This window comes from Chlamydotis macqueenii, chromosome 20 (genome assembly GCF_036417535.1).
Source record: "Chlamydotis macqueenii isolate bChlMac1 chromosome 20, bChlMac1.mat, whole genome shotgun sequence".
Lineage (NCBI taxonomy): Eukaryota > Metazoa > Chordata > Aves > Otidiformes > Otididae > Chlamydotis > Chlamydotis macqueenii.
Window position 1 is genome coordinate 9,776,326 of NC_141575.1, and position 136,604 is coordinate 9,912,929.

The 136,604-nt window shown below is 57.2% G+C and overlaps 4 protein-coding genes across 7 annotated transcripts; 3 read left to right on the forward strand and 1 right to left on the reverse strand.

Annotated features, from left to right (window-relative positions):
* Window positions 1-23,231: 23,231 nt before the first annotated feature.
* Window positions 23,232-73,884, forward strand: WHRN (whirlin). 3 transcript variants are annotated; one of them, XM_086763715.1, is made up of 13 exons: window positions 23,232-23,825; window positions 39,700-39,915; window positions 50,565-50,690; window positions 60,741-60,943; window positions 61,333-61,369; window positions 62,675-62,887; window positions 63,223-63,435; window positions 65,218-65,250; window positions 69,037-69,108; window positions 69,507-70,098; window positions 71,777-71,955; window positions 72,623-72,745; window positions 73,173-73,884. In XM_086763715.1, exons 1-13 carry the CDS (start codon window positions 23,232-23,234, stop codon window positions 73,353-73,355), a joined length of 2,784 nt encoding a protein of 927 aa, XP_086619841.1. In that variant the 3' UTR covers window positions 73,356-73,884. The 3 variants fall into 3 exon arrangements, with proteins under 3 accessions (XP_086619841.1, XP_086619842.1, XP_086619843.1); XM_086763717.1 differs by lacking the exon at window positions 23,232-23,825 and adding an exon at window positions 31,883-32,000; XM_086763716.1 differs by lacking the exon at window positions 65,218-65,250.
* A 51-nt stretch (window positions 73,885-73,935) lies between these two features.
* Window positions 73,936-88,689, forward strand: AKNA (AT-hook transcription factor). Its single transcript, XM_086764207.1, has 22 exons — window positions 73,936-73,959; window positions 74,571-74,673; window positions 79,453-79,722; window positions 79,845-80,824; window positions 81,322-81,396; window positions 81,872-82,022; window positions 82,134-82,291; window positions 82,375-82,646; window positions 82,758-82,920; window positions 83,033-83,160; window positions 83,252-83,425; window positions 83,620-83,827; window positions 83,930-84,036; window positions 84,234-84,466; window positions 84,654-84,837; window positions 85,180-85,341; window positions 85,508-85,611; window positions 85,767-85,871; window positions 85,944-86,045; window positions 86,410-86,535; window positions 86,797-86,962; window positions 87,276-88,689. The coding sequence occupies exons 1-22, from the start codon at window positions 73,936-73,938 to the stop codon at window positions 87,556-87,558; spliced, it is 4,278 nt and encodes a 1,425-aa protein (XP_086620333.1). The 3' UTR covers window positions 87,559-88,689.
* Window positions 88,690-88,848: 159 nt separating this feature from the next.
* STXBP1 (syntaxin binding protein 1) lies at window positions 88,849-109,217 on the reverse strand. 2 transcript variants are annotated; one of them, XM_086763695.1, is made up of 19 exons: window positions 109,047-109,215; window positions 99,051-99,100; window positions 98,822-98,903; window positions 98,376-98,452; window positions 98,125-98,203; window positions 97,925-98,028; window positions 96,969-97,117; window positions 96,653-96,737; window positions 96,325-96,455; window positions 95,916-96,023; window positions 95,740-95,800; window positions 95,091-95,156; window positions 94,909-94,989; window positions 94,639-94,777; window positions 94,412-94,521; window positions 94,157-94,258; window positions 92,927-93,012; window positions 92,512-92,666; window positions 88,849-90,434 (listed from the first exon to the last, which is right to left on the reverse strand). In XM_086763695.1, the coding sequence occupies exons 1-19, from the start codon at window positions 109,081-109,083 to the stop codon at window positions 90,352-90,354; spliced, it is 1,785 nt and encodes a 594-aa protein (XP_086619821.1). In that variant the 5' UTR covers window positions 109,084-109,215; the 3' UTR covers window positions 88,849-90,351. The 2 variants fall into 2 exon arrangements, with proteins under 2 accessions (XP_086619821.1, XP_086619819.1); XM_086763693.1 differs by lacking the exon at window positions 88,849-90,434 and adding an exon at window positions 91,508-91,658 and having other exon boundaries at window positions 109,047-109,217.
* An 8,941-nt stretch (window positions 109,218-118,158) lies between these two features.
* On the forward strand, window positions 118,159-136,517 carry LOC147598261 (protein Niban 2-like). Its single transcript, XM_086764208.1, has 5 exons — window positions 118,159-118,279; window positions 132,556-132,686; window positions 135,428-135,556; window positions 135,672-135,777; window positions 136,342-136,517. The coding sequence occupies exons 1-5, from the start codon at window positions 118,225-118,227 to the stop codon at window positions 136,515-136,517; spliced, it is 597 nt and encodes a 198-aa protein (XP_086620334.1). The 5' UTR covers window positions 118,159-118,224.
* Window positions 136,518-136,604: the final 87 nt, after the last annotated feature.

The window sequence follows — 136,604 nt, forward strand, 5'->3', positions numbered from 1 at the left end:
AAACAAACCAAACCTTGAAGTGCACAAGTCAGTACCGCTTGACTGTACCTGACCTACACCAAGAATTTGACCCAAACATCCCCAAATAAGAAAGAATGGTTCGTTTTTTCATTTGGAATTTCTTTGCGATCAAGGACAATTTAGAGCCTGGAGTAACCTGACTGCAGTGATGAAATTACATCAGAAGAATGGACTTATGTTTATATTGTAAGAATTGATTTTTTTAAAAGCATCTCAAGAAGCCGTACTTCTGCTGCCAGCTCTTATTACCTTTCTTTGGGAAAAGCGTGCTGCTTTAGGATGCTGCTAGACTCGTTTCAAAGGTTTGCCAGGCAGCCTAGAGGCTCCCCAGGCTTCACCCACCCTCCCAGGTTGCTCTCCCCCACAGCCACATCTTTGTTGGACCAAGCCATGCTGCAGCCCCTTCTGCCGCGCTCCCACGTTCCGACCCAGCTGATGAACATGTTCCCCCAGCACTAACCATGCATTTAGAGCATGGTACCAAGGACCAGGTCATGGTGCCACTGGGCTGTGGCACAGCCCTGCTGCAAGGCACCCCCTCCATCTGGACCCCATCCCTGGTACCCATCACAAACCCCAGGTCTCAGTTTCATATAAATCAGGGTTTTTTCCTAAGAGTCAGGGGAGCTGGCAGCTCTGTTTATGTATTCTTCTGTTGTGATGAAGTGTCAGTAGACCTTATTAATTCCTTGTGTAGCAGAAGAAATATCCATTCATATTTCCTTGACATCTGCTTGTGTCCATTCTTAATCAGAGGTCAAGTGTCCTTCGCAATGGATGTGTGTGGAAAGTTTAATCCGCTGTTTGATGAGTGACTGAACCTTCTCCCCAGGGCTGTTGCCTCCCAGCTACTGGTGTGCCCGATGTCTGTGAAGCTGGTGGGGGTCCCAGCATTAGGGAGCACATCCATACAACACACAGGTTGTCCAGACCGGGATTTTTAGATACGACAGCAAAAAAAGCAGGTCCTGTTATGCACTAATAGTAGCTTCTCCTGTAACAGCTAAGACCAAAGCTTTGACTGCTGAAGGCAATTACCGGTTCTTCATCAGCTTCTGCAAGGACAGGAGCATTGCTCCTGCTCCACTGGGAAGGAACACAATCCAATATTCTTTTCCCTACCATAAAAGGGTCTCTCTTGGCTTTTCAGTTCAGCTTTCTCTGCTGCAAACCACTGAGTAACATCCTTGTGTACCACAGTACAGCCACTGCATTCAGGTGGCCGCGTTTGTGATGGATGAAGTAATCCCTGCCTATGTAGATCGTTTGATGTTTTGAGAGATGTCTGAATAAACAACACTGCAGTATAAGACTTATTATCAAGACTGCTTGGAAATATCAAAAATGTTTGACGCCTCAGTTTAATTTAGATGCTTCTCATAGGCTCTAGAGAAAGCGGAAAAATTTGACAATAACAAAACACTGCAGCAGCGACGCCAGCCAGCATCAGGCAGCGGCGGAGAGCTGGTGTATTTCTAGGCCACGAGGGAAGGTATGGGTGCTGGGGATCCTTCTCAAACACTTGCCACTCAAACAGAAGCGATGCTGGAAAGCATCCAGGTGCCAGCATCTGGGGCTCTGGCAAACATTCTGCTTGCTCTGGGGCTTGACGAGATGTATAACAAGAGTTGCTGATGTGCAGGTTCCTCACGTCAGTCAGCGACAGGACTCCTGCCTGCTAAATGAAGCAGATTTTCTCCATAAGGAGTCAGTGGAGCAACAGACCCTTCACTGCAGAAGTTCAACCGAATGCTCTGGATTGCCTCAGGAGGGGGAACTTTCCTCATGCCCAGCTCAGCAGAGTTTGGAGCCTGAAGTCAGACAACAAGTAGCTCCTCAAGTAAGGTTTTTCCAGAGGTATATAAGCACCTATGCATGCAGATAGCTACCTAGTGGAACTAATTTGTTTACAACATTCATGGAGAAATCCTAATAACCAATTTCTATATTTAGTCTAAACTGAGCTCTATATCTCTGTGCTTACTGGCCCCATCCACTCATGTGGGGCTATGGGAGAAGGCCAGAAATAACCTGACAGCCAGCACAACCCTCCCGTGGTCCTGACATTTCTGCTGAACAAGAGTGAAAGGCTGCTGGGCTGCTTTGGCGATGCAGTGTACCCATTTTTGACTCAAATTTCCAAAAGGCACAGTTCACTGCTGAACCCAGTTTACCTGAATTACCCCTTTGTTCTCTGACTGCTCTTCCCTCCCCAGATCAAAACCCTGCTCCATCCCACTTGTTTCCGTTGCGATTTGCCAGACAGCTCTTAGCTGCGGGGAAAAATAAAATCAATCTATTTTTCCACCACCTCATCCATCAGCTTCATGCTTCTCTCAGCATCGAGCCTTCTGTTGCCAAGATGAGTTCTCCAGCAGCTGGCTACCACCAAAGGAGCCCAGGGCCATTTGGTTTGCTGTGTTACAGAGCTGCTCGTGCAGAGGCTGCAGTCATCTGCCTGATTGTGTTACGGGCAGGGGCACGGGAGCAGGGTTTGGGCTCTGTGTAATGAGATTGCAGTTCAGTAGGTTTCAGGACATTAATAGTGTGATTAACCTGAAAACAACGGCAACAAATTGATTACCATGAACAATAAATCATCTTGCACAGGTAAGCCTGGCCTTTTTTACATTGGAAAGCCCTGAGCCTGCCTACAGGACCATAACAGCCTCCAGCACAGAGCAATACCCAGGAAAAGGCCAAAAAGCACTTGAGTAAACTACTTTGGGAATGCAGAAGATAAAGGTGCAAAAGCCAACATCCTCTAAAGTTTGGACACAAGTAATGTGAAAGCCTTCATCCTAATTTCCTGCCCCTCCTCACCCCATCTTTTCAGAAAGCTTTGAGACTGGCTTTACAGGGCCTGGAGCCAGGACAAGACGTGGCTGCTCTGGGCATGAAGGACACGGGCAGGAGTGTGGCTACTCCAGCATCAAGCATTCCAGAGCCCACAGGGTGGCCAGAGCTGCTGAGTGATGGGCTGGGGCCCCTCTGCATCCCAAAGCCCTGAGCACTCTGGATTTCCTCATGCAGTTTTCCATGCACAACCTTTTGGATGCAGACTCCGGCTTATCACTAAAGGCTCAACCCAGCTGTTTCCAGCTGCCTTTCCACCAGCAGTAACAGGGGACCAACAAGGCTCACTGTGCTGCCACGTTTGAAGAACTTTAAAGCATCAGAGTCCCAAATCTCACGCAATGCAAGCCACAGCTGAAAAGTGAACTCTCATTTCCTTTGAGGCACAAGGGAATAACTCCTGTACATGCGATATAAGTCATCTGCTCACATCTCCTGATCCAGCAAGGAAACATTGAGAAGGGCCCCGCTCACACACAGGGAGGATGAGTTATAGTCTTGTCTTGGTGATTGCACCTTTTGTCCAGAGAGGTTCATTAACCATCTGCTGTTGCATTGCAGTGCACATACCCACATCCAGGGAGCTGGAGATGAGCGTGGCTAAAAGGGAACCAGTATGTGCCTCTCAGCCGCTGATGCAGGCTATTTATAACATCAAGAAACATTCCAGGTTATAATTTGCAAATGCTATCCACAGGCACAGAAACTGGAGCAGAGAAATAGGCATTTGGCTTGGAGTTTGTACCCAGAATCTTCTGCTACACCCAGTCACCATCTGCATGCATGGAGGCATCAGCAGGGCTTACATTACACCAGTTCCAGGACAGACCAGGGCATATCCTGGTATCTCCTGGGTGCTCTCAAGTGCACTTCAACTGTAACACCTCTTCTGTAGCAGGGTGCTGAGGTGCTGCTGTAGCTCAGAACCCCTCATCCTTGTTCCTTCCCTCATCTGATCCACACTGGGAAACCGCAGACAGACCCCTCCATAGCCCTGCTGCCCTGGCAGGCTCTCCAGTGAGGAGAGTTGTGCGTAAGGAGTGGTGCAGCTGCTCTGTACTCCTCGTACCGATGAGAAGAGTTGAGCAAAAGTAGTCATACAGACAGATGGGACAAGAAGTCCCAACCGCTGCTGTTAATAAGTCAAAGCAAGTCCAGCCATCCAATTCAAATTGCTCAGCCACAGCTCACTGCTTTAATTTGAGAATAATTTACAGCTGGTGATAAAAAATTAGATCCAAGCCAAGAAGATCACCAAGACATCCAGGGCCCAAGGCAGGGTAAGTTGGTACAGTGCTGTCTGGTGAGCTGTATTAATACTGGCATCAGAGGAAAGACAATCTGTGACCCCTTTGGGAACTGCAGCAAGGCTCCCCTGCACCCTGTTCACTACCTCCGTCTTCCCAGGAGGAGACTTAAAGACACACTCTGTGCCAGGAGGAATCCAGAAAGAAATTAAGTATATCAAGCCTGTTCCACATTGCAGTGGTGGTGGAGTCAGGACATGGAAAGATCTAGATTGCAGACGGGAGAAGTTGGCTTCTTCTAGCCTTGGCAGCAGTGTTCCAGAGAGATGAGGCTCGCCTCTGAAAGAAGGCCCAATCCCTCCTTCCCATAGCATCTTCTAGCAGAATAACTCCCAGTTCCTGAATCATCCAGCTCTGCTGCCATCCCAGAGCCACTGCAGCGCTTCTCCCATTGAGGAACTTACAGGTTAAATGGACAAAATTGTTGTGCTGCTGCGTGGACATCTGTGGTGTAAAGGCCATAGCCTTGTGTCCAGTTTCCCCAGCCCTGGGAGCCCATCCCAGCAGACAGGGCTCCCTGCAGCCTCACTTTGCTGCTGGGAACTGAGGGTGGAGGGAAGAGCGATCCTTAATTTTACTCTACCAGTGATGAGACACAGGATCCCAAGAGACATTAGAGATTCATCTTGCAGATAACAACATGATCTATGAACACAGGCAATTACTTAGAGAAGGACGCAATCTGTTAGAGCAACGCCAGGCCATTGGCATGACACGCAGAATCCGTGTAGCTGAGATGTAGCTCTGTATTCACCCTCAAGCTGATCCAAGCCCTGACAGCACGGATCAGCACCACCTATTGATTTCGGGGGAGTTTCACAGCAATCCTAATGCCTGAGGTAGAACAATGCTCCTGTAAAGACTTCTTTGCTTACTTAGGGCTTTAAAAGCATCACTTGGGTTTTGAGCTTGCTCTTTCCCTGTGTAAGGCTCTTCGGTTGGATTGATCTTTTCACTCCTTTTTGCAATCAATACGTCCAGGCTCAGAAAGAAGCCAGTTATGGGGTTCAGTGGCAGTGCTGGAATAATGCTGGTTGGTTGTGCCCACCTCAGCTGGTCAATGATCAGACACCAGGGGTTTGCATGAGTGGGAGTTTAAAAGGCTTGAAGAGGGTCTCCCACTTAGCCAAAGGGATTCAGTACTATTAGGTGCCTTTGATAATCTTCCAGTATCTTCACAAATAGATGCTGAAATACTCAATGCAAGATCAGGCTTTTAAAACCATTTGTAGATGGTTAGATGACACTAAGTGGCACTTAGTGACAATCTCACTCCTGGGACTCTCAGAATAAAGTTCTCAACTCCTAATCGCATACAAAGAGGGGAGAACCTAAACCCCTTAGGCCTTGCCCATACACTAGAGCTGCACAAACTTAACCATGCCTAAATCAACAGCCACTTTTACAGTACAAATAGAGCAGAGACTGCTCTAGCTGCTGCCACAGAGAATGGCATCTTTATACAATTAAAACTGCATTGACCCAAGAACAGTACCTTATACCAGCATCACTAAACAAACAATCAGGACAAGTCTCGGGTGATGGACACATGAAATGAACCCTGAGGTGCAGAACTGGAACAATGCACATCTCAGCAGTGCCTACAAATGAGGAGGTTGTACCTGGGCATCCGGAGGCAGGCATTAGCCAAAAACAAAACAAAAAAAAAAAAGAAAACAAAAGAGGAAAGTGCAGTTGATTAATCCAGGAATAAACTTGCCACTCCTGGTGTAGAGATCCCTCATTTTTAGACTTGCACTGCACCTGCCTACGTATCTGCAGCATTTTGAGTTGGTGACAGCTTCGTTTGCCACATGTTAGTCCATGGTCTGAGTGACATCTGTATAAAAGCAAAGTCTGAAACACCTACACTTTGCACCTTCCCAAAAAAAAAAAAAAAAACCACCAGAACACCAGCCTTTTACTTCTGTGCTCAGTAACCTTTATTCCCCAGACACAATGTTGGTGAGACGCCAGTGTGACAAGACAGAAGTCTCGGCATAGTAAGGCTGTCAAGGCAAGGATGGATGGTTGAGCTGTCCACATCTGTTTTAGTGGGAGCTTCTGGTTGATTTAGGTAGCAAAAGAGCAAAATCAAGTGGAGGTCAAACATATATACAACTATTCTCCTCAGGTTCTTCACACCTTCATTGTGTCCATGAAGCATCAGATAAGGACTGATCCCCCCCTAGAACCCTTGGGTGCTGCTGCAGTTTTAACAGGCAGAGTCCTTTGCTTTCAGTACTTGGCTGCAACTCTTCCATATTAATTATCATGAGAATTCCATGGATCCACTTTTGCATAGGGAAATGCTCATTAACATCTAGTACTGCTAGAGTTTACATCCTTGTAGGTCTGTGTGAATCGCACACACAGCTCCCCTTCCAATTCCCACAGTGCACTGATCTTCATTTGATCTACAGAGCTGCCATCCTTCATTCCTCACACTCCCCAGATTTCTGGGGAGCAGCAGACATTGCATAACAGTGGACAAACCCCTGCTTTCTTGGTCACACACTATGTAATTCAGCGATTCAGCCTGGGCAGAAAGTGAGCAGTGAGCAGCACTGCCATAGCCCAGACCGAGATCTAAGTGAGCCTTGAGCGGTGCAGGAGCCTTGAATTCCCTCCTGGTGATAAACAGCGGCAGAGCCCATCAATATGCTGTGCTGGACAGCCTCTGTCTCTTTATATCCAAATCCCATCGCTTTTGTGACCCACCTCTCGCCGTAACCTGAAGCGGTCCCTCCGGAGCAGCATCTATCAAACCTGCCCAGCACCAGCAGCACAGCTTTTGCTACGCTGGTTGTTCTGCCCAACATAAAATACAATAAAGTGAATTTGCAATAAAAAGGGAAAAAAAAAAAACCTTGAGAAGCTTCTCTTTGCAATCTCATTCCGCTGCTGGGTATGGCTCTGGCAGAGTCTAAACTCCAGCTCCATTCCAGCCAGCTCAGCAAGGAGGATTAGATCAAAGTTTTGCTTGTTCCTACCACAGACACCCGGTCCATAGCTCTAGGAAACCTGGTTTTGCTGCTGTTATTGGAACTGAAAAATGCATCTTTGATGGGTAAAGCCACCCCTTCAGTTCTGGTCTGAGCTTATTGGTACAGGAAGCCTAAGCCCTGGGATTTTGCTGAAGAGGAGCATGGTTTGTCTGCCTACAATGCTCCAGCAGAGAAGATCCACAGTCACAGGTATGCACCCATCTGCTACATCCACACCTGGAATTTTGCTCAGTAATGGACAACTGACCCTCCTGGTGGTCCTCATTTCAGGTGGAGGTGATGTGCTGGCAGAGAAGAGGGACTGATTCCCCAATTGTGTTTTCAGTGCAGTTTCCGCAATTTTTAATAGAAATGTTTGTTTTATATATATATATATACAGAATGCATATAAACACATGCAGCCCTTTCCTCCTCTCCCTCTAAATTAGAGAGGGTGTGTAATTTGGGGCTGACACTCAGAATGAATTGCATCTAGCCAAGTGAAATACCTTCCCCAGCTACATATTTCATTACAGAAGGCTCAGGCATTCCTGTTTAAATCCCTTTCCCATGAATGATGACTCGTATTTAAATAAGCACATAGCATTTTCTAAGGCATTTTTTCCACTTTAATTAAAAACTAATATTTATAGAGCAAGGCAGATATGCTATACACCAAGGAAAATAACAGTCCCCTCTTCTAGATTGCTGGTGACTTTCTGCAGTAACTGGCATAAAATAACTGTTAAACTGGATTAAATACTATTGATTGTGGTCTCTAATAGAGGATGGGGTTTGAAAGAACTTGCAGCACTGGACTGTTCAAGCCTTTGTATTTATTGATTGAGACTGTAAGACTGTAACCACATGTGAAAACACAAGGTTATTCCTCACACATTTGCTATTCAAAAGGAGCATCCAGTGCTATCTAAACAAAATAAAACCTGTGCAACAGCTGCTGTGGAAGGACTTTGTCACCATCCTATGACTGAAAACCAGAGTGGTGGAGAGTCCACCTCCCACTGCAGGCATTAGCCATCAGACCTGGCTTCTGGGGAAAAAAAAAAAAAGAGAGCATCAGCAAGAGTGAAACCCCACAGAGAAACATGAGGGGAGACAACATCTGTCTTCCAGTACCTGTATAGACACACAACAAAGCAATAATCTCAGCTAACAGGTCACTGGGTAGCATTTCATCCAGCATCAAAGGCCCAGAGTTTCTTCTTCAAGCCCTCACTGTAGGCAAACACTGAGAATTTGGGTTTCACATAAGGGAGGTGCATGGCCAGCACTAGGACAAGATGGAAGTTTGTGGAGCAATATCTCCTTTATTTTATGCCCTCTTTTAGCTTGCCTCTTCTCACCTAGTAACCACTGCTGTTACTCTCTCCAGCCTCCAGACCCTTTCACGTTACACCACGGTTTATCAGCAATTGCTCATTACCCATTTGTTGCCGTACCATATTGCATACATGACCACGGAAACTGGCCACAGCATCACAGCTCCTCAGAGCGCAAGGTTACTGCTAGAGCTTTGGTAGCAACTGCCAGGGAACAGCAGAAGGGGCTGTTGGGCAAGCAAAGGGGGACACGGAGAAAGGTATAGCACCATAGTACCTGTGCAAGAAGAGAGGACCTCAAGGTTAACCAGCAATCCATTAATCTGCAGACAAGTCCATAAGTAAATGGTCAAGAAACCAAGGCACAGAACTACACACACCATCCACACAACACAACCTGAGTGCAGGGCTGAGCTTAAATACATCTCCCAAGCCAACAGGTGAAAGCTGGTGGGTGCAGAACCCCAACGAGGCTGCCCAGGGCAATGCGAGCCAGCTGAAGCACAGCGAGGAGGACCGCCAAAGCGAGGGAGGACACTTCATTTGCACAGTCCCACCCCTTTGCCAGGATAATTGAGGAGTGGAGTTATCAAGCAGCATCAGTCCTTAAAGGACCTCCATCCTGTGCTGCTTGCAATCAGGAGCGTCTGAGACCCATCGCCAATAGCTTTGCCACCTCTTCTTTCACCAGCCCCTTTCTGTTTTTCTCCCTGTCTCTGTTTTCTTCAGCTTCACTAAAAATTTCCCACCACAGCCTCATTACAGATTCTTTTACCAAAGAGCACCTACATGATTTAGTGCCTTTCTGGTGCCTATTAAATCAAGCATCCTGCTGAAAGAAGTACTAAATTAGCCTTGCCTGTTCCTTGCCAGATCATTAGCCATGTTGACTTTTATGCTGTTTTCCACTTAAATCTGGGCTTCAAGTGTTTTCTCTCTCAAATTTGTTCTGAAGCATTGCATGTTATATATCAAATAAAAAGTCCTCTTTGCTGCTCTTCTGCCGCAATACCATAGTGCTAGGGATTTCCTCACGCCCTGTCCCGAAGTGACAACTGAGGGGTGAGCGCTAGTTAAGTGTGCAACACTACAGACCATCCTTATTTTGGAGGATGTGTCCCTGATCCGTATGATCCGAACCAGGGAAACAATTTGGTTCTTGGAATCAAAGGACATTCAGCAGTGTTTGCAATGATGGTTTTGACAAAAGTAGTCCTCCACAACTTGCTGCTGGCTTGTGAAGTGCAGAGTCCACCCACGTTAGGACAAGACACAGACCACTCTGATAGTGTGAAAGATTTCTTTTTGCCTTTCTGTTTCTGGCATTTCGTGTTATAATCCTTGCAAAGTCCCCTGTCTGCAGCGAAACAAATGGTAGTTCAGAACTTCCAGGGTTAACGGTGCTAACAGCCTCCTGGCCAAGCTGTCTGCATTTTTATACGTATCCCACGTGGATCTAATTTACCACTTAAATGCTCTGGCTTGTTTCAGGGAAAAAAAAAAACAAAACCAAAAAACATGCTGCCTAGATCAAACACTGGGAAATATCTCCTAGCACACGGTGCCACGATGCTGTGGGACAGGGCTGGTTCTACAGCGAGTGCAGCTCCTGGAGTGCAGGACACCGCGTTACTCAGCCCGCACGGCGCTACCAAAGCACAGCCTCAGCTACAGCACCGATCTCTCTCAGAGGCAAATTCATTTAAACAGTAACTGCTTGTGCCAGAACTCAGCAAACTTTCTGTCACTGGAAGCTTGGTGTTCGAAACTTGTGTAGGGAAGCATGTAGGCTCCCTTCCCCGGGGACGGAAGGACACGTCCCAAGCCAGCGAGGAAAGGGACACTACAAAAACCAGTCAGGAAGGGTGGGAAACCAAGGTGGCACTGGGCACTCTGCACCTCTGCATCCCTACCAGCACAGCTGCAGATGGGGACCACCCATCTGGGAGCTGTCTCTGAGCTAAACGAGCAAAGGGACCAGGAACCATCTCCATGTCCAGCCCAGGCCACACAGCGATGGGGCAGCGGCCATCCGGCTGCGCTGGCGGCTCATTGACGTGAAATATTTTGTTCAAGGAGTCAACAGTCCTCAAGACACAGCGCCTTCTCCCATGGAAATCCTATGAGGGAAAATCAAGACAGAGCTCAGGTGGTGGGAGGCTTCACGCTCTGATGAGTGTTTACTGGTGGAAGGAGGGCACCTGGGAAAGACAAACTGGGGGATATAAGAGGGGAGGGCAGTAGCCAGCTATTCTTGGCAGAGCTTGGGTAGGAGGGGGTGTCTGTGTCAGGTTGTGTTGGCTGGAAGAGCTGGAGTTTTGTAGGGAGCCTGGTTTAAGAGCAATATCTTTTGCAAAGCACTGAGGAAATGCGGCTAGTGGAAATGTTCTGTTATGCTCTTAATTTTGCTGTTCTCTTGTCTGTCCTGGCTTGCACATAGGGTGTTGTGAGAAACCGTGTCAAATGTTTGTCTCAACATTGCTGAAGTGTCAAACCACCACCTAAACAATGGTACACCAGTCAAACCATAGGACTGGAGTCTTCCTGTTTTCCTGCAAGATGATTCCCTTATCTTGCAAGCCAGTCAAGCCACAAGACTGGAAGCTTCCTGGTTTTTCCTCCTGTTTTCCCATGAACCTGAATGCAGAGCTGATTCTGCAAAATTTAGCCTTACCCCTACACGTGCCAGAAAAACAGAGGGACCCAGAGATGGTATTGGGCATGCGCATCACCGCCAGGTGAGGGGTGCGGCCAAGCAAACCCACTCTTGGAATATGTGATGTGATGAATGATAAAAGGACAGAAACGACCAACATCAGACGGAACGTTCTCCCACAGAGTCAACTGGACTGTTGGGATGCTGCAGCTCCGTGGTGGCAGCTATTGCAACTGGAACTCTTTTCTCTCTTTCCTTTCTTTCTCTCCTTTCTCTTGCATTTGCGAACTTCTTGTCGGGTTAATAAAGTTACCTGGCACTTGACTCCGTTTTGAGTCTTAATTCTGTTCCCGAGAATACGAGCAAAACCACGCTCCAGTGTGTGAGAGGTTGGTCCACCCGCCCCTAGCCTCCCGGACTCGTCTGAGGTCGGCTGGAACGCAAGGGGGCCTTCCTCTCATCCGAAATCGGAGCGTGACAGGTGTTTGAGCTGGGGAAAAGCAAGCTTCTGGATGCACAAGAGCTGTCTTTGCATCCCTCCTGCTTGTGCCCAGGGGAAGGAGGGTGTCAGGCACTGGCTGTCTCTCTCCTCGCCTGTCAGCTGGCAGCTCCTCTCCTTTCTCATCCTTGCAAGTTTTATTGCCAAGTTTTTATGCAAAGTAGAAAAGCCTCATTAAGTGGTGCTGAAAGTACTCCTCTGTTGATGTTAAAATGTGACAACCGTGTAAGTGAGCAAGATGTTCTGGTTGGGTTAACGCTTTGTCCAGGTATGAAATGACTCTGTAAGGTGCAGAGCGGGGAGAAACTGGGCCTGGAAAGGAAGGTGGACTGAGTTCCCAAACTGTGTCAGTCCCAAAGTTGGGAAACAAGCCCAGGCATCCTCATTGTAAGTTTAATATCCAGCTCCACATGCTAAATATTCTCTGACTTCTCTTACAGAGCTCGAGAGAGCAAACCCAGGACAGTTCTGTCCCCTCTGGTTTGCTTTGGCACGACGGCATTTCTTGCAGTCCATGAACACTCAGAGCTTGGTTTTGTGAGACCTTTGGAGTTGCACTGTTGCAATCCCTTCGGGTCTGGTCCTCAGGCCAGATCATCAGTTGGTGTAAATCAGGCAGCTCTGGTGCTGTTGATTTTTACCAGGTGAGATTGGCTGGAGATTCCTCGTGGCTGGAAGTCCCTCTGTCCATCACCTCCAGGAGCACCTGACCCATAAAGCATCAGCTTGGAGCAAATCCTTGTGGAGGAGAATGAGGAGTTATGTTCAGATATGGCTGGCAAATGGAGCAACGCTGCCCATGAGCTGGGTACCCAGCTGGTCTAAAGAGACCATGACACCATTGTGCACAGAGATCTAGGTTCTGCTGCTGAAAGTCAGGACCCTTCAGCTGCTTTGCCTGGGAGGAGATTCTCCTGGGCTGGTGCCTGAATGAATCCCCGACATCTCAGAGCAGCTGCTGCCCCAAAAATGGGGTTGGACAATCATAGAACCATAGCATGGTTTGGTGGGAAGGGACCTTTCAAGCCCATCCAGCCCAACCCCCCTGCCAGGAGCAGGGACATCTCCAACCAGATCAGGTTGCTCAGAGCCCTGGCCAACCTGGCCTGGAATGTTTCCAGGGATGGGGCATCCACCGCCTCTCTGGGCAACCTGGGCCAGTGTTCCACCACCCTCAGCGTAAAAATTTTTTTCCTAATATCTGATCTGAATCTGCCTCCCTCTATTTTAAAACCATCACCCCTTGTCCTGTCACACGAGGCCCTGCTGAAGAGTTTCTCCCTGTCTTTCCTGTAGGCCCGCTTCAGGTATTGGAACAAGGATTATATCTTCATTTTTTTGTAATTCCTTTATTATGAAGGTCCCCAAAGGTTACAGAAAAGGCACCTCTGCAACTGGGTCTTGCACTGGGAGAGGATTTGATTGTTTCTCTTCTGCTTATGCCATGTAAAAATTGTTTTCATCTCTCTGCTGATGGGTTGCGGTGGAAAGCGGAGCACAGGATGTATAACTGCAGAAACCAGTGCTTAAAATATCCCTCCTCACTGCATCCCATTACATCTCTTCTCCCTGTTGCTTGTCTCATTCAGGATACTATTAACTCGATCGCTTTAGTCGTAGCTCTGCTTTCAGCGCAGCATTAAGTCAAAATAAAGCAACAGCTGCTTGAGATGCGGTGAAATTCATCTCTGCTTTCTATTAGCTGGAGGTCATGGGCCCACACTGGGAAGAAGGTAAAAAGCAATTCATATAGGAAAGCTGGAAAATTAAATCTCTTGTAGCAAAGAGGAGGATTTAGGTCACATGAGAATCCATTTACTCCAGCAGTCCCTGCTGTCATTCCTGATTTCCTGCAAGGCCGTGATGACAAGGAGGTGTCGACTTGGAGGAGGCAATCTTCCTTCAGCTGCCCAGGTGAGCAGCTGTGCAAAACTTCCCATGAATTCAGTTCTTAATATAGCTTAGCCTGAATGAAGATATTTTTATTCCAGGCTAAATGAGATGTATTTAATGTCAGCTACTAAATTATCTCATGTAATCTAGTTGCTGCCTCCTGCTGAAGCCATGACTATCTGTGCTTGGGAGAGACGGAATAATTTCCCTACAAATGTCTTCGGAGCAGCATGAGAGTGGCCTTACTCTGAGGCTCAGCGCAAAGGTGCTGCGTAGCGACCAGGAGCAGAAATCTCTTCCCCAGCTCAGGGCGGACTCCAAGAGGCAGAATAGTCCAGGTGAGGGACTGGGATGTTGGCTCAGACCTGTTGCTGCCTCTTCCACCAATCTGTGGAGGGATCATTTCCTCACTCACCCATGTAGGTTTTATTTAGATCTTACCAGCTTTTATTTAGGAGGGAATAACAGTAATATTAATAGCATTTAGGGGCAGAAACTGGATGGAGTGGGCAGCACTAGCTCAGGTCCAGGCTGGTCATTCAGGAAATGGTCACTAACTGTGCCCATGGACTGAGGCATGTTGGCTCTCAGCGTGCTTGGCGCTCAATAGCAGAGGGAGAGAGGATGCTGTATTAGGAGCAGACCTGAGGCCTTCTTTTCTCCCCTTCCCAGGTGGCAGCATCTCCCTCTTTTCCCAGAGGAAGTCAGCAAATCATTCCACGTGCAGTGTGGAGCAGTGATTCCTGGAAGCCCTCCATCCACACGTGCCTCTGGGCAGGTCCTCGGGGTTGTTTGTGCATAGAATCACAGGATGGTTTGGGTTGGAAGAGACCTTCAAAGGCCATCCAGTCCAACCCCCCTGCAAGAAGCGTGGACATCCCCGACTAGATCACGTTACTCAGAGCCTCATCCAACCTGGCCTTGAACGTTTCCAGGGATGGGGCCTCCACCACCTCTCTGGGCAACCTGTTCCAGTGTTCTATAACTCGCATTGTAAAAAATTTTTTCCTAATTTCCAATCTAAATCTGCCTCCCTCTATTTTAAAACCGTTACTCCTTGTCCTATTGCAACAGGCCCTACTAAACAGCCTTTCCCCATCTTTCTTGTAGGCCCGCTTGAGGTACTGGAAGACCACTATCAGGTCTCCCCGGAGCCTCCTCTTCTCCAGGCTGAACAGCCCCAGCTCTCTCAGCCTGGCCTCACAGCAGAGCTGCTCCAGCCCTGAGTGCTGCAAAACATCAGTGCTGCAAAGACCATGGCCGCTTTTTTTGTATTCAGCTGTTGTCACAGTGCTGTCCATGTCCTTGCAAGAAGTGGCTGGGATGAGGGGCTTGAGATTGCGGTTGGGTTTGATGTTTCTGTGCCACACCTTAGGCTCTGCAGTGGAGCTGAAGCGTCCTCGCATGCCTGAGCGGCCGTTGTGGTGGTGCTGTGTCCGGAGTGGGTGGTTTGTATCTGCTGGATTAACCACGCTACGGCCCCGTAGCAGCTTTGCTGCCTGCTAACACCAAGTTAAATCGGTCAGTTAAATTGCTTTCACAGAGTGAGGTGGTTCTTCAGGTTAGACGAAGCCTGGCTGGCAAGTTGCTGAAAAAAGACTGGGCATGCGTTAGCCTTTGAAAGTGGCTTGGACCAAGCGAGCCCGGATGCTCCAGCATCTCCAAACAGGTTCAGGCTGGGCTTTTGGAAAGGGTGTTTAACGTTCGCAGCAGCGCGCTGGCTGCTGCGCTTTGTGTGTTGCTGCTGCTGGGAGCTCGGGGAGGGCCACAAAGCCAGCTCCTGGTGAAGGAATAACATCATTTGGTGTGGTGATCCTGGTGGCTTTACTCTTTGCATCTAAAATGATGAGATCAGGTGCCATCTAGTGTAAACCCAGTCTCTTAATGCAGATGTGACTCCATCGAGGTTTCTGTTATTTCTTCCTTTCCCTGCTTTGGTATGCAAGATCTAAGCTCCGCAACTGCCGTAACAAAAGCAATTCATCCCTTCCCCTGGGAGATCCTGCAGTAGAAGCCTCACCAGGTGCCTGCTGGTGCTGCCTGCAGTGCTACAGGGAGGACAGCGGGAGTGCAGGAGTCCCAGACCTACACCACCATCGATTCTACACCCAGCTGGGGAAACCAGGCAGGAGTGGGATGGGATGGATGTGCTGTGGAGCTAACTCTAGTCTGAGATGTAAAGCCATGCTGAAAATTAGGGAAGGATGAGGTGATGCCTTCAAAGCTTGTACCAGGGGAATCCCACCTTCCTTAGGGGAAGAGCAGGGCTGGGGATCAGTTCTACCGCGTGTGGGAGCTCTGCTTGGAGCAAATCCACTGGGCTCAGAGCTTCCAGGGCAAGCCAATCCCGCCCTCGGGGGAAGAGAATAAATATTTTAAAATGTAATCAGAGTCATTGGGGAAATGTGACAGGATTTAAATGATGACATAACACGCTTGTCTTGTCTCTGCTGCCTGTGCTAATGAGCGTGAATTGAGAGCATTAGAGATCTATCCACAGGCGGTACTGTGTGTGAGTCGGGATCACAGCCTGAATTTGTCTCATCCTCTACTGGCAGCCAAGCCACTTGCCTGTGCAGCGCAGTCGGAAATGCCCTCCGATGCTCTGGAGTTACGCAGGCTTCAGCGCCGGGCTGCCGGCTGTCATGTCTTGAGGCTGGACCCGCACCTGATTCTAGGGGCTTGCTTTCATCTTCGTCTCTTAAGAGAAAGCTGAGCCCTTTTCCCTCTCTTCTGGGGAGCTTCAGAAATGTTATGACAGCTCTGAGACTTTTTTTGGTTTGTGTTGAGCATTTCTCACTTTAGGAGAACTTTCAGCATTCAGAACAGCTTTTTTGCTAAAGCCAATATGTTCCACCAAATGCTAAATTTCTACAAGAAAACGAGTTTGGGGCTGGAGGCAAACAAGTAAAAGCCTGCAGAGAAAGGATCCAGGATTCAAGCTTGTCCTGGTTTTTCTTCCTGTCCTTCCATGCTCCTAATTCCCCAAGGTGGCCTTTTCAGTGAAACCTCATGAAACCCCATCAGCAAGGTTTGGTCTGGCTAGAGATCGGTCCTCTGGCACCTCTCGGCATTGCCCTGATGGTATGGAATTAATTTTGAAGAAGAAAATCACGTGGCTGATGTGATTGATTAGATGCCTTTGCCCCGCTACATTTAATCGATAGCAGCGGGTATTTATTGCATTATATACTACGAATCAATAGTGATTAGTACGTCATTAACCTTTTCTGTTCTTTTGATTGTCTTCGTGCAGTGCTGTAATAACAAAGCATCCTTCTCTAGCCTGGCAGAGATGGGTTTGTAGGCTGGAAAAGATGAGTGCTGCTGCTTTTGATGAGGAGTGGGACCCTGCAGCCCTATTACATCTCTGAGTACGTGGAGGAACCGTGGTGTAAATCATCCCCACCAGGAGAGAGATGCTCACGGGCAAGTTCACTCGCCTCGAGGCTCCCATGGCAGACGCATCTCAACCCAGTAACTCTGTGGCTGAATAGCAAAACTCTCAGCAGTGCAAAAACCTCTGGTGTGGTGAATGTGCCTGAGGACAAGGGAACTCTGCGGGGTGCTCTGGCCCTATTTCAGGGTTGTCGCAGCAGGGGTGAGCTGCTCCCCAGTGACTTTTTTGTTGCACTTGCCCCTAGGACAGAGCACAGTCTCTGTGATAGATGCACAGAGAAGCAGTGAGCCTTAATTGAGTAGCTGTAAGGAGTAGCCTCCCTTTTCCCCCAGATGTGTGTGTTCTCCCACATCTGTGCAATCAGACCCTGAAGCTGAGCTATCCCGCTCGCTGGGCTGAGCTGGGCTCCTGATGTGGGGACAGCGAAACCACTGCAGTCAGTCAGCTGGGTTCCACCACTGCAGAAAACGTGGTCGGGAGGCCAGCCCATCAATCCTGCTAGACTGACAGGTTTCCACAAGCAGTTGACTTAGATAAATGTATTTCAATCAGATAAATGTCTTATAGATTAAATAAATGTCTTCAAATTAGATGAGCTCTGTGTGACTTTGTCAATTCTCGGTGTGAGTGAAGCCCCTGAATTTCCCACCTGCTGGGAGGCTGAACTCGCCCAAATGAGCTCTGCGATGCTCAGGCCTCTTCTGAAATCGTGGGATATATTAAGAGAGCTCTTCAGAAAGGGACTGTACTTCCCTCAAATTTGTTTGGTACTCTCCAGGCACAGCGACTGCTTTAAGTAAGCATCCCAGCTGATGTGTGATGTGCTGCACAGGCTTGGGTGCCTCAGCTGTAGATCCTAGAGATATCAAGGATTTGGGGTGCAGTGTTGAGATGGTCCTTGCCTGAAGGGTGGAGACTAATTAGGCCACTGGGCTGGGGAAATGAGGTACCCAGCAGGAGGAGGATTCAGTTTTGGAGGCATAAATTTGTACTGTGGCACTCCCCACGTGCCAGGTAAACCCCAGATTGTGCGTAACAGCAACGCTGAGGATAAAGTGTCTGCGCGCCTAAGGACAGCCAGCCCTCGTGAGCAGGGTGTCCTCTATACACCAAGAAGTTTAACAGCCAGGGTGCCCAAATCAGAGCCCAGGCAATGACAAAGAGTGATCCTCAGCAAGTCTGTTTTGCCTCTCTGATATCCAGGCTTGCATTGTGACTTACGGATGATTTGTGCTGGGCGTTAAAAAAAAAAAAAAAAAAAAAGAGAGAAAAAAAGCTGGTGACGCAAGTGGCTTTTTCTTTCAGGCATTTCAAAAAGGACTAGAGAATGTAAGTGCAAGAAATTGCTAGAGAGAGGAGGAGGATTGCAGCTCTTAAATCGCCTGGCACTGCGATGCGGGGTTACGCTCAGTGGTGTTGGCACAGTGGAGAGATCACTGCAGGCAAAGCTGGGTGAAACTTCTCTTAGTTGGAGGATTTTTTCACCAGAAAATGTAGCTTTATGTAAAGCAAATGCTTTCCCAAAATGTGATTTTGTTTTAGTTTGAATTGCTTTGACTCTGGGTTTTAATAAGTGTCAAAGCATTCCAATGGCATTAAACCAAAATATTTCTGGTAATATAGGTGAAACTATTGCTGATGTGATTAATTTTTTATGCCAGGCAGTATCTAAATGACTGAAACTGAAACCCTGTGGTGTCCATCCTACAGAAACAGTGGTTTGGAGCTAAAATTCTTGTCTGGGATCTTCTCTTGCACAATGGAAAACAACAAATTCCTGCCCAGTTGAACCTGTTCCAGGCTGGCTTTGCTCAGTAGCGGCCTTAGAATGGCGCTGAGCAATATGAGCATAAAGATGTGTAGATATGCGGATACCGAAGGATTTAAGAAGTGTCTGAGTTCCCTGCCTCCTTGGTCTCCTTGAATCGTGTTCGTAGGGATCTTCCCCCAGCTGTTTGCTGGGGCGTGTCAGGTTGGACTTGGTCTGATTAAGCTTGGCGGCGCCAGAAATTGGAAACGTTCCTGTGGCGAGTGGATTACATTTATGCTCATAACTCAGAGCTTAGAAAATCCTCCTTGAAATGATGATTTCTCACTGCTCCTAGGGCTTTTCTTTAAATCTGACTTCTGCCTGTTCTACCTGGAGCCGAAGAGACGGAGCATGCGTCTCCGCCGTTTGTGCAGCTCCCGGCACCGTGGAGAACTTGTGTCTGAATGGCTTTATTGCAAGGCAAATGACGAGGTGGTGCTGGAACCCACGATACCCAGGGCTTCTGTTAGAAAACCCTCGTGATGCTTTTTCCCCAGCATTGGCTATTTCTGTAGCCCGCTTAACGGCAGCACTCCCCTGATTCTTGCCCGAGCTGAGGAAAGCACATGTTCAAGCTGCACAAACCACACCAGCCGGCCAGGGACAGAGGATTGGGAGCCAATCTGCTAAACAGGGATTTAGCCAAGAGGCAGCCCTGAGTGCCAGCCATCTCCTAATGCTCTCTAAGGAGCCTACCAGCGCAGGCAGCTGCTGCTTCCTCCCTGGCCCTCCTCACAGTTCACCTCGGTCCTCCGACTCTGCAGCAAAGCTTTTCCAACCAGAATTACGTTTCGTTGTCTTCTTGCTACAGTGCCTTTTAATTAGGAGCACAGCTGCTCTGGAAACGTGGAGCTCACTTTTCAAAGAGTGCTCTGGAAAGTGATTACAATGGATTAAAGCGGAAAGGTTAGGCAATTTATTCATCTGGCACTTAGCAAATGCATCAGATTATTTGGTGCTGCAAGGACGATTTTAAAAAAGAAAATGAAGAACACCTTTTTGGCTCTTGCCAGCCTTGAGGCGCTCTGCTGCACAAGCGAGGTGTTGGATCTGGAATGGTGTTTGAGAGTGGAGCCTACGCAGCGTCCAGCTGCTCCACCGGCTCTGGGCTGTGTGGCAGGGTGCTGGAGCTGCGCTGCCGGTGTCTGTGTTGCTCCTCTGGTCCACAAAGATCCAGCCCAGCCAGGAGTTGCTCCAGGAATGAATGTGGACTCAGCGTTCACTGATCTCTGCTCCTAAGGGCGTACCTGGATGCTTGCAGAGTCGTGCCGCTTGTACCTGGCATTGCCTTTCCATCCTGAGCGCTCGCTGCCACCTCCCCAGCTGGCAGAGCTTGCTTTTTGAAAGGAGTATTTTGATTTACAGCAGTGAGAATCTGGCCCGTGGAGCCAAGCAGCCCTACACACAAGCTGCTGTGAGGAATTTGTTCAGCAATTTTATTTGTGCTGAGAAAGCTTTGAGAGGTTTTACTCGGGTGCAGGAACGCTGCTGTGCCCAAGAGCTGGATGAACCCCCTCTTTCCCCTCTGCCTGAGGCCGTGTGCTGCTCTCCCTCAACTGCATGGCTTAAGTGCTTAAAGCAGTGGAAAGGATAAAGCCCCTAGAAATTAATCAGCTTCACTTCAAAGCTGAGGTTCTATGAGAAGATCTCAATCGCTTTCTTCTCCAGAGGAAAAGCGGTGGAGGTCCCTGTCTGGACAGTACTGGATGAAGATCCAACTTGCACAATGCGTGAACAACCTCCATCTGTAAAACATCTGGGGATTAAAACTTTTTACGTGTCCTGTGAGAATCTGTGAGCAGAAACTGGAACAGGCATCACATCCAGCCCTGCTCCAAGGGGGGGGCCTTGGAGTTGTCCTAGGGCAAGCGGCAGCTGGACGAGCAGCCTCCGCTGGTATGGCCGTAGCAGCAGCAAGAAAACAGAATTATTTCCAAATGCAGCTGCTCATGTGGATGTTGCATGCATTGCTGCCGGGTGGCTCGGGAAACTGCCTTGGTGTCGGTTTCTGGAGCAGTGGTCAAAATATGAGGGGCCAAGTGCCACTGCTGGGCAGCTTTGGTCATTGAATGCCCGTGGTGGCTGTGGTTTGGGCGGTGCTCTGCCCAAGTGCGACGAACTGGATGTGCTGGAGCCAGCGCAGGGCTGAGGCAGCTCTGTCTGCTTGCGTTAACGCACTTGGTGTCTTCTCGTCGGATAAAACAGGCTGGAGATGCTCAGATACCGTGCTTGTGGGAACAGTGGTGCTTTAATTAGAGGAGTTTTCAGCAGGGTGCTAAGCATTGAAATGGTGTTGAGTGCAATTCACAGCCGTGCAATACCTTGGTTGCCCTCCTCTTATTTTGTGTGGGTGGTGTAGGCGTGTTTTTGTTTTTACTCACTTTTCCATCCTATGTTGTCCCTTTTTTCCAGTCATGTTGACTGTTCCATCTGCTTATTTATCCCCCACAGTTAGAACCCTAATTTCAATTAGCAATCTGCTTTGTTCAGTTTGTTTTAAACAAGGCATTGAAAGCTCCAACAAAGCTTTAATACATAAACCTACTTGTAATGCAGCTGTTAAGGCTCTTCCATCATATCCATGAACAAAACGAATTCTGCTGCTATCAAGTTGTGTCTGATAAATTAGGTTTAATCCTCCTCTGCTGCAGCAGGTAGAAGGCACTTCAGTGAAGATAGAAAGATTTCAGATGTCTGAGATGGAAAATGGTCTTTGCTCAGTGCTCCAGAGATGTAAAAGAGACTAAAACCTCGTGTCGTAAGAAATAATTCATCTAGTAACTGGAAAAGCAGTCCCTGGATTTCTGCACTGACTGCTAATCCTGATGCTTCGCTTTTGGATCTGAAGCTGCAAGTGAGGGGTGTGGAAGCAGAAGAGAGAGCGGCTCGGCGTGTGGCAGCATCCCGGGGCAGAGCGTGCTCCCCTGAATCCCACCGATCCGCACTGCAGTTTGCGATTCCGGCTGCCCGCAGCCTAGCCAGCTTCTTGACCGCTGGATCTGGATCGTCGGGATCCGTCAGAGGAAGGGCTTCTCTGGGGCGGCTGTATTTGCTGAACAAAGTGGGGTTAATTGCAGCGAGTTGAGGTTTAACTCCAAGGCTGACATCATAAATGGCTTCACCGCCCTGTCAGTAATGCAAAGGCCTAAATCCCGTTGACTTGTTGTTAAAATGAAGCCTGTGCTGAAGTTACTGTGTCCAGTTCTGGAGCCGCCAACACCAGAAGGACATGGACCAGTTGGAGAGGGTCCAGAGGAGGCCACGCAGATGATGGGAGGGCTGGAGCAGCTCTGCTGTGAGGCCGGGCTGGGAGAGCTGGGGCTGTTCAGCCTGGAGAAGAGGAGGCTCCAGGGAGACCTGAGAGCGGCTCCCAGTGCCCAAAGGGGGCTGCAGGGAAGGTGGGGAGAGACTCTTCAGCAGGGCCTGGTGTGACAGGACGAGGGGTCATGGTTTTAAAATAGAGGGAGGCAGATTTAGATTGGAAATTAGGAAAAAAAAATTTTACAATGCGAGTTATAGAACACTGGAACAGGTTGCCCAGAGAGGCGGTGGATGCCCCATCCCTGGAAACGTTCCAGGCCAGGTTGGCCGGGGCTCTGAGCAACCTGATCTGGTTGGAGATGTCCCTGCTCCTGGCAGGGGGGCTGGACTGGGTGGGCTTTGAAGGTCCTTTCCAACCCCAACCATTCTGTGATTCTATGATTCTCTGCTGAACCTCAGCTGAATGGAGGAGAAACTCTTCAGCAGGGCCTGTTGTGACAGGATGAGGGGTGATGGTTTTAAACTAAAAGAGGGGAGACTCAGTCTGGACATAAGGAAGATTTCTTTTCACGCTGAGGGTGGTGGAGCACTGGCCCAGGTTGCCCAGAGAGGCGGTGGATGCCCCATCCCTGGAAACGTTCAAAGCCAGGTTGGATGAGGCTCTGAGCAACCTGATCTGGTTGGAGATGTCCCTGCTCCTTGCAGGGGGGTTGCACTGGGTGGCCTTTGAAGGTGCCTTCCCACCAAACCATTTTACGACTTGCTGCTGCTGCTGTGTGCCCTGACCTGCCGTGAAGCGGCTCCCGCCTGCGCCGCCGCACCCCAGGCCCGGCTCCCGGCTGTCACCGCGTGGCTCACCCCTGCGATGAGCTGCACGCAGGCCTCAGCCCGGGCGGTGGGCGGTCCCGGGGCAGGGCTGACCCCGCCCCGTGCAACCGGTGCCGCTCCCGCGGGGGCGGGGCGCTGGGACGGGGTTGGGGGGCGGGGGGGGCGCGGTCCGGCCGGCGGGCCCGCTCTGTATAACCGGTCTCCCGGCAACGGCGGGCACGTCACTTCCTGGGGAGCCGCCGCGAGGCGCCGGCGAGCGGGCGCCCAGGTGGAGTGGCGCGTGCCGGCGCCGGCCGGGGCGGCGGGGTCCGGTTCGGACCGGTCGTGGCCGGTCCGGCCCGGCCCGGCCCGGCCCGGGTCCGGTCGCGGCGCGATGAGCGCGGAGCTGGACGGCGTGTCGGTGCACTCCTCCTCCTCCTCGTCGGGTTCGCTGGGTTCGGCGGCGGGACCGGCTCCGCGGCCGCTGTCGGCCAACGTGCGGCGGCTGCACCAGGCGCTGACGGCGCTGCTGAGCGAGGCGGAGCGGGAACGGTTCATCCTCTGCCTCAACGCCTACCACGGCCGCCGCAACGTCTGCGACCTGGTGCGCTCCCTCCGCGCCCTCCTCGACGGGCCCCGCCGCCGGCAGCTCCTGCCGCTGCTCCGCCTCGTCCTGCCGCGCTCCGACCAGCTCCTCTTCGACCAGTACACGGCCGAGGGACCCTACCTGCCGCTGCCCGGCCGGCCCCCCCCGGCCCCCGCCCCGCCGGTCCCCGGCGAGCTGCGGCAGGTGACCCTGCGGCGGAGCAAGGCCCACGAGGGCCTGGGCTTCAGCATCCGCGGCGGGGCCGAGCACGGCGTGGGGATCTACGTGTCCCTGGTGGAACCGGGCTCCCTGGCCGAACGGGAAGGGCTGCGCGTCGGTGACCAGATCCTGGGTGTCAACGGCAAGTCCTTGGACAGGGTGACCCACGCCGAGGCGGTCAAGGTAAGCCGGCTCCGGACCGCCCTCCGGCCGCCGTGCCCCCCGTCCCGTCCCGGCGTTTGGCCGCCGTGCGCCCCGTCCCTGGGCCGCTCCGCCCCGCCGGAGCCGGCGGCTGAGCCTGTGCGTGCCCCACCGGGTGCTGCCGCTGCGCGCCCCGTCCAGCTCCCCCCGCTCCGGCTGTGGTCGCTGCCCCGTCCCGCTTCGGCCGGTGCGACAGGAGCCCCCCGGGTCCCCCTGCCCGGTGGGAGCCTGCGCGGAGCGGAGCGGCTCCATCGTGCCGGGAGAGAGCGGGCTCGTCCCGCCGGCGAACCCGCAGCGGAGGTGCCTGAAGCCGAGCCGGAAAGTTTACGGTGAAAATAACGGTGCTGCCGGTGCCGCGGGCAGCGACTGGCTGCCGGGGCTCGGCCTGGCATCGCCCGCGGTTCTTGGCACGGCAGGTTCGTCCCCTCGGGGCCGAGCGATGCTTTTTGTTTGTTTGTTTTTAATCACAACATCTCTGAAACGTAGCGATGCTGCTTGTGTCTTCCTGCCCGTCTCAGAGGCTCGAGGAAGTTAGAAATCTGCTTCAGCCGGGTTTTAAGGCATGTACTCTAGCGGCTAGAGCATATTTTCTCCTCCCAAAGGCAGAGAAACTGAGGCACGGAGAAGCAGAACAACTCCCCCCCAGGACTGCACAGCGCCCAAAGCAGGAGCGAATCCCAGGGCCCCTTCTGACGGTGTTGGGGGGAGAAGAACAGTTACACGAGTGAAGTGTCCCCGGCTCTTCCCGCAGCACAGCATGTTTCCATATGCCCTGGAAACCTGTTGTTGTACGTAGCAGCAGGGTGCTATCGATAAAAGCTTTCATGCGGAGCTAGGTGGGGGAGCTGTATAAACTGTGGGTTTTGCACCTGAAGCTCAGTGTTTTGAGGCAAAATCCGTGTTTGAGTGACCCAGATCATCCGCAGGGACTGGCTTGTGGCTGGTGGGCTCAGCTCGGCATTCCCACGGCACAGCAGCACCCGGCACAAACCGATCGAGCTGGAGAATCGACTTTCAGGGCAGCAATTTGTGAGCAGGCAATGGAGAGCGGGGATCTGGGATGATGAGACTGGTTTGCAGCTGTTTGTGCTTTAATTCTTCCGTAATAAGCTAAAGCACTTCTGTTCGCAGCACGCTGCATGCGGTGCGTTCCTCCGACAGTGCATTAATCTTGCACAGCTTTGAACAGCGTCTTCACTGCCAGCCTGCATACCTCCTGCCCCATCTTTAAACCTGTGCCCCAGGCAAGGACGTGGCTTCCAGACTGGAAATGAGTCACTGGTGGTCTTGAGACCAGAGAAAAGATTTGTAGGAATTCTTTTTTTTTTCTTTCCTGTTCCTAATGACAGGACAACAATGGCGTAAGCTTTCAGAAGTTAGCCTGCATTTTTGTGCCCTGAAGACTGCAGAAAAAAATGCATTTTGGCTATGGCATTGGGATGGGTAGAAACCAGGTACAGGGAATTCTCTGGTCTATTAAATGACTTCATCTCTAATTCAACCCACTGTTTGTTCTCTGATACAATGTACGTGATGTCTTTTAGACAGTATTCATACTGATTGAAACTAAGTGCTTCCTGCACAGAAATAACGCCTGTAGGATGCGGTTTGCCAAGGCATTGTTCTGTGACAAGAGCTGTGTTGTTAATGTGGCCTTGGTAGGAAAGAGAATCTTAGAAATTGTCTGCTTGTGAGCTGAACTTGGTTAAGCAACCGTTTCATCACAGCCGGCTGTGCTGGCATCTTCTGGAGCTCCCGCACTCATTACATCTGGAAGAGTTTGGTGACCCACACGGTGGTGGGAGAAACACTTTCCTTGGGAAGAGTTGCAGAGTGATTTACGGTACAGCAGAAATAGTTCCTTTGGAGATTTTAAGATTCAGCAAGTGCTAGTTTGTCCCTGCGTGCTGCGTTGGGGGTTGGGGGGGAGAGTATGTTGTGTTCAGTGATGCTAAAGGGCAGTTTTTGGAGGATTTCCCTGAGGTTAAGATACAAACACCTAATCTTTGGACATCGTGTGGGGTGTCAGAGCTGCAGGGACGAGAGGTGGTGATACACAGGGTGACGTGACCCCATGTTCTCTGCTTCCCCTCAAAACCTGGGATCTCAGACTCACCCTTGACATAAGCGTTACCAGCTCTGCGAAGGGCTCCGGCTGTGGTCCGCTCTCCTCGAGCAGAGCAAACCTCACCGTGTCCTGATGTCCATCGCTCTGCTCTTTAGCGGATCAACAGAGAGAGAAACATTGGATAAACAGACTTACACTAGAGCTAGGTTTGGTCCTGGGATTTATGCGTACTCTGTACTCAGGATCAAACGCAGAGAGGGGGGAAAAGGTGAGGGGAGAGAGGCTTTCTTAGTACAAAACCGCAGCTGCGTAGCTCGGTCTCCCAAACACCGCCTGCTTCAGATGAGCGGATGGGGTGAGCTCTCTCTGTCAGAAGCACAGCTCCCGTTTCTGTGTGTGCAGCGATGGTCTGGCTCTCCATCTGTCTGAGGAGCGTGTTCCCCGGCTGTACTTCCATCTTGACTGTCCTGCAGCAAGAAGCTGTCTGTCTAGGACAGTGTTGTTATTCATAATATGCAGAATGTGTTGTTGTGAGAGAAGTTGTCAAACCTTGTTCTTCAGGGCACGAGACGACTGCAGAGATCAGGAAGGCTCTTCCACCGCTGGCCTGGCCTGCTCCCAGGCACATCGCTCGCTCCGAGATGAGCGTGACAAACTTACTGAACCAGAAATCAACTTTCTGTCTGTCGGGGTGCTCAGAGATGCCCAACTGTGAATACAAGCAGTGAGGCAGCTGCTCAGACAGAGCAGTGAATAAATACGTAGTCTGAACTTGTTTGTACAGTCCTGGGAGAGCATTCACACAGGAGTTACTGCATCCGTTTTACGAATTGTGAAAGCTCAGTTGCCTTCTTTTCGTGCATACGTGGCCATGCAGGTGTACCCCAGCAGTTTCCAGCACTCCTCTGCAGGAGGAGAGAGGCACTGACTGTGGGGTAGGAGCAACTTCTGTCTTCTGCCTTCTATTTTCAGGCATTTCTCAGAGCCATGATGTACCAGAAGTGGAATTGTAGCACCAAATGAAAACTGCCCACAGCGCTGGGCAAAGGAGACAAAAGTAATGAGCTGCACGCTGTCCCAGCTGAAAACTGGTGGCCTGTGACCAGTACAATGGGGGTTGTAGATGTTCTAGAGTGAATGAGATAAAAGGGGGAATTCTGAGTTAAACTACAAGATTACCTAAGCACTCCAAATCAATTCACTTAATGACCAGCTTCTTAACCTTTGTGTGAGCAGCGGAGTCTTATGCCTTGTCTGCTTCATGCTCTCTGTTTCATCCAGATCAGAATTAAGTGACTCCATTACAATTACAGCTCTATCATTCCAGCATTCAAGTGTGCACTTTAGCAAAAGATCACCGTCATCTGAATTACGGTGTAAGTGGAGAAGTTTGTATTGTCTGTCATATTTCTAGAGCTCGCTTGGCTTTCATCAGCCTTACTGTGTAGTACAGGATTGATATTGTAGCAGTTGTGCTGAAACTTTGTATTGATAAGCTGTAATATTTTGTCCAAAGTGATTAAAATTGAGGTGTTTGTGGCTTTAGACCTTCAAAACATTACACAAGGAGGTATTACTCTCCTACTCTGGGGTTTGTATTAAAGTCACGCTCCCTTTCTCCCCCACCCCTTACTCTTGTTGCTTTGCAGTAGGTTTTGATGCCCTTTAAGTCATTTAGGGAGGCAGAGGAGAAGAGAAAGTGTAAAGTATCACAATTCTGATGGATCATTCCTGATTGAGGGATTGGCTTCATGAGCTGCACCAGCCTCAGAAGAGCTGCGCTGATTCCACCACTTGCCCTGCTGTGTCCTTCTGTTCGTGCTGACAGCTGGGCAAATCCGGCTGAGCTTGATCAAAATTGCCAAAACTAGACTAATTTGTGTGCGTTGATCTTGGGGAGTGTGGCTCTTTTGTCTTGGTGAAAATCTATGGTAGCTTTGCCGGAGTCAGTGGACTCATGTCGGGTTTATTCTGAAGGAACTGGGGTAGTTTAAGCTCACTGTCTTGGGTTCTCCAGAGTGGCTTTGGAGAGACGCTGCGGAGTTTGCTGCAGGCACGGCGAGGTCAGGGGAAGGCTTGTGCTGAGGCGGATCAGTTACGGACAAGGCAAAGGTCTCCGGAACGCAGCGCCTCGCTCTGCCGGCTCTCCCTCCCGCTGGCGGGTGCTCCCGGCTGCGCTCCGGCCTGGGATCGCGTCGCCTGCGTCGGAGGGGATCGCATCGCCAACCGCCACGGCTCTCTGCTCCGGCGGAGGTGTTCGCTCCTTCCCAACCAGCCTCTCCATCTCCTGCTCTGATGGTGTCAAGTGGGCATTTAAAAATAATTAAAAGGAGATTAAAATTCTTCTTATGTTCCTCTCTATTCATTTGGACTTTCATGGTAACGAACAAGGTGATCCCTTCAGAGACGGCAGTATTTCATACGAGGTAGGAAGGGCTCCAGCCGCTCGTGCTCAGAGCACTTGTGGTATTGCTAAAAACTGCTGAGAAATGACAGAAAAGACGTGCAGCCCTGCGCCTTGGGCGCATGTTTAGAGCAATTTTACTTTCCAGGCAGCTTACAAGAAAGCAAATCTCATTTCATTGTTTCTCGTGATGCCCAATTAATTGATTATAATTATGTGAGACCGCTTATTTGCTGTAGTCGGTAATCACCACTGTGCTGCACAGGCGTTATGACAGCTAGTAGGAATGAATGCAGCTTGGTTTCTTTCGTTGTTTTTTAACCCTTCCGAGTGCTTGGAGTTGTGGACCATCACACACAGTCATGGCTGGGATGAAGGAGGAGTGAAGGCAGTGCGTTGATCTCCTGGTCCTGTGAAGATATCGGGCTTGTTCCTTTAAACAAGTTCCTGCTTGCTTGTCTCTGTATTTTTAGAAGTCACTGGCTGATCCAGAGGCTAGAAACCACTCCCCTTCCCCAGGGATCTCAGGTAGCTGAGGCATGGAAAAGAAGGATGTGACTAGCACCTACCCTGATAGTGAGAGTGGTAACCCATTCCTTGGTCTCTGGGTCTGCTTAGAAACAAAATAACCCCAAGAACTGCACACAAAAAAGCACCTACAGCTTCAAACACAGGTGCTGTGCAATGCCACAGGCTTCTGCTCTGCCTTTCTGTCCTGCAAGCCGTTTCCATTTTAACTTCTGTAGCCAGCTGAGCTCAGAGGGAGCGGATGGGAAGTGTAAAGTCACCAGGCTCTCCCTCTAGGAAAAAGAGGGAGGGAAAAAGGTCACTCTTGAACCTGGAGGCATCTGCATTTTAAATTAATTTTAATGCTCCTTAAGGGGAAGGGCTCAGGGCAGTGACAGGCCGTAGATCTGGCAAGTGATGGCCTTGGTTTCACAGGCGGATCTGACGCTGCGCGATGGAGCAGGCTCCAGCGCTGGACCTCACCTGGTGCTGAGGGGCTGGCTGCAGGGCTGAGAGGCGATGCTCCATCGTCGCCGTGAGCTAATCTGAGCTGATCAAATTAATACCACGTGTGACTTGGAGAGGGGTGGGCTTGCACGTACAGAGAGCATCCGTGGGAATGTGGGTCTAGCTGTTGCACTGGAGTTAGGAGTCGGTTATGTTTGCTGCCCTGCTACGGGTGTCCCTCCATGGGCAGGTTACGTACTCATCTGTTTCCCTTCATTACACCAGCAAGTCACAATCAGGCCTAATGAAATCAAATGGCATTATACTGATGCGAAAGATTAGCATGAAGCCCTTGATCTCTCCTCTCCTCATAACGCAAGGCTGATAGTACCGGGCGTGGGTATCAGCTTGCTCATCGGGGTTAGATTTGTTAGGGCATCCTTGAGTTCTTGGAGCATGAATGTTATTTAGTGGGCTCCTTGTAAATAATCAGTTTTGCCTCAGTAGAGAAATTGATAAGATAACCCAGAGGATAAAAGCCTGTTTTGCCTTCCAGCGTCCATTTGAAGAAAACAAAAGCATTAGTGTGCAGCACAGCTGGTGAGTTAAAATATCTTTTGCTCAGTTCCTCTGTCCTCAGGGAAGATGATGGATTTTCTTGACACCTTCCTCAATGCCACATCTGCTGAGAGAATTATTCGGCTCTAAATCCCCTCACCTAAACTGATGGCGTGTCTGATAAAGTGAGCTGGCTTAGTTTCTTTTGACTGGGTGCTCTGTGGATTCTCCCTGGCACCAACTACCGAGTGCTTAGTGTGTACTGGTGAAGCAGGGACCTGGGCAGCCTGGAGGAGCTCTGTTCCTGCCAGCTTCTTGTTGCTGGGACTCAGAAACTACATCTGGGATGTGCTGGCGGGGAAGGCTGGAAGCACCTCCGCTTTGTGTGGGCACTGACTGGGTGTCCTTGGTGTTCAGGGAGGTATCCTGCTCATTTCCCCACTGATTCTTTCAAACTTGGTTTTTCCACCAAGTAACTAGCCATATCTAGCCAATATGGATGTGTTATATTCTCATTATATTCTCATCGTTGTTTGGTGTGAAGTAGAAAGAGAAGATGAGGAAATGAGGAGGGGAGTGTTTTGATCTAGATTCCCCTCGGGCACGCCCCACACCAGAAAGCACCTAAACAGCTTTCCAGGCTTGCACTGAAATAAAGCCGTGTGTGGAGTTTTCTGTTCTTTTTAAAATTGGCCTGGACTTGCCTGAGGGATAGACTGGACAGTGGCCAGTTTTGAGGGGGTGGGAGGTGAGAGGGCTGCTGTCTTTAAGTGAGGACAGCCGCCGGAGGGGTTAGGGAGGAGGCCCTGGAGCTAAGATTTCATTTGACCTTTCCAGGTGGAAGGGATGTGGGCTTCCCGATGCCTTGGGGCTAAATGTGTGCAATCACCATAATTATGCATCAATTTGCATTCATTTGCATAAGTGCCACTACTTAAGAGCCAAACTGCTGTCACCTTTGCCTTGAGAGAGGGGGAGAGGTTGGACTGTGCCTCCTGTAATTCCCATTTGTCATCCTCTCCTGATGGGGAGGTCGCTTCACACCCACCTTTCCCCTCTGCTGTGTTGCCCACCGCTTTCCTCTCTGGTTCCTCTCACCCAGCATTCCATCTGGAGTGCCTCTGCTCCCCTTCTTCCCTCTCCCCACCTGCTTCTGTGTCACCATTTTCTCGTCCCAAGCTTTCTTCGTTGCTGCTGCCCCAGCCGCGTGTCCTCTCCGTGCAGAACGAGCTGTTCGCCTACGTCAGCGCAGACGAGCGCCCTGCTTCCGCTGCACAGAAGCACTTTCCCGGTCTTTGTCAGGCAAGATGCGGAGGGGACACACACTTGATCCAAAGCATCTTACGTACAGCTGCAGACTGCAGTCTGGCGCAGGGGACGATCTCTCCGGATGCATTTGTACAGCATCCGGAAAAATCGGCCTTAAGCAAGGTGTGTGGTTGCAGCTGTAACGGCCTTCTGCTTGTCCTGCCTGCAGAAGATCCCTGCAGCAAGCATCTGGGGGCAGGTAGTGCCTGCTGTCTTCTGCCCAGTCCTTTCTGCCAGCAGAGAAACCATTTAGCCAACACGGCTTGAGCAACCTCCCTGTACAAGGTCTCGTGGTCCTGCCCCTGCAGCCCCCTCCCCTCCATAGCTGACGTGAGGAGCCCACTGTTCCCACTGGCACTCAGATGGTTTTGCTCAGCCAAGCTGAGCCCACAAGCTTCAAACGGCCTGAGTCTGGCAAGGAACACCCCAGGACATGGCAGAAAGTAGCGGTTAGACAAACTTCTGCAAATTGTTCCTTCCCTGGTGCTGGAGCGTGCTGTAAAAGCTCCCTCTGCCTCCCTCCTGTGGTATCTCTGCATTTCTTTCCCCTTTGCAGCTTTTTTTTTTTTTTTTCTAATCTGTGCCTGACTTTTTTGGGACTGGGTGCAAAATTGCGAGGTACCTCACTGACTGATAACCTCCACGCTGACCTTTGCGGCTTGCAGATGGAGCGAGCGCTTGGGCGCCCGTTATCTGAGCAGCCCCAGGAGCTGGGCTCTGGCAGGTCTGGTATTGCCAGGAGAAAGCAGCCTGTGTCTGTAGCAAGGGGGAGGATGGCTCATAGTTAATGCTTCTTGTATCAAACTGTGAGCTACCCACTAACGGGATGAATTGGAACAGATTGCTCATTTCATCAGCGGCGAAGGTGAGCGAGTGGGCTGTAGCCACACGAGACGCGGATTTTATTCGCGCTGCCAGAATAATACTGGTGATTAATGGTAATTGATTTCTGACATCTGTGTTCCTACTGGGGGAATTTTTGAAGGCCTGGAAGATGCTTTTACACAGCCTTCAACCTTGCGGCACCCTCAAGAAGTGGAAAGAACAAGGGGAAAATTCTGAAGGTGGGAGAGGAGTGCTTTCAGTAATGCAAGCCACGCTGGGCAAGAATGGCCCGACACAGGTGGGTTTCAGGAAGGGTGGCAACTGTCAGGCTTGACCTTAGCAAAGAACATGCTGTGTTTTGTGTGTTGGTTTGGGTTTTGGGTTTTTTTAAAGGTAATAACTGTGGGTACATGAAATGTCTGCTTCCTTTTTTAATTATTATTATTTTAAGCAATCTACTTCACTCTCAAATGACTTGATAGATAATTTAGTAGTGTGTTGTCAGGGGATCAGTGGCCTTATGGGATCCGTCTGCCCTTCTCTCTGGCACGCACTTCTTCAAATAATATTTCTAGGCAATTGGTGACTGTTTCCCTGCTAAATGTTTTGGCACCGATCCCCAGATGCAACTAAATTATTTCCTTAAGCTTGTCTTCTAGCAGGTGTGCTTGCACACTGTGGTGCCAGTGTTAAACCTTTCATACCACTGTCTTAAACACATTACGGATTGGGGGCAAAGCCAAGTTTTGTCTGAATCTGGAGCAAAACACAGCAGCATTGAACAACATGCAGCAAGTCCCTGAAATGGCTCGAGAAAGGAAATGGCGATGCAGTCTGTGCTGGCTGATTCTGCGGAGGGGATTAAGGAGGTGGAATTATTTTATTTAATGGTCCACTGCAAATGGCTTAGGTTCGGTGTGCCCATCAAATAACATTTTCCCAAAGAGTTTGCAGGATGAATTATGCTGTTGCTTTTGTGGTGGCGTCTCTGCAATCGTTGGACACGAGTGACTTGCCTGTCTGTGAGGGGAAAGTTCTCCCATCCAGAGCCGATCCTTTCCCTCTGAGGCCCCTACACTTTTTGTAGATGAGGACTCTGGCCTGAAGAGCGTTTTCGTTTGTCCCAGGGAGCTGGGGTGACCTGCTTCACGGGAAGCGCATTGTTCCTGTGGGCAGGTGCTGGGCCTCTTGCTTGCTGTTGTTGCTTTATAAGTAGGGCTGACAGCAAAATTGAGGTCAGGGGACCTGTGCCAGCTTGCTGGTGCTGTGGCTCCTCGTTGGGAGTGGGGAAAGGCAAAGTTCTAGATGTTCAAGCAGCAGATAGGCTGCCGGGCACAGGGAGGATGGTCCAGTGGTGGAAACCTGTCATAAACACCCCCACCGAGGGGCCAACGCAACTGTCCAGAATCCCATGGCCAGTGGTCCTGGCAGTGGGGAGCTCCAGCCGGAGGCTGTACCTGGGCTCTGTCCCTCAGCTGCTCCCAGGGGATGCCAGGCCTCCTCTCCACACTGGGTTCCTGGAGATCAAGGCGCTCTGCTTTTGCTGAGGAGAGGGCCAAGGTGAGCGGAGCTGGATCTGGTGAGCAGCAGTGGTTTCTGTGCTCTTTGACGCCCTGACATTGGCCACCTCTTTTCCCCGTGATGAACGGCTTTGCTGCTGCATCCTTGGCTTGAAAACCTTCCATCCTGCATGAGCTGCTGAGTCGCCTGTTTGTAATGCAGTCGTCATTGTCCCCAGGACTGGTGTGTCCCCAAGGGCTCGCACAGACTCCCATTTCCTCTCCAGCTCACCGCATTAGCCTTTTGCTCTGCTCTCCGTGGATGGCTGTTAATGTCTTCCATTTCTGCAGCACCTCCACACTCAAAGCACTTTCTTATATTAGAAGCAAGACTTCCACCTCAATTCTCATTCTCAAGTTGTTTCCTTTGGTACTCTAGCACCCAGCTACAGCTGCACACTGAACTGGGGAGGAGCGGTGCTGCGCGAAGCACTCTGACTTACCTAGGCCTAGCCTTGCTTTGGTTGTGGAGCGGGTGGTAAGATCCTGGCCCAGTGGAAGGGCAGCAGTAGGCTGCACCTCGTTGCCTTACCAGCAAGCATAAATGGCCCCGTTAAATCCACTCTGTATCCCAGTACTGTAGCAATAACAATTGTCAGGACCAAGATGGTGTTAAGGAATTTATCGTAAATGCTCCACTGTGGTGGTCGCTTGAATTCTTCCTAGTGTTGGGCCTAGAGCATCCTTTAGAGGGAGGCTTCTCCCATAGCATTTCAGAACAACCTGGAGAACAGCTGGCAGGAGAGAGTCATGATTGTATGCTGCTAAATTTCCAAAGGTGCTGGATAATCATACTCAGTGGATGAGAAAATTACCTGCAAACTTCTTTGGGATGTTAAATCAACCTAGTTTCCTCCAGGCTCTGAAAGCTGCTGAGAGCCTGATGGAAACGTATATGAGCAGAACTGAAGGGGTGAATTGGGGTGGAGCAGGGGAGGAGCTGCTGGAGGGCACCTGTCTCTTGTGTGCCCCAAGCTTGGTGAGAAGGCCTCCCTGGGGGGAAATACAGCTGAACCAGCTTGGAGGGGACTCACTGCTGGATTGCCTCAGCATTCTTTCCAAAAGCAGATGGTTTGTCAGCCTTGATACAGGGAAACAGAGGCACCGAGAAATGGGAAGCTGCTTGCTGTGGCAGGAGTCAGTGGCAGGGTCTGTAAGGGCTGGAGGCTCTTTGGCTCCCGCGCTAAAGGCTTCGCCCTGTGAAAGCACGGGGGTGGAAAACAGAAAAAGCCAGTGGAAGTTGTCGGCTCCGCTGGTATGGCGCTTGTGCTGGGGATCCCAGTGGCTGACTGGTAGGCTTCTGGGAGCTGGGTAGGGACAGAGGTTAAGCCCTCCGGGTAAGTGTGGGGTTGGTTTTGGGTGTAGGATGGGAACAGGCCTCAGTGGAACAGGTGAGTCACGGGCTGTGCAATGCAGAGACGGTTCCTGTCCGTGGGCTGCTGACCCAGCCTGTCCCAGCAAGACCGCTGCACCACTTCCAGGGAACGGCCTTCTCCCAGCAGGTCTTGTTCCAGATATTTCTTCTGATACTGCTGAGACCATTGTTTTTCCTCTCTTTCCACCAAAGGTAGCAGACTTCACCTCCCCAGGTGCCAGCAGGGGCACTCCTACAAACCAGAAGATGAGCAGATGCACCAGCCCTGGTAAAGCCACAAAAAATACACAGAGGAGGAGGCACAGCATTTGTCCCTGTGCAGGCAAACGGATAGTAGCTCTGCTCACTTGCAGCTACCAAAGCAGCTGATAGCGATTTCTGTCTCTGTTTGGATGTACGATGGGAGCTTCTCCCATTTGGCTCCCCTGGTGCCTCGTCACTTTGCAGCTCCGCGTGCCAAGTATTTTGTTAAAGTCTGGTTCGGTGTGTGGAGGCACAGAGGTTTTATAGGCTTGTGCCAGATTTCATTCCTGTGAAATTATGGAGCGTGTGTGGTGCTGTTATCCGAGGGAAAACACTGCTTCGCATCTCTCATAGCTGTGTCAGCTGTAGTTTAAATAGCTGGTGGCTGCCTAATGAACGTGGGAAGCTCAGATATTTGAACAAAGCTGACTTTAGTGGTCACCGGGTTGGGGAGGTGGTTTGTGCTGACCGTCCTGTGATTTTGACAGGACTGTGGTGGCCGGAGGGAGGACATGGGTGGTGCTGAGCGAGCCTTGTGCTCCTCAGCCTCTGCCTCTCATGCCGGGCCTCTTCCTCAGGAGCTGTACTTTGGCTTGCTGGAGCAGACGTGCTGCTAATGAAGCTTCAAAGCAGAGATTCCTCAGGCTATTTGTGCTCGCAGTTGAAGAAGGATTTACCCCCTGAGCTGGTACAAACCTAGGCTTATCCTGAAATTAATAAAAATAAAGAATCTGTTCAAATTGATGCAAGCTCCTGAGTCCAAAATCAATTCTTATAAATAGACTCAGCTTACAGATGGATCCAGCTTACAAACGGGCTTCACTGGGTGCGTTTCAGTCCTGTGCTTAAGCACGTTCTAGGCAGAGGCTTAAATGCTTGCTTATTGAAGACATGCCCGAAGGCTGTGTTGAATCAGAGCTGTGGGAGATGGTCTTCTAGGAAAAAAAAATTCAGCTGTTTAACTCTCTTAAATGGTCCCGTGGTGTTGCTGTGTCCTGTTAAACAGCTTCTGCTTTTTACCTGTGTGTGCGTCTCAGTGGTGCTTTGCGGTGATGTGCTACGCGTCTGCGTACGGCGTGTCCGTCTGCATGCCAGTACGTACACATGTGTGCTGCGTGGCTTGGAGGTGCCCCAAGGCCCAGGGCTCTTCTGCCAGCTGGGAGCTGGGTGAAGGTTTGCTCGGGTCATGGCCTTTCTTTGTGTCACGGGTTACGAAGGTGATGAAGAGTGAGTTTAGCTGGTGAGGATGGCAGCTGCATGTGATGGGGACCGTCTGTCGCAGGCTGTGAGTGGGGTGGGGCAGGGTGGGAGCAGAGCGGGGCTGAGGCGTAGCCTGACCTGTGAAAGGAGAGCAGGTCAGAGTTGCAGTGGAGGCGTGGAGACAGCTGCACGCAGGGGCAGTGTCACCACATAGATGTGACACTGCGCTGAGAGAGGCTCTCACCAGCTTGCTCAGGGGCTTGTGGAGTCACCTTGGATGAGATGTTTTCTGCCTCGCTTCTCCCCTTTCTACTTGTGCTTTCTCACTTGTGTTTCTTGAGGCAAGCGCCATCCCTTTGAGTGTGCTTAGACCTAGCACAAGGTAACTGGAATCCCCACCTGCTGAGTTCGGTGTCACTGGCTTGCCATCCTTGAGCTGCGTGGATGGTCCCTCTCTGCCTCACAGTGGTAAGGTAGGTCCTTTGTGGGTGCCACTGTCCTCTCTCACCCGTGATCAGCCAAAAGGTCTCCAAAAAGTGCAGTCTGTGTCTTGTGGTGCAGGTCATCTGCCAGCGCAGATGGCTTGGAGGCCAGCAGAGCTGTGTCCTGAAGGGCTCCTAAGTCTAGGAAGACGCGTGGTGAGGTACCACTACAGTCCTGCGCTAGCTCTTCAGTAGGCATTAGCAGTGGGGGTATGTTGGGGGAGAAACACTGCGCTGAGCAGGAAACTGCCTCACTCACCGAGTCCTCGAGAAGCCTCAGTAAATGTGTAAAGGACACGGAGTGTCACCAGCCCGCCCGCTGCAGCTCTGCCTTCTGCTGGGAGAGGCTGTCACCAGCAACGTCCCGATGGGTTCGCTCGTTCCTCTTCTCTCCTCTTGTGCTGAGGCTGTGGGGAGCCCTGGGCCAGCTCAGTGCCGGGAGCCGGGCGGCTGCTCTCCTTGCCTCCTGGCTCTCTGCTGTCACCTTCATGCATAAAACATCCCTCTGTTGACTGAGATCCCAGCTCCCGGTGGCCTTGTCAAGGAAGCTGCAGGAGGACATAAAAAGTCCCTTGTAAATCTCTGGCTTCTCATCCCTGGCAACTTTACTGTGCCTCCAGAGAGCACCTCTGATTCTGTTCCTGCTCTTCCAGGAGGTGACATTTAGCTGAGGCAGGACCTCCAGCAGCAGCCACTGCCCCGTGCTCAGGGCAGGCTGTGAACGCTGCCGGGCGCAGAGCTGGGGGCCCTGCCTGCACCTGGTCACTTCTCCAGGCGTCTCTCCGGAGCGGTAGAAACCCCGGGGGGTTGTCTTCGGTCCCTGCTCCCCTGCCAGGATGGATGCTCTGAGGAAGAGAGGAAGCGGGGTCCCTGCATCGTTTCTGAAGAGACTCGCGTGGGAATGGGGTGACAGCGAATGCAGTGAGACAGGGGGGAGGGCCCTGTGTATGCTCTTGACCCAGCCTCAGCTCAGAGGTGTTTTTTCTTTGGTCCTTAAATAACAGTGATGTTCAGAGCTGGCTTTGAGGCGGTGTGTGAACATACACAGGCGAGAAACGCCCAGGATCAGTGCGGAGAGCCTGCTCTTTCCTTGAGAGTGGGGAAAAGGGTGTGAGTGCAAGCATCGGTTAGGATCACGTGGCGTTTCTGTGGCAGAGGGAGGGCTGTAACCCTGTACGGTAGCACAAATCACTAATTAGCCTCATCATTTGCCTATGCTTGGTGAGGAGTTGCAGCCTGGTTCAGATGTGAGGCTTTGCTGATGGCACTGTTTGTGCTGTTTGCTTTCTCGGTCCCTAGGTAAGTAAATGATATTTTGTGCGCTTACAGGAGGTTTAAATAGAGCTGGCTGTAGTTTGAATGGATGGAGAGTGTTTCTGTGGGGGCTGTACCCCAGCTCGTAGAGGTCACTCTGGACTGGTAGCTGTAGGGTAGGGGAGAAGCCTCCCTGTCACCCTCGGCTCATTGCCGTGGGGCTCAGGCCATCCTGAGCCTGTCTGCGTGGCAGCTTACGAAGGGGCTTCGGGTCGGGAAGCCAAACTGTGCCCTGACCATGGATGGATGCTGAGGTGGACAGTGGGCTCAGAAATAGCCCTGTTGTCCCAGTGAGACTTGGGCTGATGCCAGCAAGACGGGGCACCACGATTGCAGGGAGAGAAGAGATCGCAGCAGGCGATGTGTTTGAGGGACTGGTGGAGCTAAGGGGACAGGACAAGGGCTGGAGTTAGCCAGCAGCCCAGGATGTTGAAGTGCTCAGTGGCCGTTCTGATGGGGTTCTTGGTTTTGCAGTCCTTGTTTAAGCTCTCTGGGCATGTGATGACCTTGGGAGCATGTGACAAATTTGCAGCCAAATTGCTGTGTATGATGAGATGCTGAACTGGGAGTTGGCAAGCTGGATTCTCTCCGGCTCTGGCAGGGAGGGGCAGGAGTGTTGCCAGGTGAGAGCTGGGAGCCAGCCAGCCCGGTATTACGGACAATATTACACTTTGCAGAAGAGCTGCTGGTATTAGTTCTTCCCGCTCGCAAGCTTTGCTGGGTGGCTTCTCTGCACAGTGGGGACAGGAGACCTTGCAGGAGCAGCTCATCAAAAGGATGTATATATGGAGAAAAAAAACTCCAAATCATCTCCTTTCTGAGAGCAGATCCGGAGGATTGGTGTTCCCGAGGCCTTGGAAGGGATCAACACTTACAGCTGTCCCCAGGGAGAACTCCTATATGTTCATTAAAGTTTGCTGTAAAGCCTGTGGCAGCTTCTCACAGTGGAAGCTGGAGGAGCAGAGGAGCAACTGCAGATCACCTTATCTGGGTCCCAAGGTCATCTCTGTGCATGCTGTTTTAAATATATGTATACATTTAATAATTATTGTGCTCATTAATTGACTGCTTTTACTGGGGAAGGCAGCTGGTAATGAAATGGCAACAGAGGCTGAACTTCTGGGAGCATTGTCAGCATCCCCTGAAGGCATCAAGAGCTCTTCCAGTGGCAGGGTTTGGGCTGAGCTGTGGGGACCTGCATTCTCCTCTAGCATTGATCCCTGTCCTGCTCTGGCTCCTCTCCAAAGCTGCAGGAACTGCTCAGTCTTGGGTGCAGCTCATACAGGGGTTCCTCCTGGCATGTCAATACCCCACTTTGCCTCCCATACTCCACTTCACTCTGCTCTTTTCCTGGCTGGTGGGGAGAGTGTATTTTCTCTGTCAGCAGCAGCTTTGCCTGAACACTGTTGCCTTTCAGGAGAGAACAGAAAAATTCCAGCTCTCACGAGCTTTTTATGTAGCTCAGTCATTCAGTTGGTGGTTGCAGAGTAGCTTGAGATCTTTCCACTTCAAGGAAGAGCAAAGCTACATCACATTGACTCCCTGCTCTCCTTCCTTGTCTTGCAGGTCCTGAAAGGCTGCAAGAAGCTGAACTTGTCAGTACATTCGGTGGGACGCATCCCGGGGGGCTATGTCACCAACCACATCTACACCTGGGTGGACCCGCAGGGCCGGAGCGTGTCCCCGCCGGTGGGCCTGCCACACCACCAGAACAGCTCCCTCCGCAAGGACAGCGAGAAGAGAAGCCACCTCCAGCTCCTGCAAGAGGGAGATGAGAAAAAGGTGAGCAAGGGGGACAGCCACAGCCATAGGAGCCTGTCTGTGGTCACCTGTCACCGTGTAGATGCCAACCCTCTTTGTTCCCTTTGTACTTTTCATTCATGTGATTCCGACACGCATTGCGATAGCCTGTCTCTCCTTTAGGATACACTGGATCCTGATTTTTCTCCCTAGATCTTTCTTTTCTCCGTATCTCCCCCAAGGAATCCTGCAGGACAGGGTAGATTTGCTTTGTTCCCATTTGACACAAGTGGAACCTGAGCTGGAGACAAGGCATTGTCCAGATGCAGGCTTGTCTGGCGGTGAGGGTCCTGCCAGGAACAGCAGTGACACCAGAAGAGTTTTTTTAAGGCTTTTCATGAACAGGTTGTTGTTTTGGCTTTAGGCCTGCAGACAATGTGGTCACTGAGAGGCTGACATGGATCTGGAGGGCTCGTGGATTTGATGGGCCAGATCTCAGAGTGCGTTACTGCCCTTCTTTCTCTATTTCAGGTGTTTGCTCAGGTGCTTTTGTGCTGGCCACTCCAACAAGGCCTGGATCTCAGACCTTTGACAGAAAGGACAGCATATCAGCACGTCTAATTCCAGTCCTCTTCTCTTACTGTGAGCCTGCTGGCCTTTGAGGCCTTGGTATAAGTGAAGCCAGCAGAGGATATGTTCCAGCTGCAATATCTGATCTCAGGGATTTAGTGTTTCCTCTCCCTCGTGCTTCCCGTGCCCAAACAGACCCAGAGACTTGTAGATGTAGAGTAGTGCTCAGATGCCCTTGCAGTGAGGCGTAGGCTGGAGGGGCAGGCTGCTCGCTCTCTTGGTGGCGATGGATATGGAACCTGTCCATCCTGCACAAGCAGGACATGGTACTGCCTCACCTCTTTCCTGGGATATCAAAGTACTGTCGTATGGGTGAGCAGGGCACTTGCTTCCCAAAGGCACGGAGTTGCTTGGAGCCTTGACATATTTCTGTCCTGTTATCCTGAGATCACTGTGCCCCTCAGCGTGTTGATTGTATGCCCACAACGTCCTCACCGCCGCCTGGAAAGCTGGGGAGGGATGTGCAAGCTAGAGCCTTCCACCTCAGCCAGAGAGGGAAAAATCTAATAGAGGATCAGGCAGTTTGCTGATGAAATATTCATGTGGGCCACAAGGGAGAGGAGCCCATTATTTTTATTTTAAGAAGAAAAAAGCAGCTGCTGCTGGCTTGCTGGTGTCCCCCACCCTCTACCACTCAATGTCACCTTGATACAGGCAGCGACTCCTTGAAGCTATAGGTAGGAGGTGTTTCTCTGCACCTTATTCCTTTGCTCCTTGCTGTGTGTTGACATGAAATGCTTAGAAGCCTGCCGCTGTGCACATCCCTGCCCAGTGCCTGACCCTCACGTGGCCACAGACAGCTCCTTCCCATCAATCCCTAGGGAGATGCGATTATAGGTGCCCTCGTTGTCCCTGGGCAGCTTGGCTGTGGCACGGGCCGGTCACCAGGCCAAAGCACCCTCTTCTGCTGCTTCAGGTCCCGAGCTCATCCGGGCTGGCTCCCCAGGGGTGCCCAGGAAAATTAATCCAACTGAACTTTGCAAGTTAAAAGAGCTTTAATTACCGTAGCGTAATCTGCTTTGGAAGGGAATGGCACCAAGTTGAATGAAGGCCACGTTAAACTTCGAAGAGCGTCCCTGCAGAGCTCGGCTGATGTTGGATACGCTCACTCCCAAGGTGTGAGGGGCCCCAGCTCCACATCGCCCACTGTAGCACCATTCTAGCTGAGCTGGGCGGCAGGACCTTAGCACACCGAAGTGGCTGCCTTTGTTCTGAGCTGTGCTCCTCTGGTGCTTCTGGTGTGATGCCTTTTTGCAGCAGTGCTGCACTTGCAGAGCGCTGGGAAGATTGGGCATCTCACTCGAGGCTGGCAAATCTTTATGATGCTATCAGCTTGTGGCTTGCTGGCTTCAGGACCTTTTGCCCAGCTGTGAGGAGTGGTGAAGAGCCTCACGCTCCACCTGGGTCTTCCAAAATCCGATCTTGTTCTTCCATTCCTTGGTGCTGCTTCACACAGACAGCCCATTGACTTTTTGTAATGGAGAGTCATGCTTTGACCCCAGGGCAGGGGAGTGAAGGCCCCTCTATTAACCTGGAAAGAGCCAGCTACAGTTGCAGGAAATATTTGAAGCTCACAGACATGGGTGTGCAAAGATCTGGTGCAGAGGGCAGTGCTGGCGTCATGAGAACAGGCAGTATCCAGCCTTCTCCTGGCACTAACTACTCTTCCGTGGCATGTTAGCAGTGACACCGGTCGGCCTGCTGTTCCCATCCTGCTCCTCTCTGCGCTTCGAACAGAAGCTATCAACCATGTGTTGTTTCAGTCACAAGACCCACCAGGATCAAAGGCTGGCTGGCAGTGAGGAAAGCTGACCTGGCCGGTAGATTTGAGAGGGGTTATTTGGTGTGACTGCCGTGTCGTTTGAACGCGTGCTTCAGGGCATGAATTAGCTGAGTCGCTTTGTCCTGACGTACTGTGCACCATTGAGAGATGAAAACGTGTCCCAGAACACGGGAACAGCCTGCTTCTAGTTTTTTCTCTCTTTATTTGTATGTGTAGATATGTATATATGTTTAACTTTTGAAAGTGGAGTTATTCTGTTCACAAATATCATGCAAATAAATGCAACATGTCCCTGGTTAATTCAGCCCAGTCAACTGGAAGTGACAGGTACCCCTGAGGGCTGTTTGATTTCTGGATGGTTTTACATTCTAAGGGAAAGGCTGGGGATTAGTTGGTTATTTTTATTTTCCTCTCCCTCTCCTCTTTCTAATCGATCTGAATGTCCTGGAATGCATATGCAAAATCTTTCAAACAGATGCTGTTTTTGAGAGTGCAGCAGAGATCAGGCTTCAGCCCTAAAGCTGAAGTGATGTAAAGCAGCAAGTTTGTTAACGCGGTGCCACAACTCAGTAAGCCTTCAATGCCCGCGTAGTTAAGGTGACGTTTCCAGCTTTTGCAAGGTTAAATTCAAGGTTGGTGGAGGCATTCTACATTCATCAGGCGATAGAGATACCCCTGTCTGGCTACCTTTCCCTCCAGCACATCTGTTCTGTATGCCTGAAAGGATGGATTTTGTAGCATGATTTAACAAGTTTGCTTATCTATAGGCAGAAGCATTCATTATCAAAAGACTTGAAATGGAAACCGCCGCTGTTTGTGTGTGTGATAGCGTAACCGATCTGTCTGGTGGAGGAGGGATCTGCTGCATGGCTGCCTGCTCCTGGAGCGAGCACCCAGACGGTGGGATGGAGGAGTGCAGCCGATGGACTGGTGTGCAGCCGGGATGGTCGGGCTTTCAGCTGACGGCTCGCTCTGACCTGCTTGGACCTTCAGACTTCGCTGTAGCACAGGTTTAGTGCAGAAGGGCAGCCAGGGCTGGCACATTCCTTGCCCTTAACTTTCTATCGTATTTTTGTGTGGACACTAGGATTCCACGGTCAGCTGTGGAAGAAGCCATTATGGGGCTTTGGGAAGTTACTGGTGGAATGTCAGCTGTCCGCTGGCTTTGCTTTCACCGTCCCATTCCAGTCAGTGGTTCTGGGCCAAAATCCAGCTTGTACCAAGCTCAGGTCAGAGGCTATTCTGTGTGGATGAGCAGGAGGTGAATGCTAAGATCTGGGCCAATTATTCGGTGTAGACCTGACCTGACATGCATGATATCTCATGAGAAGGCACAGGAGATGCAAGAATTAAAGGGAATGGAGGGGTGAAGGAGGTGCTGGCATCTATGCACCTGTGGTTGTGCAAGTTAGTGCAAATCCTTATGCTTTCTATGTCTGTGTTGGCTGTGGCAGGTTGAGGAGCTGGCTGTATTTCCCAAGTTTAGCTAGTATTTGTTTCCTGCGGTAAAGGCAGCCTTCCTCTGTAGCCATGATCAGAGGATCCAGTGCTTCATTGGAAGCCTGTGCCCATCTTCCCCACAGGTGAAGTAGCCAGCGATGTGGTCAGTAATATGCATGAAACGAAGGGCTTGCAAAGCTCTGGTGAAACGTGCTTGGAGCCACCTGTCTCCAGGACAGACACAGCACCAGGTCCCGGTCCCGCAGCACCATCCCAACAGAAGATGTGCCCTTCCTGCTGGAAAGGTGGGACCTGCTTCCAGTGGTCACCCTGTGCTTCACAGCGGTTTGATTTTTATGATCTGTTCAGGCTTAAGTCCTCGAGATTTCTCACAACAGCAAGGACCATTTGTGCCTTGAATTGTCACTGATGTACGTCTGGGACCAACAGCTTATTTCATTAAAAGCACTTTGGAAACCGTCAGCCGGCAAAAACTTGTAGGTGCTGCTGGGCCGGGAGGAAGATGAGCTGTGCAAAATGGCGTGCAAGTGTCGGACTGCTAATTCTCTGAGAAACGCCATTTCATCAGCTGAATCGTCGCTCTGATGTTCTTACTGCCAGGGGAGCTGCTTCTTCCTTTAAGCTTTCAGTGCAGGAGAAGAAAGAAAATACACGGGAAGAAGAGAATGCGAACTTGCCTTCAGGCAATTCTGTATTCAAAAGTAGCTATAATTATTATATAAAAAAGAAAAAATATATCTGTGATAACATTGCGTGGCTGGAATATTTGAGACACTAATGGTGACTACTTGAGCATGAAGGATAAGAGATGCAGGAGAGATACGGAAGAATTTCTTTCTATGAGATTGTAATGACATTTTCAGTGTGAAGCGATCCAGCTCCCTGCGGCTCTCTGTTTGCTTGCTCTGACCTTGATGGAGTTTGCTTTGGTTTACAGCTAGAAGCCTCTCCAGGCTGCTCAGGGGTGTGTGGTCGGCTCCTCGCTTGCCTGCAGGTTTCCTCTGGTGACTGGAGTGTGTGGCGTGAGCCACTGGTCCCCCAGTTCCCTGGGGACAGAAGGTATCCTCTGCCTTGGGCAGTCTGTAGCGCTATCCCAGCAGACCTACCCCAAAATGTCCCTTGGGTCAGGCCTCAGCTCACCTCGCCCCGTGCTGTCAGTGTCATCTCTGTGTTATTTCAGACACTTTACACAGAAAAAAACCACCCAAAAGCGATAGTTGTGCCCCAGAGCTTTGAGCGCTGTGTGAGTTGAGCCCGGCCCAGTGGGGAGCTGGGCTCAGCGGCAGCGTGGCGAAGAGCGGGGCAGCACTGCTGGGCTGAGACTTGTTTTAGAGACTGTCCTGTGCTGCTTCTGTTGTCACCTGCCTGTCCCTTTGCTCCGAGGGTCACCTCTCAGCTGTGGGAGATGCTCGCTGCTGCTGCAGGAACCTGTTTGCAGATCGGTGCCCCACGTGTGCAGCGCTGTAGCCAGTCCCTTGGTTATGGGGTTGTGAGCTGGCTCTGCGTCCCTGTGAGCTGTGCTTGCGCGTTTGCAGGATGTCTAGACAGAAACCAGTGGGGTTTTCTTGGCAAGCAGGAGGGGGATGAGCCCTGCGAGCCTCCTTAAGTGTTGTTTTTGTTGCGTGGTAGCAGTAATGGCATGGAAATAGCTGTCAGCATGGATGAAACCTTCTCAGCCACTCACGCCAGCCGTGTGCTGAATTGTACTGATGCAAAGTAATTCTCTTCTGTGAAGGTGCTTTATCTAATGGTAAAATTCAATCTGTCAACAGGTAGTTTCATAAACACAGAGAAAAGAAATCTCATTCAAGAATCAACTCAGAGCAAATGCCTTACTGATGATGGCATTTTTTTTCCCATAATTTCCTACTACAGGAGGTGGGAGATGTTTCAGTGTTGAAATTGAAATTAGAATTGTGACCCTGATCTTCCAAACACGCCTGTGATGTACACGGAGCAGCGTAGAGCTGGACGCAGCCTCGGTACAGCGTAGGGGAGGAGGTGGGGACTGCGCAGCATCTGTGCTGCCATGAGCCTGCGAATACCTGGCCCTTCTCAGAAAGGTGTGGAGGGGTTACCTTGCCTGGATGTCCTCTGTTCTCCCCACAGAATAGCTGCGCTCCTGCACAGCCGTCCTTGCTGCCTCTGTTTTAGGACAGCTGTGCGTTCAGTAGCTTGAGGTGATCCCAGCTCTCCCTGAGGTGTTACAGCTGCTCACTCCGAGCTTCAGCCTGGTAGCAGAACAGGGGGAGAGTTGAGGAGGGAGGAAACATGAGGTGGAAATGTAACCAGAATGCACTCTTCTGGGACAAGACGGACACAGAAGTGTTGCTGATACGTGTACAAACCTACTTACCTGCGTGGGAAAGCCCAAGCAGAAGGGCTTGGTCCAGGCAACGGTGTACTGGGGGTCTGTTCCCAGTGGAGCCCAGGATCGGCGCTTCCATCGTGGCAGGATCAAGGCACAGGGGTGGGAACCAGTGGGAACAACAGCCTGGTCACAGTGAACCTTTTTAGCTCCCTCCTTGGACAGCACAGCTTGGCCTGTGCTTCATTGCCGCCCCGCAGTCTCCCACCCCACAGCTGTGTCTGGGCTTACGGCGTGGGAGAGGGGCCCTCAGGCAGCTGGTGCGGGCAGCGCTGTGCCATCACCCTCACGCCATCTCTGCAGTGTGCCCTGTCAGTGGAGGCAGCGATCCCTGGGGAAATAGTGTGCAAAATAACCCCCCTTCTTACCCCCGAGCCCTGAACATGGAGTGACTCAGCCTTTGCTCCATCCTGGCAATCAGCTTATCTCCGGGTTTGGCTCCTGAACGCTTTCTCTCCGCTCCTCCTTCCCACCTCCCTTGCTGCTCCCCAGCCTGACCAAACCGAGCCCCCTCCCTGCGAGCACTGGCTTTATTTCTCAGCTGTCCCCTAAATCTGCAGTTTGTCAATAAGCCAAATGCGCCAAGGGTGGTTATTTCTCTGGCCCCTGCTGCTGCCACGCTTTTCGCAGCAGCCTGAGTTTCTATTGCGATGTCTGCAGGGTTTCTTCAGAGAGGCGTAGCTATTAGTTGATTAAGAAATGCAATTAAGCCCTCAACAACCCAGCTTTCTGGGGTTGCCATCAGCAACGTATTTTTAAGTAGTGCTTAGGTTTTTTCACGCAGCTTGGGATTGCAGGGAGGTCTTCCAGAGCTTTATTGCTCGGGGCTGTGTTCATTGCTTTCTGCTTCACTAAGAGGAGGTTTGCTGGCATGCGTGTAAACAAACCAGCTCCCGCCGCCGCACGTCAGGGTTATAGGGAGAGGGAGTATCTCTTACTCGATCTGATGATATCGAGGTGGGGAGAGCAGCGTCTCCGCTTACCGGCCTGGCCGGATAGTGTTAAAGGGAAATGGAAATGTCTCAGCACGGAGCTACCCCTCGTGTTGCGAGCTCCAAGGGAGTGCTGGCATGTTGTGTATTTGTTGTTTAGGAACACATAGAGAGGGCACATTGCGTTACCGGTCTGTTTTGTCCCTGATCTGTGGTTGCGTGCACTTTGCTGCATTTCTGCTACTCGTCTTTTTCCCAAAGTTGGGAATTTTTGGAATGGTGCGGTGAAGAAGTTACAGTAGGAGGGAATCGTAGAATCACAGAATGGTTTGGGTTGGAAGGGACCCTCAAGGGTCATCCAGTCCAACCCCCTGTGAGGAGCAGGGACATCTCCAACCAGATCAGGTTGCTCAGAGCCCCGGCCAACCTGGCCTGGAATGTTTCCAGGGATGGGGCATCCACCGCCTCTCTGGGCAACCTGGGCCAGTGTTCTACCACCCTCAGTGTAAAAAATTTCTTCCTAATATCTAATCTGAATCTGCCTCCCTCTGTTTTCAAACCATCACCCCTCGTCCTGTCACAACAGGCCCTGCTGAAGAGTCTCTCCCCATCTTTCCTGCAGCCCCCTTTGGGCACTGGGAGCCGCTCTCAGCTCTCCCCGGAGCCTCCTCTTCTCCAGGCTGAACAGCCCCAGCTCTCTCAGCCTGGCCTCACAGCAGAGGGGCTCCAGCCCTTTTATCATCTTCATGGCCTCCTCTGGACCTTCTCCAACTGGTTCATGTCCTTCTAGTGTTGGGGGCTCCAGAACTGGATGCAGTGCTGCAGGTGGGGTCTCACCAGAGCGGAGCAGAGGGAAACCTCCATGTTGTTAGACAGGTGGGGAGAAAACAGAAGGACTTTGGAAAAGTTGAATACTTTTTTGGTTTTGATAAAACCTAGTGAAATGTTCTATAGATTAATCATCCTATGTCCAGAGCGATGTTTTCGTGTAAAGAGTCAGTTAAACTGCCCTTGGTTTTGACAGGCAAGCGCTCTGTTGGGTGGCTGCAATGCCCAGCTCTGCTCTCCAGCCCGCAGCGTGAAGGTCTCTTTGCGGATCCTTTACAGTGCTTCGGTCCCAAAATTGTTCCCAGCGCTTTGTGCACTTTAAAGCAGGGGAGGGACGAACCTGGAGAAGGTGTTTTGTGTGGCCCTAGACAAGGATGCCAGTACAGGTAGTTCATGTCTTACAGGTCTCGCTCTCCGCCTTTCCCCGTTCAATCCGTTTCTGGAGCGTGGGGAGCAGAGGGCAGCGGTGCCGTGCCGACAGCCTGCCCGTGTTGGTAGCGCGCTCGTGGGATCACCCCAGCTTTAGCTTGCAGATCCATAAAACGCATGCAGCTGATGAGGCGCTGATGCAGTTGCTGGCCAGCTGTGATACTGGTCTAAAAAAGCAGGAGCTGTTTTGGCATCCATTTCTCAAAGTACACAATTTTGCGGGATATTGTCCTCGGGTAGGCTTATGTCCCGCTGCTGCTTTCTGTCTTGCTGCTGCACCACCACCAAGATAGAAAATGGGTTTTCAATACCAGCCTCTCTAAGGCCAGGCTGAATTCCCTGTGTGATGCCGTGTCCTCCAGAAAGGCAGGTTGATTAGTGACTTGACGCTGGAAATGACTTTTCCATCCAGGTAAATGTGCAAGCTTTTGATTTGACTGCGATGGAGAGTTTTAAATATAAAAGCCATTCACAAACAGTCTGTTTCTATCAGTGTGAAACACATTTTGGCTTTTCTCATTTGTTTTTATTCCTGCTGTCTGCTTTTCTCCAGAATTGACTTAAAACTTGGGACAAAAGGAAAAAAAAAAAAAAACCCCAGAGTTATTCATTTAGAAAATGTCATGCAGCGAGTGAACAAAGGCCAATTTAAATTGAGAGTCCTCGAGGGAGCTGAACACGGGCTTGCTCGTTTGCACTAAATTCTCACCTGAACTTCCATATATCATCAGCCCTCTGAGCAGGAGAGGCTGGAAGAAGGCAGGTGGGAAACTGGCAAGAGCTTTGGCGTGCCTTGCAAAATCAGCCCCGCAGCCGGCAGGGAAAACAGCCGTCCAGGTGCTGCGTGGTGCTTCGGCCTGTCAGAGGGCTGTGGAAAACGGGAAACGTGCAGGCTGTTCTGGGCAGGAGAGATGGAAAATCTGTCCTGGTGTTAGTAATTAGAGATAATAAGGCACATGGCTGTGCGGAGGAGGCCTGAGTGCCTCCTGTGCTTTGGCCAGGCAGGGTGGCCTGGGTGGGGTGTCCTGGGAAGCTGCCATCTGCACAGAGCAGGGAAAGGGAGCTGGGCTGTTTTCCGGTCTGGAGGGATGCGGGTAGTTGCCGTTAATCCCATTTGCACAGGGCACAGCCAGGCAAAGGGGAAATGTGCAGCCGGTGCTGACTGGCACCGCTCCGTCAGTGGTGCTTTGGGGATTCCTCTCGGCGAAGTATCTAGCCCAGAGATAAAAAGCATTGCAAACTGCCTCAGATCAACTTTTTGTGATTGTAATCCTCCCAGACTGCATGCACAGCCCCTCGCGTAGCTGAACGTAGTGCTGCAGAGCTGGCTTTTCCTTCTCGTGTCCCCCGCTGCCTGCCCTGTCCCACAGGAACTGCCCCGCCTGGCCAAGGGCCGTGGCCGGGGTGCAGCTGTCCGGTGTCCCAGCGGGCCGTGTATCCTACATCTCTCCTCACCTGCACGTTTTCCTCCTTGCAGAACAGGAGCAGAAGGGCCCCTTCGATGCCGCTTTGTCACCCTGTGTCTTGTGACACCCGGGGCTGCTGTCGGGGGCCGTGCAGCGGGCCTGCGCAGCCTGGCCTGCAGCCGGACAGCTTAACAGCAGCTCCGTCGGGACCCTGAGTGTGTTTGCCCTAAACTGGAAAACCTGCAGGTTACTTTATTAGTTGATATTTTTAATTGCTAGTACTGGAGACTGGGTTTCTGCAGGACAGACGGGAGCAGAAGGGCAGCTCCTAGCAGAGCTCTGGCAGTCCTTTGTCTGACACCTTAGCTGGACGCCAGCTCGCAGAATGGTCTTTCAGCCCTTGCCTAAGCTAGATCTCCTTTCCTGAGGCCCAGACCCCTCCTGAAATAACATTACTTGCTCCACTTGAGGTATTAACCTCCTTCCATGCCAGTGCTTTACTTCTGGATTTGTCACCTGGATCCTGGGTATTATTCCATCATCTTTCTCTCTTCTTCCAAGTTTTTCTTTGGAAGAGCCAGACCTCCACACCTTCTCAACGTGATCTGCCCTCTCGCTCCGCTTGACCCTCTGAATTATTGTAAAGCAGGAAAAGATAAAACAAACCCAAATCATGGGTGTTGCATATTCTCTGCACTTCACTGGAAAACGTCCCCCTTGGTAGAATTGCCCTGTCTGGGTGGGAGAGCTGACGGCAGCAGGGGAGACGTGGTGGTTGTCAGAAGCGTGGAGCTGAGGCCGCTTTTGTGCAGCGCTCAGGCACCACGTCAATGACTGTTCCTCCTCCTCTGCAGGTGAATCTGGTCCTGAATGAAGGAAAGTCCCTGGGCCTGATGATCCGAGGAGGGGCAGAATATTCCCTGGGCATCTACATCACCGGTGTGGATAAAGGCTCCGAAGCAGAGAGCACTGGCTTAAAGGTAAGAGTGGGTAAAAGTCCAGAGCGGGCTGAGGCGAGAGGCAGAGCTGCAGGGCCACGGCAGCACGTAGCTGCTGCTGTTCCTGCCCCTCGGCTCCCTGCCAAGCGGGGCTCTCGATGGAGAGGCGAGTATTGCGTTTCTGGGGACGGCTTTTCAGGGCAGGTTCTTCGGATGTTTTGGATACTGAGCCTAGAGGGAGCAAGGTGGTTGTGCAGAGAGAAATACAACCTTACAGCTTCTGGAGTAGATTGTACTTGCCTTAGCACACTGCCACACCGGATTTCTCCCGCTTGAGAGAGCCTGGAGATGGTTTTGGTGTAGGTATCTGAGAGTGCAGCGCAGACCTGGCAGGTAAAGGAAAGTCACTCTCACCTCCCCGAGCTGGTAGGGAACAGTTTTCCATTAAAGCTCCTGGTGCTGTGCCCTTGTCCTGCATCTCTCATCCAAACCATTATGTTTGGAGCTAGTGTTTTGCTCCTAGGAGATCTTAGCCTGCCTGCAGGGAATGTATTTAGCTGCCATGACGAGAGGAGATCAGGCTTGCTGCGGTGGGAGCAGGTGCGTGCTAGTTTCCTCCTGCAGCCTTGGCATTCACAAGGATCGTGTCTTAACAAGCAGAAACAACGGGATCACTCTCAGGGCTAGAGCAGGGCTGATCTATCAGCAGCCTAACTTGATGTGACCTCCAGCTATGTCCAGCTCCACCCATAGTCGAATGGGTTCCTAAAGGATCCGCCGTGGGTTGGCTGAACCCTTCTGAGGCTGGACTGGTCGAGACTCCCGCAGTTTTGCTGCAGACCTCTTGTAAAGTGAGATTCTACATCTCCTGGAAGGAGCACTTGGGGTAAAAATTTTGTATGGACTTCGGGTGCAGCATCTCTGTACTACTGATGGATAGGGCATGTTTGAGATTCAAACTTCCTGTCCCTCAAGTCGCTGTGGCACAAACTGTTGCATCTAACCGTGCACTTAGCTCACCAGGGTTCTCTTTATAGACAGGGAGACATTTGTGGGGGTAGTGCAGCCACTTCTGAACTTAATTGTCCGCTGCAGGCTCCTGTTTCTCTCTGCTGACTCTTTTTGACACAGAATGAAAGTGCTGAACTTGGAGGTTTGGATCCATCCAAGCCTTGATCTCTCTCTCCGGTCCTTTGAGGGAAATGGGGTTTTGGATCCTGCCATACGAGAGGGTCACTTGGGCAATGGGGACAAGGAGCTGTGGGAGCATCCTAGGGAGATGGCTGAGTGTTTCTCAGGGCAGCAAGAAGTGGGAGCTGCTGCTGAAAGCTTCCTGCAGAACATCCTTCTCTCCCAGAGCATACGTTACTCCTCTGGGCTGGCCACCTCGCTGCTCTGCCTGCGCACCCGCCCAGCGTACACAGCCGTCTCCCAGGGGTGTCCATGCTTGTGCCTTAGCACAGGGTCGTGCTGAGACACAGCAGGGACAGTGCTCTGGCATGCAAGGCTTTCAAGACAGAGCCAGTAAGAGGAACAGGGCAATTTGTTTCTCCCTAATAGAGCTGGAAAGAGAGGGATCCCTCCCCAGGGGTCACACAGGTGACTTGCTGTCTGAAGCCTGTCTGTCCCCAGCGCCTGCTGACCCTGTGTCAGCATGTCAGGCTCCATCTTATGAATGCCAGAAGCCTGAAAGATTAAAGGCAGGAAAAGAAACAGAAGTTGCATTGTTTTCCTGAGGTTGTTCCTGTTTGTTTCATGTTTAGTGCTTCCATACTGCTCCAAATACCTCTCTTCGCTGTGCGGGGAAAATCGATGCCTTTCTGGGTTCAGTCCATCTGCTGGGGAGCTCGGCACGGCGAACTCACACACGCAGGAACAGTCACAGCAGCATAACACGCAGCTTTATCCATCCAGCTCTCATTCCATGCCTGCCAGGAAGGCAGGAAAGTAATCACGCGCATGCTGTAGTCAAAGCCCATGGAGCGGTGCGTGCTCTGCTCTCCATCCCTGCCAAGCAAAGCCCCTGCTCCCTGGCAATTGTTTGCACACCAGAGCCTCTGCTCCTTGATTCTTTACATGCCTCTCCTCGCTGTTCTGTTTTCTGATAACTGATTTGTGCGTGCCAGCAGGCCGATGCTTTGCTGAACGTCAGGCTTTGTGTGACTTCAGATACGCACAGACAGTTCCCACTCTGATTTATGTATGCTGCGGGCTGTAAATCCAGAACTGCTGGGAGGTTTGGAGATAAAGAAAGGCCTTTTATGTTCTGCTGGTAGATGCAGTCAGGTGTAGACTGCATCCACACGCTCCCTGCGCTGCTCCAGGTGGTGGTGGAAGGGATATGATACCACGAGGAGGGAAGAACTGATGGGTAAATGTGATTTACAGGTAATTCGTTGCGCTCTAAAATAGAAAAATTGAGAGTTTGTTCAATGTAGGCTTGTTCAGTAGGAAGGTTCCTGCTGACTTCCCAAGCAGTGCATACTTCTGTGAGTTTTGCTGCTTTCACTGAATTTATTACCAGAATTGAGTTGATTCTGCCAGACTTTTCATTTTAGGGAAAACCTTCTTGCATCTGTGGCACCAAATCAGAATTTTTGGATGTTTTAATAACACGTTTTATATTTCCATTACATTTTGATTAAAGGGCAAACAACACGATACTGAAAGCCAGTCAAAACCAAGACAGCTTCTCTCTGGCCCAAGAGCTAAACTAACTTTTGTCTGCTACAGAAACAGGGGCCGCAGTCCCAGGAAGTGAGTCCCGGAGGAGATGTAGTCCTGCTGATGCCAGTTTGGGTACCGCTGCTCCGCTCCATGGCCGTGAGGCAGAGCGCTCTGCAGGTGCCGGCAGAACACAGGCTGGGTTGCTGCAGCCAGTCAATAATTAAATATTCATACTCTTGGCCTTGACCTTTATGTTTATTCATTTATGAAACTTCTGACAATTTGTTCTTTGGGCATGCTTCAAAATATGCTGCCTCGGTGTGAATTCTCAGGCTGGAAAAGTGCAGGCTAGCAGAAGACTGCAAAGGAGGAACGTGCTTTTGGCATCTGTCCTTCCTGCCTCCTTTGTGACGTTCACAGCGATGCTGTACAGGAGCTGAGCTTGTTCTGCTGGCATTCCTGCCTCTGTTTACCCCAATTTCTTCCTCGTTCATTTCTTCTGGTGTATTTTATCAGGATTTTTTTCCTCTCCCTGACCTTTACATCAGAAATAGCAGATTTCAGGAGCTTTATTTCAACAAACAACTCAATATTGAGTTCTCAGCACAAGGGCTGGGGTAAAAAGAGGCTACCGCGATCTGTATATATCCGTATACAAGAGAAGGAGAGAAAAAGAGAGGCTGTAAATAGAAGAGGTGAATGATTTTACGTCATCCGTGTCAGTCATGAAGCTGCCTCTTGAAAACCAGTTTGTGTTTTGAGGTCTGCACGTAGATGAAGGTACTGGAAAAGAGAAGATAAAAAAAAAAAAAAAAAGGAACTTCGTGGCTGCCTCAGAGCCTGGGGAATAAGCTGTATCATGAGAAATTCAACGAGGAGATGCGTGGTTGTAGTGCGCAAGATGAGACCTCTCCGTTGGAGGCAGCGTGGAGTGGTCCTTCAAGAGATGTCCCCTTCATGGGGACAGATGTTTGAATTCCTTCTCTTCTGGGAGGCGCTGTTGCCTTGCCTTGCTTCCAGATCTGTCTCTTACGCGCCCAACAGCCTGTGTTGACCTTGTTGGACGCGAGTTATCTGCCCCGACCTCTTTCCCTCCTGGGGAAGCTGAGTACCTCCTTATTTTTCAGCGAGTCTTAATTTGGTCGTTTCCAAATCAATTCATACTTTCTCCTGCCCATACTTTTAATTTCTTATGGTCTGCTTTTGGTAATTATTTGTGCTAGAGAGAGACTCCTTCCACTTTAGTGGTGGCCACAGGTGTAATTTAACCTCTCTTCCAGCACATTAGTGGCATTAAATAAGACCAGTGCTAGTGCCAAACCGTTTGGCACCCTATTAGCCCTGTTATTCCCAGCTCAATTTGGTGTCATTTAACATTAACTCATGTTTAAAATCTCTCACCTGCTTTTCTGTCTGTGCGACTGAATTTCTCCCAGAGCCAATTTTGATTTTTATTTTAATAGACTTTAGGTGCTCAGAACCCTTGTCTTAAGCCCATTAAGTTTCTCTTCACTGCACCTCCCTTTCCCACGTTATTCCCTCTGTCTCCAGGAGGACAAGCAGCCAAGCCCACCGGCGAGGTGTGTTATTTCTGAGCTCCGCTTTTCGTCTGTGCTCTCACCTTTTGCATGTCGTGTTCAGCCTCTGCATTTCAGGCCAGATTTTTCCCCGGGAAGTGAGAATAATCCTGTTTTCAGAAGCACTCAGCAGGTCCTGTTGTGTCCTCCCACAATTCGCTGAGCAGAACGGAAAACTTGTTCCTGAAATATCCAGGGCAATAATCTTTCTGGGTGTTTTATCGTAACTTTTTGGTGTCTTATTTTATTATCTGCTGATCTGGAGCTCTGCATACAGCAAATAATTTTCCAGGGTCAACTTTTATTTTAGTAGCTAGTTCTTTCGCGTCTCTGCACTCTTTTGTTACCTTTTCAGTTGTCCTTGACTTAGGGGGAAAAACATAATTATTATCTATGTTAATTAGAAAAAAATCCTTTCTAGTTCTAATAGGAGTCTTATCATCAAGATAGGCTGATTTGGAGGCATTTGGGCTGCCAACGATTCCCTTATCTACCCTTCACCAGCAATTATTTCAATTATTTTTGCAGGGTTTGTTTTTTTTTTTTTTTTCTCCCTGCATGAGGTGTTCAAACTTATCCAAGCATTTTGTAGCTGGTTGTTCTCACCCGGTGTTAATATTCTGGCAGCACCAGAGCACAAGAGACCAGAGAGCCATGAAAGACTTTGAATAGATGCTGAGGCAGCGATGAAGGACAGACAGACAGAAGTCTGGGGCTCCTCTGGGCTCCCCGATACGGTGAGGGCTTGCTGGGTTCCTTTTCATCCGCTCTTGAAAGGAGAAACTAAAGAAAGGTTGTTAAATCTGTGTAACTGTCTTGAACAAAAAATAATGAAAATTTAATCCCTGATATGGAAAACTATTAAAAGATTCATAATTGCAATAAAAGTATCTAATCAAATTTGGGTTTTCATTGTTTCAGTGCTGCAGTGAGCCTGATGCTCCTTATTTTAGAAGCAAAATCCTCTCCAGTGGATTGCTCAGTGAGTTAGAAAGACCTGGGAGATCATGCTCGCTGCACCTGAATGTGTGTTTCTCTCAGCGGTTTAGGCGCATGCATAATTTACCCTCCCTGTTCGGTTGGTGGCCAGCAATTTTGTGATTGTTGGTTTAAAGCTGACAGAGCTCAAAGGGAACCTGAGATATTTGTGGAGTCTGGTTGGGAGTGTGGTCAGTTGTGTTATTTGCCTTCCCTTGGGCTCCCTCCCTCCCTTCCCATTCCTTGGTGTCCGTGTCAGCTCAGGTGGGGCTGGCTGCCTCTGGCTCTCTCTGCAGCTGGTTCACAGAGGTGAGGTTGGCTCCAGGCTGTTTTTCTTTCAAACTAGGGAAGTTTCATATCCCTAGCCTATGATCTTGACAACCGATCTGTGCTCCGCAGTCTGCTGGGGTAGGTGTGAGTATCCCACCCTGATGCAGCTTGGATGTGCGCTCTCTCCCTTCCAGCCAGCCGGTGCGAAGGGTCCCCGTCCGTGGTCATGACCTGCCAGGTCCGACCTGTACCAGTGCTGTGTCTCGTCCTTCCACAGGGAAAGTCAGAGGAGAGGAAGGCCAGCCTTCAGAGCGGTGGCTCTGCTGCAGGACCTGTTGCTTTGAGGGTCTTACTGGAGCAGGGGATGGTGCCAACACCAGTGGCTGTTGCAATGCATCTGCCATGTGCTCCCTCTTCCCTTCGAGCTGCAGCCTTACATCAGCCCAGCCTGAAGGAATCAACTTGCCTCTTGGCTGGCCGTAGGACTTTGGGTTTCTCTCTTACCTACACCATTTCTTTTGCCTTGTCGGCTCTCCTGCTGCCCCTGAAGACAGCAAGCAGAGAGTGGTGTCGGTGGGGACTGGGTCTTCTGTGCTGCCACAGCCCTTGCTGTCCACCAGCACCACTGTTTGTCACGTAGGAAGGAACTGTCCCCAGCAGAAGGAGGGAAATCTGCTCGAGGTCACTGGACAGAGCTGAATGCAGAACCGAGCTCTGCTGCATCCGAGCTGCATCTCGTGCTTTTACTCCAGGTCCTTTTCTCCTATTGATGCCATTCAGAGCATCCTTCCAGCCTCACTGAGCATCCTCTGTCCTTTCATCAGAGGGAAGGGTAAACAAGAGCCCTTCTCTGGCTTCTCATTATTGCCAGCATTGTTTTGTATAGCTCCATCAAGCATTTCACACGTTATCTCCTCTCTAAATTTAACGAGCCTAATCTTTTCGATCTGTCCTTTCACAGGCACCTTTGTCTGTCACTAATCATTTCTGTTCCCTTCTCTAGAACTTTTCTCTCTGCATCTCCTTGCTGAGCAGGCAGAGATGTACCCAGGGAATGGACTCACAGCAGGGTCACATATTCACATTGATATTGCTGTGACACTGGTTTGAGTTATTCTTGATGTGTTTCTTATCACAGCTGCTCATCACGTGTTGCTGTTGCAGGCTTCCTTGATCATTCTCAAATCACAGCTGTACCCTCAGCAAAGTGGTCCATGAGTTATTGGTTTATATTCTTTCACCTTTGTCCTCTCTGGTCATTCAAGAAGTGTCAGTCGCATCTCAGCCAGCTGCAAAGCCCTGCCTGGTTCTTCAGAGCACCTTTCCGAGCCCCTTCTGACACCTCTAGTCTGAACATTTAGTGTTGCTGGTGTATCTTGGCTTCCTCCTGGACTCACCCTCACACTTCAGGCATCTTAGGATTTTCTTCCCCACCTTCTGGATGTTCATTGACACTCAGATTCTCCTTTTCCTTTGCATCTCTTTATTGCTTCCCAGGGAGTTCCTGTGCCATCTCTCCCTCTGCACCTACATTTGCAAGGCCAGAGTAGCAGAAAGGTCTCCAATAGGACCCTCCGTGGCCCTGCAGCGGGCAGGGGATTTCTTCTGCCCTCCCCTGGAAATCAGGCTGGAGTGGGTGAAGTGCTCCTGGAGTTTTGTGCTGCTCTGAGGCCGTGCCACCTCTCTGCTGTCACGATGGCCACCAGGACAGTCCTGGGGCTTCCTGCCCTCTCACAGCAGCTGCCTGACCCTGGAGCCCTGTGGGAAGTGGGATGAGAGAGCTGGACCAGCTGAAAGCCAACCCTCTGAGAGGCAGCCCTGGGTTTGTCAGATCCGTTAACGGAGCCGAGTCACTACTGTGGGACAGCTGAGCCGGATGGGAAGAGCCAGACTGTCCTTGGAAGCAGCCTTGTGTTGATCAGCTAGCGCTTTGACAGTCTTCACCTGCATGGAGGGGACTCCCCAGTGCTCTGCAGCCTCTATGCAGATCATGGCTCCAAGAGTTTCTCCAGGCTCCTGTGTCCTGGGTTGGTTTTGCAATGAGGCCAGAGGGCCTGGTGCCTGGCACTTGGCGACTGGGAGAGCAGGCCCAGGGCCCCTCTAAAAGGCACCAGGAATTTTCTTTAAGACTCATTTCAAAACAAAATAAAATGTTAAAGTAATTAAACTGCTGCAGTCTCCCCTTGAGGGAGAAGCATCATTCGAGGTAATGATGTTTTTCTTTGCTGTTGAGCCACCTTTGCTCTACAGCAGTCTGTCCGGGCGGTCCCCTCGTGCCACAGGAGTATAAAAAACCTGGCAGAGGTGGGATGCTGAGACCACAGCACCGCAGAGTATGGGAGGGACCCATGGGGCTGGGTCACATCCTCTGCTTTGATGGCAGCTCCAGATGGAAACCCTGTGTCTGAAACGGTCAGTCATGCTGCTGTACGACCCTGGCTTGTGCTCCAGGTTGTGCCCTGCTCCCTTGGCTGGTTATGCTGCAGCTGGGACAGCCTCTCGCCGCTGAGTAACTGTCCCTGAATGTGGCTGCTGGCAGGATCAGACCCTGCTCATGGAACACCCTCACCCCAGCAGGACTCTTAGGACTGGGATTTGCATCAGTGTCAGACAGCCCGAGGTGGGTTAGTGGCTCTCGAGAGCACAGAGCCGGAGTCCTGCTGCTGCTGTTACCTCTGACAGAGCCTTGCTGTGAGTCGTGTTCACTTCTGCCACCCAGGGACTCTCCAGCAGCTTGCTCTTCTTCTCTCTGCTTGATTTCTCATCACCTCTTGGGTGGTCTGAACAGTTTCTGTCACACCACGGACCTCGAGGCAGCCAGAGTTCTGATCAGGGGTCTTCCCTGGCCCAAGCAGAAGTGATTCTCTCTCTTTTCTTCCCCATTCTTGTGCTCTCTCTGCCGAGGCTGTCCTCATGGGGATGCCTGGAGAAGCCACGGTCGGGTTTTATCAGCCCTGTACCCAACACCATGACATGGCCGCTCTGCCCTTCATTCCCATCAGCCCGTCACCGAATGTACTCGTGGAAAGGAAACGCTGTGCCAGGAAGGCAAAGTGAGAGCAGTGGGTGCCTTGACAGGAGTCCTGCTAGCTTTGAAGCCTGGATGGTGGTTGGATTGACCATCTGGATGCCAGAGGCATAGCACAGGCTAGCAGAAACCGAGTGGGAGTGTGCACGCAAGTGTGCAAGTGGCCCATATGTGTATCAATCCCACTGCCGCAGCCCGCGGCCTTCTTCCATCTCAGCTGGGAACACTGTGCCTGGAGAGTCGCTGATGCAAGCTCTGGCCCTGTGCTCTTGTGAGCTTCAGCACGTCTCTAGCGTGTAACAGAGGCAATGTCCAAGTGTGGGGGCTGTGCTGTGGTTTGTGGATCAGCTCCTGCCTCCTCGGACCAGCAACTGGCCTCCCTTCCTTGCTGGAACCATTGTCAGATCTCTTGTGCTTTATGCTGGGCTGAGCTTTGCTGGTGGAACTCCTGATGTCCACTTTCACCCCAGCAAAGTTCTGGGTAGCACTGGGGGAAACTTGGGTGACAGCAGTGTCACAGCCCACCATATGGACTTGGCAGTTAATCATGGTTGGTTGGTTAATCATGGTTAATCATGGCTTCGCACTGGAGTAAGGGTCTGGAGAAGGAATCCCAGTCCTCTGAGGCTTCCTTAAACCAGCAACAGCATGAGATGGACTGGACAGAGAGGATCGTATTGACTTTCTGTGTTATTATCTTGGAAATTCTCCCCTCTCCCTCTTTTCTCCTCTTCTCCTCCAAGATGGAGAATATCTCATTCTGCTTGCAGTGCAGCGTAAAGAAAATAAGACTGTGTTTTGGCAGAGCTGAACAGAAGCCCATGGTTAAGAAAAGACATGAAAGCAGTTTCAAATCGGTGGCTTCTCAGAAGCAGGGTGAATTGTGACACAGGAGTGAGGAGGAGTGGCACAATGCCCTAGGAGCAAAGAGAGAGAGGACCTGGGATGAAGGGGAAATGCCAGATGAATGCTGTGTCTCGAACATGGCCAGGCTGTCAGGGAAGCTCCTGGTTACAGCAGAGGCACTGGCCACACAATGAAAGCTCTCCAGAGCAGCTGGAGAGGAAGTAGGAGGAGAGGAGAGATCAAACCCAGCTGTCTCAGACCTCGCAGTTTACAGAGTGTTGGAGACTGGTGAGACGCTGGAGTTGAACCCTCCCTGCTGCACGCAGAGATCTGAAGTCTGGGGCTTCTGCAGATGGTTCCTGGCCTCCTGGATCAGCAGGAGTGATCAGGGCTGGCAGTCTTGATATTCTTTGGGGGCTGTTTTAACCCAGTTGGTCTCAGATCTAGTTAATGGAGGAGACTGGGCAGACAAGTCTGACTTGAGATCCTAAACAGGCTCCTCCGCGCTTCACAGCCTGGTCCTTTACTGGCTGTCAGCTTGAGTGCTTGGTCTTCAGCCACCAGTACTTGGCCCCTCTCCCTTATTTTTCTTGATCCCTACAATTGCTGTGTCCCTAGTTTGGTGGTGGGTTAGACTGAGACCCACTCCCTGGTGGGAGAGGAAGGCATATTCCTATCAGTAAAGCCCCCAGGGCCTGCCAGGCTCACCCCATCCTGACTCTGCAGGTAGGAGACCAGATCCTGGAGGTGAACGGCAGGAGTTTCCTCAGCATCCCCCACGATGAGGCTGTGAAGCTGCTCAAGTCTTCCCGCCACCTCATCATGACGGTGAAGGACATCGGGAGGCTGCCCCACGCCCGCACCACGGTGGACGAGACCAGGTGGATAGCAAGCTCCCAGATCGGAGAGACCCTCGTCAACTCAGCAGGGTATGTGCTTGGGACACCCTGTACAAGCTTGCTGCATGGGTCTGTCCCCTCGGAGCTGCCACAGGGTACACGCGGTCACCTGGGGTGGGTGTGGAGCCCCAGCACGTGAAATGGTGGCAGCCTGATTGCAGTGTCATGGGCAACCTGGTGATGGGAGCACCCTCAGTGCTTGGGTGTGTGGCCCCCATATCCAGTGCTCAGAAGACAACATCTCTGGCCTGTGAGGTGGACCAGGTGTGGACAACGTGCTGCTGCCCCTTCTCTGTTCTCTCAAGCCTGAGGCTCTTAGCTTATAGGCGCAGAGAGGAGAGCACGTAACAGATCTGGTGTGGGCCTCAGGTGATGGGCATGTGGTGCTCAGTGCTAACTGATCTTCTCCCTCCTTGCAGGGCAGTGGGCGACCATGCTGCAGAGGCGACAGCCAGGGTAAGAGACACCAGGCCTTCCTAATGCCTTGTGAAAAAATCACCATTATTGCCTCTCATTTTCCATGGAAGGGAGGGCTTTGTGCTCCTGATTAGGAAAGGGCTGCTAGTTTTCTGAGAACCAGTGGGTTTGAACTGGTCCTAGCCTTTCTCCTCCCCACCTCGTGTTGCCAGCTGTGTTTGTACAGTGACATAATGGGGACCCCCACTCCTGTGCCACTGGTGGGTTGGTTCTGCAGCATACCTGGTGCCTCCTAGCCTGGGAACGATCACATGGATGGGTGAGGGGCAATGATCGCACACGGGTGAGGACTGTGGGGACCCCCTCCACCCTGTAGGAGAGACCATGATGCCGCTGTTTCTGGGCCCTGACAGCTCCTGGGATTTTTCCTGCCCTGAAGCAGAGCGGAGCCAGCCCTCTCCACACCAGCGGGTGGCAGGGATGTACCCAGTGCTGTGGCTGCAGCTCGGTGCCAGCGTGTCTTCTCCAAACACCTTTTTGCAAAGTTTTTTCCTTTCTTTTAAATGGAAATGAAGCGGCAGGGTTTCACAGGTGACTCTCGCTGATAACGGCTTTGTGCTGTTTGCTTGCAAAACATGCTCCCCAGCCTCAGCTCCTCTCGGTGTCTCTGGGATAGTCAGGGTCCTGTCTAGCTCCATACCCCTGAGCTGACTGCACCAGCCCTGCCTGGGAGGGAAACAGGAAGGACCTCCTCTTAGAAATACCTCTCAAAGCAAAAAGCCTTTCGTCTGCAGCCAGACATGTCTCTCCCTGGGACTCCTTTGGTTGCCAGTGGCTCTTGCTTCACCAGGGTCGGCTTTGAGATTGCGGTGGGGGCAAATGTGCCTTTTACACAAGATGGGAAGCCTGCTTCTCTCTTGTGGCCCCAGTTCCCACAGCTCTGCTGGGACGGAGTACAGCCTGCTGTTGAATTGGTAGCTGGGCAAGGGACAGCCTCCACGCTTGCCAAGCACAGCTGGGAAGCTGTTTTGTTTGTTTGGCTGGTGCTGCGTAAACTTATGGCCCTGGAGTGACCCAGCCAAGTAGTGACACTAAGTGAGTGGCCCTGCTGGTGAGGGTACCTCCTTCCAATCATTTTTGGCATTCTCCTTCCAGTCCCACTTTCCACAGGTAGCTGGGTGAGAGCAGAGGTCTGAGAAGCGGGTGGTTTGGGCTGGTAGGCAGAGCCCAGAGCAAGGGCGCAGTTCTTGCTGCCCGGCTCTCTCAGCAAAGAGAGAGCTGTCCTTCTCTCACCCGTTGATTTCTTGACATCCCAGGCCAAAGCCTGTCTCCTCTCTTCTGCAGCCTGTGTTTTACCGGGGCCTGGCCGGCTCCCAGGTGACGCTGAGCAGCATGGTGAACCAGACGCGCGTCATGCTGGAGGAACAGGCACGGCACCTGCTGAATGAACAGGAGCGGGCGACCATGGGGTACTACCTTGATGAGTATAAGGAAGGCAACATCTCCGTGGATGCTCTGGTCATGGCGCTCTTCGAGCTACTCAACACGCATGCGAAGGTGAGGCCCACACCAAGGTCAGGGACAGTTTCTGGTACCTGGTGGACTGAACAGAGCCGCTGTCACGGTGTGGCTCGGTGCCTCCAAGGTTATCTGCTCAGGGCCAAGGGTGAGGGTATGAAAGCAAAACCCAGATGTAGGGTGTTTTGGGGGATACAGGCTGGTGTTCAGTGGCAGAGGAGCTTCTAGTAAAGTTGAGGACCAAACCTCCTGTTGCATTACCAGCTAGTACATCTCATTACCACTGTTGAACAGTGTGGGAGGATGGGTCTTCACCTCCCCAGGAACATGGTTGTGCTCCAACCTCTCTTTGGTTGTCTGTCTGCCTGGCCCAGTTCTCACTGCTTTCAGAGGTGCGGGGCGTGATCTCCCCGCAAGACCTCGACCGCTTCGACAACCTGGTGCTGAAGAGAGAGATCGAGTCCATGAAGGCTCGACAGCCCTCGGGGCCCAGCATCGGCACTGACTCCTACTCCATGATGTCCTACAGCGACACCGTCTCTTCCTCCAGCAGCCACTTCACTGCCACCACGGTCAGCTCAGCCCGGGTAAGCCCCTCCTGCCTGTTCCTTTTTCTTTCAGCACCTACAACAAACTCACAGCCCTGGAGCTATAAAGGCGTTTCACAACACAGGAAACCCTGTGCAGTCTGCTTCCCTGATGGATTCTCCCAAAGTTTTTTTTCTTTTCCTTGTGGGCTGGGTGCAATAACGTGATTTGTAGGTGCGGTAAGGTGATGCTGTGACACGGGCTTGGTATCTCTGTGCCCTTGAGACTGAGATGCTAAGGTCCTCTGCATGGGGGCTGGGCCTGGTGCTAAGTGTCACTTTGTCCCCAGCGAGGGAGGAGGTCTGCCTCCCTTCCGGGACCTCCGCTGCGCGGTGTGAGCTGCATTCCCAGAGAAACTGCAGCAACTAGACACCATGCCTGCTGCTGTTCACCAGCTCTGACCGTTGCTTTTAAATCACCTCCTTAAAGAGCTGGCTGCGTGCGCCGTGTCCCCGCGGGGACCGCAGCAGCCAGGCCAGCTGCATCCTGCCCCAGCCCCTGCCTGCTCTCCAGCGTTCACTGGCAGCACTCCCACGTCTCTGCCAGGCCCTCGTTGCACACACCATCTAATTAAGTTATCGTAATCACCTCAGAGCGTGCAGGCACACAGCCCCAAAATTAATTTCCTAGCCATAAAATGCCTTTCATCATAAATGCATTAGCAACCTTGGAAATTAAAACTTTCATGAAAAGAAGGGATGACAGCGGGCTTTCCGCTAGTTCGACAGCGTGCGAACCAGCCCGTGGCCAAGGTGAGCGGGATCGGGCTGCAGAGGGCCCAGGCAACGTGGCTCCTTTCCTGGGACTGTGCCTGCCTGCGCAGTTTGGTCCAGCTTCCCGAGAGGCCTTGGGGAGTTTCAGAGCACCAGAGCGGTGTTTTTGTCCCATTGACTTAGCAAATACCCGTAGGAAAGCCGTCTGCTCTGTTTGGGATGGGTCACAGTGAGATCCTTTCTGGATCAGGATAAGCAAGGTGAGTTTTACGCTGCTCTCCAAAGGCCGGCTGGGAAAATCCTTCCAAGGTGTCAGAGGGCTAACACAGCTCTGCCAGGACTCGCGCGCTGAGCGTGACGCCCTGTTCTCAGGCTATCCCCGTGCCTGGGGCTGTACCACTGTGCTCTTCCCCCTGCTCTGTGACAGCACGTGTGGCTGCCTGGCCTGGTGTGTGAGCGGTGGCCCCACCTGGCACTCAGGTGGTCAGGGAGGGAGACCAGGGGGCTCTTCTGGCATAGAGAAGAGAGTAGGCACCATCTGGTGGGCACTGTTTTAAAAGCTTCTTTCTTCAAGAACATGTGTCCCGCGGTCATGCTGCAAGTCCTCCTCGGCAGTGTGGCATCTCTTTCGGTGGGTGTGAGAACCTGCACCCCTCTGAGCTCTGCCTGGGGCTCCCTAACGCTGGAGATGGAGAGGGAGCTGGAGATGGGTGCCACCACTGTGTGCTAAAGCAACTGCCAAGCAAAGAGCTCTGGCTTGTGGTGGATGGCGGCTTCTCTCTGCTCGCAGGAGAGAGAGAAGAGGGGCAGAGCTCCCAAGCTGTTTGCTCTGCCCTGTGCCCCTGCTGCGGTTCCCGTCCCCAGCAGCTCTGGCAGGAGGGGCTCCTTCAGCCTTCACATTCAGCACTGGGTGCAGCTGGATGTGGATTCTGCAGGGTGGGCTTTGGGGGGAGGAGGGATGCGTTGTGCAGGGATTTGCTTGTCTCGCTCATTTGTTCTGCATCCTCCCTGATGTTGTTTTCGCTTTTGTGCTTGTTTTAAACTGCTGTTCCCCTCGCACGTCCCCAGGAGCGGCTCTTGTGGCTAATAGACCTGATGGAGGTAGGGGCTGGCAGCGCGACGCGGAGCTCGAGTGCTGCGGTTGCCATAGTAGACGGGTTGAGAGCGCGTGCGAATGTGCGGCGGGTGGGAGGCGGAGTACAGGCTGTCCAGGGGCCAGCATGCGACTCAGCCGCGTGAACAGCCACCTCGTTTCACCCAGCTCAGCCTTTTCTTCCTGCGGCTCTGCTGAGCCGTTCCGGGATCCCTCTCCCCAGCTCAGCAGCGTGGCTGCAAGCCTTGGTGCCACAGCGCAAACAAGACCCCCCTGAACCCAACCCAGCTGGTACCGCTGTCCTGCTTGCGCTGAAACCCTGGGTGCCACTGACAGCTCAGGGCTGCCCTTCCTGCCTTGTTGCCTGCTCTACCTGCTGCTGTGCGGTTTTCCTGTATGGGCACCCTGGCTAAATACCAGTAGGCTGGTCACATCCCGTCGTCCATCCTGAGGGATAGGGCAGAATTTTCCGTAGGGTCTGCAAAAATCTGTACTCCAGTGCAGGAGGGGTCAGCGTACTCACGTCGTGCTGTTCAGCCTTGGAGGAATCCTCACACAGACTTCAGAGAGGCTAGACATGGATGTAGGGAAAGCCTCAGAAATCCCTCTGTCATAACAGAGCTCTTCGTTGGGATGGGGCTGGGAAGAGCTGCAAGCTCGTCCTCTGCAGTGCAGCTCGGTGCTGCGGAGTGCATGCCTCCCCCTTGTCTGGAAGGACATCCCAGGGGTCAGCGGGTTGAGCACACGCAGCAAGTGATGGAGCTGAGAGCTGCTGGTACGGCCTTGGGAGAGAGGACTTCTGGTAGCAAGGCCATGGGCTCTGGGGCTCCTCCAGCCCTGCAGTTGCCTTCTGGGGTGGGAGAGGGAAGGGGGGAGAGGAGGAAGGCTGGGCTTGTTCTCAGACTCGCACAGTCATTCAAATTTTAAACCCTGGAGGAGTCAGGCTGAGTTGCTCTGCAGAGCTCTTCTTATCAGTAACTGGAAAATAAGGGACTCATTTGGAGCTGTGAGGTTAATTAAAGGTTGGGTTGTATTCCCCAGGGAGGTGGCAATTTCTCCACCACTTAATCTGCGAATAGGAACTGGCTGCCTGGCTGAAAGATGCTCTCCAGCTCCATCGCTCCTGCCGTGGACTCCGGGCAAGATAGGAAGGACGAAAGTTTTCTGGCTGCACCCTGCAGAGGGGCTGGAAGGGCCTCACCTGGCCTCCAGTTTCTATAACTAGAAAATAGATGGGGTAAAGGAGCAGCAAGTCAGTAGGAGGGAACTCCTCAAAAAAAATACTAATTTTTCAGAGCAGTGGCACATGGCTGTGATGGATCTTTCAAGGGAAATCCAGGAAAGCAGTCTTAAAATAGCCAATTCCTGAAAGCAAATGTGCTCAGCTTAAAAGCCATTACAGTTTATAGCCCAGAGCAATTTCCATTTAATTGCTTTTGCCCCCAAAGTGCTAAGCTTGGGGAAAGGCAAATCTCCTGCTTGCACACTTCAGCAGAAAAAAAGTGCCCTGAAGATGAGCGGTGTGGTGTCCTTGGCTGCCCAGGGAGAGCAGAGCCAGGGCAGCGGGGTTAGGGCCACCTCACTGGGCTGGCAGGGAGGGCGCGGGGCGCAGCTGGCTGTGCCCACCCTCTGTTTGCCAGGATTCAAATTTCAGTGGGGATTGGCCCCAGCTACGAGGCCAGGGCTAGGACACAGCTCATGATGGGCTCTGAGGTGGGCTTGATGCCGTGGGGATGGGCAAAGAGTTCAGTGGCAGCACTGGGGAGGTGGCACTGGCAGATTTTAGAGGGGCACCAGAGAGACTCTTCTCTTTTTAGTGGCGACGTAACTCTGACTGTTTGACATCAGGCTGCTCCCAGTCCTCGTTCATCTGCTAAGAGCTTAGTGAACTCTTGGAGGCAGGTTGGGGCTGGAGAAGGAGGAATTAGGGCCACAGCTGAGACCCAGAGGTGGCCAGGCTGGTCCTGAAATGCCACCGTCTCCGCCTTGGCTCCTTTCTCGCACACACAGCCGTTTGGCTGGATTAAAGGCTGCGGGCAGCATCTGGAGGTGGGCTGGTGCAGGAGGAGGGGGGATACTTGGGCAGCTTTCTGCAGAGCACCTTTCTCCTTAGAGGAAATGACAGCGAAAGGAGGGAGAGCTGCGATGAGCGCACTGGTGCAGTGTGGTGCAGTTTCCCCCGCACTGCATTTTGTTGGGCTGAGCATCTCTGCTCCTTGGCATCATTCAGGGATATGATGGCTCTCAAGTTTTTAAACTCATTGGCACTTTGATCAGATCTGAAGACCTATTGCTAATGCACGCACAGCCCGGAGATTTTCATGATCATTTTAATCCATATGAAGGCAGGCCGCTTTTGAAATAGCCCTACCTGCCCCTTCGTCCAGCCTCAGACGTGGTGTCACTCCGTCCTTCCGGGCAGGGCTTGGATTTGCACGGTCCTGTGGCGTGTCAGGTCTGGCTAAAGCCTGTTCTCTGTTGCTGCCACCATGTGTTTCAGCCAAATCTGTCTTCTGCCCTGGCTTGCCGCACCGTCAGCAACCTAAGAAAAGGTAGGGGATGTTTCTCTGCCTTCATGTTGGGTTAACTGATGATGAAATCAGCCTTCGTGAGAGGAAAGAGCGGTTTCCCAAGCTAATACTTTACCTGTCACACTCTGAACAAGCCATTTCTTTCAGTTCTCATTCTCCAGGGTTCCTTCTGAAGCCACAGAGATAAAAGCACTTTCTGTCAATGTTTTGCTGCTTCTCTAATGCTCTTAATTGTCTCTCGTGTCTATTTTGGGATGCTAGCATCTTACAGGCACAGCAGCAGCCTCCAGCAGATGGGGGAAATGCAGATACACCAGCGTTTCAACTAATCAGTTGTTTACCCTACAATAAATAACACGCAGTTAAACACAAACTGTACCCTGCTCATTCCAGCAGAAATGAACAAACATCCCTGGGAACGTGACCCAAACGAAGTACCCCCGTGCTGAGCAGCAGCAGCGCCTCTCCAGAGCGGGAGTTACTGTGGGAGGGGGGTGCTGAGTCTGGGTTTGCTCTTGCAGGGGAACCAGGCGGAGCTGGGGATGGTTTGCCAGGGCAGAGCTCCACACCCAGCCTCCTCTGCAAACCCCAAATCTGCCATCCTTGCTGTTATTTAGCCAGGGTGCCTGTTTGCTCTGCTTCACTGTACCCAACGTCCTCTCCTTGGGTCTGTCCTGACTGACAGCTGCCCCTGTGCAGACAGACCCACAGATTCCTGCAGCCTTTCTTGATTTCTAGAGTTGTGATGTGTTCAGAGCTGTGCTCTGATGTTTTCTAATGATATTTTGACTCACAAGGGGAACGCAGCGGCTTCTATTTGCATCTGAGACCGACTGCTCTAGTTTGCAAGGGAGGGAAGGTTAAAACTTTTTCATTGCCCTTGTTCCTGGAAAGATCCAGGTATTGAACCTGCAACCCTCAGAGCTGGTTCCTCCGCTCCCTCCCAATTAAACCTGAGGAGCTGAGATTTGAGTTAAGAGGAGCACGCTCCTCCGCTACAGGGGAAATTGCCCTGGTAGGTCAGGTTCACGGCGTGCTTTGGGTACGTGTCTTGGCTTGGGAGGGTTGGTTTCCCAACCAAGTTGCTTTGCTCATGTGTGTGAGTCTCTAGGAAACCTCCCAGGAAACCAAAAGCTTTGAGTGAAAGACTGGCCTTGCGTGGGGGTTTGGGCGATGCCCTGCATGTTTCCTATCGTGCTGGCACTGTGGTGGTTGCCCCTTGCTGCTGTGACCTGGTTTTCTCTTCCTTCTCTGCCCTATCAGAACACGTCGGAATTGGAGGGAGGTGGAGATGGCCACCAAAGTAGCATCAACACCCTGCCAGACATTTCCCTGGTAAGACGCTGTGCCATGCTGCTCTGCCTCGCGTGGGAGCTGGAGGCAAATTGATGATTTTGCCCCAGCTTCTGTAGCATTTTCTACATCACTTGCCCATGGATGTCACTGCAGTCACTGCAGCAAATTAATCAGACCAGTTAGGAAGAAGGATTCTGGCTATCTGAGTAAGAGTAGCATCTGTGTGAACCAGAGCAAAAGTTGGGTAGTTTGTCCTCTAATCGTCCTCATTTGTGAGTCATATTCTTATTGCCAATAAGGTCAGAAAGGCATTTCTCTGGAAATCAGCTTATTTTGCTGTGGTCACTGTAAGAAGGCGGGTGCAGGTGACTGTGGGCCTGGGGAAGTTCTTGCAGCTGAGCGTGGTGTCCTCAAGGCTTCTGTTCTTGGTCTGGCAGGATGACCTCTCCTCCTTCCCCGATGAACCACCCAACTTCAAGCCTCCGCCTCCTCCTTCAGCCCCTCAGATGCTGGACCCCTCTGCTGCCCAGAACAGGAACGCAGGGAAAGACAAGCGCCCTTCCTCTGAATCCTCTCAGTCAGGCCTCTTCTTCGTGGCCCCCCGAAACCCCACACCCCCTCCTAGCCACCCCGAGAAGGACACAGTCAGCATGAGCTCCACTGCTACCACATCCACCGAGGAGTCTGCCCCAAGCGCTATCTATGCCACGATTTCCCCGGCCCTGCACGGCTCCAGGCGGCAGATGGATGCCCAGCTCTCCTTGATCAGCCAGCGCCCCATCGGTCCCTTCCCCAGGGTCCAGTCCCCAACAAGGTTGAAGAGCCCAACCCTGGAGGGCCGCGCAGCCGGTGGGCTTCAGAGCCCTCCTTCCCCGTCCCCTCCTCCTCCTCCAGCCCACCCAGCACCCCCTCCGCCGGACAAGGGCAGCCCCCAGGCCATGGCCAACCAGCATTTCATCATGGTGGAGGTGCACCAGCCCAACAGCGAGCCCGACGTCAATGAAGTGAGGCCCTTGCCCCAGGCCAGAGGTGGGTGCGACGTTATCAGCCATGGGGTGAAAAAACCCTTCCTGGGGTGTTCCTCTAGAGACAAATGGGCGAAGAGATGGATGTCAAGGGCAGGAACTGGGGGAGGGAGTTGGAAGAGTAAGAGCTGCATCAGGCTGCAGGTCCCTGCCGGAGCACCAGGCTTGGGTGCAGGGTTTCCCTCTTGCCGTGGGGACGTGGGCCGGCAGCACGTGCCAGTGAGGAGTCACAGGGCGAAAACGTTGCCGTTTTGGTTCAAACTCCAGGTCAGTGGAGTGGGATAAAAGCCCCAGAGCCCGGATTGGTGCAGCGATGTGCTGGTGTTCAGTAGCTGGAGACTGGTTTGCTTTTTTTGTGGGTGAGTTTTCAGTTCAGAAAACAGCTTGGTAGCATCGTGGCAGAAAAAGTGAAACTCTAGGAAAGCACAGAAAGCATTCCACAGTGTTACCAGCAGCGGTGGTGTTCATCTCTGAGACAAAGCCCTCAGCCCTCGGTTTTGGCAATGCTGGAAGCCCTGCGAGGCCCGGGGCCCCATCAGTATTCCACACGCTCTTCGGAGCCTCCCCGGGTTCCCAGCGGCGATTCAGGCCGACCTTTACTGAACGACCCAGCTCTGTTGGGCGGTTGATTGCAACTTCTGTCTTGTGTGGGCTTTGCTGCCTTAGTTCGTAAAATCTGCTTCCAGGAGAGTTTTAAAAGAAAAAAAAAAAAAGAAGAAGAAGCAATTCTGAGAATTTTCTCATTAACTCTGGATTTTAGGGGAAAAAAAAAAAAAGTCTAATTGTGCCTACATTGAGCTTGGGAGTCAGATTTATCCTGAGCATATCCCAGAAAAAAAAAAGCAGTGGAAGTGAGGGAGGAGCCGTGCTGGGCTCCACAGGTCCCTCGGGAAATGGCTCCGGTCCAGCGGGAGTGGGACGGGTGGCCCCGGAGCCCTGAGGGTTCTCAGCTTTCGGCCGAGACCCGTGGGGGCTGCAGGTGCCCCTCAGCATCCCCCCTCGAAATGCCCCGTTTGCATCCGGGCTCCGTGGGACCCGATGCGAGGGGCACTGTCGCCCTCCTGTGGCAGCGTCCTCCCTCTGCAATTAATTAATTAATTAATTAATCCCGGGGTGATGGATGAGGGAATGGAGTGCCTCTCCGGCACTGAACAGAGGCCGCATCCTGCCCGAGGGGTGTCAGCAGTGTGACCCCAACTCCTCCAAGCGCCCGAGCCGCTTTCGCTACCCCCCAGCCCTCTCTGCGGGTGCTGTGGTTCCTGGCGCTCGCTTTCCAGAGGCAGAGTCTCCATCTGCGCTTGGTCCTCAGCCTCGAGGGGAGAAAGCTCCTACCTGGCAGCTCCTCTTTGCCTGGATCTGTCCCCATCTCTTCCCAGACCCTGGTGCTGAGGATGGGCTGGCTCAAACTGGCCTCTAGCAGGATCCCTGAGCTCACCGCCCTCTCCTTCCATCCCGGTTCGGGATCTGGGTTGGATCCTGGACCTGAGTTTGAGGCTGCAGCTCTGCTCTTCAGGAGGGATCCGCTTGGGAACCTCACTCTGAAGCACGGGTCTAAATCCCAGGGAACCTGCCCAGCCCTGGGAGTGGGTGAGGTGTCCTCCCGCTGGTACGTGGCCCCGTGGGTGCTCGGCTGGTCGCAGAGCCGCGCTGCCCGACCTCTAACAGCCCTCGTCTCTCCCCAGCCTCCACGCTCTCCCAGCTGTCGGACAGCGGGCAGACCCTCAGCGAGGACAGCGGGGTGGACATCGGGGAGGTCGAGATGAGCGGCAAGGACAAGAGCCGGCAGCCGGTCCCTGGGAAAAGCCGAAGCCTCAAGGAGGCTGCGAGGAGCGAGGGGGCGGCAGAAGGGGCCTCCAAGCCGGTGAGGCTGGGTGCCCAGGGGCCTCGGGGTGCTGCCGTTCATGGGAGGTGGGCGCCCGGGGCTGGCAAGGGGCAGTGCTGCTCCCCGATGCCTCATCCTGCCTCTGCCTGTGGGCAGCAACCCCTCTTGTGCTTCCGTGGGTTATTTACCCTCCTGTTTAACCAGCTGAGTCAGCTCGCTGGCGGGCTGAGCTGTGGGGAAGGGAGCCAGGAGCGGCGGAGAGGGGCCCTGTAGGGCTGATTCACTCCACCCTGGGTAAATCCGGCCCCTCCCAGCTCCAGCAAGCGGCTACTTGGGACATGGCAGAGTTCCTGGCTCTGAGGGGACAGCGGCAGGGCACAGCGTCCCCTGAGCGAGGTCACCTGGAAGGGAAGGTGACATCAGGTATCGGAAGAAAATTGGGGGTTTTGTGGTGGTGACAAGTTGAAGGGGCTAGGCAGGCAGCTGGAGAGCTGCTCTGCTCCTCCACAACGCCTTCCAGACTGGCACACGGTTGGGATTGTGGCCATGGGTGTCGGAGTCAGAGCAGGTGCGGGGAGCGTGTCTGTCCCCCTCCCGTGGAAACCTACCGTGGGTGAACCCCCTGCCACAGGGCCCCAGCCGAGAGAGCGCGGTGGGCAGACGGTGCCCAGCCTCCCTCGGCAGCGCTGCCGTCTCTTCCCCGCAGCCGGGGCTCCTGGAGCCCACGTCGTGTCTGATCCGAGTGTCCAAGAGCGCTCCGACCTTGGGGATCGCCATCGAGGGTGGAGCAAACACACGGCAGCCGCTGCCCCGCATCGTCACCATCCAGGTAGGGTGGGCTGAGAGCGGGAGAAACTCGATGCGTGTCCCATCCCTCTCCTCCCTGGACATCGGGAAAGCCCTTCAGCCTTTTTTCCGCTCAGATAGAGGATTGGGAAGGGGGAACAGCAGATGATAGCTGGGAAACTGAGCCCTTGGGAGCGGTTGTCCCCACACCGTTTCCTCTGCTGTTTTCTTGGGGCAAAATTCAAATTATTTACAGCAAAAGAAAGGCAGAGCTGACTGCGCCTCGGTTGGTTTTGGCCGTCCCAGCTGGCGCTGCGCTCCAGGAGCAAACCGGAGGGAAGCCAAATTCGTCCCCTCTGTTGAAAACGTGAAATGTTTCATTTCACGTTTTCCCAAAACCGCCTGTATTTCGTCGCTGGGTTGAGCCAGGGGGCGGTGGGAGCGTGAGCTTGACCACCTCTGTCCTGCAGCGCGGGGGCTCGGCGCACAACTGCGGGAAGCTGAAGGTGGGCCACGTCATTTTGGAAGTGAACGGCACGGGGCTACGGGGCAAAGAGCATCGGGAAGCCGCCTGTATCATCGCTGAAGCCTTTAAGCTGAAGGAAAAGGACTACATCGATTTCTTGGTCACAGAATTCAACGTCGCCCTTTAGAAACCCGAACTGGGTTTTTGGGAGCGTGGCTTGGGACAGGGGAGAGCCCGAACGGGGATGAAAGGCAGCGCCGAGGTGTGAAAGCGGCGTCCCACCACGCATAGCCCTCGCCCGCACGTACAGACACCCCCATCTCATCCCCAAATGTCCCCCCACCCACTGCAGGCTCTTACTGCCTGGGTAGGGCAGGCTGAGAACGGGCAGAAATCAGTGCGCATCCCTTCAAGCCCCCATCCCTGGCCTCTCTGGGGTGAGGGGAGCTGCCCTTCGGGGACACCCTTTCCCCCTCGGCCAGGTTGGGCGGAAATCTGGGTGTCCCCGCTGTATCTGAGTGCCACACGCAGAGCAAGGCGGGCCCGTGGCTGGAGGGTTTTGCGGGTGGCACGGGCCACGGGCGGGGATGTGGAGAGAGCGACCGGAGGCCTTGTAAATTGCTGGCAACGTCGTCGTATTTATATAGACAGAGCTTGTGCTTTTAATTTTTCAATAAATCGGTCAGGTTAGAAAAAGGCTGTGGTTGAGGGGCGCGGTTCTTCGAGGCTGGGACGCGGAGGGGGGTACAGGGAGGTGAGGGGCGGGGATGCCTGCGGGGCACCCCAGGCAGGTGAGGGTGCGGTGGCGATGGGCGTCAGGGTGGGCAAAGCGGCCCCGTCCCCATCCCCGTCCCCGTCTCCATCCCCGTCCCCATCCCGCCCCCGTCTCCATCCCCGTCCCCATCCCGCCCCCGTCTCCATCCCCGGCCCCATCCCCGGCCCCGTCCCCATCCCCGGCCCCGTCCCCATCCCCGTCCCCGTCCCCATCCCGTCCCCGTCTCCATCCCGTCCCCGGCCCCGGCCCCGGCCCCGTCCCCATCCCGTCCCCGTCCCCATCCCCATCCCCATCCCCATCCCCATCCCGTCCCCGTCCCCGTCCCCGTCCCCGGGGCGGGAGGGGGGACGGCCCCGGCCCCGGCCCCGCTCGGGCCCACCAGGGGGTGCCCGCGCTGCATAAATTATGACAATGAGCGCCGTCTTCCGCCGCTCTGATTGGCCGCCCGCAGCGAGTTATGCAAATAAGGGGGAGGGCTGGGTTTATGCTAACGACTTCCCCTTCCCCTCCGGGCGGCACGCTCGGATTGGCGGGCAGCGGCGGGGATGCTAATGAGGGCGCTGGCCCCGCCCCCTCCCTGCCGCTGGCGGGCCGCGCTATTGTCCGGCGGGGCCGGGCCCGGGGGAGGCGGCGGCGACCGGGGCTGGGCCGGGCCGGGGCCAGGACCGGGACTGCCGCACGGAGCCGCCCAGCGCCGGACGAGGAGGGGCCGGCCGGGCCGTCCCTGCAGGTGGGCATCCGCGGGGCAGCTGTCGCACGGGCGGGGCGGGGGGTGCTCCTCTAGCGGTGCTCCCGAGCCAGATGTGGGGGTCCTCTTCCGCCAGCTGTGCCTCGGGGGGGTTGGGGCTGCTCCCTGCGAGCCGTCTGCTGCAGCTGGAGGGAGGTAGAGGGGGCTGGAGGGGGCACCGCTGGGTGCAGGGCTGGGGGCGGTCCGGGACCCCGGCTCTGCTGAGCGCGGCTCGGGCAGGGCTGGCTCGGGATCCCCGGGCGGAGGGGGGGGACCCCGCGCCACCCACCAGCATCCCCGCACACGAGGAGGTGAAGCGGGAGGGTGCGGGACGGAACACGCCGCTTCTCGCCAGCCCGTGTCCTGCCCACGCCGCCCCACGCCTTCGTGGCCCCGAGGAGACTTGTCACAACTTCCCTTGTTCCGGCGGCTTCTCCCCACCCGGGACCGAATCTGCCGCCCGTTTTGCGCGGGTGGAGCGGCCGGAGGATTTCGGGCGGGTTTCACCCGGCTGGCGTGGCCGGGGCAGCGCGGAGCCGGGGCTGGGGCTCACGCCGGGGCCGTGGGACGCGAGGCCGTGCCGCTGCCTCCTCCGAGGAAGTTGCGAGGGCTGCCTTCGGCGTCGGTTCCTTGTTTCGTTTGCGGGGCGGCCGGCAGCCCGTGCGGGCCCTTAGGGGCGGCGGGTGCCGGCCGGCTGTCGCGGGTTTCCCTGGCCCCGCAGCACCCTTGCGACGCGGTCCAGGCGGGGATGTTTTAAGGAATCCCCGAAGAGCGTCGCCGTCGATGCAGCGTTGACCCAAACCCAGCCCGATGCTGGTTTAACCCCACCACGCGCCCCCGGCTGCCCTCCCGTGCCCCCCAGCCCGGTGCTAATACGGGATCTCGGTGCCGCGGTGGCAGCTCTTTCCAGACGGGGATTAAGGCCGCCCTGGGCCGGCTTCGCGGCCGCCGGCAGCCCCCAGCTTCCCCAGGTACGTTGGGGTTCGCCCCCTAATTGTGCACCCGCAGCTTTCCAGTGCTGGCCCTGGGGACAATGCTGTCCCCAAGGATGGCAGGGCCCTGCGTCGGGGAAAGGCGAAGGAAGGAAGACGACCCCCGTCCCGCCGTGGGGCGGTGGAAGCGATGGAGAAATGCCGTTTCCGTGGGGTTTTGGTCTCTCTCCATGGGGACACACTGGCATTGGGGAGCTCGGGGGGGCACCTGGCCCCTCCAGGCACAGAAACCAGGGGGACGCGTGGGCTTGAGAGTGACGGTGCGGTACCAGGCGTGCGTGCTTTCGGAGGAGGAGAAGGAGGACGAGGAGGGTTTGTCAGGCTCTTCCTCGCTGGGACGGTTTCTCCTGTGCTTTAATGGAAGCGGCGCAAACGGAGAAAGCGGCGTTTCCGCTCCTCTGCCCTCTTTCGTGCTCACAAAACGATGCTGTGGGCTTGGGAAAAAGAGTTTAGAAACCAGGAATTCCCCCCCCCTCCTCAAGCGCAGACGCCTCTTGCCAAGTTTCAGCCCGAGGCTGCCTTCAAACCCCCCCCCCCCAAAAATGCTTTTCAGCCAAAAAACCTGCGGTAGGAGGTCCCTGGCCTGGAGTTTGGGTTTGGAGCTGATGGTTTTGGAAAATATCCACCCCTGGCCCAGGAGGGAGGGGGCTTTCACCCCCATACCGGGGGATATTTTATTTTGGGGCATAGGGAGGGTTATTCCCCATCATTCAGGGGACATCACCTTCACGCCACGGGGGTGGAGATGGGAGGGGTTAAGAGCCCACCCCCACCGACCCACCTGCTCTGCCCAGGGTTGATGAGGCGGCGATGGCAGAGTGACAGCAACCCTGTCCCCCCCCCTTCCATGTCACACAGAGAGCACTGGAGCGGGGGGATGCAGCGTCTCCTTCGCTGTCACCACCGATAAACCCAGGAGCAGCGACGGGGGCTTGGCCTCACCTGCGCTGCTGTTCTTCTGCCTCACATGTGTGATGAGTTGGGTGGTCTCAGCCTCGCAGCTCCGTCCGTCCCGCAGTGGGGGTTTGCAGGGCAGGGAGCAGGATCGTTGTGGCTGAGGGGGTGAAGCTGCAAAGGGGATCAGAGATTACGAGCCGAGGGCAGGGACAGACAGAGGGAACCCCTCCTGCCTGCAGAGACCTGGCAGCACTCGTCACTGCTCTGAGCATCCCCTCCCTTGTCCGGCACACAATTTGGGACAGCCTGGGTCGAGAGGCAGAGGGAGGAGAGAGGCGGAGGGTCTCAGACAGAGGAAAGCTGAAGGATAAAAGACATTTTTTAGCTGAGGCTTTTAAATTTCTTTTTAGCTCTTTGTCTGAATGCTTTGTTGCAAAATCCCAGCTTTCAAAGAGCAAGTTTTAAAAAAAAAAAAAAATATATATATATATATATACATATGCACTCAGGATTGTTTGCATTTGCTTTGTGGTTCATGAGTGCATAGCCACATCATTTTTCAAGCTTTTCTGTGCTACCATAACAGCGAGCAGCTCACTGAAAGGAGAAAAACGTCCAAGATTTTTCTCTCTTACCGCCGTGACCGCCGGCGCGGGGACTTTCTGGGCAAGCGATGAATGCGGCTGGATGTGCAAGCAGCTCCTGCAGCCTGCGGCTGCTGCGGGCAGAAACGCTGCTGAGAAACGGGGTGATGGCCCATGGTGTAGGGCTTAGGCATGATCCAGGCACCGGATCAAAATCACCGGCCCAAACCGAGCAGGAACCGTTTGAACCCTCTTTGCTTCGAGACAACGGGAACCACGGGCTCTGTTCACCCGCTGGGCCCCGCTGGGGCTGGTGTTCGGTGCTCCTCAGCTCGCGGGGACGCTGTGGGGCTCGAGGCGGGGCGGGGGGGCACTTTGCTGGGCTGGGGATATCTCACCTCGGAGCGGGGCTAAAGCCAAAACCGCTCCTCAGCTGAGCTGAGAAGCTGCAGAGCCTGAAGCATCCCATCGTGTCCTCCATCGCAGTAGCACCTCGGAGGCAGGAGAAGCTGCGGAGCATCTCCGGGTGCAGAAAGTGGAGCTCCCTGGATGGTGTACAGGGAAAAATCCTGCAAACTCCCTGGGAGGTTTTCCAAACCCTAAGGGATGCTTTGAGTTTTGCGCCGGCTTTGCTCGCTGCCCGCAAAAGCCCCGAGGATGCAGGCAGGGCTGGGAGCGATGCTGCCGATGCGACAAACGATGATTTTTGGGTGGCACCAGAAAATATCCCCAAAAACCCCACTAACAGCGGGATTTACACCGGGGGAGTCGCAGATCTCAGGCTTTGGGGTGGCTTAGGGGAATTTCCCAGAGTGTGCAGCTCATCGCCACCGTCCTTGTGCCAGCAGCACCCCCAAATCACCCCAGCACCCTCCAGCAAAACGCCGCCGCACCCGGGGACCGTGGCCGTGGTTTCGTTAGCAGCCGGGAGCTTGCGCAAGCTCTCCTCCTCGTGCCACTAATTACACAGTAACGAGCTGGATTAATTGCCTGCTTGTGAATACGCCAGGACGCACTGAGGGTGCCTGGTTACGGCTGCAGTGTCCCTGGGGCTATGGGCAGCATGCTGGGATGGGGGCCAGGTGGACCCCTCCATGGAAATCCGGGATATGGGCAAAGCCCATATCCCGGATTTCCAAGGAGGGGTCCACCTGGCTGAATTTTGGGGCTGCTTGTCCTCCTGGAGCATCCTCATCCCAATGGCTTTTGGAGCGGGCAGCTGCCCATGCTCCTAGAGATCACTTCTCCCCAATTTTTGACATTTTGTACCAAATTGGACTAAAAAATAAAAGTTTTAAAGAAAAGCAGCATGGGAGGAGAGTTCGGCCCCTGCCGCGCAGGGCCTGATGGGGTTAAAAAAATTTGCGGCCGCCCTGCGAACTTGCAGGAAGCAGCCGAGCATCGTTTCCTACTTCTGCAAAAACCCAGCTGCCGTGCAGGTGCAGGAAGGTTTTGGGGTGCTGCCTTGGGGTCCCCCGGTGGGGTCGCTGTGATGGGGTTGTCACCAACATGGGGACGCCGGGATGGGGTGAGCGCGTCGCTCGCGGGGCTGGTTGCCTCCAGCCTTGGGTTTGGGAAGTTGCGGGGTGGCTGCCGGCGATGTCGGCGTGGTGATCGGTAGCACGTGGGCAGCTGGGCTGCCTCCAGCACCCCAGGGCCAAACGGGTTGTGAGGGGCTCAAATCCAGCTGAGGGGACATTGCTGGGAAAACCCCGTGGCCTTTCTTGCTACCCACCCCGCGGCTGGGTTTTCAGCATCCGGCCTGTCCTGAGCTGCCGCTGCGGCACTGGGAACCCCGGCGCGTGGAGGAGCTGGGCGTGGGTGAGCTCCTGCGTTAGGTCATCAGTGGAGTGAGTGTGCCAGGCCTCTGCTGCGATCCCTCTCGCTGGCAGCCCCTCAGAGCCGAAAGGGCCTGGGGGTGCTCCTGCCTTCCCCAGCACCATCCTGCACCGTGATGGCACAGCTGACCGTCCCCAGGCTCTGGCTGCCCAGCTGGGGTGATGCCTGAAGGGTTGGGTGTCCCTCAGTGCCCACCCCGGGGCCTTTGATGGTGGCTCTGGGGGGCTCCTCTCCGCATGGACCTCCAGGGGCCATCCTGACCATGGGGGATGTGGCATCTCCGGCTTTGTGGTGCTGATGGTGGGATGCGGGGTAGGGGGTGGCCTGAGGATGTCACCTCCTGTCATAGGGGGCTGTTCTTGTCCCCAGGGTCTGGGGGACAGAGGAAGCCCCGGCATTGGGGAGGGGGACACCTCGAACAGAGCCCGTGGTGTCCCGCTGAGCACCCCTCCCTCTCCCTGGCCCACCAGGACGCGGCGGCGATGGTGTGACCTACATTCCCAGCAAGGAGGTCCCCAGCCCGCCGCCGCTGTCGGGCCATGAAGCGGCACAAGTGACGGGGAGGCCGTGCCCGCGGGCCATGGCCAGCCCAGCACCATGGCTGCACTGGACACAAACACAGCTGACGCGCTGGGCGGGAGAGGAGGAGGAGGAGGAGGAGGAAGACGACGACTTCGGAAGGCGGATGGACGAGGATGGGGTCATCGGCCTAGGGGAGGATGCTGGGAGCCCACCATGGGGTGAGTCCTCCCCTCCCCACTGCCCAAAGACCCTCGCGGGGGGGTCCCGGGTGGCCCTGGAGCTGGGGAGGGGGCTGGAGGGCACCAGCTGGCGGCAGCCCCGTGGCGCTGGTGTTTTGCAGGCGACAGCGAGGACCTGGAGGAGGGGTCCCCGGCAGATGAGGGTGACTGGCACCCACGGCAGGACCTGGACGAGGAGGAGGAGGGGCGGGGCAGCTCCACGGGGGACGAGGGGCCCTGGGGGGCAGAGAGCGATGGGGAGCCCTACCCTGAGCTCTCCTCCGAGGGCCGGTGGGGCTCGGGGTCCTGCGGCAGCCCCGAGGGGCTGCGGGATGGCCGAGGTGGCTGCCAGCCCCACAGCCGCAGCATGGCCGGCGGCGACACCTCGGGGCTGTCGGACGCCAGCCCCGGCCCCGCCACCCCATCCCACCGGCGCCGGGGCTGGGACGCGGCCGGGGACACCGAGGGGGAGCACGGGCAGGGCTGGACCCCCAACCGGAGCCTCCTGCTACGCCGCTCCGCCGCCGACCTCCGCGGGGCCACCGGCGTCGAGCCCGTCCCCGCGCCCCATCCGGCTGGGACGGGGCTGCCGGCCCCGGGCAGCGCTGGCTTGGCACCCACCGGGGAGCCCTGGGGTGCTGGGACCCCCACGGCCCCCCAGCTGCACGACAGGACCCGGGTGCCAAAGAAAGCGGCGCCCACGGTGCTGCCCCCCAAGCCGGGCCGGCAGTCGCCGTCCCTGACCCCCCGGCGACGGCGCGCGGGCGGCAAGGAGGCGAGGGATCCCTCGGGATCGGGCACCGGCACCCAGTCCGGCACCCAGTACGGCCGAGGGCGGCTCAACCACCCCCTGCCCGACCTCTCCAAGGTGGAGGCGCGGGTGAAATTCGATCAGAGCTACCGGCCACCGCGGGGCCGAGCCCTCCCGTCCCGCCCCAGGGCCCCGGGTCACCCCATCGGCTTCAAATCCCCGGCCGAAATCGTCCGGGAGGTGCTGTTGAGCAGCGGGGAGGGGGTCCCCGCGCAGCCCCCCGCCGCCGCCGGGCTGCCGCAGGAGTTCAGGTCCCCCAGGGAAGCCACCCAGCTGGTGCAGCAGCTCCAGGTAACGCCCGGCTCCCCCAGTTCGGCCAGAGAGGCTTTACTGGGGGGGTCTTCAGGAGGGGGGTAGACCAGGAGATGTCACCAGCCCCCATGAGCCGGCCCTACTTTACTGGGGGGGTTTGAGGGGTGGGCGCCCCTTCCCAGTCCTGGGAAGGGGCTGATGGGGAGGGAAGGACCAGGCAGGGATGCAGGCAGTGCTCTGGGGATGCAGGGATGCTCGGGATGCTCGTGTGCCCCCCAGGATGCTTGTACTCCGCCCCACCCCGATACTCTTTCCCCCCCAGGACGCTTGTCCCCTGGGAGGGAGGGTCACATCTGCACCGGATGGGCTTTGGGGGGTGGGTTTCTGCACCCCAGGGTGCCCCCCACCCAGCCCCATGGTCCCCTGTGCAGGGATGCCTCACTCCATGGCGCGTCCCCCCCCTCTGCCTCCCACCCCTTGGGGCCCCTGTCCCCACGCCGGGTGCCGTCACCCGCTGCACGTCCCCCTCCCCGCAGGACGACTACCACAAGCTGCTGACGAAGTATGCCGAGGCCGAGAACACCATCGACCAGCTGCGCCTGGGCGCCAGGGTGGGTGCTGGGGCGGCTGCGGGGGGGCTCCCTGCTCTAGCCCCCACCCCCGGCATTATTTGGGGCGTCTTCCTCCCCTGGCCCAGCTCTTCCTCCTCCCGGAGAGCTGCGATTGAGCATGCCCAGCCCAGGGAGGGGGGGTTGAGGCTGCTGCAGCGCCCACAGCAAAGCTGGGGGCCACCATGCCCCCCCACCTAGTGGGGTCCCCTCCGTGCCAGCGTGGTGGCTGAGCCAAAACCACCCCAAAATGGCGGGGGCAGCTGCAGGGCACGTCACTAAAACGGCAGGACGGCAGGCGGAAGCGTGTCCCCGTGTCGCCCTCACCACCTGCCACCCCACACCACGGCGCGGATGGGGAAACAGAGGCAGGGCCAGTGTTTGGCTCCCCCCCCCGCCTTTGCCCCTGCTGTCCCCGTGGGGATGGATGCTTTGGGGTGCAGGGTTGGTGCCCTGAAGCCCCTCTCCCTGCCCACAGGTGAGCCTGTACGCCGACCCGCCGCGGCCCAGCCGCAGCCTGACCATGGGCACCCTGGGCACCGGCTGCCGCGTGATGGCCCTCAGCATCCCGCAGGCCAGGACGGCGGCTTTCACCCCGGCCCCGGCCGCGCCGTCCTCACCGGCTGCAGGTGGGTCACATCGCCTTCCCGCTCCGCATTTGGGGGGACCACGGCTTCCCTCCCGCTGCTGCGGGGCAGGGGGGGTCCCCAGCATCACCTTGTCCTCGTCTTTTCTCGCAGCTCCGGCGGCGGGACTGTCAGACCGGAGGGCATCACCCCGGCCTCCTTCGCCCCCTGCACCCATGGGGGGCTGCCCCACCTGCCCGGGGTCATGCCGCTGCCCGGGGACGCGGCTGATGGGGACGCTGGCGGGACAGACCCGCAAGCTGCAGGCGCAGGCAAGCAGTGTGGGATGCAGGGTTGGGGGCTGCGACGGGGGGGCCGCGGCAGGGCTGGGCTCAGCCGTTTCTCTCCCGGGCAGGTGAAGACCCTCGAGGGTTGGATGCAGGCGGGGAGCCCCACGCCTCGGGAGCAGCTCCAGGTACCTCAGCCCCTTCCCGACACCGCACCCCGGGGGTGCGCGGCGTGGCCGGGGGGGACGGTGAGGCCCAGGGGGCCAGCAGCCTGGGATGTGGCCGCCATTGTGCCGCAGAGATTTTGGAAGCTGAAGGAGGCGCAGGACGCGCTGGAGCGGGCGTACCTGCGAGCCCGGCAGCAGCACCCGGACCCCTCAGGGGAGTTTGATCCTGACCGGTGGGTGCTTGACCCCCTCCCCACCAACAAAACCCCAAAACCCCGGTGCCGCCAGCCCCCTGCGCCGTGGGGTTTGGGGGCTCCCCGGCATTGGTGGGCGCTGCCTTGCAGGGCACTGGAAGGGGAGATTTTCCGCCTGGGGCTGCGCTTGGAGGAGCTGAAGGAGCGACTGGAACCTGGGGCCGAGCAGCAGCGTCCCCCGCAGTACCCAGCTCAGCCCCGCTCCCCTCCAGCCCCTTCCCCGCCGCCAGCTGCCTGCTCCCCGCGCCCCGAGGTGAGCTGGGCAAGGCTACAGGTGGGGGTCAGACAGGGCTGGGGGGCGCAAAGGTGCTGGGGTGGGGGGGGGGGGTCATGCTTCTCTGAGCCCCTTTTGCTGTGCCCCGCAGAGCCCCATGCCGATGGAGGGTCCCCAGGAGACAGTGGGGGACAGCGAGGTGGGGACAGGGGGGCTGCCCCGGCCCCTCTGGCACAAGCAGCTCCAAGTGGAGGAGGATTTCAGTGACCTGCTGGCACAGTGAGTATAACCACTTTGGGACGGGGGGGACGCAGGCAGGGAGAAACTCCCCAAAACCACCAACTCCTGCCTGCGGGTGCCCCCCACCCAGGTACGAGCACTTCAAGTCACTGCCGGAGTCGCTGAGCCTGGAGCAGCTGAGCCTGGGAGGGAGCGGGTCCCAAGAGGAGGTGGATGGACCAGCAGCAGGGGACGGTGGCCCCAGCAAGGTCCCCTGCAGGACACAGTCGCCAGAGGAGGGGGCCAAGCTGGAGACCTCCCCCTTGTAAGTGTTGTGGGAGCGCAAGGCCCCCGGGGGGGTCGAGTGGGGGATTTTATGTCAGATCTCCGATTTTACATCACTGCAATTGATAGGCTTCAGAGTTAACAGCCTCCACGGGAGAGTTGGCTGCACCGGGACGTTTCCTCACATTTGGGGTGGCTCTGCCCATTCGCCCATGCTCCGTTCTCTCCCTGCAGGCACCCCCTGGAGAGGAGAGCCGCACCGCTGCCCCCCAAGGAGCACCCATGGCCGGTGGGGACGCGGGGCCACCTGTCCCCCGCCACCACTGAGGAGCCACCGGCTGCTGCCAAGCCACCCCTGGGGCTCCCTGAGCCGCCGCGGGGGCCCCTGTCTGGCCGCAGCAGTGGGGTGGGCGGCGCTGCCACCCAGCACTGGCCCCGCAAGGTGAGTCTCCCCCTGGGACTGGGGGTCCCCATCCACCAGCACCCCTAGACCCTGCCCGGGGGGTGCTCAGCACCGACCCTGCTCTCCCCCATGCGTCTGCAGGAGCAGCGCATCGTGTCGCCAGAGACGGACAGCGGCTTCGTGGGCTCGGAGGCCAGCAGGGTGTCACCCCCCGTGCGCACCCCTGAGCACCGGGCCCCTGGCACCGGGTATGGATGAGGGTCCCTGCACTCGCCCCGGGGGGGTGGGTTTGGGGACACGGGCTGTCGGCTCTGTCTGGGGGAATTTGGGGCATTGAAGGGGAGCAGGGGTGCGGGGAGAGGTGACAAGGATGGGGGGAGCAGGGACAGGGTGCTGGGGGGGTTGGGGGATGAGTGATCCCATGAATGACACATCCCATTCGCAGGACCCCCGGCTCACTGGGACTCTCCATCCCCATCCCCAGGACCCTTCATCCTCTGTGGAAGAAAGAGGGGACCCCGCTTCCCTCCAAACCAGCGCTGATGGACATCTACCCCTCGGGAGGGCAGGGCGACACAGGGGGGCCCCGCCTGCCTCCCAGCACCCCCTCGCAGCACAGCTCCCCCCGCCACTGGGCCGAGAGCGCAGGCAGCGAGGCCGGACCCGACGGTGACGGCAGTGAGTAGGCAGCATTTCGTGGCAGGGAGAGATCTGGGGGGGTCCCTGGCTCTGTGGGGGACAGGGGTTCTGGTATATGGGAGTGCCCTGGCACCCTTAGGGTGCTGCTCTGGGGTGGTCTCCCAGATCTCTCTTCGAGGACAGGACTCCCCCACGTCCCATGCTCACCATACCTCCCCCATCCCAGCTCACACGGACTCAGAGGTGGAAGGCAGCTGTGCCAGCACCAGCGACCACCCCCCCACCACGGCCCGGGGCCCAGCCAGCCCCCCTGCGTCCCCTGAAACACCGTCCCCCACCCTGCTGTCCCGCGACCCGGCATCCCTTGACCCATCGCACTGTGACCTGCTGGGGACCCGTCTGGAGCGCGAGTGAGTGTCTATGTACACCCCACCCAAACCACGCCGAACCCCCCCAAGTTGACAAAGGAACCCCACCAAGAAAAGTCCCCAAAGGCACCAGCGCCATTTCCCCTCTGAGAGCCAGAGGCTGAGGCCTCCAAACTCGTGACACCTGTGGGCTGGCTGAGACTGGACCCCAGTCCGGCCAAACCCCAGGCTTGGTTTTGGGGAGCATCACAGCATCAGCTACTGGGTCCGGGCTGATGGGGATGGGTGCAGGCGCGGGGTCCAGGGGTGCCCAGCAGCGGCCGGCAGCGCTGGGAGCTGTGCTGCTTGCAGGCGCCCCTCATCGTGGCGTCTGTCCCACGGCAGCCAGGCCATCCGGGCGCTGCGGGACGAGGTGTGGCGACTGCGCCGGAGGCTGGAGGAGAGCCTGCGCCGTTCCCGCAGCTATCCCGGGGGAAAAGCCGTCACGGCCAGGAAGCAGCCGGTGGCCAGCGGACCATCGCCCCCCAAGGAGGCAGCACCCTCGGGGTAGGTGGCAGGAGGGACCCCAGGGAGCCGGGGGGCGGGGGGGGTGGGGCACAGTACTGTGTCCCATGGGTGCGGGGACACCCCCAGCCCCAGCCCGTCCCGTTCCTGCTGTGACTGGGGACGCTGAGGGGTCTGGGTGGTGACGGTGGCTCCGTCTCCTCCGCAGGCGCCTGAGTCCCCCAGCGCGGGGCAGGGCGGCCCCCAGCGTCCCACCCCCGAGGAGGGGGCGGTCGGCGTCGCTGCCCCGGGACAGACCGGAGCGGGACCTCAGTAAGTGGGGACCCCACCAGGGCGGGGACGGAGGGGGCGGTGGGTGTGGGACCAGGGTGGGTCCCGGTGGCCCAGTGGGGCCCAGCGGCCGGACCCTGCGGATGTGGGGCACGGACCCACCGGGTCCCACCCGGCTTCCCTCTCCCCCGCCGCAGCCTCCGAGTCGGACCCCTCGCCCGCCAGGCCCCGGGCCACCCCCTCCCCACGGAAGAGCCCTGGGAGCCCCCCGGGTGCGGTGACATTTCGGGGACAGTACACAGGTGGGTGCCAGCGGCGGTGGGTGCTGGGGGCCGATTGGCGTCCCCGGCCGCGCTCACGCTGGGTTTTGGCAGGGACACGGTACCAGGCGGGGACGCCGCGCGCCGCCCCCGCGCCTCGAGGAGAGCCAGGCACCCCGGGGTGCCCCCGGTGCCGCGGGAGCGGGACAGCGTCGGGTGAGTGGCCCCCACCTTCCCTTACCCCCACTAACGGAGCGGCTAATGACTTCAGTTCATTAACAGGCTCGAGGAGGGGGGAGAGATGAGCCCACTCCCCGCGGCCTGGGGCTCTCCCCTCTACCCCTTGGCCGGACCCCCCTGCAGCACTGGTGTCACTGGGAGCACTGGGAGCAGCGCTCTGCTGGGCCCCATGGCTGCCCGGAGCTGAGCTGGATGCATGCAGAGTGCTTTGGAGACCCCCTACCCCCATTTTGCAGTCCCCCTCCCTTGGCAGCCGCTCCCCAAACCCTTCTGCTCTTTCCAGCCCCCCTTGGTGCCCGGTGCGGGACGTCCTCAGCCACCCTCGCTCCTCTCTCCGTAGCCGGCTCCCGGGCGAGCGACGCTGCGCGGCAGCCCCGGCACAGCACCCCGAGGAGGACACGCTGCCCCACGTGCCGGGCACCCATGGGTGCCCCCGCGGCCGGCGGCAGGGACGGAGCCACAGGCGGTGGGTGACGGGAGAGTGGCACACGCTGGGCGCAGTTTGGGGCTGCATGGGGTTGGGGGTGGGGGACAGGGAGCCGCCCTCACACCCTGGGCACGGTACTGGCACGTGGCTTGGGGACAGGGGTGACAGCCAGCAGTGCCACCACCCCATGGGGTTCCCACCCAGCAGTGCCAGCCCAGTGTGGGACAGTGGGGGCTCATCTGGGGCTGCCCCCCATTGCATGCCCCCAGGACATCTAACAAACTGCCCTCCTGCCCTCAGCAGAGCATGGCCCCCGGGACACGTCCCCCCCAGGCTCCCGCGTCGCCCCCCGAGCCGAGAAGCCGGAGCAGCCCGGGCGTTGGTACTTGGCCGCCAGCCCTGCTGCCACCGCTGCCATCGGCTGCATTGCGCCCGTCCCCCTCGTGCCTTACGTGCCCCCCATGCTGTAAGGATGCTCTGTGGGGTGTTTTTGGGGGTGGTCAGCATCTCCCAGGAGCCCATGGGTGGGAGTGGGGTGACACAGCCGCTTTGGGTGGGGGGATCTGTGTGGGGGTGGATGCTGGGGGGTGGAGATGGATGAGGTGGGGGCGAGGGATGAAAACCAAGATGGAGTGGGGTCACAGAGCCCCGGGTGGGGGGGTCACAGAGCCCCGGGTGGGGGGGGATCACAGAGCCCTGGGTGGTGGGGGTCACAGAGCCTCAGGTTGGGGGGTCACAGCCCATGGAGAAGAGCTGAGCCCCTGTCCCCTTCTTCCCAGCTACTGCTCCCCAGCAGCACCTACCTCAGCCCCAGCCATGGCCGGGGTCCCGCTCCAAGGCGTCACTGAGCCCCGGCGGGCAGAGCGTCCCCCCCGGCCGCACACCGCTGCCCACCCCCGCTGCCTGACCCTGGGCCTGGAGGAGCTGGAGGAGCTGGACCAGTGGCTGAACCGGGCGGTGGAGGCTGCCCAGGGCGCCAGGCTCCGCACCGCCCGCATCAGCCGCGTCCTGGCCACCGAGCTGGGCCAAGTGCGGGATCTGAGGGGCTCCTGCCTCTTCTGAGGGTCCCGCTAGCACCCTGCCCCAGAGGGACACCGTCCTCCAGCCCCGTGTCCCCCAGGCTGAGCACTTCTGGGGATGCTCCAGTTCCCCATCCGACCCCCATCCCAGCTTTGGGCACCTGCCGAGGGCTCAGTGCCGGGGGCTCAGCCCCTGTGCCCGTCTCTGCTCTGCCCTTGGACTCAGACCAAGCCGGGTCCTCCCTGGAAAAGCTCTTTTTTTATGTGATTTTTAATTTTTTTTTCTCCAAGGTAGCTAGCAAGCAGCTAAATCACTCTGTTAGTGTTGATGGATGATACGTAATGTGTCTATGCGTACATATATACGTGTATCTATACGTAGATGCATGTATATCCTCTGGTTTTAACCCCCAGCGTAATCCTTAGGGCATTTGTGGGGTTTTTTGGGCCACCCCCGGATGTGGCTGAAAAAGCCAGGCAGAAAACAAGAAGGATTTGGGGTTTTCCTTGCGAATCCCAGGGGATTTGGGCTCTCACCCCATGAGACTCAGGCAGCTGCACCCACATGGAACCTGCACCCCGTGCCCCCGGGACAGCTCCAGCCAAATCCCCCCTTTCCATGCCCAACCATCTCAGCCTGCAGTGCCCCAGCTGTGTTTATGTAGGACCTACCTAAAGCGCCCATGTCAAATTTATTTATTTTTGAAATTTTTTTTGTTGTTTTTTTTTGTACAAAACCTCACATTTTGGGGGGGGAATCGCTAACGCCCCCGGTGACTTACTCAGGTCTAGAGCTTCCCCCAGCGCTGGCAAAGCCGCAACTGGCCTGGGGGGCACGGGGACGCACTGGGAACGGGGCTGCCCCTGACCTTTGGGGGGAGGCGAGTGGGTTGAGGGCACGCGGAGGGGTGGATTTTGGAGAGGTTGTGTCTCTGGTGCCTGCGTCCTAACGAGCCGACGTGCCCAGCCGTGGCCGCGCTGGAAGCCATGACCCCCGCCAGCCCGGCCGGAGCGTGCGGCAGTATTTCCCGCTCCCAAATTGGGAGCAAAGATGATGTTTATGTTTTTTTTTCCCACATCTCCTATTTTGTAATAACCAGCAGAGCCATTCCCATGCCGTTTTGTACGCAGATAATCGCCTATTTTTGAACAAAATAAACGCGGTCGGTTGGCTCGTGGGCGTTTCTTCCTTTTCGAAGGCGCGTCTCTGGCGAATTTGGGCCTCAGCGCACCGGAATCTCTCCCTTGGAGGCGTTTGGGGTGTGGTGACAATATTCCCCCCAGCCTTTCCCTCCCCGGCTGGCCCCCAGCAAGCGGCACGGCACGGCCCAGGTTGCACTGGGGATGGAAATCGCTTTTATTGAGTCACTCGAGTGCTTTACAGAAGAACAGATATACAGAGATGATACACGGTTGTGCTTCAACACTTTCAAACATTTAGATTCCAGTAATCTCAAGGTAAACAAGTTCCAAGACAGACTAGATTATTTTTTTTTTAAACTTTTCCTTTTTGATAAATTATTTTTTTATATAAATAACTGTAACAGAAAAAAAAAATTAATAATAATGTCCAACATACAAGATCCTGAAGCATTTGCATCGCTAAACTGAGAAGGAACTCAAACGGGGCGGGAGGACCAAGGAGGAACCAACGATATCAGTGCAATGATACAGCCTTTGCCCTAAAAATATATATTTAACTTTATGGGCAAGGAACAGACGGGGAGGGAAGGGGGGGGCTAACCACCAACGAGGCAAGAAAGAGAGATTTTGGGGAAGGAAAAAGGGGGTCACAGCCTTCAGAGGGAGAGAACAAAACACCGGACCCCAAAATATCGCAGTGCATCTACCGGCGGGGGCAATCCTCGGGCGTAAAAAGAACAAAAAACCCAACTGAAACCAGAGGTTTGAGTAAATCACTATACACCAAGCTCGGGAGAACGGCACGAGACACAGTCATTAATATACACAGAGTCTGGGGGGGGGCCCGGAGGGTGGCGGGGCCTCGGGGCGACGGCACGCTCGGAAACGCCGCGCCACGGGACGAGACGAGCGGAGCCGGGCGCGGGGCACCCAGCTTCCCTGGGGAGGGATGCAGACCGATATATATATATAAAAATTAAATTTTGGGGGTTTTATATATATATATATATATGCATTTTAAGGAGTACCTGGAGGAGGAGGCCGGGCTGCAGCAGGGCAGGGGAGCCCCCGTGCGAGCCCGCGGGCCCCATCCCCAGGTTTTGACCATTTTTGGTCCCTTTTCACATGGGAACTGCCGCAGCGTGAAGCAGCCCGGGCGCACTCCCCCGCCACCACCGCCCCAAACCCCGCGCCGGATGGGGTCCCGCTGCCACAGCGGACGGTGGCGGGGACGCCCCGGCCCAGGGCAGCGACGCGGCGCTGGGCTGGGCAGCGGCTGGAGCGACGGCGGTGCGTCCGGCCGGCCGGCCACACAGGACCCCACCGAGGAGCCAAACTTTTGGAAAAAGAATTTTTTTCTGTTATTTTTTGTATTCGCTAGCGATGGGTTACTCAGCAGCGAGCTCCCGGGCGCTCCGCACAGCCGCAGCTACAGATATATAGATTTTTTTTTTCTTTTCCTCTTTTAAACACAATGCATCAGTTTTCTTAATATTTTTTTTTTTTGTCTTCGGCTCTCGTCCCCTCCCTGTGGATAAAATGAGATGGGGGAAGGCGGCGGGAGGGGAGGGGGGGTCAACACAAGAACAAGAGAAAGCTGGGCCGGGCTGGGGCGGGGTGCGGGGTCGCACCCCGGGTCGGGCGCCCGCTGGGAAAGGTGAATTCGGCATCGACTCGGCGGCGGCGTTTCCTTTTAACTGCTGCTTTCCTCCTCTGTTTTATTGAGTTTCTTCAGCGTGTCCAGCAGTTTCTGTGGGGTGAGGATGTGCGTGGACCCTGTGGGGGGGGGGCAGAGGAAAAGGAAGGCGGGGCATCAGCGACGGTTTTGGGAGGCCCCCCCCCTCCACCCTGTTGCGCCCCGGTGGAAATGCTTGCAAGAAAAATGTAGGTCCATGGGGTGGGGTGAGGATAACAGGAAAGGAAGGGAAAAGGAGAAATGAAGGCGATGGATGGAGCTGGGTGGGATGCGGCGGGGGGCCAGGAGGTGCCCAGGCAGCCGAGCCATGGCTGGGGGGGGCTCCTGGCCCACTGGGGATGCGGGAGGCGGTGGCCAAAAAGCCACGGAGGCGCACGGGGCGGGAGGTGAGGCAGCAGCCGGGCAAGGAGGGACCTTCTGGGGGTCTTCCCAGGGGATGGCTGGGGGAACGGGTGGGAAGGGAGGAAAAGGGCTCCCGTCTCCTGCTGCCCCTCGCTCGGTGGGTCCCCGGCACGGCACGGGTGGCAGCTCCCAGGCCGGGCAGCCTCCCCGGCTCGGCGCGGAGCCAACGCACGGCACCGGTGGCTCACGACGGGTCTCACGGGCGGCTGAACCCCGGCACAGGGTACGGGGGGGTCTGCAAGGTCGGGGGTCTCCTGCCCATCCAAGGGCACCAAGCGCCACAAGAGCAAACCTGAGCTTTCCCATCAGCTCAGGATTTCGGCCCCATCGCACCCCGGAGCTCGCGGGGGTCACGGCGGCGCCCAGCCTTCACCGCGGGGAACGAGAGGAGCCAGCACCGGGGTCTGCGCCGTGCGCCCACCGCTCTCCCCCAGGCACTGAACCCCGCTGCGGGCAGCACCCCGGGGTGCTCTGACCCCCTGCCCGGCCCCGGGACGCCTCTGCCAGGCGGGCAGGACCCCGACCCGCCGCCCCCGGCCCCTCCGGGAACTCATGGCATGAAGGAGGCGGCCGGGTCCGACCGAGAGATATGGCAGAGGGATGATGGAGCGGTGCCGGATGCTTTTCCACCTGTTAGGAGGAACTGCAAGCATTTTCTTATCAGAGAACCAAACGGAAACACAACCCAAAATAATAATTAAAGAGAAGAGGAATGGAAGAATCAAAGAAAACCCTTCGGGGAGGAAGAGTTTCTTTTTCATTAGTAAGCTGCCTTTACTTGGTTTCTTTGGCTCACTCCATTGCTGGAGCCTGATCCTCAAATGATACCCTAGTAGAGTCCCTGAAGTCGGGGTGCCTCAGGTCCATGAGAAATTTGGTGGGAGTGAGAATGTGAGTAGAACCTGCGGGAGAACAGAGCGGGGCTGATGGCTGCGCCAAGACCCCTCCCTCCAACCCCCATTTTTCGGGGCAAGGAAGGACGCGGTTGGCAGCCGGAGCGTCATAGGCGCATGCAGGGGACGGGGTCCCCGGTGAGAGGCGGGATGAGATAGGCGAGAGGCGGGATGGAGCTGGGCGGTGGCCGGGGGACACCGGGGGCTGCGGGAGGTGATGGAGAGGGGCTGCTGCTCCCAGGGGAACACAAGGAGCAGGTGAGATGCCGGCAAAAGGCTCTGCCAGGCACCCCAGGCAAGAATCCAGGGACCAGATGAGACGGTGAGGGGCTCTTGCCCCTGCCCTACAAGGTGTGGATCCGGCTGTGCATCCCCAGGGGAATTTTGGGGACCTCAAAGCTCCTTGCTAACATCTGGCAGGGTTTCCACCACGTCCTCCACAGAGGGGAGCGCAGCCCGAGCACACGACGCACATCCCAGTGCGCGCCCACCGCACGCCACGGCTGGCGTGCCGCGTTGCGCACCTCTTTATTTTGTTTTTTTAATTTCTGTAATGATCCCGAGGACGAGCGTGCAACACGGGTGCGACAGGAGGAGTTTGAGCTGCAAAACCCCCTTCCCTTCCACCCAGCTCTGCTTGAACAAAACCAGCCAGGGAGAGGAAAAACGGGAGCAAAACTGGTGAAGGATGGAGGGACACACCCTGTCCCCAGGGAGGGGGACACATGGGTGACAGCGGGCGGCAGATTTTTCCCACGCAGCTCCTGTTCCCGCAGCCGGGGACTGGCGAGGTGGTGGAGGGAGCGTGGGATGAGCAGCCAGCGCGACGGGGCGCGGGGTCCGGCCCCGGCCCCCCACTCACCTATTAGCACTTCCCACTTGCCGCTGGCTTGTGTCACCTCGTAGGCGCAGCGCATCTCGTTCATGCTGACGCCGCCCAGGATGAAGATGATGAGGCGGGGGCCACTTCGGTACTCGCCGGGGGCCTTGTTCTTGTGCCAGTGGCCGTAGCGGGCACTAGAGGGAGAGGAAAAGGATGAAGGATGGGCATGAGGCCACATCTTAACTAAATCACATGTTAATTAGCTCCCAAATTGCCGCCAGAGTGGGTAAAGTCCAATTTTCCAGCCATGAGCGCTGCTCGCCGTTACGGGTAGGGAAACCGAGGCACAGGATGACGCACGATGGCAGAGCAGCTCCCAGACCCGCTGCAGGCGAGGGATGGGTGCGGATGGCACCCATAGGTGCCAACGTAGAGGGGAGGGTGCGGTACCCACCTGACGGCAGTGGTGCTGAAGGAGGCGGAGGAGCGGGTGGAGATGTAGGGGTAGTGCTTGGTGTCCAGCTTGTCGTCGATGGCATCCTGCGGGCAGAGAGCCCCGGGCCAGGGTCAGCGAGGAGCCAGGCACGGCCCCCTGGCCCGGGAACCCCTCTGCGGGGCTGAGCCAGCAGGATTGGCCCAACCAGGCCAGTATTAATTTGCATAGATTTGCATATATTTGCATGGTATTATTTGGGAATAATTTGGCTGTTTCCATGCAATAGGAGGGGAGGAGGGTGGTGCTGGGCTGCTGCAGGGCAGGGGCAGCACAGGGGGGCTGCAGCACGGGGATGGGGTGATGCTCACCCTGTGCTCGCGGGTGTCTGGGGGGGTAGGGTACAGGGAGGAGAGCCCAAACCACTTCTTTATAGGAAGTTTAAGGGCATGAGCTGAACCGGAGGCTTTACACCTGCGATCTGCTCCTGGGATAAGGGCCCTGCGCTCCATTTCGTGGCTGATGGAGGGGTGGTCAGTGCTGTCTGGGAGATGTGGTTGCCCTGGGTACTCCCCTCAGGTCCTGAGGAGCAGGTTTAGGGGTGCCTAAAGCCATCCTGGGAGGGCATCGCCAGGGCTGTGGTGGAGAGGAGCCATGTGCTTTTGGGAATCGAGGGAGCTGCGGCTCTGCTTTTCATCAGCACCCAGGAGCAGAGGTGGCACTGAACTGCAGTGAGGTACCCATCCCCAAAGTGTGGCTCCAGGCTCTGTCTGCCTGAGCAGGAGGGAAATGTCTGTGTTGGGGAGCAGTTTTGGTGTGGGGGATCCCCTGCCTCTCGGCAAACCCCAGGAGGTTGGGAGGGAGCTGGTCAAGAGCTCGTGGGGCAGCTCCCGTGGGCACAGGCAGGGAGGAAGGGCGCCATGTCCAAACCCGGCTCGGCTGGGACACGGGCGACGCTGCCACGAGGCCACCCAGCCATGCCTGTCGTGAGGCACAAGGAGCACCCGGTCGGTCACTGCGTTTCATATTGCGGGGATGCCGTGCCAGCCCGGACGGGGCTGTGCATCCCACCCGGGGCCAGCGTGCACGTGGGGGCCAGGAAAACCTCCCAGATCATCCCAACCTGGCTGGAACTGCCGGCAGTGAGCAGCCTGGAGGGCGCGTGGCGGGGAGAGGTGTCAGGGCTGGGGCTGGAAGCAGCCAACGCCAAGGTCTCCGCTCCGTCCCCCATCCCCGTCCTTGCTGGCTCACCTCCATGATGTCCTTAATGACGGGGGTCCATCGGGAGAGCTGGTAGGTCTGCTCGCTGATCCGCTCCTTCCGCTCCGGCTTGCTGCGGCGACGCAGGGTGGACTGGGCAGAAAGAGCACAGGGACACCCTGAGACACGGGGGCTCCGGCGGTGGGAGCAGCATCCCAGAGGGGTACCCGGTTCCCGCAGCCGAGCAGGCGCCGCGGCCTTCCCGCGGGGTACAGAGGGCTGCGGGGAGATGGGGGGGACACTCACGTCTGTGATGATGGGCACCCCAAGGTGGGCCATGTTGGTGATGATCTCGCTGTCCTCCGCTGGGATCTGAGCGTGCTGGATCAGCTTGTTCAGGTTCTCCTCGGTGATACCTGCAAACGCAACGGGGAGAGGGGGTCCTCCTGAAAAATGCCTCCCGGTGCGGGGACAGCCCCTCCGTTGTCACCTTAGGACACCTGGGCCCACTCCTGCCCAGCTCTCCTCCTCACCGTTCTTCAGGAAGATGTAGAGCAAGATGATGCGGATCTTGTCGTAGGTGCTGACGTTCCCATCCAGCAGGATGGGGACGATGGCCCTCATGGGGTCCTTGATCTTCTCGCCTTCAGCATCGGTGCCCATGGCCAGGTCCTGCAGAGAACGCACACGCTCATCACCCCTCAACCCATGGCTCAGCGCTGAGCCGTGGGGCAGGAGCTGCCGGCCCCGGTTGTCCCCATGGGGATGTGGGGGGAGGGATGTGGGGCTGGGGGAGCTGCTACCTGTTCGACTCTGCAGAGCTTGTCCACTGTGCCCTGGTAGTGCTTCATGCAGTCCTCAGCCAGGTGCAGGTGGGTCGAGTACTGGGGAAACACAGGCGCTGCGGTCACTGTGGTGGTGGCAGGTCCCCGTGCCACCAACCCAGCCTCTTCCCACGGACATCCCCCTCCCCACCTCCTCGTACCTTGCTGAGCTCCTTCTGGTACTGCGGCATCTTCTTCAGCATCTGGGACAGGTCTCTCATGGTGGTCTGCGAGGGAAGGGGACGTGGTCACTCACCCTCGGGGACTTAGAGACCACAAGCAGAGAGGGGAACGGCCCTGCCAAGGACTTCTGTCCCCATGCAAGCCCCTCGCAGGGGTTCGGTGACGCCTGCCATGGCATTGCTGAGTCTCCTCCGCTGCGGCTGAGGGGCAGGGAGGGGGGTCGGCAGCTCTGCAAACTGGAATGCTGGGAGGAGATACCCTCCCAGGACCTTCCTCTGGGACCCTCAGGGTGAAGCTGAGATGGTGCTTTCAGCTTCTGGCCACGTGTTTCCCCACCAAGGTCCCCTTGCTGCCACCAACCCGGGGTCTCCGCAAGGGAACCGGCTGGGGACCTTGTGGGAGGTGCACGGGGCAAACGGACCCCCACGGCGAGGTGCTCTCCCAAGGTGTCCCGTTGCCCCAGTCCCGGGCGTAGGGCTGGCACCCCGCAGCCATCCCCCCCCCCGTCAGGGACCTGAGAACCCCTGGCCCTTTGCAGAGGTGTCCCGAAGAGGCTCCGCCACATGCCAGCCCACGGCCGAGCCCCCCAGGTGCCCGTCCCCAGCTTGGCGGGTGCAGTCAGGTCACCTTATCGCCGGTGTTCATCCTCTTGCTCGAAGAAAACTCCTTCAGGGACCTGGTCACCTCCCTGGGGAGAGGAGGAGGGCAGAGCTGTCAGCGGGGAGGGGGCCCAGGCAGCGGGGCGGGTGGCGATGCCCAGCCCATGTCCCACCCCGCTGGCCAACCGCCGCAGGGGCACTCACTGGGACACCTCGGCGATGTGTTTGTGGCGCAGGGTGACCCACAGGTCGTCGTCCTCATCCAGGAGAACCTCCTTAATCCGGGCTTCCCCGATGCCGCTCGTCTCGTACCTGGGGAGAGGACAGGGAGCGTGACGGCGGGGACGGGGCTGGGGGGCACACGGTCCCCTCGCTGCCTGGGCTCTAGCGGAGTGGGGGGACATGGGGGCTCTGCCAGCAGTGGCATGACGTTATTTCAGCTGGGTTTCACGTCTCGCCTTCTTGTACCTCTGCAATTGCTCAGTTTTGGGAAGGGGACAAGGGTTGAAGGGTAAAAAAGCCCCTTTTTTGCACCAATCCTGCCCGTCACAGCTGCCAGCTTCCAACTTGTGGGGGTGCAAGGGGTCGCGGGGACGGCAGCGCCCGCACTCACTTGTAGACGTCGTTCTCGATGGGCAACAGGTCGTAGCTCATGGCCTGGAAGGTCAGCTCGTGCAGCACCGGGGAAGCCGGGTCGAAGCCCCGGTCCAGGATGAGGAGCTGGGAGCGAGCCTTGTCTGGACCCTGCGGAGCCGGAGGGGAAGGTGTCAGCGGGGGGACCAGGGGCTCATCCAGCCCCACAGGTGGTCGGGGGAAGCCGGGCCCATTTCGGGGTCCCCGCTGCAGCTCTGCAAGTGCCGCGTGGGTGGTGGAGCTGGAGCGAAGCATCACCCATCGCCTGAGCATCCTCCCCCGGGGCTGCCGGCACCGTCCCCGCTCACCTCGCCCATGGTGGGGTCATCAGCCTTGTAGGCGTCCAGCTTGTCCTGGATGAGCTGCGCCAGCATGGCGTTGTCCTTGTAATCCCTGGAGGAGGCGGGAGGAGAGGTCAGCATCCCCAGGGAGCCGGAACGGGATGGGGAGGAGCGGCTGGTTTCCCTGGTGTCCCTGTTTCTCCCTCTCACGGGAGAGGAGGGACCTGAGCAGGTTGCGTTGCCTCTTCCCACCTCTCCTGGGGGTGCTCCCCTTTGCCTTGGTGCCGCTTGGATTTTAGCCTCCCACCCCCCCAGGGAGGGGTGCAGAGCGCGCTGCCCTTACCCCCGGTAGCGCACGGCTGGGTACTCCTTCAGAGTGGCGCACAGCGTGGCGATCTGCTCTGCCAGGCGCTCCAGGATGGGGTTCTTCATCTGGGCCTTGTGGGGGCTGTAAAAGCTTTGGAAGGAGTCGGCCGAATCCAGGGAGTAAACCTGGGAGGTGCGGTGGGAGGGAGGTTAGAGGGGGGGACGCCCGGCCCTGCAGGACGCCCTCCTGAACCAATGTCCTCGTTCCACCCTGGATGAAGGTCCCCAGCCGAGCTTGGGACCGGGCAGTGGAGCTCAGTGACACTGAGGGCCTCCCCGGGGCTTTGGGCTGCCAGCTCTGGACCCTGATGGGACCCCCCCTTCCCCAGCTCCGGCTCCCCATCCATGTGTAGACCCCAGAGGAGGTGGGCGACCCCTTGTCCGCAGCAGTCACCTGCTCCTAGGCAGGGAACGAGAGACCTGGGGACAAGCGGGGACACGCTGCTCCCTGGCCGTGCCACCAGTAAAGACCAGAAGCCAGTCTGGCTGGGCGTGAGGATGCCAAGAGTCCATCTTCCACCTCTTTTCTCCCCAGAAATGCTGCAGCTCAAAGGGTCAATGGCACCCAGCACGTCCCACACCACTTGTCCCCCTTGTCCCCATGTCCCCAGCATGGGCCAGCTCCCCAGTGCCCTTGGCTGGGGGCAGTGCCGGGGTGGGTGGTGCAGAGCTGGCCAACGTGGCCGCCGGCACAGGGCCAAGGCGTGGCACACGCTAAATCCCCCGTGGCGGATCAGCCCCGAGAAGTAATCGAAGCAGACAGGGAGGAAGAGCGGAGCGGGAGGCGAGGAGCTGGCCGGGGGAGAGGGGCGTGTGGCGGCTTCAGGGGCTCCCACACAAACCCATGATGGGCTGGAGAAGGACCCGGAGCATCCCAAGGCCACCCCATCCCCTGGGCCACCTCGGCGGGGACAGTCCCCAGCCCGGCCTCACCTGGGACTCGGAGGGGAGGAAGGCAATGTTGATCTCCGTCAGGGTTTTGATGACCTTGGCAGCGCGGGATTTCACCAGCTCGTTGAAGAGGGCGTCGGGGCAGGCTGCGAGGGGAGGAGGAGGACGAAGGTTGTGCTCAGCATCCCTCCATCACCCCCGCTCGCACGCGTTTGGGTGATGGGGACCCTCTGGGTACTCACAGTCGGTGAAGAAGACGTGGGCAGCTCTGTACTTGGAGGTGGGGGGATCCTTGAAGTCATTGATGAGGGAGTGGATGGACTGCAAGAGAGAAGGGACCAGCCGTGCTGGGCAGGGTGGCACCGCTGCAGGGTCACCCACGGTCCCCGCTCCTGGCACAGCGCGAGCTTGGCAGAGCCAAGATGCCACCCCAGGGTGGGCACCCCTCTGCCTCCCCCGGGCCAGAGGCCGTACCCCTGCACCGCGCACCCACCTTCTCAGAGGGGGTGATGAGATAGACGGCCTCCAGGCTGGGCAGTGGCTCCCGGCGCTTGTTGATGTCTTCCACGACTGGGGGGAGAAAAACGGGGGCCGTGGCAGGGACGGGCGCAGGCAGGGGCACTCGGCTGCGCGGGGTCGTTGAATATCCCCAGGCGGCGCAAGACCAGCCCTGCCAACCCCTCTGTGGTCCAAAACGTCCCCAGTTGGACAGCTGTCCCACCTCACCCCATCTGCGGGCTGAGGGAGGCTGTGACGCATCGCCCTGCATGGGGACAGTGGTCTACGGGCAACGGGAGGTTGCGTCTCCATCCCAAGCGGGATGGAGCTGGGTGAGGGCCGTGCCACCGCCTTGACTGGCTCGTGCCAGCCTGGAGATGGCTTTGCAGGTCCCCTGGTCCCGGGGAGGGTCTGCCCTTCCCGCAGGGAGCGGACACTCACTTGTTATGCCCTCCGTCATGATGTCGGTCATCTTGCAGCAGGAGGAGAGCATGCGCATGCTGAGCTGGTCCACCACCAGCACCTGCGGAGAGGGGTGGTGAGCTGGGAACTGCCCTTCCCCAGCCCCTCCCCACCTTGGGGGGGTCCCTGCTTGCACCTACCCCCTTCCCCGCTTCCTCCTCCCCAACCCTCCTCCTCCTCTCCTGTCCCCCCAGGGTTGGGCGCTCACCTTCCATTCGCCCTTCTTCTTCACTTTCCGGATCACATCGTGCATAATCTCTGCAAGAGAGGGAGCACGAGGCGGGGGTGAGCACCCCAAGTCCCCCCCTGTAGCACCCCGGGGCCCGTCAGCAGCAGCAGGGCCTGCACCGGGGGTACAGAACCCCCCACCCGTGTGCAGGGCCACATCCAGCCCTGCTCCCCCCTGTGACTTTCCAGGGGATGGGGGGTGGTTTTGGGGTACCCAAGGGGGGGCAGTCACCCCCCCAGCCCTGTTTCACTCCCATGACACTAAGAGACAGAGCCCACGCCAGCGGGGTGCCCCGGGCTGGCAGAGGGTCGGGGTGTCCCTCTGGGGAGCATGGGGGCCACCCCACACGTCTCGGCCCTAATCCGAAGCGCCAGGAAAACAACAGCGGCTTAAGAGCTCCTTTTAGAAACAAGAATCAAGCGGCCTGAGCCTGTCCCTTGTAATCCCCCGCAATCCCATTTCGCCTCCCGTGGCCGCTGCGTTTACGCAACCGGGCGGGACGGCGGCACCCGCGGGTGTCCCCGGCGCCCCAGGGACCCCTCGGGGTCCATATTGCCTTGGACACACCATGTCCATATCTGCCCCGGGCTGCTCCCCGTGGGGTGCAGGACGGGGCCACGTGAAGAGGTGGCCCCAGCAGCGGGACGGGGATGTCGCCGTTCGGGGCTGGGTTGCAGGAATTGGGTTTCAGAACAGGTACTCGCCGAAACATCTGTGTTGGGGGACACGAGGTGCCCGCCGAACCCTGCAGGTCCCCTTTTGACCCTGGTGTGTGAACCATCACCCTCCGCAGAGCAGGGACATGGGATGGAAATGCCCAATTAAAAATTAAAACCCAATTAAGAAACGTTTCCAAATTTGGAAACAGGGGAGGTGCGGGGAGCCCATCGTTGAGGGCGTCACCCCGCCAGCCTCACCCTTGGGACCCTTCCCCTGTGGGAGTGACCCCTGGTCCCCCGGGTAAAACTCAATTTGGGTTTATATGGGGCAGTTTGGGGCCTAAATTTGTCCCCTTTTTTAGAATAAGGCTTGAGGGAAGTGTTGAGAGGGGACCGCCCTGGGAGCACCCAGCCCTAGGGACTCCCACTTTGGGGTGATGCTGAACTGGGGCAAACCACCCCGTCTTCCCAGCTCTCCCACTCCCTAGGGATTCGCACGGGTACGAACGGCTCGGGGCTGGTCTGTCTGTCCTGCTGTAAAATTTGGGAGGGGGCTGTTCCTACCGCTGCACATCCATCTCCTTCCCAGAGACATCGGCCTTGGGGGAGCCCCAGGAGGATGCTGGCCAGGAATTCGGGGTCCTGCCTGCCTGTGGTCACATCCCTTGGCCTCTCTGTCGGTGAAGGGGGTGCAGGGCACCTCTGGGCCATGGGGAGGGGATGAAGGATGACCGGGTACAGCTGGGGCGTGAATCCAGGTCACCCACGCAGAACAAAAAGAGACAATTGCAGGCCGTGTCCCGGGTCCTGCTCTCCGGTCCTCAGAGCAGGGCCAGGACAGCGGGATTGCTGGCGCATCCCTCCTCCTCCTCCTCCTTCCATTACTCACTTTTGGCTCCTTCCCTGGAGCAAGGATCCAGGAATAGCAGCGTGTTTACCAGGCAGCACGCACGTGCCCTCCGTCCCGCACCAACCACCTCCACGGCCAAACCCTGGGGAGCAAAACACCGGCGGCCGTGCCGGTGCCCCGCGCGCCGGGAGGCGATGCCGGCCGGGAAGGGGTCAGGGTGTGAGCAGCCGGAGGGAAATCCTGCCCCTGCGACAAAAATGTGGCTTTGCTCCGGGGCCGGGAGGGGAAGGAAGGAAGGGGGCTGGGAAGGAGCGTCCCGGGGCCCAGCGGAAGGTGCCCTCCATGCAAAGGTTCCTGCGGCGCGGTCGGCGCGGCGTTCCCAGCACCCTCCAGTTTGCTGTGGGGGACAGGGAGCCCAGAAAGGGCACCCCAAGGAGCCACCTTGGCCAGCCATGAGCTTGTCCTCGCCGGGGCAGCTGCTGCGGGGGACATTTTGTCCTCAAAGCCTTGCTTTTCAGGGAGGAACTCTCTTTCACATGTGTACGGGTTGAGCTGGACGTGTGCAACGGGGGGAGCTGGGCCCCTCCCAGTGCAAAAAGGGCAGAGCTGGAGCCCCTCTGCTGTGAGGCCAGGCTGGGAGAGCTGGGGCTGTTCAGCCTGGAGAAGAGGAGGCTCCGGGGAGACCTGAGAGCGGCTCCCAGTGCCCAAAGGGGGCTGCAGGAAAGGTGGGGAGAGACTCTTCAGCAGGGCCTGTTGGGATAGGACAAGGGGTGATGGTTTTAGACCAGAAGAAGGTAGATTCAGACTGGATATAAGGAAAAAAAAATTATGCTAAGGGTGGTGGAGCCCTGGAACAGGTTGCCCGGAGAGGTGGTGGATGCCCCATCCCTGGAAACATTCCAAGCCAGGTTGGCCGGGGCTCTGAGCAACCTGATCTGGTTGGAGATGTCCCTGCTCCTTGCAGGAACTAGATGACCTTAAAGATCCCTTCTAACCCAAACTATTCTGTGATTCTATAAAGTCTGGGATTAGTGTCACATTCGGAGACGTGGCCATGACCTGCATCTCCTGGGTGTCCTTGCAGCAGCCATTAAACCCCCAGGCCAGGGAAGAGCAGTCCGTTAGCTCTTGGGTGGACCAAGAGGGCAACGTGAAATGCTGCAGGTGGCCAGGGCTGGCATGGAAAGAGGGAAGATGTGGGGATTTTGAGGTGAAAAGGTGCAGATGTACAAGGGTACAGCTGCTCCCTGGGGCTGTTTTGGCTAATGCGGCTGCTCACTGCGGCGCTGGGGCTGCCGGGCAGGAGGTGAGAACATGGGGACGGACACTGAGCGTTTGGCCAAGGCCAGGGCTGAGAAGATCCCAGAAGCTAAGAAGATCCCAGGCAAAGGCATGCCAGCACATATGAGCTATCCAGGACGAGCGATGCCAGGGAAGGCATCCTAGAGCCCATTCCGCACTCAGGAAAAGCTCTAGGATCAGTAAGAGACTCCCAGGACCTCTGGTCCCCAAGGTCCTCAAGTCAAGCCTGGCTGCCTTCTGGGAAGCGATGCTCTCCCATCCCTGCACTAGCAGGTCAGGTGTCACCACCCGTGTCCCCACACAGTCTGGCCAGCCAGAGTTTTTGGGCTCTAACGTCAGCTGGTGACACTCACAGTAAAGCTTTTCATCTTCGAGACAAACCAAGTTTCAGGGAAAAAAAACCTAACACGTATGCGTATCTCATCCAGTGCCTCCAACACTTGGCTTGCCTGGACCTACCACCTTGCATCTGTTTCCTTCAGGCTGGAAGAACTTTAATTACAATTTCTACCGAGAACAGACAATGCAGACAGCTCTGGACTTATCCTCCAGTGTAGAGCCCACATCAGTGCCTACGGATGAGTAAGCACACCTCACCCACAGATGGAGGACCTCCAGCGCTCTGGAGTAATATGGTCTTCAAAGTGCCATCACGCAGATGACATGCTCGAGAGTGACCACCTCCCCCAGCCCACCACCTGCAGTCTGGCTTGTCCTCGGAGTGACGCGTGCCATGAAAATGACCCACTGCATCATTCTCAAGCAGGGCCAGACGCTGGTGACACGGTGGCCTAGTAGGACTCAAGCCCATACGTCACTCTGAGAGGCTTAGCCCACGTTATTTATACCGAGCTGACTGGGCAGCCTTTCTCCAAGCCTCAAAGCGACCAGCCCCACATCTCCAACTGGTTCTGAGGAAAGAGAGACCAATCCTGCCATCGCTTGTGCCCAATGCGCAGCCTTGTGCCCCAAGCCCATTATCCTGCTTCAGAAAGAGCTTGAACGAACAGCCCTGACCTCCACGGGTTGGTGAAAGCAGTAAAACCTTGTCCTGGCCGCCCTGGAGCACCATGATGGTGAGGGATGCCAAAGCCAGGGAATATTTCTGCTCTAGCGATGGCCAAGCCCTTCCCAGCCTGATGTGGTAAGGGAAGATAGAGTGGCTTCACGGATGGGAAACAGGCTGTCGGAGTTGCCCAAGGTCCGACAGCAGACGGGTGCTCCTCACCACAGGCTCTTCCCTGTCACTGGCAGGGCTCAGTCCTTTCACTCTCCTCACGCATCTTCTGCTTTGGGATCCAAAATCTCAGGGCAGCTCTGGAGAGCCGGATCACAGAAATCCACGGTGAGGTTTGCTTGAGACCCACTTCTCTTAAAAAGCTGTCAAGCTGCATCTCCAAGACGAGCATGTTTGGCTTGGGGTTGGCTTGGCAACTGCTTTTGTGCCAGTTCATTAACTAATTGCCTAAGATGATGTGAATGTTACATGGATACAACCACATCTGGATGTAGTGGAGCATGTATCCACCTCTGAACGTCCTCAGCTAGGAATTTCCAGGTGCCAACGTATCATCCCCAAGCAGTTCCCAATAAAACGGGCTTTATGGACCAGAGGATGGCAGAGAGGCCATCAACCCCGTTCAGGACAGAGAGAATAACTTCATTTACAGGAGGCAAAGCTCAGCTGATGTCCTTCACTGCGGCTAAGAGCCATCTCAGGGATGACCTGAGTCTGGAGACCACTGTGTCCATAAACCAAGCAAATCTCAAACATCTCCCCTCCAGCCGTTCATGTCCTATTTTTCTCACTGGATTATTTCTGGTGCCCACCTGGAAGACCTCAGCCTTTCTGGAGGACACATTCCTCAGGTAGGAACCTGCTGGTGGTGCAGCCCAGGTGCCGTTCAGCTGCACGGGCGGAATTGCCCAGGCTTAGCTTCATCCCTTCCTCCCCGACCCCAGATGAGATGAACTTTGCTATTTTCACATCCAGAGCGGCGCCGCACGCCTCCCTCGCGGCCGCTGGTGAAACGTGCCACGTGCCGAAGCCACGCTGTGCGGTATTTGTGCTACGCCGGGGAGTGCTGCTCTGCTGCTGGGGCTCTAGCTCCGAGGATTAGTCACAGTAATCATAGTAACCTGTGGTTAATTCCTCCTTCTCCTATTTGCATTGCTCTCATGAAGGATGTACGTATTTATATCTGCCGGCCAAAGCCATGGGAAAGCTGCGTAGCCTAGAGAGAAGGAGGACAGAGACCTGGAGGTCTTAAATTCTAGGAATTGAGTAACACACCCAAAAGGAAGTAAGGGAAAGGAAACGCATGCTCGTGCCCATGAACCGCTCTCCTTGACTGCACTGGGGAAACGGGGTAAAATTCACAGGGATTTTCACTGCGGGATCGCTCCTGGCAGAGTTTCCTTGGGTCTGCACAAGGATCTTGCCAATGAGCACAGCTTCTCCATTTGGGTAGAGTCAACAGGCTACAGACCACCTCAGGTCCCTTTTGAAGGCATCACCCTTCACTAATGCTCATCCTCTTCTGCCAGCTGTTTCCATCCCCAGCAGAGCCGCCGTACCTGGCTGTGGGTGGCTGCCGGTGCCACTGGTGTAGCCAGCGTTGGCGATGCTTCAGTGCCAAAAGGAGCCAAGAGCTTTCCCCCAGCAGCGTCCTGGAGGGATGATGACCCTCTCCCAGGAGTAAGTCACGCTCTCCTACACATGTGGCCGTGACTTTTTTGAGCTTGTTCTTCTCTGCCTTGAGCCAAGAGGGAGCAAAACATCAAAAAACCGGGGCTCTTCAGGCTTGGCTCGGTGGAAATCCAGGCTGGGCTGGTCTTCTGTGCCCGTGGGGACACCAGAGACAGGCTGATGTGCGGCTGAGCTGGTGGTCTTTGCTGCTCCCTTCATGGGACAACATCAAACCATCCGATGGGTCCATAAGTGACCCTACAGCACATGTGTCAGTGTGTGTGTACACACGCGTGTGTTACACGGGCGATGTGGAAGCCCATAGGTTAACGCGCCTTCAGCTTGATCTATTTTTGCACTCTCCAAAACACAAGAGCCAAGTTCCTTCCCGCACCATGAGTTGGTGGACGCAGCATCTGCTTCTCAGCGTGCTACGAAAAGCCATGTGATGATGATTCTCCTTTTTAAATGTGTTGACTTTGTGACAAGAGGGAGAAAATCTCTCCTGGGATGTTTTTCCTGATAGGTGCAGGGGAATCAGACCCAGACCTTCATTTTTTTTTTTTTTTTTAAAGAGGGAAAGAGTCTCAGCCCTCTACGTGGGTGGCTTTTTCAACCTTCTTGCACATGCAGACACTGGTGGGTGGGTGTAGACCTGCCAAAGTGAGGTTTGTCACTCTTGGTTACCTTCCACGGTCATCTATGGGCAAGTATTTCTCAGCCCCTGGTGTGGACCACGGTCTGGAGACTGAAATTGCCCCACAGTGTGTGTGAAGGTGAGCCCTGAATTTCGCCAATATTTTTTTTCAAGCTTTTCCAACTTGGAAAATTGGAGGTGAGACAGCTCCCGCCCACGGGGGCTCGAGCACAGAGACCCTCTCCTCACCCAGCCACTTCGCCGGCACGCCGAGCTCATGGCGGGTCTGGAGGCTCTGTCCCCGTGCAGGGAGGAAGAGGAAGATGCAACATCCATCTCCATTCAGAGATGGGCTCGGAGCATCCTCCACAGGTGGCATCTCCCTGTGCCCTCAGCCAAGGGAGGGAGCGGTGAGGTGCCCCGAGCAGCCCAGGTGAGTCAGGCACCGGCAACCTGGCTGCGGGTCCCCAGGGCCCCGGGCTGCGTCCCGAGGCTGGCAGCAGGCCCGCAGCCCTGCCCGTGCCTCCTCCCTGTCCTGGGTCCCTGAGTCATCACATCCCTGCGTGGGCCAGGCAAAGGTGGACCCTCGAGGGGTACAGATGGGGACGCTGAACGACATGGCACGGCAGCGGGCGCTGGAGGTGGATGCTGACGGCCCACCGGACCTCGTCCGGGCAGGATTGAACCGTGGGCTCCTCGGCGTGGCTGCAGTAGGCAGGCACCCGGGCGCAGGCCAGCTCTGCGGGAAGCTGCGTAGGTAAGGATGCTCCAGGGGAGGACGGCTGGTGTCCTGCGGGAGAGGTGTTTTCCTGCTGTCTCTGGAAAGGAGCAGGATGATCCCTTATCCCGGGGCTGCTCTGCTTATCCCATCTGTCCGTGACAGCGACACCAGCAAAAGGAAGCCCTCGGGGAGGTTTCTCTCCTCTTGCAGGTGAAGGGGTCCAGGGGTTTTCAGATCCAGCATCGCCATCCACCACCTCTGTGCCTTGCACCAGCCTGCAGTGGTGGCACGCACCGCACTGGTGTCACCCCTGCAGCACGGCCGTCTTGCCTCCCTGGTGATGGTTCAATGAAGTAAACCCAGCCTTCTCCTCCTCCTCCTCTCCACTGCAGGGTGCTGCAGGAAAGCAGGGACCAGGCTGGGCAGGGGAAGCTCGGGGCAGGCTTCCCCCAGAAGATCCTGGGGCAAGAGAGGACGGGAGGCACGTCCACGCGGTGGGGGGCGAGAGGAAGATTTGGGGATGGGCGTTCTCAGAGGTGGGAACAGCTCCCACGCTCGGGTGGGATTTTTCTAACCAGCACCAGAGCGAAGCGACCGGTTCTCCAGTGGGGTTCCCTGGGAGGTGGGCACAGAGGGAGCAGAAGACACCAGGAGGACCTGGTCCTCGGGCATCGCCGCTGGGGCCGAGCGCACGCAGCTGCGACCCTGGCCAGATGAAAGCCAGTCCTGGAGGGATGCAGCCATGGCGGCTGGATGCTGCGGGAAGGCGCAGGGACAGCCACCCCCCGGCATGCACCCCACGGCTCTGAGGGGCGACAATCGTGTTCTGCCCATCTCCTTGTGACCCTCGCCCACCTCCTCCCACCTCACTGGGGGGGGGCTCCGAAACCCGTCTTGTTACGGCACCAGCTGGTCAGAAGAATAATCCGGGTCTGGAGGGAAGCCAGGGCAGAATGCAGCTCCGGAGGGGGGGCCTGGCAGAGCGAGCCATGGCAACGCGGCAGCATCCTTCCATCCATCCATCCATCCATCCATCCTTGGAATGAGCCCAGCAGCGATACCCTGCCCCAGGGTCGGCCCCAGGCTCAGACCTCTTGCTCCTTCGGAGCGAGCATCTTCTGCTGTGGGTACACCCCCGGGGAATCCCTGCCCCAGAGCAGGCTGGCGCAGTGAGGAGAGCCGGGGAAATCTCCCGTTAGCCGCATCAGCGCCCGGGGAAGGAGGGGAGCTGGGTACCCTGCGGACTGGTCCTAAATGGGGGAACAGCTCCAGCTGAAAACAGCACCCGAAGGCAAGAACTGACCCCACGGAGACCAGGAGCTTCCCACGAGGAGCACCTCGGGTGGGGGGCTGCACCCCGCAGCGTGCTCCTCCGAGGGCCCCGTCCCTCGCTCCTATGCAGCATTCTGCCTGCTCCCTCCTTCCAGCCACCCACGCGTCCCCCATAGCCCCGCCACAGCACTGCTGCCCAGCTACCATTTCAGCCTGGAATTATATTTTTTTTTTGGGGGGGGAGAACAAAGCAGTTTGTTACTAAACCCTGCAAGGAAGGACGGAGCCAGGTTTCCATGATTCCCTGAACCTCCGTGCGGGTGCTCCGTTCCGGCGCAGACAATGAACGGCAATAAGGGACAGGCAGCGGCGCTGGTCTCTGTCCCCCCGCTTTAGCGAGGGCACAGGATGGGGCCCTGCCTGGGGGTGCGTGGCTGGTCCAGCTCCCTCCCCGCTCCCCCAAATAAAACCACCACCCCCCGAAAAGAAAACCCAGCAAAGCACCAGAGCCAGCCTCCCCCCAGCCGATCCTGCAGCAGAAAACACAACGGGGCAGCTCCCTGCCTTTTCCCTTCCATTTTGCAGCTGCCGGGGCTCAAACCCCCAATGCAGCACCCCGGGGGGGGGGGGGGGGGCAAGGATGGCGCAGCCCCCCCACTCCATCCCCGCGGCAGGGGATGGCTGGGAGCACAGCAGGGACACCGATCCAAGGGGATACCCCCCACAAAGCCCCCCATCACCTCCCCCCCCCACACACACACCCGCAGCTGGTGCGGGAGGGATTCGCTGCACAACGTGGGGGCTGCCGGAGCCAAATCCACCCCCCGCAAAAAAAAAAAAAAAAAAAAAAAAAAAAGACACCCGGGCCCGGTTGGCCACGCTGCCACGGAAATAAATCGTGCAAGAGGAGCGGGGAGGGAGGAGGAAGGCTTTCCATGGCTGCGGGGAAGTTTCCACCGTTTCCTGCCCGTTTTGCTCTTGATTAATTATTTTTTTCTTTCTTTTTTTTTTTTTGTAATGCGGAGTTTTTCGGTTTAACGTTGCTACGGGGGAAGGGAGCCGTCACCCCCCCCCCCCCCCTTCCCCAGCCCCGGGTGTTTTGGTGACATCCCCCCCCCGCCATGAAGGCGTTGACAACACCGGCTGCGGCCGGGGGAAGGAGGAAGCGAACCCGGGGCTGTTCCCTCCCCGAAACAGCCCGGGGCGATCGGCCCCCCCGAGGGGGCATGCAGGGCTGGGGGGGGGGGGGGCACAGCCACCTCCGGGAGCGGGGGGGGCGAAGTCACGTCCGGGAATATTAAAATAAAAATTATATACATATATCACCATTAGAGCGGGATTTGCTGCAGACAAAGCCGAGGGGCCCGGGCTGTCAGCGCGGGAGGGGGGGGATTGCTGCACAGCCGGACCCACCCCCCAAGACCCCTCCATGGGGTGGGGGCTCGGTTGGGTTTTCCCGGTTGTGCGATGGGGCGATCGCCCCTCGCCAATTTAGGGAGGCGGGGGAGAGGTGGGGGGAGGCCCCTCGCTTCCTTCTTTACCCCCCCCCACGCTTTTTTTCCACCGCCCCCCCATCTCCTCCCCTCACCACTGCAGAAAAATTCCAACTCTCTCAAAACCCCCCGCAAAAAACAAACCAAACAACCAACCAACCAAAAAATAAAAAAAAAATTAAAAATCCGGAAGGAGGCAGCAAGCCCGATTCCCGCCCCCCCCACCGGGGTGTGCCCCCCCCCGCCCCGAGGGTCCGTATTGCCCACCCGCAGCATCCCCCCACCCGCGGGAAGGGGAAGCCGCCCCCCCGCCGCAGGGTGCGCAAGCAGCGCGGCCGGACGCGGATCTTACTTTCTCCCACCACAGCCTTCAGTCCGATGGGGGCCATGTCTCCGTGCCGGGGGGGGTCCGCAGCGGCCGCGGAAGGGGTTTTGTGGGGGGGGGGTGTCACACACACAGAGCCGGGCGAGGCTGCGGGCGCCGGGCGGCGCAGGGATGCGGAGGGAGGGAGGGAGCGGGGCGGAGGGGAAGGGAGGGGGAGAACGGGCGGGGGGGGGGTCAGCGGGCTCCGGCGGCGGCGGCCGCGCTCAGCTGACTGCGCGGAGGGGCGGGGCGGGGGGGGGCGGGACGCGCGTCACCCCGCGCCGCCCCGCGTCATCCCCGCGCCACCTCCGCGCAGCGCCGCAGCGCCCTCTTGTCCTCGGCGTCCCCCCCTCACCCAGCATTCCCCCCTCCCACCCAGTATCCCCCCCTGCTTACACCTAGCATCGTCGCCCCGCACCCAGCACCCCCCCCTCCGCACCCAGCATCAGCCCCTTTGCACCCAACATCCTCCCCTGCACCCAGGATCGCCCCCCTCCGCACCCAGCATCACACTCGCTTGTACCCAGCATCGCCCCCCTTGCACCCATCATGGCCCCCCCGCACCCAGCATCAGCCCCCTTCCACCCTGCATCCCTCCCCCGCACCCACCATCCCCCTCCCTTGCATCCAGCATCCCCCTCCCCGCATCCAGTACCACCCAGTATGCCCATCCTGCATGCAGCATCCCTCTCCTTGCACCCAGCATCACCCCCCCACACCCCCCAACACCCCCCTCCTTGCACCCAGCACCCCAGGGCTGCAGCATCTGCTTGTTGGGACAGGCCCTCGCAGGACAGCGGGGTCCCCATGGCATGTCAGGCTTATCTTGCAGCAAAATATCCCCCCCCCCCCCCACCCCGACCCCAAATTGCGGGGGGTGCAGACACCCCGTGGCCACCTTGCCGTGGGGCTGTAAGTCCCGGGAGCAAAGGCTGCGACACCTGGCACAGCAGGCACCCTGCTGCCGCTGCGGGGGGGGGGGGGGGGTTCCGCTCCGAGACGAGGGGATCAGTGGGTTCCTGCGCTCCCCCTTCCCAAGCCTGGGCAGGGTGCGATGGGGCGAAGGGGGAAAAACGGGAAAGGAGGTGGGAAAGAGCATGATGCCGTGCCTGCAGGTACGGTTATATATTTTAATCTAGACATATTTTATATATATATATAGCGTACACACGGCCACCCCGTCACTTAGAGGCGGGCCAGGACAGGGGGTGCCTGGGGACACAGGACAGCAAAGGGACATCGTCTGGAGGGACAACGGGGTGACGAGGGCCTGTGCTCCAGCGCAGGTTCCCAGCAGCCCCAGGCCGGGGGGACGTGCGTCTCCGTGCTTTGCTTGAAAACCTGTTCTCGCCGACACTTCTTTAAAAACAACCCGGAGCTGGGTTTGCCAGAGCCGCCGGACTCTGCCAGCCACAGGCTATAAATACCAGCGGGCTATTTCGGAGCGAGGTATTTATACCACGCTCCCATCTCCCCGTCAATCTTCCCAGCATCGCTTGTCTGCGGGCAAAAACACAGCACGCGTACGGAGCCGCCGGGTGAGCGGGACCTGGTCCCCGCGGTGTCCCCTCAGGGATGCCTGGCTCCCCGGCGGCCACCGGGTTCTCTTGCATCCATCACATCTGGCAGAAAAAAAAAATAAAATAAAATAAAGAATTGAAGAATGACACTTGCTTCATTCGGAAAATCAGCAAGAAAACCTCGACCGTCCCACTCGGCAGGGCTTGAGGTGAGCGCTGGGACGGCAGGGACAGAGACGTCCCACTGGTGATGGGGTGGGGAGAGGGCTGCTCGTGGGAAGGGGGTGACCATCAGGGGGAGGGGGTGAGGCTGTGGCTGCTCCTCTTGCTCCGTCCTGCGCTGGCTTGGTCCGAGTGAGGTGAATTGGGGCGGCCGTCCAGCTTGACCTGTAAGAAATCGGAGGGAGCTGGCTGAAGCTGGTTTTCCTCAAAGACAAGGAACTGAGGGAGAGATGATGTGGGAGATGCTTCCCCAGGCAGCCCTGGGGCCACATCCCAATCCTTGCTGGCCCTCCCCTAAGGCAGCCCGGCTGGGAGGCCTTGCTCTGGGCTTTTTCAGCCCCGAAAGCTCCGTTGAAAACCGTCAAGATGCTGGAAGTGGGTTTAACTGGGAGAAATGGGGATGTCCCCCAACCCCCCTGAGTCCTGGGGCTGGGGCTTGGGAGCTTCTGCAGAACTGTGTGAGCCCTGGGGCTGGTCCTCTCCTCCAGAGCCCCGCAGAGGGGGAACCCCCCCCAGGCTTCGTCCCACTGCGGGGTGCACCCATCCTCAGGGGGTGTGAAATAAGGAGGCTGCTTCCACCCCCACCCAAATGACTGGTCCCCGGGGCCGGGAACGGGTCCCTGGGGAAGGTGGCTGCAGGGACAAGGAGGGCACAGCGTCAGCCATTGCTCTCATCCCCGTGAGGTGCCTGGCGTGAAAATGCTCGGGATGAACAATCTCCAAGAGTCGGGTTTGCGCTGGAGGCATCGAGGGGTGATGGCCGAGCAGGGACACTTGCTCTGGGTGCAAGCAGGCCCAAACTTTGCGTTTTGGGGTTTCCCGCTGGTTCCAGCTGTTCATCATTGCTCAAACATGGGTTTGTTTGTGGTTTTGTTTTTTTTTTTTCCTTTCCCCAGTGCAAATGGCTGAGTGGTGGCAGCAGTGGCCCAGCACCAGGCCTTGTGTGATGCGATGCCCTGTCCCTGCCCGGCGTTTGGAAGCGGGGCAGAACCCATGGGTCAGAAAACTGCTCTCCACAGTGTCCCGCCATGAGGGGCAGAGCCGGGGCTGCATTCTGGCTGGATCCACACCGGGAATAGCCATGGAGCAAGGCGGCTGAGAGTGTCGTTCCCATGTTTATTGATATCCAGTGCCCACCAGCGTGGGCTGCTTGGGAATGCCAGGCAGCCGGCAGAGCCCTCAGCCCCTCCTGGGTCCTCCGGCAGCCTGCAAGCAGCTGGAGGGGCTGGGAGGCATTGCCCGTGCCCCGTGCCCGTGCCCTGTGCCCATGCCCCATTCCCATCCCCATGCCCCGTGTCCCATACCTGCATCCTGTGCCCATGCCTTGTACCCACAAACATGCCCCATGCCCACGCCAGTGCCCATTCCCGTGTCCCATGCCGTGCTGGCGCCCATGCTCATACCCTGTGCTCATCCCATGCTCATGCTTGTGCCAGTACCCCATGCTCATGCTGGTGCTGGTGCCTGTGCCTATGCCAGTGCCAATGCGCCAACACCCCCTGCCCGTGTTGGTGCCCGAGGCACACAGGCTGCCATGCCCATGCCGGTGCCCATGCCCATGCCCATACCTGTTCCCAAGCCCAATTCCCATGCCATGCCTGTGCCGTGCCGGTGCTGTTCCCATACCATGCTCATGCTGGTGCCAGTGCCATGCCCGTCCCAGTGCCGTTCCCATATCATTCCTATGCTGTGCCCATGACCATGCCAGTGCCATTCCTATGCCATGCCCATACCCATATCTGTGCCAGAGCCAGTTCCTATGCCCATGCCCATGCTGGTACCAGTGCCATGCCCATGCCATGCTGATGCCGTGCCCATGCTGGTGCCACTCTCATACCATGTCTGTGCCAGTGCCATGCCCATATGTGTGCTGGTGCCTGTTCCCATGCCCATGCCATGCTGGTGCCCGTGTCATGCCCATGCCGATGCTGTTCCCATACCATGCCCACGCCAGTGCCATGCCCATGCTGATGCCCATACCTTGTCCATGCCCATGCCAGTGCCATCCCGGTGCCCACACCATGCTCATGCCCATTCCCGTTCCCATTCCCACGCCGATACCGGTGGCAGCCAGTCTGTCGCACCCTCCGCAGGCTGCACCGGGCCGCTCCCGGCTCCCTGCCAAGACTGGCGGCGACCAGTCATCCCAGTCCCGACCAGCAGAGGGGAATGGTGATCCACACCAGCCACCCTCTTCACCCCCCACACCCCGTGCCCTCCCACAGCCCCGTGGGACCGGCTCGTGTTTCTTTGCAAGGTCCCCAGCCGCCCCCCGGGCACGGCCGGGCTTGGGGCTGGTCCCCCCCATCCCTGTGCGCAGAGGCTGCGCAGGGCTGGGGCGAGGGGGGCTGGGGGGGCGGGGGAGGGGGCTGGATTTTATCAATTCAGCCCTGATTCAGCAAAACGCGGGGTCGAGGAGGGCCTGACTCAGCGCTGCGTGATCGCCGCATTATCTCGGAGCGGCGCCGCTCCCGCACGGCGAATCCCGCCGGAGGCGGTGGGGCTGGGGGTGCCGCAGCCCGGCTTCGTCAGCAGAAGGGAGTTTTACTGCGGCAATTATACGGCTGTTAATTGCACCGAGGCCCGTTCCCGCGAAGGCCTTGTTTGCCGGGTGCTCTTCCCTCCTGTCCAACCCTGGCTTGGCCGGACCCGGTGCCGCAGTGGGGTCCCATACGAGGTGTCCTTGCTAGGGATGGGGTTGATCGGATGGAGTTAATTTTCCTCTCGGTAGCCGATTTCAGATGTGAAGAGTGTTGATAAAACATGAATGTTATATGAGTTGCTGCTAACGAGACCAAGGACACTGTCTGGCTTCCCAGGTCTCGCTGATGTGCAGGTGCAGGGAGCTGGGAGGGATAAAACCAGTACAGTTGACCCAAACTGGCCAAAGAGAGTATTCCACACCAGAAATGTCACGCTCTGTACGTAAGTTGGAGGGTGAGCCAGTGAGCTCTTTCTTTTTTTTCCATTCTCATTGGTTAGAACAGTTCTGGAATCATTTACAGGTTTTTTTTTTCGTTCTGTGATTGCTGCTTGGGACAGGCTGTATCAGTCATCGGGACGCTGGGTGGTGAGGAATTGCGCATCTTTCCTTGTTTTGTTTGTTTGTTTGTTTTGGTTTTTAAATTATTGTTACTACTATCCTTAGTATTATTATCATGATTATATATGTATATATTATTATCTTTTCTTTTGCTGTCCTAGTAAACAGCCTTTATCTCACCCTACGAGTTTTCTTTTCTTCCCAATTCTCTCCCCCATTCCCTGGGAACGAGGAGGCGAAGGGATGGGGATGGGTCCCCCTGGGGAGGGGCAGGGTGATGAGCAGCTGTGTGGCACTCGATTGCTGACTCGCTAGACCACGACACAAGGACACAACTCACCTCGGAGGCCTTAGGGGTGACCTTGGGTGGGTTTGCACGTGGCCATCCCCCCGTGGATGGGGACCTGGCTGTGCTGGCTTTGCAAGGGACGCGCCGAAGTGTCCAGGCTGCACATCCTGCACCTCATCCCCCAAAGCGATCGGGTTGCCAGGCGATCCGGCTGTGGTGGAAATAGATCCTCGGCCCAGGGTCGAGGAGAGTGAAAGGAAAACTCTGCAGATTGCTCCTTACATCAGAGAAAGGGAAAGAAATATTCACTGGGCTGAAATTTTTGTTCTGCAGTATATTGCTGTCTTTAGTGGTGGCAGGAGCTGAGCGGGTCCCGGAGGTGGGAAATGATGGGGAACAGCCTGTTCTGGGTGCCGGGTGGGTGCCTCAACCAGCTCTGCTGCCGAGAGGTCAGATTTTACACCGTGGTGCTGACTGCCTGGAAAATCCAAGGGGAGCAAAGCAGGGGCGATGCTCCCCACGGGTATCGAATCCCAGGGGACCAGCTGGAGGGGCAGGGAGCTGAGTGCACAGACCCTGGCAGGCTGGGTTTAACTGCCGTCAGCACAAAAACACCCCGAATAATCAACTTTTTTTTAAAAAAGATGCTCCCTCACGGACATGACTGGGGCATCAGGAGATGTGCTGGCTCCCTGAGAGGGTGACAGAGAGGTTTGCTCATCACCGTGGACTTTGACCCCCGCCTCAGGCTTCACACACGATGTGGGGGCTTTGCTGATTTCCCAGATCGCTGCTGCCGTCGCCTCGGTCCCCAGCAGCTGCCTGAAGGCGTTCGTTCTCCCAGGCCGTGTTCAGAGGGAAACCCTTCATTTTGAAGCTGGGATAATTCAGCCAGTTCCAGACAGATAAGCATTATTTCCATCTGTGAGATGTAATTAGCTGGCATGACTTTATCACTGTGTAATTTTTTTAAAACTCCGTATCTGCGCAGTCTCTGATGGGAGTGATGTCTGAGCGGGGTCTGCTTGCAGCCCCAGCATGGGGGCAAGACCTGGGGCCAGCTTTGAGAAACCCATTTGAACCGAAAGCGGTTTGAAACCCCAATACCCTCGGGGTCGATGGGGCAGGAGGAGAGGCAGGGGAGCAGAGGGGGCTGTGTCTGCACCCCTTGCCCTGCTGAGCGCTTGAGCAAGGCCAGGATGGGCTTTGTCCCATGAAACTGGGAGGACAAACCATCCCCGTCCCCATCCCTGTCCCCATCCTCCTCTGGCACCCAGCAGGGCGGTGGGAATGGAAGAAACCATGACCAGGATGGCGGCAGGGACCATGTTCCCTGGGAACGCAGCGAGAAGTGCTCAACGTGATGCCGCCGCTGAGCTCTGAGCCACCAAACGCCTCCTCTCACAACAAAACCCTTCAGATGCCTCCTTCACCTTCCCCCTCCCAGCCTTGGGCAGCTGAGCCTCGGCGCTGCGTCACCGCCCGGCGCTGACTAATGGTGCTGGGGTGTTGTGCTCATCTTCAGGTGGTTTTTCAAGCCCCAGAAAAGGCCTCAGCCTCTGCGTTACAGCCTCCAGTCTGTTGACACGCTATTTCTGCACGCCACGAATACAACCTTCCTGTTTGCGAATCAACACTATCAACGCTCTCTGTTTTTTAACCTTTTAATTAGGGTTTCTTTTTGCTATTTAAGAAATACGTCAGCAGGCAGAAGAGGTGGGTAATGGCTCAGTGTGTAGTGCCCCAGTGCTTACGTGGATTGGTTTTTCAAAAATAAGGGGTTTACACCACTTACTTGGTCTATTTAGCAGGACTCTGTGTGCACTGCCTCAATAATATTCCATACATCCCTTCTTCTAAAGGAGTGAAGCTTGGTTTCTAATAATGAAGTTATTACCATGGGTAAATAGTCATATATATTTTTTTTTTTATTTGAGGGAGGGGGATGCATTTTTCCCACCTTATAAACACCATCACCCCACCAAGGCAGACTTCCAAATGAATTCAGAGCCAGACTCCTCAGGGATGAGCGCTGGGGAGAGTGGAACAATTTTCTATTGGAAATGAGATTTCACTGTCGCTAAACTTCCTGTGAGAACCCCTGGATTTCAGCAGCGTTTTGGCCAGGCAGACAAACTGCAAAGAAGCCCACTGCTAAGGGTAAAGCCTTCTTACGGGGCATTGCAGAGAAAAAAAGGTAAAATATTTCAGCTTTGAAACTATTTTCCCTTTGAAATGAGTTGCAGAAACACAAGATGGAAAGGGCTGATGTGTGGGGGCATCCTCAGGGGTGAGCCCAGCCCAGGCGATACCCCAGCCGCGGACGCCCTCGCTCCCGCGGGTGCTGGGTGCCATCTGGACACCATTTGATGTCCTGGTGTGTTTTTTTTTTTTGGCCTTGTGTTGAGAGTTTGGCTTTAGCAGATCCCAGCCCGGCACGGGAGCATCCCTCCCCAGCCAGGAGGACGCTCAGCCCTGGGGTGGCAGCACCCTGGCACTGTGTGGGGGGAAGGACCCCCTGGTCCACCCCGCCACGGGGGTTAGTGCCAAGCGGGCGGCGGGCACCCTTTCAGGGCAGGGCTGGTGGCAGCTGGCAGGGTGGGGTGTGAGCAGCCTCCCATCCCCCCTGCCCAGCCCAGTAGCCTGCGGCCGGCCGAGGGGAGCTATTTCGGGCAGGATAAACAGGATGCCTCGCTCCAGGGCTGGCCACCTCCACTCCTCCCTCCCGCCGCCGGGTAAACACGCCAGCCCAGGGAAAGGACTCCCGACACAACCTCAGAGCTGTTTCCACGCCGTTTCCGTGCTGGTTGGCCTGGACCTAGCCAAGGAACCTGGCCACGGTTGAGCCAGGCTTTGCCTAGCCCAGCCCAGTCTCCCAGTGGCCTGGAAGCATCCGGGGATCCCAAGGCATGGATCCACCTGGGCAGCGAGTCCACCAAGCTGCCCTGCAACTGGGAACAGCCTGAACTTTCTGGCCGCTCCGCCACGTCCTCCTGCTCTTCCTCCCTTGGTCACACCCTGGCTGTTGGCTGTGCCCAGGGATCCGGGAACGGTGGAAGCATGGCCTTTCCTCCAGCCGGATCCCGCGCGCGGAGGATCCCACGAGGGCTGTTTCCGCCTGTTGCTCTCGGGAGAGGAGCTGCAGCAACAGTGGAGGAAGGAGGAGCTTTTCCATCGCTTCCTCCAGTTTCCCAACTCCGGCTTCTTCCCTCCCCCATCGAGCAGCTCTGGGCCTGGGAGCTCACCCACCCCCCCGCAGCCCCTCACCGATCCGGCCGGGCCATTTTCAGCCTCGGTGGGATCTGCGCTAAGGGATTTTGCCAAATTCGTGGAGTGTTACTGGTTCCGGTATCCCACTTTGGAGCGTGCCCTCCAGCTCCCCAGCGACGCTGGTTGATTGGGGAGACACCAGCCCCCTCCTAGCACCCCCCACCCTGGGAGAGTGGGGCCAAACACCACCCCATCCAAAATCTGTGGCCAAAAAGCATTTTAAGGCAACTTCAGTTTTTTTTCTGTCCCGTTCTCCCGCACTACGAGAGCTGGCGGGGGGCAGGGGAGGGAGGGGGTCTCCTAGGGCCGCCCTCCACCTCGGCCTTGAGGGGGCCTCAGGGTGGGGGCTGCCGAGGGCCCGGACCTGAGCGCAGGTGGGACAGGGGGGCGCAGGGGCTGCGATCGCCCCGTGAAGCCGTGCCAGTAGCGGTGCCAAGGCGGAGCCGGGAGCTGGCGTGGGTCCCTGCAGGGTGGGGGGGTGCGTGGGTTGGGGGGGGCACAGGGGTGCGGTGCGGGGTTTGACACCGGGCTGAGGCGACCCTCAGTGTACCCTGGGGCGGGGGGGAGGACACACAACCGCTCTCCTTTAGACTCCCCCATCCCCCAGCGAGCAAATTAGAGCCGCTAATTACAAGGAACGGCGCGGGGGGGGGGGCACAGACGGGGAGCGGGGGCTGGGGGCGGCGGGCGCTGGCTGAAGGGAGGCGGGGCGAGGGGAGGGGCTGGGGCTGCCGTGGGGCGCTGCTTCCTCCTCCTCCTCCTCCTCCTCCTCCTCCTCCTCCTCCTCCCGCCGCCGCCCGGCCCGGCCCGGCTCCGCTCGCCATGGGAGATGTGGTCTCCACGCACCTGGATGAGGGTCGCCGCCAGCACATCGCGGGTGAGCCCCCGCCGCGCTCCCCCCTGCCCCTTATCCCGGCCGGAGCTCTCCCCATCCCTCTCTTCAATCCGGGTCGGGGGGAAAACCCCCCCGCGATCCCCCAGCCTGCTCTTCCCCCCTTTCCCGAACTTTAAACTCCCCCCCCCCCCCTCGCCCCACGTCGCAGTTTCCCCGTGTTTTCGCCCGTCCCCCCGTGGCACAGCCCCGGGTGGGGTGCCTGTCTGCCTCCCAAATGAAAGGCTGGGTTGTGCCGGGGCTGTTTGTCTTGGCTCCGAGGAGCATGTTCGTGTTCCTGCGCGGAAGCTGCCCCGGGCTGCGGGGTGGGATGCGGTGGGTGGCGGGGGGAGCTGGGCTCCGGAGAGATGCTGGGGAGCCGGGTCCCGTGCGGGGAAACCACTGTCAACACGGGGTTTGCTGGGGCTGGGGCCACTGGTGAACTTTCTCCCCCTCAGCAGTGCTGGGGGATCCCTAGGGAAGCCCCCCCCAAGGGCTCTGGGATGTCCCAGGCCTGTCCTGTGGCGGGGACACAGCAGCCCCCCCCCCACCGCTGTGGGACGGGACAGGGTGACAATGGGGCTATTGAGAGCCTGGCCGTCGCGGAGTGTCTGCCCCTCTGCCCCCGGCGCGGGATGTCTGCCCTGCTCCGTCTGGGAATGGCTGAGCAGGGAATGGCGAACCCTCTGCACAGGGTTTGTGCGGAGCCGTGGCGGGGTGGGGGGACATCGCTGCTAACTCGTGCCTGCAGCGACTTGCTTGACCCCCCTAAGTGGGGTCACCCCTCTGTCAGGGTGCTGTGCCCCCCGCCCCGAGCCGCCTCATGTCACTCGTGAACGCGGGCGCTCTGCTCCCCGGGCTGGCAGGCGCTGACCTCCCAGCCCTTTCGTCCTCCGGCTTCGGTTTCAGGGCTGAAAAGCTCTCCTCTCCGCTGGGCGAAGTGACCCCCCCGCGAAGCCGCACCCAGTGTGGTGACACCTCCGAGCGTGGCTTCGCGCTGGACCTTGTGCGGCTGGGGAGAGCTCAAGGGCTCGGGGAGTGCCGGGGTTTTGGAGGTGGCTCTGCCGTATCTTTCCTCTGTCTCCGCCGGAAAGCCACGGGAGCGGCCCCAAAGTCCTTTTTCCCCAAAAGCTTTGGGGCCCGGCAGCGATGGAGCAGCGTGGGGCAGCTGCCGCCGTACCGGCAGACGGGTGCGACGTCTCACGGCGTACGGTGGAGCCCATCGGATGGCTGCCAGGCTCGGCCCGGCTGGCGGGAATGCTTACGTGGTACGCGGCAGCTCAGCGGCACGCTGTCAGGTTCTCCGGCTTTGGGGGAGAGCTCGTACCGCGCCGTGGGCTTCTCGCGTTAAAAGCTCCGCGCAGCTGAGCTGTGAGGCTGCAGCGGCTCAGGTCTGCGCGCGGCGGCTCGCCGTAGCACGTTCGGGTCTAAAGCGCATCCCGAATCTCCCTTACTGGTTCTCCGTACGGCGATAGCTCCCTGTCCAGGCCTTGTGAGCTTAATCCTGAAGAATAACAAGGAAAAGCCTGGCTGGGTTTCCTGCGCAGGAATCTGTCTCTGCTGGGCCAGAAATGAGGTGTTTGTATCCGGGCAGGGTGGTTGCTCCGGGGGGGTTTCAGCTCGTGCTTGGGGCAGCCGGGGGCTGCAGATGGGTTTTTGTGGGGAAAACAGGATTCCTGTGAAATAGGATTCTGGAGATCGGGCTGGTCCGTGTGCTGAGCCGTGCTGCGGCTCTGGAAGTTCGGGGTGAGTAAGGGGGGACCCGCACCTGTACTGGGACACCTCCGTGGGAGAGACTGGAGCCCACTGTGTTCGCTAAGCGAAGCTCCTGAGCTCCTGGCTGGGTGAGGAGCCCCAGAGCTGGGAGGGGCCGTAACTCAACAGGCAAGGCACGACTTGCTGTCAGGCATGCAAAGCACAACGTGGCGGGGAAAACTCCAGGTTTTCCTGCCTAGCTCGGCCTGCTCTCCGCTGCCGCCGCTCCTGCCAGCACCCGGGGAGGGATCCGTCCCCTCTCCAAGCCACTTTTCTCAGTTGTCCTCCCAACTTCAGGGAGTTTGGAGGGCTGATGAAACCCCTCATTGCAGCGGGGACGGGCTTGGCAATGCCCCCCGTAGCTGCAGCCCACTTGCACCCACAGAACTGTGCCGGCTGGGCACGTGGCAAACCGTGGGGCGACGGTGGGAGGCTGGGCCCGATCCTTCCCCGCTGCTGGGAGCGGAGCACTGGCCGCTGCCAGCGGGTTAAAGGCGGGAGGGAGGTGATGAAAAGCCTTCCCGTGCCACGCACGGCGCAGTCCCCTCTGCGTCGGGACCTCTGCCATTGAAGCCGTGTTGCGAAGGTGCCGTGCCGTGGCAGTGGCAGTGGCTGCAGTGAGGCTGATGCCAGCGTCTCCTGGAGGTCACGAGCCACGCGTGCGCATGACTTGTGTGTTGGTGGCTCAGGAGCAGGGTCTTTCCTCCCACTGCTCTCCTGCTGCCTGCATCCCTGCCAGTGCCAGGGATGCCCGCTGCGTTGGGGTTGACATGGCAGCCCAGGGGATGTGATCAACACTGGAGTGGTTTTGGGCTCCTGCAGCTCCTGCATCCCGTTCTCCAGGGTCTTTATGACCAGTAAATGCTTCCTTCTGCCGCCCTGCTTCGGACATGATCCTGGCCTGAGTCACTTGGCTTGTTTGTCAACACCCTTCGGCTGCCCTCCTCCTCTTGTTCTTCCCAAATGTGGGTTGGGAGTTGCTCCTGACCTGCTCGGCGGGCTGGAGCAGGGACTGGCTCCCCGTCCTTGCGCAAGGATGCCCAGCATGGGGACCCGAGGGCTGCCAAGATGTCACTGGGTGCCTTGGGTTTTTGCACAATGTCCTCTCCCATCCAGGGCAATTGGTGCCCTCAGCAAGAGGCTGGCTGAAGCTCTTCCCTCATGCTGGGATAACTCCTTCCCTGGCGCGTCCCAGCCCCATGGACCCCTTCTCCAGGAGTGTGAGGTGGGATGTGGCTGGCAGGGGCTGGGTCGTCCCGGGCGCCCAGTGGGTGGGAGAGCCCAGGGATGCAGCAGGAGCTGCGCTGCCGGAGGGATGGGGAGGTGGGCGGCAGAGCAGGGAGGGTCCCCATGAGCTCACACCTTGTTCTGGCATCTCCAGGGAGTCGCCAGCCCGTTAATTGCCGAATAAACCAGCTGTTAATTTGGGGTGGGACTTCCTACGGCCCACGCGACGGTGGCAGAGGTGACAGCGAGCCTCACCCCCGGTGCCGGACCCACAGCCTTTCCCCTCCAATGAGCCCTGTTGGGCATCGCTGGCTGTGGTGGAGCATCCTCCTCCTGCCAGGAGGCCGGGCACTGACGGGATGGGCTGCGGGGTCGGGTCCGGGGGTGTTTGGCAAACGCCGAAAGGCCCTTGGCTGTAGTGTGCTGTCGTGGGGGAGGTTGTGGGCAGCGGGAAGAGGTTTGCTGTGGCTTCCTTGAGCACGACACCGGTTTCCTAGCTTGGCTGCAGATCAGCTCCAGCCAGCGTGGGAAGTGGTGGCTGCTGGTGATGGGTTCTGGGGTTGATTTTGGGGCTGAGACCAGCGGTGCAGGGCGGCTCTGAGGGGTCGGCGCTGCGGCGTGCTGGAGATGCGGAGCGGTTTCTCGTACTGAAGTGTGTGTCTTCTTTCATTGTGAAATAAATAACTCCCCTGGCATGCCAGGGCTCCCTGCCAGCGGGGAAGGGCTGGTTCTGGCAAGCCGGGGCTTACCCGCAGCCGTCGTGTCAGGGCACGGGGCTCGCTCGGAGCCAGCGTGTTGGGGCAGGGGACGTCACCGTCTGCAAGGTCCTCTCGTGCTGGTGGCCTTCCCACATGGGCAGGAGGTCCTGTGCTCGGCCCCTCTGCCTTCCCTCCTGGAGGGGACCTTCCCTGCCTCCCCCAGCGAGGGCCTCGCCTCGAGCGAGCCGGGGCGTGTGTGGAGAGCATCCCTGCTCCGCCTGGGACGGGAGGGCTGGGGACAGGAGGAGCAGAGCCGGCATCGCAGCTCAGAGCTCTCCTTGGGCTCTTGGGTCAGCCCGGGGAGAGAAAAGCACCTCGCAGACCGGGACCCCCCCCCCCATGCTGCAGTGTCAGACCCCCCTATTCCCATTGCAGGGACCCAGCAAGGGAAGCAGAGCCAAGGGATTGGATTTCCCAAGCCTTGGCCTCCCTCCTGCCCCCAAATCACTGGGGAGGCTGGCTCTGAGCCCAGGGAGGCTCGGCACACCCCCCGCCAGCTCTGACCCACCCTCCCGGGGACCGATGGGCTCCCATCCCTCTGCCTGAGCCCCACGGCAGGTTGCAACAAGCCGCTGGCTCCCACCCACGGCTCCACCACAGCCACGGTGCTGCCGATCCGGCCCCGCGCTGGGAACAGCGAAGGTGCCACGTGGGCACGGGGACAGCCACCGAAACAGCCACCGAAAGAGCCCGGGATTGTGTGTGCAGGCAGCCCCCGTCCGTGGGGATGCAGTGGGCGGTGGGTCCCATGGACCCTTCAGCCGACCCCATGGCCAGGCCATGGGGAAGGAGCGACGTCGGACCCACCCGTCCCGTTTCCGTCCCTCTTACGGCGCCCTGCGAGCAGATATTTCACAACCCCACCAAGAGCCCTGCCCTCGCTCCCAGCAAGCGGGGAGATGGGGGGAAGCTGGGAAGCTGGCTACTGGCAGGATGGGGCTCTTGCCTCCCACGCCACCGGGACCCTGGGCTCCAGGCATCCTGGAGCTTTTTGGCAGGCGGAAGGGCTTGGAGGGATCCAGGGATGCTTATCCCCGGGAGCTTGCCGGGGTGAGCACCTGCTCTGCCCCCGTGAGCTTTGGGTCTGGTCCCACCACCCAGTTTGCAGGAGGCATCACTGCACCCTTGGGCTGCAGCCCCCAGAGCCTGGCCGGTGCCCGGCCCTGGGATCCCCAAGCAGCAGCCGTGCCCCCTGCCCCGTGTCGGGATGCGCCCGCGCCAGCTCTGCGGGGAGCGGGGGGCCAGGAGGGGACGAAGGGGCTGAGCGGAGCCGCTCGCTGCAAGCAGACTTCCTCCTGGACCGGAGAGGGAGGAAGGAGTAGAAACTCCACCTTTTCCCCCTTTTCAAAGGGAAAGGGAAGCGGTGTTGAGCGCAGGCCCCGATCCCGGCGGGTAAAGCACGGACTCGGACCCCTGCCCTGTGGGAATCCCCATGGATGGGACGTCCCCATGGATGGGACGTCCTCATGGATGGGACGCTCTGCCCTGGAGCTGGCAGGGGACCCGGGGCAGGACCTCCCTCCCTTCCTGCTACGCTGGTGGCTCCTGGGGCACAGGCTGTTTGTTCTGGCTCCTTCCCTCTGCCAGCTCTGCCAGGGTGTGATGCCCCTTGGGAGGTTTTCCTGCATGAAGGGACGTGCCCCAGAGCTGGGGTGACCTCAGTGCCGCTGTGTGGGGCAGGAGAGCGGGGCTGCCAGCTCCGAGGCACCTGAAGCAGCGGTGACTCAGCCGTGGGAAGCATCCTGAGCCTTTCCTCCGATCCCAACGCATGGCGGGCATCACCAGCGACCGCGACAGAGCCTTGCCTTGGGAACGTCCCCACATTGGGAACATCCCTGCTCTGCCTCTGCCTCGGAGCCGCTGCTGTCCGCCCTCCCACAGCGGGGAGGGCACCGGTGATGCTCTGTGCCCCACGGGACAGGTGCCCACCAGCCCAGGGTGTCCGTGGTTCATGAGGGGCTCTGCTGCTTCTGGAGCATCCTCAGCCGTGGGAGACGCTGAGCCCGTGGCCACCCTCAGCCGGGGCATCGCCTTCCGTGGGGAGGAGGGAGCAGGCGTGGGGGGCATGCCGTGGGACGGGTGCTGTGGGACAGGTGGAAACCCTCTGTCCTGCCCCGGCCCCGTGGAGGAGCTGGGCACGGGAACGCCCCTCGGCAGCAGGGCCTGTGGCAGAGCCCAGAACAGACTCGAGGCTGTTTTGTTCAAATACCTCTTGGTTTTTGGAAATTTTTTTTTTTTTGGACGTACATAAAAGTCTTTGTTTGGTCTCCTCCCGCTGTGCGGATTGGGTTTCCCACTGGCACCGACCAGCTTGGCGGAAGGAGAGCATGCCAGGTTCAGCTCCTCTCCCTGGGGCTGGGCACAGGGGGGGCACGAGGGGGCCGGCTGCTCGTCCCCCGCCGAGCGCAGAAGAATGTGCTGGGACATCCCGGAGCAAGGACCATCCATCCCCTGCTGCCCCTGGCACCCAGAGCATGAGAGACCCAGAGATGCCCAAGTTTGATCTGACCTCTTTGCTTTGGGGGACCCCCCACCCTGGTCCCACAGCTGAGTGCCACGGGGGCCCACGTGGATGCCCAAAGGTGCTGCTGCTGGTGCAGCACCCCGGGCACTACCTGCCACCCAGTGTTGATTTGGCCGTGGTGAGGGTTGCGCTGTGCCGGAGCGGGCGTGATGCTGCTGGGTGGGTGCTGGTGGATGAGCAGGGCCTCATCTGGGGAGGGGCGATGCTGGGTCCCACCCCGCTGTGGGGTGAGCACTGAAGGGCTGGTGGGGTGAGCACCCAAGGCAGTGGTGGGACCCTGGGGGACAAGGGGTGTGTAGGATGATGTGAGAGCAGCCAGGATGAGGGCAGTGGGTCCTGATCCAGCATGGGGTTTGGGGCGGGTGCCCAGTTTGAGCCAAGCCACTCTGCAGAGATGCTTCATCTCCCCACAGCCACCTCCCTGCCCTGACCGTCCTGTGAGTGCCATCTCCTTTTCTGGGGTGCTGGAACCTGGTCCCTGTGCCCGCCAGGCGGGTGGCACTTTGGGCACTGTGGGCACCAGCGCCCCGTGGCTTTGGCAGGGACGGGGCAGGGGGGTCTTGCCTGGATCAGGTGGGGTTGGGTGGGCAGGAGGGGATCCCTTGGATCCCGTCCCTCGGAGGCTGTTTGTGCAGGGAGATTTGGGGCAGACATCTCGCGCTGGGCTCAGTCCCGTCCAGCTTCTCCAGAGACGTTCCAAGGCCTCGAACGCTGTTTGGTATTCACACGCACATTCCTCGCCCGCAGCCCCACGGCGGCCGTGTTCCCGGGGAGCAGCGGGAGACCGGCATCCACGCAGCGGGAAGACACCCGCCAGCACGTAGCCGGACGCTAATCCCTCGTCCGCCAGCCTGGATGCGGCCTCCAGCTGTGGGAGCGGGGCTGATGCAGGGGCCGAATCCGGCATCACCATTGGGATTGGGGAGCAGGAGCAGCGGGTGGAGGGTGTCTGAGAGCGCCGTTGGGTTTTTGGGCTGTCGCTAGGCTGAGGAGCTGCTGCTGAACACGCTGCTTTGTTTTGGGCCCCGTGGATTTTGTGCTCTGCTTTAGATCCTCCCGCGGCTGCGCCGGGCACGGCTCAGCTTCGGCAGGTTTGTTTGCTCTGGGCTGGGAGGGGAGCGGCGTTGTGCAACCGCCACGGCTGGGCGGGGTGCTGGGAGACGGGGTGGGTGCTGCCAACGGTGGGGACGGACCCCCCGGCAGCATCTCCGGGGACATCCCTGCGGGGTGCTGCCGGCCGTCGAGATGGGGACGCTGCGGGGTGCTGGGTGCCGGTGAAGGGTGTGCCATGCAGGCGGCGGAGCGGAACGCCGTGTCCCCGATGGGTGCCCCAGCCCTGCGCTGGTACTATGGGTGCTTCTGACTCATCCGGGGGCAGAGCGGCAAAGGCAGGGCGAGAGAGGACGAACTGGTTCAGGCCTGGGCCCATCTGGTTTCTCCTCCGAGGCTCCGCTGCCTCATCCCTTCCTGCCGCTCGGCCCCCGTCCTGCCCACCCTTCCCCGCGGAGGCGTGAATCAGGGGGCAGCCGGCCGCTTGCCTCATCCCCGCCACTGCTGAGGAGGTGGCAGGATGTGTCCCCTTTGGACTCAAACCATGGCTCTGAGCAGAGCTGTAGCTGCAAATATTCCCAATGGATTTTGGAGGAGTGCTGGAGGCAGGCAGCAGTGGATGCTCAGGGGATGCTCAGCCGGGCTGAGTCAGGCCCCTCTGAAGGAATTTGTGTTTCTGGGTGGAAATGAACTCAGACTCAAATTCCCGAAACCTTAAACTGCTGGCTGGGGCTTAACCCTTTGGGTGCTGCCCTTGGGTGCTGCGGGACGCTCGCCTGGCTCCCAGCGGGGAGATGCATCGGCTCTTGGTTCTTCCCGGCGCCCCATCAGGAGTGGCACTGCTCGCACCGTCCCTTCTGCCGCCTGTCGCTGTGTCGCTGACGCTCAGCCTGCTGTCACGCGTGCCGTCGCGCTCTCTTTCCTAAAATCGTGTAGGGATGAGCCTGCACTGGGCCGGGCTCGGCACCTCGAGGGGTGAGCCGGCGGGCAGACAGGGTGGCACGGCAGCGGGGCTCTGTGCCCCTGTCCGTGGGCATTCCCAGCCCAGCGGCTGCGGGTGGTGCTGGGGGCTACCAGGGTGCTGCTGCTTTGCGCTCTGGCTCAGCCCCCCATCCTCTGCGGTGGACGCCCAAACACGCTGCCTGCGTAACGCCAGGACGTGGGGCACGCCAGGGCGGCCGAGGGGCAGCGAGCAAACCCCCCCCGGGTGCATTTAGACCGGGCAGCGGCGTGGGATTGCTGGAGAGGTGGCCCGGGGGGCACCCTTCTCCCGGCCGGTGGCATCAGCCTGGCTGCGGTGCTGGCCTTGCCCTCGGTTTCCCTTGCCGGAAGAGCCTCACAGGAGGTCGGTGTGGGAAAATCGGTGCTTGGGTGACTTTCTGGGCAGCGTGTGCCGCAGCTCTGCCCGTTCTCTCTGGCTCCCGTCCCGCCGGCTGGGTGCTGGCGGCTCCGCTACATGCCTCACGCGCTGGGCACGGGAACCGCCGGCCGGGCAGCTGCTCCCCGCCACGCTGGGGACAGCCGGGGACGCCGTGGGGCTGTCCTGGTGAGCAGTGCCCCACCGCCCTGCACCGCACCCCTGCCTGCACCCAGGAGCTGGTGGCCAAGTGAGGAGAGGCCCTTTTGGTTTTCGCTGCCTTTCTCAGGGTGGAAATCAGCGCCTGTCCGTTCTGGCCGCCCCGAGGTGTGAGGTGGCCAGGCTGCTGGCACCGTGTGCCAGCCCATGGTTGTCCCTGTCAGTGCCACCGGTTCTGGGGCTGCCGGGAGCCTTCGCTCCCCTCAGCAAGCCGCCCCCGCTCGCTAATCATTTACTGGCTAAATTACTCATTAACTCCTTCCCCAGCAGTCTTGGCAAGTCTGTCCGGGCCAGCACGCCCGGCTCATAGGTCCCCTGCCAGCAGGACCTCCTACGGGCCAGTGCCACCATGGCGTGGGCCATCACAGAGGGACCTTCACCGGGGTAGGGCCACCCAGCAAGGGGACGCGATGGCACCGCTCTGCCGCTGACCTGCGCACACATCCCCGTGCCATCAGCACCTCGCTGGGCCAGTGGTGGCGAGGGGACAGGGGACGTGGGGATGCCTGCGCGGAGGCAGGGGCAGCTGGGGCTTTCCTGCGGCCCCACTGAGTCAGGCCAGCGCGCGGGGGCCGGGGGAAATGAGCCAGGCGAGGTTTCGTCAGGAGCGCGGGGGCCATGGCTCAGCCGGCCTGGGGGCTCTGCCTCAATGAGCTTTTGTGTCCTTTTTTTTCTTATTTTTTTCTGGACCAGGGGGAAAATTCCCTGCCTCCGGTGAGGCATCCCTGCGGCATCCCGCAAGGGCTTGGGCACCCTGCTCCCAGCTGCTGCTCCCGCTCATCTCAGCTGCATAAAGCCAGGGGGGTCCCAGGGGGGCTCCTGGGGAAGTCAGGATTTCAAAGGCACCCTCACTCCCCACCCCAGTGTATTTGGGTAGAGGGGGTGCAGCAGCAGAAGGATGATGTGGTGTCTGGAGGGTGCGTCTGGCGGGGGGACGACACGTAGGGCTTTGGGTTCGCAAAACGGGATGTGGGCTGAGGGAGGGCGCGGATGAGTGTTCCCGCTCGGATTTGTCACACTCTGGCCTCCAGCATCCCTGGGGCGGGGGGCGGGGGGGTGCGTTCATGTGTATGTGTGCGCGGGGGTGTGCGTGGGTATGTGCGTGTGTTTGTGCATGGGTGCGCGTTTGGGAGAGCCCCATCCCCCGGGTGCAGCTGGGGTGCTCCCCCCCGCCATGCATGCTTGCGACGATGCCGCCCCAGGACCCCGCTCTCTGTCCCTTGGGGACCATGAGCCCCCAGCCAGGCCAGCCCGGGGGAAGCAGGAGGCAGCTCCGCATCCCCAAAGGCATGGCTGCCAGCACCCTGGCCAGGCGCGGAGGGGTGCAGGCTGTTTTGGGTGCAGAGGAGCAGTGCACCCTCCGGCCACCCAAGATCTTGCAAATCAGGAAAGGGGAAAGGACATCCCCAACCTCAGCTTTTCGGGGGTCTCCAAAGGGGTACGGGGGGATGCTGGCCTTGAAGAGCAGCTTTGCTGAGCATCCCCAACGGAGCCTGGCCTGTGCAGCTCAGCCCAGTGCTGGGGGAGGCCGAGCTGGTCTCCCAGTCCCGTCCCTGTCGCTGCCGGGCTCTGTCCCACCCAGGCTGCAATACTGTGGCAGCTGGCTTCCTGCAGATCTACCGGTCACGGATGCGGCGAGAGGACGGCGAGCAAGAAGGGCACCGCTGTGGGGTGGGGGCCGGGCAAACTTTGCAGCAAAACCTGTGCAGGATCTGTCCCCGCCCTGCTGCCAGATCTGCTGACTCTGCCAGCCACGGCCCAGGCTATTTAAAGCATCACTCTCATTTTCACATGATTTTGAGGGCGATGAGGAAAACGGGCCGTGCACTCGTGCTGGCAGGGCTCTCTGCAAGCCAGGGGCTACCAGGACGGAGCCCCGGTCTTCCCACCGCGGTGAAATGACGCACAGGCAGCTGGGGGAAGGATGCAGTCAGGCTGTCCATGCTGTTCTCCAGGCGAGACCTGGAGCTCATCCCTCTTTTTTTCGTTGTGGCTTTGCTCTAAGAGGTGCCGGAGCTGGGGCTGGCCCGGGTCGGATGGGAGGTCAGGATAAGGGCTGGCTTCTGCCTTGGTCTGTGCATGTGTGGGGCTGGAGATGCTTCCAAGAGCAGGATGCCACCAGTCCAGGCTGCTGGGCTAGCTCGGGCAGCTTGCCGCGGCTTTCGGAGTCCTTCCGAGGGCGAGACCCACCTCCCGCCTTCAAAGGGACCAAAACTGGGCCAGGGCTGCCCTGGCCGGGCCGTGACCTCTCGGTACGCGAGGGCTGCGCATGCCTTTTGGGGGTGCGACCTGCATCGCCGGCAGCACCGGCCGCTCTGGGACTGTCGCCTTCCCGGCCAGCCCGTGCCGTTGCGCTGGCACTGCGTTGGGCTCGGTGACGGCTGCGGTGGCGCGACCGGTCGGAGGGGTGGGCAGGAGCGGGAGCCGCCTCTCCCGGCTGGTTTCGCCCAGAGGAGCCTCGGGCATCATCCGGGACAAGGGCGAACCTGTGCTGCCTGTTTTTTCCTGCCAGGGTGTCCCCGCGGGAGATGCTTGCCCTGCTGTGCCCATGGTGACCATGCTGGCTGGGTGGGTGATGGAGAGGGTCCCTGGGGTCCCTGCAGCATGGCTGGAGTCGACGTGGCGTAGCTGGACCCTGCTCCTTGCTCTCAGCATCCTCCCCAGCCCCGTGTCCAGCCTGTCCTTGGGATTTGCCCTGCGGCTGGGATGCCCAAAACCCTTTCTCTGCCATCCCCGCTGCTGCAGAGCCCCTTTCCGTCTGTGGCCACCATGTGCGGCTTGGTCACAGGGAGGGGAGGGGAGGAGGGGAGCCCGCAGGCCGAGGAGCAGATGAAGGTTGGGATCAGAGATGCTTGGGCTCCTGTGGACCCAGACGTTCTCCTTGGTGGGTGCTGTTGCCACCACTCTGACCACGAAGCTGGTGGCTTCCCCTTGCCAGGGACTGGAGGGATGCGCCGGAGCCTGCGCGGGCCCAGCTCCTCGGGGACCAATGCCTCTGCCCTTGGTGTGACGGGCAGCAGGGTGGTGGCACCTGGAGCAGTGAGCAGGAACTGTCTGTGGGCGGCTGGGGACACCCAGCACAGCCTCGCGAGGTCCCTGCGTGTGCAGCTCACTTGCCGAAACGCGTTGCCATGGGTGTCCCAGCCCGCAGCCAGGAGGGGGCGGTGGCTGTAGGGGCCAGCCGAGCCCCATCCCTTCCCTCTCCCCACTGTGGCTGGCAAGGAGCCCGAGTGTGGGGCTAGGAGCGGGGGACACAGCTCCCTGGGTGACCACCTGCCCCCAGACCCCTCCAGCTCTTGGCTCAGAGAGGGACGGCCGCTCGTGGGTGGCCAGGGCAGGGATGCTCTCGGTAGCCCCCAGCGTTGCTGGGAGGTTTTGTTCAGCCCGAGGAAGGACCCAGCGGGTGCCATGTGGGTGCTACAGGCGTGGGGACGTCGAGGCACCCACCAGCATCATCAGCATGGGCTCCCCCTCCAGCAAAGCCCAGCTGTGCTGCCACCAGCGGTCCAGGTCTTGCCAAATCCGCTGACACCTTGTGCCACCTCCTCGCCACGCCGCTGGCCACCTCTCCCTGACCCCCGTGGGTCCTTGCCACTTGCGCTGCCCTGGGGCTGAGCGTGGTGGCTGGCAGGACAGGGGCATGGGGCAGGGAGCGTCAGTCGCCCCTCAGCATCCCCTCTGCACCCGGAGGGGCTCGCCGGGCTGGGGGAGGTTTGGTCACCGTCGATATTTGACTTGTGCAGATCTTTTGTTTCAATGTTTGCAAGTAATCGACTTTTGCTTTTCCATTTACTTAAGACCTCCTAATTGGCCCGGCGTTAATCAGGGAAGAATGAGTGACTAAGCCGTCTCGCCCGCCCGGGGAACCAAGGGCTCTTTTTTTCCCATGAACTGAAAGGAAATGAAACCTCAAAAACGTCCTTTTAAATCTCAGCTGTCAGCATCGCTGCCCAGAGCCTGGGCCAAAATCGTAGCCGGGAGTTGCAACAGAGGTGCGGCGCGGACGCAGGCGTGGCAGGACTGCGAGCTCTTTCTTTTCCAGGAGAAAATGCCAAAATCGGGGGTGAGGAATTTCTCTGCTGGGACGAGCAGGCGTCTCGTTCTTTGCTGCGAAAAAAAAAGCTGCTTTGATTTAATTAAAGGGGTTTTCAGCCTCGGCACGGCGAGGTGCTGGCTCACCGCTCTTCGCTGCCATTGCGATGCTGCAGCGCCAGCATCTCCTTGGGGATGGGATTCTGTGCCCCCAGCCACTGTCCTGAGGCAGCGTTTTCCTCCGGTGCAGCTCATCCCATGGGATTTGCAGCACCCTGGAGCAAGCTGCTCCTCCGCGCCGGCTTGGCCGTGAGTGTGGCTCCGGGGCGGCGGCTGCTGGAAGGTTTGGCTCCCGCCAAGCTGGGCTGGGGCCGGCGCGAGGGTCTGTTTTGTCTGGGTTCCTGCCCCCAGCATCACGCTGGCGACGCAGAGCCAGCGTTGTTCCTCCCCGTTCCCGTCGCCAGCGCTCCGGGAAATAGTTGGAGGCAACTCCAGATTCTTTGCTTTTTGCGGGCTCTGGGGTAAAGTTGAGTGAAATTCGAAGTGGAGGACCCGTGTGCACAAGCAGCTCCGGGGAAGTGGTCTCCCTGGACCTGGGATGCTTTGGGATGGGTTATTTTTGGTGTAGGAGCCCCTCGTGGGGTTGAGCTGGAGTGGGGAGAGGGCAGGGTGCTGCGTGGGGCAGGGTGCTGTCTCGGGACTGAATGTGGGGTGGGGGGCTCTCCTCCGCTGTGGGGTGCAGGGGGGCCACCCAGCAGCCCAAGCTGTCCCAGCACCTCTGGCTTGCTCCAGTCTGGTGAGGGTCCCTGTCTCCCGTGGTGGGGGTGACACGGGGAGCGCGATGGGGGCCGGGCTGTCCTCTCCCTGCTGCATGCACGGCCCTGAGCATCGCCGGCTGCAGAGCCTGCAGCCGCCCGGCCCCTGCATAGGGTGGCCCCTATGGGGGCACAGTGGGGTTGGGTGGGTGCCAGTGGTGCTTGGGGCTGAGGAGGGGGGTTTGCCCCCCCATTCTCAGCCATCCGAGGCAGTTGGAGCTGCACAAGGCGCCGGAAGCCGTCAGCGCCGCCGGAATCGTCTTAATGTCAGGAATTTCCTGCTGGGGAGAAGAATCCATGGCATTAACGTGAAAGGCCAAAAAAAAAAAAAAAGATCATCCTGACCCCAAATTAGTCCCTGGGCTGGACGAGGAGGGCAGAGGGCAGCGGGCTCAGCCATGGCCATCTCCAGTGGGCAGGAGGGCGATGGGGAGATGTTGGGTGGGTGGGGAGGGCAAAGGGAAGGTGTCCGAGTCGGGGCTGTGGCAAGGAGAACCCTACCAAAAGCAGCCCCTGCCTCACGTGGCTCCGCTCTCCCCTTGCAGAGAGGACGGGGAAGGTGCTGGGGGACTTTTGCCGGTGCTACAAGGAGCAGTACGGCGTAGCGCTCTTCAACAGCGTCCGCTATGAAATTGAAGGCAACGGCGGGCCGCAGGCCCAGCTGCTCCACCGCAAGGTAAGAGCCCAGCTCCGGCCAGCCCCTGAGCCTGGAGCCGGTGGGGAGCCCCATCCCCTGCCTAGGGATCGACCTCCTCCCCAAAACCCAGCTGTGCTCCTTTTCCCCATTCAGCCCTGCCAGGGTGGGATGGAGCCCTTGTGCCACCGCTCCAGCCCATCCCCGTGGAGTCGTGCACCGTCTGTGCGGCGCGAGGGGCTCCCTGGGGAGGTTTTCTGTCCCATCCCGTGCGGCGAGCGCAGCCGGCACGCAGGGGCTTTTGGCTGTAGCCCCTCTGGATGAGTGTGCTCGATGCCGGGGCTGGAACCCCTTGTGCCCAGGAAGGCCCTGAGCGGGACGTGCCGGGCTGTCCCCCTTCGGCTCCCGGGTGCGAGGATGCTCCAGCCCAGGCCAGCGCCTGGGGAGGGGTAGGAAACCCCTGGCCCCGTGAGGGAAGAGGAGGTGGCTCCGAGTCAGATCTCCAGCAGCCGCCTTTCTCCTGCCTGGCCCAAAGACTCCACGCGTTCTCTGATGTTTCTGGGGCTTCTCACCGGGGTTTGGGTTTGGGGTTCCTCCATGGCTCAGTGGAGCCGTCGTCCTGTGAGTGCAGGAGATGCAGCTGCATGTGGGGATGGGCTTAAAGGGGTGGTTTTTTTAGAAATCTAGGAATTGCATCCATGAGAGCAGACTCGAGCCCCAGGTGCTTACAGCGGCTGTCCCTCTGGCCAACCCACAGAGGTGACACCTTGCCCAGGCACCTGGACGTGTCCTGTCTCCTCCAAGAGCTGCCTGGGTGCTGGGTGTGTTGAGCAAAATGAAGACGGGGACGTTCTTGGGCAAGGCGTCCCTTGGGTTCCTTGCAATTTGGCAGATGCCATCAGCCTCCTCGGGGGGGGTTCCTCCCTCCCAAGGTTGATTGCTTCATTAAAAGGCTCCGGCAAGCAGCCCAGGAATGTCTGAGGAACGGCGACGAGGCGGGGAGGTCAGGGACACCAGTGTGTAACTAGGACATTCCTCTCGCCCTGTGTCCCGTCTGCTGCCCGTCCTTTGCCAGGGCCTCCAGCCGGGAGGCACCGAGCACCCTGGGGACCTGCGTGTCTGTGGGGTGGCTCTGCAAGGAGCCGGGGACGGCGTCTCCTCCGGCTGGGCTTTGCACTCCCCAAATACGCAAAAAACCAAAAAGGTGTGGGTGTCAAGGAGATGCAGGATACCGTCCTCCCCGTCCTCAGGCAGGTCCAGCTGCAATCTGGCATTTGGTTTTTTTTAATTTTATTTATTTTTTATCTTATTTTTTGCCATCTCTATGGGGTTGAGATGCTCTGAGGCAGCTCCCGCAGCGATACCGGGGGCTGTTGGCCTTCCTGGGCAGAGGCGGACGGCTGGGTTGGGGTCCACATCTCCCAAAATGCCAGCGAGAGGGAGCAGCGGTGGGAACAAGGAAGAAATGTTTCTGCCTCCCGAGCCAGCAGTGGGGACGGTGCACGTTGTGGCCTTGGTCCAGCATCCTCATGTGCCCCCAGAAACCATTCCCAGAGCATCCTCTCTTCTCCTGACACCCCCTCCTGCCTGTCCAGACCCATCACTCCTGGTCCTCAGGGCGGGGATGCAGGCAGCGCAGGGCCCTCCGCCCGTGCGCTCCCCGGCCCCCTCCCTGCCCAGCCTAGCAATTTGGCGCATACCTGCCCGTCCCAAATATTTACCAGGACTGGGTGGTGCAGCCTCAGTGCCTCCCCCGGGTGAGGAGGGTGTGCAAGGAGCGGCCGGCGCTCCTGGGACGCGGGTGGCTGGGAACGGCCGTTCCCCATCTGACGGTCACCTGGACCTGTGAAGGAGATGGACAGAGCAGGGAGAGGAGTGGGAAAAGGTCCTGGTGCTGTGTGCATGGTGGGACCCAAGCCCTGGCTGGTCCCTCCTGATGGCCACCGTGGTGGACAGTGGGTGGCCACAGCAGGAGAGGCGGCCGCCGCACGCTCCCACCCTCACAAGAGCTCTTGGCTCTTGTTTATGTTCCTGGGATCATAAAAATTCTTGGGACGAATTCTTGGCTCGCTTAGCCAGCCAGTGTTTGGGATGGCACATAAATGCTGCCGGTGTGCGGGCCAAACGACGCTGGAGAGCCGGCGAGGATCTGCTCAGCCAGGGGGGCGTGGGATGTCCTCAGCCTGTTCCTGTCGCTGGTTCTCCATGAGGTCCAGGGCATTTAAGCATTGTCTGGTTCTGGGCTCTGCAGAGTGGCTTCTGGTTTCTTGCACATCTCATCTGTAGATCTTCTGTTGGTTGGTGGCCACTACCACATGGTGGGTGGCTCCCACTGGCCCCAGGCCAGGGATGTGGCAGTGGCTGGGGTTGGGAGGAGCTGCTGGAGGGCTTTGCTCCAATGTGCTGCTCGGCCAGGAGGGCTCAGGTGGCTCAGCTGAGCTGGGTGTATCGGCCAGGGAGGAGATGCCAGGGACAGAGGGGTGACCACCACCATGGTGAACACCACCGCCTGTGATTTTGCTGCCGTGTGAGCAGCCCCTCTCAGGTTTTCTGGGGCTGTGCGTGTGGAAAGCCCCAGGTTATCAGCCAGATGCACCCCTTCAGATAATCCAATGGTGAAACTGGAGACCCTCTATCACCCTAGTGCAGGAAACCCCACGCAAACCACCACAATGGACCTTACTGAGCTCTGCGAGCCAGGCTGTGGCTATGGGATGGAGGGGTACCCAGCTATCCCCTCCCTGCCCCGCCAGTGCCACCCACTGCCTGTCTTGTTCCCGCAGGTCCCACTGGAAGACCACGTCATCTACTCGGGCAACCTTTTCCAGTACATCGAGGAGAACAAGAAGTGGAGGAACCGCTTCTGTGTGGTCCCGCACAACTATGGCTTGGTCCTCTACGAGAACAAACTGGTGAGGGCATCCCCCTTTCACCCATCTCTGGTGGGCACAGCTTCGAAGGGGGACACCCCATTGCTGCGGTGGCATAGCCGTGCTCTCTGCCATCCGACCATCTTTTTCTGCTCAGGCCTATGAGCGGGACCTGCAGCCCCGCGTACTGGTCAACAGCGCTGGCTACAAAATCCTCACCTCCGTGGACCAGTACTTGGAGCTGGTGAACAGCAGCCTGCCTGGTGAGTGGTCCTGGTGGCTGCGGGGCAAGGAGGGACGCTTGGGGTCCCCTGCACCCACATGCTGCTGGGCATCCCCTGGGGACCTTCTGGAAGGGGTCATTTTGGGGTGTAGCATCCCTAGGGACCTTTGGGAAGAAGTGGTTTTGGGGGGTGAGCATCCTTTGGGAAGGGGCGGTTTTGGGGTGTAGCATCTCTGGGAACCTTCTGGAAGGGGTCATTTTGGAGTGTAGCATCCCTAGGGACCTTTGGGAAGAGGTGATTTTGGGGTGTAGCATCCCTAGGGACCTGTGGGAAGGGGTGGTTTCAGGCTGTGGGGCTGTAGGGAAGGAGATCAGCCTCCTTCCCCCCGTGGGGTGCAGGGTGCAGTGTGAGGTGTCTGCTGCTCGGGTCCTGCCACAGTCACTGGGTAAGGAAGGAAAACACATCTGCAGCCAAGGGGTTTTGGGTGCCCCTGCTGCACCCCCAGCCCCAATTACTGGAGGAGATGGACACCCCCAACCCCGCAGCATACCCACCCCTGTCCTGCCCCATCCCCTCCTCAAAGCATCCTTCCCCTCCCTGCAGGTGTGACACCCAAATCGGGGCACTCCCCCATCCTGAAGTGCCCCACGGATTTCCCCCTCATCCTCTGGCACCCCTACGCCCGGCACTATTACTTCTGCGTGATGACGGGCAAGGAGCAGGAGAAGTGGCGGGCAGTTTTCCAGGACTGCGTACGGCACTGCAACAACGGTGAGTGATGCCAGGGACGCGAACCGGGCGCTACGGGGTGGGGAGAGCATTGTCCTGCTCCGGAGGGGGTGTTGGGGACCCTGCGGTGGTTGGGT

What these genes read in the sequence shown, in the direction of transcription:
- WHRN (XM_086763715.1), top strand. Translation starts at nt 23,232, where the DNA reads ATGAGCGCGGAGCTGGACGGCGTGTCGGTGCACTCCTCCTCCTCCTCG. An exon ending in TACTCAACACGCATGCGAAG is followed by an intron (nt 62,888 to 63,222) that starts GTGAGGCCCACA and finishes TGCCTGGCCCAG; the next exon opens with TTCTCACTGCTTTCAGAGGT. An exon ending in CCCTGCCAGACATTTCCCTG is followed by an intron (nt 69,109 to 69,506) that starts GTAAGACGCTGT and finishes TTGGTCTGGCAG; the next exon opens with GATGACCTCTCCTCCTTCCC.
- AKNA (XM_086764207.1), top strand. Translation starts at nt 73,936, where the DNA reads ATGCCTGCGGGGCACCCCAGGCAG. An exon ending in AGCTGGTGCAGCAGCTCCAG is followed by an intron (nt 80,825 to 81,321) that starts GTAACGCCCGGC and finishes CCCTCCCCGCAG; the next exon opens with GACGACTACCACAAGCTGCT. An exon ending in ATTTCGGGGACAGTACACAG is followed by an intron (nt 85,872 to 85,943) that starts GTGGGTGCCAGC and finishes GGGTTTTGGCAG; the next exon opens with GGACACGGTACCAGGCGGGG.
- STXBP1 (XM_086763693.1), bottom strand. Translation starts at nt 109,083, where the DNA reads ATGGCCCCCATCGGACTGAAGGCTGTGGTGGGAGAAA. An exon ending in CTACATCTTCCTGAAGAACG is followed by an intron (nt 94,522 to 94,638) that starts GTGAGGAGGAGA and finishes TTGCGTTTGCAG; the next exon opens with GTATCACCGAGGAGAACCTG. An exon ending in TCATTAAGGACATCATGGAG is followed by an intron (nt 93,013 to 94,156) that starts GTGAGCCAGCAA and finishes CTCTGCCCGCAG; the next exon opens with GATGCCATCGACGACAAGCT.
- LOC147598261 (XM_086764208.1), top strand. Translation starts at nt 118,225, where the DNA reads ATGGGAGATGTGGTCTCCACGCACCTGGATGAGGGTCGCCGCCAGCAC. An exon ending in TCGCCGCCAGCACATCGCGG is followed by an intron (nt 118,280 to 132,555) that starts GTGAGCCCCCGC and finishes CTCCCCTTGCAG; the next exon opens with AGAGGACGGGGAAGGTGCTG. An exon ending in CCCAGCTGCTCCACCGCAAG is followed by an intron (nt 132,687 to 135,427) that starts GTAAGAGCCCAG and finishes TTGTTCCCGCAG; the next exon opens with GTCCCACTGGAAGACCACGT.